This window comes from Tasmannia lanceolata, unplaced genomic scaffold (genome assembly GCF_043159265.1).
Source record: "Tasmannia lanceolata isolate RefF3 unplaced genomic scaffold, GAP_Taslan_0.1 ptg000016l, whole genome shotgun sequence".
Taxonomy (NCBI): Eukaryota; Viridiplantae; Streptophyta; class Magnoliopsida; order Canellales; family Winteraceae; genus Tasmannia; species Tasmannia lanceolata.
In genome coordinates, this window is record NW_027518693.1 from 915993 (window position 1) to 1045252 (window position 129260).

The 129260-nt window shown below is 38.3% G+C and overlaps 6 protein-coding genes, 1 long non-coding RNA gene and 3 pseudogenes across 15 annotated transcripts; 5 read left to right on the forward strand and 5 right to left on the reverse strand.

Moving 5' to 3' along the window:
- Positions 1 to 7051: 7051 nt before the first annotated feature.
- LOC143848844 (transmembrane emp24 domain-containing protein p24delta5-like) lies at positions 7052 to 10042 on the reverse strand (annotated as a pseudogene). Its single transcript, XR_013235482.1, has 4 exons — positions 9998 to 10042; positions 7665 to 7873; positions 7494 to 7570; positions 7052 to 7402 (listed from the first exon to the last, which is right to left on the reverse strand). The product of XR_013235482.1 is annotated as a transmembrane emp24 domain-containing protein p24delta5-like (transcript).
- A 392-nt stretch (positions 10043 to 10434) lies between these two features.
- Positions 10435 to 17989, reverse strand: LOC143848347 (scarecrow-like protein 1 pseudogene; annotated as a pseudogene). Of its 2 annotated transcripts, none has more exons than XR_013235371.1 (2): positions 17853 to 17989; positions 10435 to 12571 (listed from the first exon to the last, which is right to left on the reverse strand). The product of XR_013235371.1 is annotated as a scarecrow-like protein 1 pseudogene, transcript variant X1 (transcript). The 2 variants fall into 2 exon arrangements; XR_013235372.1 differs by lacking the exon at positions 17853 to 17989 and adding an exon at positions 17401 to 17600.
- Positions 17990 to 40175: 22186 nt separating this feature from the next.
- LOC143848544 (uncharacterized) lies at positions 40176 to 46944 on the forward strand. 2 transcript variants are annotated; one of them, XM_077357498.1, is made up of 3 exons: positions 40176 to 40253; positions 44665 to 44853; positions 45542 to 46944. In XM_077357498.1, exons 2-3 carry the CDS (start codon positions 44703 to 44705, stop codon positions 46390 to 46392), a joined length of 1002 nt encoding a protein of 333 aa, XP_077213613.1. In that variant the 5' UTR covers positions 40176 to 40253; positions 44665 to 44702; the 3' UTR covers positions 46393 to 46944. The 2 variants fall into 2 exon arrangements, with proteins under 2 accessions (XP_077213613.1, XP_077213612.1); XM_077357497.1 differs by lacking the exon at positions 40176 to 40253 and having other exon boundaries at positions 44527 to 44853.
- Positions 46945 to 50182: 3238 nt separating this feature from the next.
- On the forward strand, positions 50183 to 71442 carry LOC143848041 (methionine-tRNA ligase, putative / methionyl-tRNA synthetase, putative / MetRS). The gene is made up of 17 exons (XM_077356821.1): positions 50183 to 50495; positions 51637 to 51781; positions 53297 to 53450; positions 53627 to 53782; positions 53952 to 54182; positions 54382 to 54525; positions 56692 to 56782; positions 57044 to 57150; positions 57298 to 57412; positions 63404 to 63522; positions 63667 to 63732; positions 63825 to 63953; positions 64169 to 64312; positions 64452 to 64566; positions 68910 to 69142; positions 69393 to 69494; positions 71029 to 71442. The coding sequence occupies exons 1-17, from the start codon at positions 50375 to 50377 to the stop codon at positions 71257 to 71259; spliced, it is 2403 nt and encodes an 800-aa protein (XP_077212936.1). The 5' UTR covers positions 50183 to 50374; the 3' UTR covers positions 71260 to 71442.
- Positions 71443 to 73617: 2175 nt separating this feature from the next.
- PSAN (photosystem I reaction center subunit PSI-N, chloroplast, putative / PSI-N, putative (PSAN)) lies at positions 73618 to 75661 on the forward strand. Of its 2 annotated transcripts, none has more exons than XM_077357539.1 (3): positions 73618 to 74011; positions 74754 to 74879; positions 75486 to 75661. In XM_077357539.1, the coding sequence occupies exons 1-3, from the start codon at positions 73715 to 73717 to the stop codon at positions 75606 to 75608; spliced, it is 546 nt and encodes a 181-aa protein (XP_077213654.1). In that variant the 5' UTR covers positions 73618 to 73714; the 3' UTR covers positions 75609 to 75661. The 2 variants fall into 2 exon arrangements, with proteins under 2 accessions (XP_077213654.1, XP_077213653.1); XM_077357538.1 differs by having other exon boundaries at positions 73627 to 74011; positions 75482 to 75661.
- Positions 75662 to 76916: 1255 nt separating this feature from the next.
- LOC143848740 (Pectin lyase-like superfamily protein) lies at positions 76917 to 84391 on the reverse strand. The gene is made up of 5 exons (XM_077357762.1): positions 83689 to 84391; positions 81649 to 81769; positions 79805 to 79979; positions 79562 to 79632; positions 76917 to 77879 (listed from the first exon to the last, which is right to left on the reverse strand). Exons 1-5 carry the CDS (start codon positions 84118 to 84120, stop codon positions 77245 to 77247), a joined length of 1434 nt encoding a protein of 477 aa, XP_077213877.1. The 5' UTR covers positions 84121 to 84391; the 3' UTR covers positions 76917 to 77244.
- A 5175-nt stretch (positions 84392 to 89566) lies between these two features.
- On the reverse strand, positions 89567 to 90814 carry LOC143848655 (uncharacterized). The gene has a single exon (XM_077357649.1). The coding sequence runs from the start codon at positions 90731 to 90733 to the stop codon at positions 89735 to 89737; it is 999 nt and encodes a 332-aa protein (XP_077213764.1). The 5' UTR covers positions 90734 to 90814; the 3' UTR covers positions 89567 to 89734.
- Positions 90815 to 94468: 3654 nt separating this feature from the next.
- Positions 94469 to 95457, forward strand: LOC143848845 (putative F-box protein At4g38870; annotated as a pseudogene).
- A 4713-nt stretch (positions 95458 to 100170) lies between these two features.
- LOC143847858 (putative disease resistance protein At4g27220) lies at positions 100171 to 104791 on the reverse strand. Of its 4 annotated transcripts, XM_077356654.1 has the most exons (4): positions 101145 to 104791; positions 101025 to 101105; positions 100472 to 100522; positions 100171 to 100365 (listed from the first exon to the last, which is right to left on the reverse strand). In XM_077356654.1, exons 1-3 carry the CDS (start codon positions 104581 to 104583, stop codon positions 100488 to 100490), a joined length of 3555 nt encoding a protein of 1184 aa, XP_077212769.1. In that variant the 5' UTR covers positions 104584 to 104791; the 3' UTR covers positions 100171 to 100365; positions 100472 to 100487. The 4 variants fall into 4 exon arrangements, with proteins under 4 accessions (XP_077212769.1, XP_077212768.1, XP_077212766.1 ...); XM_077356653.1 differs by having other exon boundaries at positions 101018 to 104791; XM_077356651.1 differs by having other exon boundaries at positions 101025 to 104790.
- Positions 104792 to 115822: 11031 nt separating this feature from the next.
- On the forward strand, positions 115823 to 117781 carry LOC143847834 (uncharacterized). The gene is made up of 3 exons (XR_013235247.1): positions 115823 to 116152; positions 117106 to 117171; positions 117510 to 117781. It is a non-coding gene; the product is annotated as an uncharacterized LOC143847834 (long non-coding RNA).
- The last annotated feature ends 11479 nt before the right edge of the window (positions 117782 to 129260 follow it).

The following is a 129260-nucleotide window of genomic DNA, read 5'->3' on the forward strand; positions in this document are numbered from 1 at the left end:
TTTGTCTGTGCATCAATTAGCTTGAAACAGGGGTGCATGCAATCAACTTTGAAAAGAGAAAAATCAGGAGTGCTGCTTCAAAAAATTGTGCTGACATTCAAATTGGTAGGAATCCATATAATTTCATAGAGTTCCATCACCCTCACCAAGTGGTCAATCCTATGCATCAATTAGCTTGAAACAGGGGTGCATGCAATCAACTTTGAAAAGAGAAAAATCAGGAGTGCTGCTTCAAAAAATTGTGCTGACATTCAAATTGGTAGGAATCCATATAATTTCATAGAGTTCCATCACCCTCACCAAGTGGTCAATCCTAATGAAGAACCAAACCCAACACACTTGTTTGCCATCTTCGTGATTTTATAGTGGTGAATCCTAATGAAAAACCAAACCCAATACACTTGTTTGCCATCTTCATGACTTTGCGCTGTTTTCCTCTTTTCTAAGAGAAGGAAGCAACCATGGTTTAAAATTTCGACCGAAATCCGAAATTTTGGTTACCGGTGCGGACCGAAACCGGAATTTTCCGAAATTCCATTTTTCGCCCTTTACCAAATCTTGGTCCGAAATTTCGGTTTAATGACATTATTTATTAAAAAAAAAGGTGTTACAAAATTTTGGAATTTTGGTCTGGAATTTGGAGCGAAATTTCGGTTTTTGGTGGGGTCCAAAATGGTTACCGAAACCGAAATTTTAAACCTTGGAAGCAACAATAGTGAATTCTAAAGCTACAAAACATATAAATAATTTTTTTTTTTTTTGAAATTGCTGTCACAGATGCATTAAAAACACGTAGTGAATCAAGTATGTCGGTGAGGCCGCCGGCTGGACTAGCGGCGAGGCCGCCGGAAAACGGTGAAAGGCGAGAAAAAACAAAAAGAAGATCGCGAGAAGCTAGGGTTTTTAGAAAAACTTAATACCAAGATGGATTAGTGAAAGGCAAGAAAAAAACTCACGAAATTTATTTAAGATAACCCAAACAACAAAAGCATAAGTAGAACAAAATACTATCATAAGTAGTATCTCAAACAACCTCAAATTCCTGAGATCCTTCTCCATCTCCATCTCCATTCTGCAGGGCTTCATTGTCCTTGTCACCCACACGAATCAAGCACTTGCCTCCATATTTGAAAAATATGGTGAGGACAACACGGACGAGGACAATAGCTGAGCCAATAAATAAAAATTTCTCTATCTTCTCCCAAGAGACAGAAACCTCTACGTTCACATGTCCACTGTCACCCATCCTCCTCTCTTCCTTTTTTTTAAGAAGAGGTAAGTGAATTGAAAGGATGGATGGTTTAAGAAATGAAAGAATGAGGTTGGTATTTATAGAGAAATCTAAAGAAGGTTGGAGAGGTTTTGGGCTATGGCAGCAGAGAGCAAAGAGCAAACTATCGTTAATATCGCACATTTGGAGATAATGAATAAAATATTAATAAAGAAATGTTAAACAAAAGTTTGCTCAGATATAAACAAATATTGTCTACCGTTTTCGTTCTCATCCTCAAGCTGATGGAAAGTGAATTGAAGTTGGTATTCATAGCAAAAAATCATGATGTCACCGTACGAAAACGATAAAACGTTTTTATCGTTAATATTTTCGTACATAGTACTCTTTTAACATATTGAATACAAATCTTTCTGAGCATCCTCGAAATTCCCCAATAGGACGAACACGTACATAGGACTCTCTTCTCCCAAGAGACAGAAACCTCTACGTTCACATGTCCACTGTTACCCATCCTCCTCTCTTCTCTCTAACTATCTTCCTTTTTTAGCTCTCACTGCAATTCTCTGTTTTATGATGCTACATATTTTTCCACAGACCATATTTTTCCACACTTGTAACGTGATCTGACGTCAGAAAGCGTTAGAGTCTGCCCACAATTCAATTTCATAAAATGGGCTACGAGACGGGTCTGAACCGGAACGGTCCAACAAAAATATTACGGAAAGCAATTGGTTGAATAATTTTGACACTTTCATAAGGATTGTAGGATTAGAGACTTCAAAAATAGGGTCGGGCCCACTTCATAGGATGATCCATATCATTCATCTGTTGGGCCGCAATGTAACTAGCATGCACTCCGTAAATCATCTCCATAGGATGATCCTAACCCTCCGATCTGAAGAGGTACTTCTCATTATAGAAACTTCTATAGTTCAGACGGCTAGGACCATTGCATTGAGATCATCCTACGAAGTAGGCCCCAGTGTATCTTTTGAAAAATACAGGACTTCACTTATAAAACCTCTTTTCTGAATTCTAATACAATAAGGCATGCTTACTATTGTATAGTAGGCCCCACCTTGAGTTGATTTGGATCGTCCATCCAAATTGAATTTTTATAGGATCTAAAATTGCCCAAAATCAATCTTACTTAGGGTCCACTACGTAATTCTCGCTGGGGTCATTATATGATAATGAGGTCATGTCCGGTTCAAATAGGGAAATGATAATCTTACTTAGGGTCCACAACGACGATGGTTTGTTGGAGAGGTTTTAATAATGAATAAAATATTAATAAACAAATGTGCTTTCCTTCCAAACTTTTCCAAAAAAATCCTGCAATCCAAAGAGAGAATTGTCCTTTTCTTCTTTCTGATACAGCAAACAGCAAACCGAAAGGGTGATCTCGACCAGTTTTCTTTCACTGTCAGTTGTGGAAGGAAAGCACATTTGTTTATTAATATAGCCAAAAAGAGAGCTGTGGATTGCAGGATTTTTCCAACTTTTTGGTATGCAATTTTCCTTGGAAACAGGGAAAATTATCTATATTGGACAAAATTTAAATTACCAAATGGTGGGAAATTAATTTTTAGACTTCCATATAGCCCACTAGGCCCTGGATTGCAGGCATTTTCTGGAAAAATTTGGAAAGGAAAGTTATTTCCAGAATTACTTTCCTACTCAATCTTTCCTAGAGGGAGCTTCAATTTATGATAATGTCCCTCCAAATTAACCATAATCATGTACTTCTTAATCGCGGTAAGGAAAAAAAAATTTTCAAGCATCAGAAATGTTTTTCTTGCAATCCAAACATGGCCTAAGGGTTCACCAACAAGCCATTTGGCCCGCCAGAACTCATGGTTGTTCAACAATACTCACGGTTATTATCCCCTTTTCTCTGTCAAGAAAACTATAAAAAAAGGGGTGTGCCCATAAAAATGAGGCGGAGTGAACCTAAGCCAAGTGAATATGACCGTATCATTGAATGCCATTAACTTACTTGATTTCGATAAAACAATTTTAAACCAAAAAATTTTATTTGAAATTTATTGGAATCCACTGCAATAGACTCTAAATTTTAGCAAGTTATTGAGAGAATATCAAATTTACGTACACAATTCAAGTTCATATTCTATTCAAGTTCATATTCTCCAACCCTCCCATAAGTCAAAAGCCGATACAAAACAGAAAGACGGTAAACTTTTTGCCCATGAAATACTGAGCGCTATAATTTTCATATATAGCCAATAAGGAGATTTTGTGACCCCTTCAAAGATACGAGAGTTCTTCTCTTTCCATATCACCCACCAAGTTGCTAGCAGACACAAATTCCACAAAACTTTACCTTTCTTCTTCAAAGGACCAATGAAACATCAATTCCGGAATAGAAAAAGGAATAATCCAACTAATACCAAATCTCAGAAATATCAAACTCCATATCTGACTCGAAAAAGAGCAATGCATGAAGAGATGGCCCACAGATTCACCATCCTTCAAGCAAAGGGGGCGATGGTCAACAAGCATCATATCACGCTTCCGGAGGAAATTAATCGTTTGAATCCGATCGCGACATACCGCCGCACCCGAAGATACCAACTCTAGGCGGGCAATGAAATTTTCATACCTCGGCTGAAATAGAGGATACACTGCAAGGCGATAAGCTAAAATAGAAAGATTTGACAGAGAAAAAACCTGAAGATTCCGCAGTCCATACTCTTTTGTCCAAACCGCTTCTCTTATTATATCACCCATCTAAAAGCTTAAGAAATTGGATAACCAAATCTAACTCTCGATCAAAGAAGTTCCTTCTAAACCTAGGGGACCAGACTATACTACCCCCCTCTCTGGCAAAACACTCAGAAACAAAAAATCTTTCTCAATGGCAACACTAAATAACTCCGGGAATAAAATCATAAGGGGCTCATTTTCACACCACACATCCCTTCAAAATTTAATTCGCTCCCCCGAATACACCTTAAACCTAACCCTCAAATTAAAATCTTATGACATTTTCAAAATGTCACGCCAAACAGTCAATCCTTGTTTTTTGTATTGGTTATCAGATTCCCACTTATCCGGCTTGCACCCATATTTACTCTCAATAACTCTAACCTACAACTGAGATTTTTCCTCCCCAAACCTCCATAACCATTTTCCCAACAAAGCATGGTTAAACTCTTTCACTCTTCTAATCACCAAACCCCCATTCTTAACATGAAGGCACACTTTCTGCCAACCCACCCAAAAAATGCCCTTTCTCTCCTTGTTGCCTCCCCATAAAAATCTGCGCTGGATTTGTTAAATATGAAAAACTACACTAGCCGGGCATTTGAACAAAGACAAAAAATAAATGGGAATATTGGCCAAGATTGCCTTAGCCAACACAAGCCTTTCGCCTCAAGAGACAAGATTCCTCTTCCACGCCTCCAACCTCCTCTCAATTCTCTCAACAACAGGCTCCCACAAAGTTTTATTTTGGTCTCCCGACTCCCAAAGGGAGACCCAAGTATGTGGAAGGCAATTGCTCAAACAGACAACCCAAAGTCTTTGCCAATTCAAGCGTCTCATCCTGCGGGATATTTAGGGCATACAACCTGGACTTATGGAAATTAGATCTCTGCCCAGTAATCAACTTATAGCGTCGAAGGGAAGATTTTAAGTTCATCACTTAGGTCCTCTCCGGTTCGCAAAATAGGAGAGTATCATTTGCAAATTGAAGATGTGACACCTCCACCTGCTCAACTCCAATCTTAAAACCATTGAATAACACCAACCTGCTCCCTTTAGTCATCAATCTACTAAGAGTCTCAGCCACTATGACAAAAAGAAATGGGGATAAGGGATCACCCTGTCTAAGTCCTCGCGATGACTTAAATAAACCTTTAGGAGACCCATTAATCAGGATGGAGAACCAAGCTGAAGAGACACAAGCCCTCATCCAAACTCTCCATTTATTACCAAACCCCATTCTACCCAGCAAGTAATCTAAACAATCCCAATCCACTCTATCATATGCCTTCTCCATATCCAATTTGCACATAATACCTCTCATGCCGTTCTTAAGATAAAAGTCAATGGCCTCATTCACAACTAAAGAGCAATCAAGAATCTGCCTATTAGCCACAAAAGCACTTTGGCAATCAGAGATAATGGCTGGGAGCACTATCTTCAAACGATCCACTAGCACTTTTGCCAATACTTTGTGTAGACATCCCACCAAGCTAATTGGACGATACTCAGATATTTGAGAGGCACCAACAACCTTTGGGATCAAGGCAATGAAGGTAGCTCCGGTGCCTTTATCCAAAACCAACCCATTATTGAACTCATCGAAAAATTTTAGGATATCCCCCTTTACATACGACCAACGAGATTGAAAGAAAGCTAAACAAAAACCATCAGGACCGGGTGCCTTATCCTTACCAATAGAAAAAACACCTTTTTCAACCTCTTCCTCCTCAAAGGGACTCTCCAACGCACCCCTCTGGGCCATGCTCAGCTCACTAAACTCCAATTCCTCTGGAATTGGTCTTATGATCCCATCCGATGAGTACAAGCAAGAATAAAAATCCAAGACCACTCTAGTAACCTCGTCTTTCCCCGCCACCCTGATTTCATTATCAACCAAAGACTCGATCCTGTTTCTCCGTCTTCTGGTACTGGCCATAGCATGAAAATAGGCTATGTTTTTTCCCCCCTCCTTTAACCATCTCACTCTTGACGTTTGTCTCCACGTTATCTCCTCTTGAAGCAGCAAACCTTTATGCTCTTCTTTAACCCTACCCAATTCCTCCCTTGATATTATTGATCCTAATCCAGATACTTCCAATACATTTAATTCACCTATTCTATTTTCCAACCAAACTTTTCTACTCGAATCAGCTTGTCTTCTTTCAGCTACCCAATCCTTTAACATTTTCTTTACATGCCTAAGCTTTTGCCCAATAACCACATCCGCAGGACCCTCAACCTTATGTGCTTCCCACCATCCACCCAATCTGATTCTAATTCCTACAATCCAAAAGCAGCCATGTTGAATGCTCACCATGAGCATTCCACATTGATGTTCTGCAGATTTAAGTTGCCACTTCAGTCAGAACATCCTAACTTAGAACTTCATGCCGCGATCAATGGGGCCTGTGGCAATTCGGTGGTCCCCCGTATCATGTTGGATGGGGTCCATCACTCCCACTAATGGGGTGCGAAGATTAGTACTGATCCTTTTAGCAATGTAAAATATCAATGGGCAAAAGTACCAAGTGGGGGCCACTTCTTCAATAATCTGAACCATTTACCTGCTTAGGCCATGCCATGGATGGGCCATTCTAATGGAGGTAGATTCTGACATGTGCCTCACCAGTAGCAGGCCCTAGCAAATTAATTACTCTAACAGATAGGATTATTGAATAAGTAGGCCCCACTTGCACGTTTTTCTACACATCTTCTTCCTTTGAAAAATACCCACATGCATCATGTGACTCTCTAACAAATTTCATTATCACCATTGCTTACAATCCCATAATAAGATAAAACATAAACAGGGTATCCTTCAACATTGTAGCCTCTTGAAGATCTAAAAGAAATGGTTGTTCTGATCGCTCTGTAGTATCCCTTAAACAGCTATAAAATTTCAAATAATCTTGCTATATCAGTCCTGAAGTCGATCAACCCATGAATCACCATAATTCAGTCCATATTGGATCTTGAAACCCACAAGAGCGACTGGGTTTATACTTTATACCAAATATTGCAACCATGGCTTCTGCAGTTAGGATATCCGAGTTCTTATTTGGGATTATACGAGAAAATATAATTAACTGAAAGGCATATAATCTCTGAAACTATTTCCACTGCCTACTGTTTTTGAGCTGCACGTAAACAGATGCACAACAATACATGAAGACCCACATGAACATGTGCTCAAAATTTTCCCTACTCAAAAGCTCTGATACAAGAAGATAATGGGTTTTGAAGTTTTAATTTACCATTGAAGATTTCCAACATTGGACATGATAAACTGTAACTTAAATAAGCTTCTTCTTTTGAAAGAATCTCTTCAAGTGCCACAATTGCAAAGCCGAAACCCCTATGCAAACACCCAAAGACATGATGCTGAACCATGCCACTCTAGCATTTGTTAGTTCACTTACTTCACTCATCTCTGCTTCCCTGTATTCAAATATTAGTAGTTATCAAAACCAACAATAGCATAAATGGGAAGTGTGCTAAGTACTTTGAACTACAATAAAAGATATATTACCTGCTCTTGAGATATAATAAATTCTCATGGATGTCCTCTACAGCCCCTTCTAGTTTCCTTAGCTCAAGCTCAACACCCTAAATTACCAGCCAACAATCAAATATAAATTCAGATAAAATCGTGTTCAACACATAAACTTACAGTAAAATAAGCAAGGTGTTAGTGTTTTACCTCAATCTTTTCTTTTCTTGCAACAGAGTCCCAGTCCCTTGCCGCGATTCCAATTTTCAGTCAATGTTGACAGTAACTCCCTCGGTTTGATGGTGGCTATCAATCCAAAAACAAGCAAGGTAGTTGCCAGCCTCACTAGTCGTAAATGCAAACTGGCCTACTGTCTCGTTTTCTTTGTGATGAACTGTGTTTCCATAGGGGGAGGTTACCTGAAAAAGAACATATGCCTCTTGCTATTTTTAAGTACACAGAAAGGATTGCTCACCTCAAATTACCAACTTCAGAAGCTAAATAAACAACTCCTGCTATTTTTTAAGAATTAATAAGGTACTAATCATGGACTACTATAAATTGATACGCACTAACTGACAAGGATTGCCGACAGATTCAGCCTCACAGGTTGGAACTAATAATAACTTTCTCCCACATTAATTCATCACAACATCATCAACATAACTCCTCTGCGCAATCTCTTTACATCTTTACAAGAGTCTTGAGAACAGTCTGTATATCATAAGGGGTGCTTGTTCAAAATCTGGCTAAAACTCACGACATATTAAATGTCCTCTAGGGTGAGCTATCTCACAGATCCACTGTAAGTTCATAAAAGTTAGGTCCCCATGAGGCTATATGGATACTGTGAATCTTGATAGGTGAGATTGTGCTGGAACAGTTGTTGTAACCTTGAGGTTTGTAGGTTTCAATCCCAGTTCGGCTCAACAAACCACTGTTTTAAACTGTTTTCATCGTATGTTACGCCATAAATGGTTATTGGGGGCCGAGCTCGTAACTTGGTTGGAAAGTCATCTGTATGTCAACTTCGAATAAATGGTTTTCTTAGAATGGGTAGGAGATGAAATTCTCGTATCCAGTTCTTAAAGAGGAGTTCCTTTGCTGGGGACATGACCAGTTGATTTATATTAGTAGTGTTTGGACTTAGGGAAATAAATTGTGGACATTTTTTCATGGAAAATATAAAAAAATGCTATGGTATGCAATTTTCCTTGGAAACAGGGAAAATTATCTATATTGGACAAAATTTAAGATTACCAAATGCTGGAAAATTAATTTTTAGACTTCCAAATAGCCCACTAGGCCCTGGATTGCAGGCATTTTTCTGGAAAAATTTGGAAAGGAAAGATATTTCTAGAATTACTTTTGTTCAATACGAAAAAACAAAACTTGAACCTATCCTTCTCAATCTTTCCTAGAGGGAGCTTCAATTTATGATAATGTCCCTCCAAATTAACCATAATCATGTACTTCTTAATCGCGGTAAGGAAAAAAAAATTTCAAGAAAATTTTTTCCATCAGAAATGTTTTTCTTGCAATCCAAACATGGCCTAAGGGTTCACCAACAAACCATTTGGCCCTCCAGAACTCATGGTTGTTCAACAATACTCACGGTTATTATCCCCTTTTCTCTGTCAAGAAAACTATAATAAAGGGGGTGTGCCCATAAAAATGAGGCGGTGTGAAAATAAGCCAAGTGAATATGACCGTATCATTGAATGCCATTAACTTACTTGATTTCGATAAAACAATTTTAAACCAAAAAATTTTATTTGAAATTTATTGGAATCCACTGCAATAGACTCTAAATTTTAGCAAGTTATTGAGAGAATATCAAATTTACGTACGCAATTCAAGTTCATATTCTAATTTGGGGATTCATGAATGGTTTGGACCATCCTTTAGAGCGAACCCTACTGTATTTAAAAAATAAAATAAAAGCATGTACCTTAAAAAAACTCAAATATTGAAAGGGCATGCCTTCGATGTTCCAATATGGGTCAATTTTCTAGTAAATTATTTTTTACTTTTTGGTTGTCAGTGATATAGAGGGTGAGCCTTGGCGCAACAGTAAGATTGTTCCATTGTGACTTGGGTTTGAGTCACGAAAACAGCCTCTTTGAAAAGCAGGGGTAAGGCTGTGTACATCTAACCATCCCCAGACCCCGTAATGGCGGGAGCCTCGTGCATTGGGCCGCCCTTCTTTTTTTTTCGGTTGTTAGTAACCGTGAATCAAAATGATATCAAAGAAAGTCCGATTCGGGAAATCAAACGGGGAGAGAGAACATCATTCCCAAGAAATCAAAGCAAAAAACTACTTTACGAGATTGACAACCAAACGCTACTACCACTATTCTACAATGTAAGTTCCATGTAAATCCAAGGCAGTCTCCCCCCTGTCTATAGTTATACCACTACTCTATGAGGTATAATACCCACAACCAAAGTATGGAAATAAATTAGAATGCTTTGAACAATGAAAGAAGTGCAAATCAAGATTCAATGATACAACTTTATGGTGTTAGGCATCCAATGGTTACCACGGCAGTATACTCAATCATAAATGAAGTACAAAGTGGGGTCATTTCTGCCAATGTGCATTCCGACCTAAACCCATATTTGAGGCACTAAAGCGGGACATGACTTCCAACCCTGGAGTTGGTGCTGACGCAGTCATTTGATAGGCCCTCACATAGATAGGGTGTGCCCAAAAATTCAGCTCCTTAGGATCATCCTAACCCTTCGAACTGTGGAGGTAAAAATGGACAGATTTGTGAAGGTTTTAAACCTGTCCATTTTAACCTCCACAAATCGAAGGGTTGGGATAATCCTATGGAGCTGATTTTTTGGGCACGCCTTATCTATGTGAGGGCCCATCAAGTGAATGGTTTGCATCACCCAAACAATGTGGGCCCCCACTGTATTTTAAGCCGACGGAGTAGATAAGTTAACCACTTGATCGAGTAGATACACTGTAGAGCTTGCTAGGGTTATACATAGTGAAATGCCCAGCCCGACATACAAACTACATAACTCATCTAACACTCATATAAGGTTTCTCTGACATTGTTACATAGTGCTGTAAAGCAAAAAATAAATAAAAATGCACTGTACCTGCAATAAAATTCATCTCCAGGCCGAAGCAACAACCAAGATCTTGTCTTCCCACCCAAAATATAGTGCTCCACTTTCTTCTTTCACCATGTACCTGTCACAATATGTTGTTTTCAGCACTGATCGAATTGCCCCATTTACGTACGTACTCAATGGGCATGCGAAAAACCCTGCCATTGTCATCCTCGCTCTCCATTTTCCTGCCACCTCATATCGCTCGATCCTCTCCGCTCCCTCACATGCCACAATGTTGACTATGTCGCGCGCGAGGCACTGCCTCTCAACATTTACCCTGTCAGGACTCTCTCTAGGGAGGGTTGCATCAAGTGACTCAAACACAGCTGAATAGTAATTGTAGGCCTCCACAAACCTAGGAAAGAATGGGGCAGTGTTTGTGTTAATGTCCTGCTCCACAACTGTCACTAGCTTTGGCTCCAAACTTTTAACCATGCGTAGGAGACGGTCCCTCTGGTTGACTGTTGAGACACTCTCATCGGGCATGTGATGTAGCTGGAAAGCAAAGTTGACAACAAGGGCCTCATTGGCCCGGCAATCTAGCATAGATGGGGTCACGTCCACAGTCTTGGAAGCTAATGCTCGGAACTTGAATGGGACCCCAAGTGATTCTGCGAGATTCTCAAGACGCTGCCCTATGATTTTTAGACCACCGTTTGTACGCTGCACCGACTCTGGATCGTCCACCCCAGTTATCCTTACAAAGGGCGGCTTATCGGGCAGTGTTGAAAGAGCTTGTATGAGTGTAAAGTACTGGCTTCCTTGGTTTATGTCAAAATCTATGATGTGAACTCTCTCTTCTCCTTTGAATGCCTCGGCAATGGCACCGTTGGCTGCCATGAATCCGAATTTGAAACATGGGCAGACCTCGAATAGGATTTGCATAGCTGAGAGCCTGTCAGAAGTTGGTGGTTCTTTGCATTTAAGAGCCTTGTATAGACCATGGCCTGAGGCAGCCATACGAGCAGCAAGGCCTTCGACCATATAGGCAGCAATCCTTTGAGGGGGATCACCTTGGATGGAGACCATTTGTCGGAGTTCGGTTATTAGGGTTGATGCCTCCATCATGTTTCCTTCTGATACCGCGGCCGCACACTCAAAGAGCAACTGTTTAGGAGTAAGAGTTCTCCTTGATATTGGGCTAGAGAGGGGTAATATGGGCATTTCTTTATTGCTGCTGATGCTACTAAGGTTTGAATCTGTGGAGGATGACTCCTTCGGAGAATTGGGAATAAGAAGATTCATGACAGGTTTGGCCCATTCTCCATCAATACTCATACCTAGATCAGAATCAAACATCTCATCATCATTATCATCCAAAAGCACTCTCTCGAGTTCTCGAAGCTTTAACGCGATTTCATCTTCATCATAGTCGAATCCAATATCCAGGCTTCCACTATCTAAGCATTCAGATACAGAGTGAGTCTCATGAGGGGTGTCGTCAAATATTTGGGAATTCGGATGTCTGATTGTGGCGAAAAAGGAGTCATATGGGTTTTGTGCAGTGGTAGATGATCCTGAACTAGTCATCATCTGATAAGAGTGGGGACCTTGATCAAGAAATTCTTCGGAGGAGGAATTGGAATTCTGTTGGTTATAGATCTCATTGTAGTAAGACCGAGATCCATACTTAAACTTCTTTTTATCAGACATAAATATTTGACTAGATATACTGGTGCTGCCGCCATTTCCTTTAAGTGCGTAGAGGTTTGACTCACTGTATGGGGTGGCAGGTGAATCTACAGACATGATGCCCTCTTAAAGTAACTGAATAGTTGCAAAAAGACCGATTTACGTATAATACGATGCAGTACTGGTTCAAGTTCACTAGCACTAAAGGTCATCTAGTTTCCATCAATAATAACTGAATGTGACCACTACCCTGACAGAGCTCTTGCTCTATTTATTATGAAAACACTCCTTGGAAGCATGCAAATCAGCAGTGCTCAATGGAAATCTAAAATCCTTGGATGCCTCCTGAGTACCTGAATGAAGGATAAGAGATGAAAGATAAGAAAGTGTTAACCAGAGTAATTCATTAAAAGTAATATGGCAAATGGTATAATCTGTGTCATACATGTATAATGTGGGAGCATGGTGTGTGATAAATATGTTACCATATCAGCAATACACAGTTGGAAGATTTAGGACAAAAGTGGAATATAGTGGCATGGATTTTCTTACTGCGGAGATGACAATTAGTTCAGGAAATGCGTATGCTTTCAAAGGGACATGTAGAGCTATATAGTGATAATCAAAGTGCAATTAAGTTATCACAAAATTAGTGTTTCAGGCGAAATGAAACACAAAGATTGATTTCCAGTTTTTCAGAGGAGAGTGGTGAAATGACCCCTTTTTGTCTCAAGCAAAAGACCAAGTAGCAGACAACCTTACTAAAGAATTCACAAACGATCATCGTTTGCATTTTTCTGACGAGCTATACATGTTCAGATACCAAGGTCAGCTTGAGGGGAGTGACGGAAAAAACCATGTCACATTTCATTACGGTGCATGCATAATTGTTGTTATGGTGTATTCATTATTAGTAGCAATTCCGTAATTACTTTACTCTTGTCAGTAAATAAGTGAGTGATTAGGATTGTAAGCTGTAACCACTTAATGAATGCAATACAAATCCTATGACCAATTGGACTCTCTCTCTCTCTCTCTCTCTCTCTCTCTCTCTCTCTCTCTCTCTCTCTCTCGTGCTCGCACTTCGTTTTATGATAGTTTTCAGTGTGGGTAGCAACAACCTCTAATGGGAAGGATAAGGTAGTGATTGAAGGGGACTCTTTGAACGTCATCAAATGTCTTAGGGGCCCCAAAGGAATCCCTGGAGATTTGATAGATACTTTGATGAGATTTCAGATTGTATTTTTTGATCTATCCTTCAAAAATGCCTGTCGTTCGGCAAACGAGGTGGCCGCTAGCTTGGCTAAATTGGGGGTCTCGAAAGAATCTTTGGCACATTTGACTCTCTTCCGTCGCGACTTCTTCTGGTTCCTCATGTATTTTTATCTTATGGTTCTTTAATTTCTTGTATCTTGACCATCTCGGACTTCTTTTAATAAAATTGGCGACCATTCAAAAAAAAAAACCCCTCTAAATACCTCCTTGCCCTGGACGAGAGGGGTAAGTGTTGGACGTGGAAACTCTTGCTGATGATAATGTTGATCGCCATTGTCCCTACCCTAGCAGGAGCCACGCCCTTATCCTCTTGCATGGTCACGGCAATTAGATGATCAGGCAGAATAAAAGAACCTTAAAGTTGTCCAGTGACGAGGACTGTGAAGAAGATGGCTTCATAGGTATAGAAGAAGAGGCATCAAGTCCAACATCATGTAATAAAAGAATCTACAACTCTGTTAAATCCTTGAATGTTTGAAGAGAGGTTGTGAACATCTTACATTCAACCCCTAAGCCATTCATAGTATAACAAACCTAATTCCTTTCGTCTAAAGGCTGCTTGATGCCACATATTGATCAAAATATATTCTCTATCTTCAATAATTACTAATGGGTAGAGAAGCTACTTTTTTAATAGTTTTGGATTTTCGCCCGAAGTTATATAATATGGGTTTCAAAATGTTGAGAATAGGAGTATTCAAGAGCCTTCCACAGTTCTCTTATGCATGGTTTTAAATTTCCACCAAAACCGGCAAGAAAAAACCAAAATGTTTCAATTTTCATCCCCACCAAAACACGTACCGAAACCAAAACCGTCGGTTTTTTTTTAATGGCAAACCAAAACTGTCAGTTATTCTGTATAAATATTTATATTATTTTCCCACATCAACATATTTGATGTAGGATAATCAAATCAAACCACCACACGATTGCAATCACTAGAACGACAAAAGCAAAGGCGCAAAGGAGAGGAACAATAAAGTTAATTAGGGTTATTACAGTGAAATAATTAGAAACCCAAGGCTGACATTCATATGCACTCCAAAAGCTGCAGAAGATGGTTATATAAAATCAATATAAGGTCTAGCACATTCTAAACATTCCTAGAAACTTTCTAAACTATTTCTCTCTTTAAATATTCTAAAAGTAACCCCATACCTTTCTATTAACTATCCTACGAGATTGTCTTCTGAACAAAGTATTGTGGAAACCCCTTAAAATGAATGCAATATTTGAACTCCACACCTTTTTGCTATGCTACCCCAATACCTTTGTAGGATAAACTTATCATGTCTGACACGATACGATACTTGTACCAGATCCTTTGTGGATACTTTTGTTGGTCAGATAACTATCATCTTTCAGACATACATCACAATCTTCTAATTAAATATCATGTTTTTTGCATGTTATTGTCGCATAGTTACAATTATAATTTTGTCTATGTGAGCCGTAGAAATGTTACTTCAAATTTATTATTAATTTCATCTTCCAAGCTAAATCTAGTTAAGTTTTATAATATTTTAGTTATACATGTCCTATGTCTCGTCCTGTCTCTTGTCTCATGGTATGGATACGTACATTCGTATCCAGGTCCTAGATTTTGGAAGATGCCAAGTCGTATCTCTGTTCCCATATCCATGTTTGTATCAATATCCGTATCTGTATATAGATATCATAGTCGCTTTTCACAATTCGTCCATATATGTAATTAAAACTTTTTATTCATAGGTACCATTCAAAAACAAAAACTTTTTATTCACAGGTATCTAGAAGATCATATCATCTTCCCTGTGAAAGTTCATAGGATCATTGTGAAAAACACGTTCAAAAGCCCTTCTTCTTTAAGAAATCCGTTCAAAATAATTTGGTTCATGCAATCCATAATTCTCAATGTCGAACATAACCATAAAAAAGAATAATGGGGTTCCATCAGTACCTACTCTTCATCCAAAACAGTTCTTCATACCATCATCATAAATTGGCACATCAAAATTTCTTGTGCATCCTTCAATCGAACATGATATTCATCAGAATCGGTCCCTCCATAAATTTTTGAATCATTCGTCTCATCTTTAGGACACTCACTGTAGTCCATACCATCAATGCTTTCCGACAATTCCTTAAAGTTTTCTTGATTTTTAATCTTTAAATGACCATTGAATCTCTTCTCCAGCCCCCCACACTTCAGAACCTCATCGTCCCCTATGTGATTGTGAAAGGATTTTCTTCTTTTTCAACTAGAAGTCTTCAACTTCCCTCTCAGTTGAGTTGGGTAGTGGGTTGTGCATCTACTGGTAGGTTGGTAAACAGATCCTAGTTATTTCAATTCCCAACACCTTCATCAAGAGGGTACTTAGGTTGTCCAACTCCTACTCACTGAATGAACTGTTCCAGCAATATTTTGGCCTCCATTGGAACACTTCGGCCTACCCTTTGTTATTGCACCAGATCCATGACCTCAATTCCTCAAAGCCATAGTAACTAAAAGCAATTTCCAGATATCAAAACTTGGTCTAACACAAAAATAGCATATAATTGCAGTCTCCACAGAACATAAAAAAGGGTTACAGGAGAGGAACAATAGTGCTAATTTGGACTGCATCTATTGAAAAGTTAAACATCCTAAAGCTGAAATTTTCAAGCACTCCTAAAGTCCTAATTACTTCCATTACTAGACTGACACACCCTAGACATTTAAATGCTGAATCCTCACCTAAAGATCTTTGAACTCCTCAATATAAAATGGGCCCACCATTTTCAAGAGGAAAATAAAGGGGTTTTGGGGAGACATAACTTATTAATTTTGGTGATTTCAGGATATTTTAGTCATACTCCCTGCAGTTTTAGGGATGTATTAAGTGACTTTTGTGCCCCATAGTTGTGTATTGTGAATAAAGTTTTTGGGGTATGAAGTTGTAAATTTAAAATTAGAAAGTTTAAGTGGCATGTAGAGTGTCTTTTGGGTCAAATTAGGTCTCCTAGAGTGTAGTCATTTCTAACTTTAAAACACTTCACTCATAAAACAAGCTAGATTCCCCTGTGAAATAAACTATAAACTTCCTAAAGTTAAAACAGTCACACCAATAAAAAAAATGATGACCTTTTTACAACCCAAGTAAGATGTTATGGAAGTTCAAATGAAAATCCCCACACTCCATGACAATTGCAACCCTTTTCTTTTCCTGTTTCAAGGCTCTCCTTCCCCAATTTATGGTTTGAAGGAGTAATGGATATGCGTTGGATATGCAACATAGGTCTTGTTGCCAAAACCGGTTTGAAATAACTATGGAAATTGATAGGTCATACTTTGTGATGTGAATTTACCAACAATTCACACACTAACACGATTGTGATTCAAGATGAGTAAAACCACCATTAAAGTATTAAGAAAAAATAGTATTCACAACATTCATCCAAGAGCCATAGTTGCACGGGCAATTTATGGTATCAAATCAATTTCAATATCTTAGAATGGTTAGCAAGATCATTGTATTATAGGGACTTTCCTATCAGGGATTAAGTTTTCAAAACAGTGTATTACCAAGTAAAAATCAAAAGAGAAGTTCAAATTAAATGAATTATAGAAGCAGTAACTACTAATTCGCAGTGATGCATCCAATATATACATCAGACATTTAAAAAGTCTCTAAAACAACATCTTAACCAAACAAATCCGATAAAACTCAAGGTCTTCTTTATCATATGAAACTTTTCTACCTATCAACACTTTATGGAGATCTAAGAGCAAAAATTAAAAAAAAACTCATGAACTGGCAATCTCGGCAAAAATAAAAAAGAGCCCAAAATCAAACAGATCAGCAAAGACTAACACAATCACGTACCATTCAAAAAGATTAAAGAGATCCATCCCAACCAAATAAAAATAAAATGAAATGAAACATACCCATTAACGAACTGATACAGATAATCTGCTAAAGTAGGCCAACATCAAAATAAATGGATCTGGATCATATGACCAGAGTCACATCCTCAAAATGCAGAAATAACCAGATGAGAAAATCCAAAGAAAGGGCTTAAAGAAAACAAAATAGGAAAAAAGATCTGTTTTTGATAAGCAAAAATGACATTTTAGGGCAGGTCTTTCTCTAAAATAATGCAAATTATGGGCTTTGATTTGGTGCAAAGACAACAAAGGAATAGAGACAATAAAGAAGATAGAAAACAGAAAAAGGAAGAAAGTAGGAACACACAGAGATCCTGAATCCAAAAATGAAAAGGAATTGCTTTTTCTAATAGGCAACAAGTTACCCAATTCAATATTCTAGAAATAGAGACTTCAAAATCAGAAGATTAAAACTTGCCTACTTTGAGAATTTGATAGTACGAGAAATTCACCTTTTTTATCAGGTCAGAAGCTTCCAGTTTCCACATTGAGCAACTTTTCTCTCTTCTTCTCTGTTTTTTCACTTTCATTTCTGTGGGTTGACGTTTGGGATATTTGTAATAAAGTAAGGGTTCTGATATTGGCACTACCATGCTTTGATTATTACCCTAGATCACTTTGTCTTTTCCTTCTGCTGCCTTCTTAGAGTTTTTTTTTTAATAAAAATCCCCCTTATTCATATTTATATTGATCTCTATGATCATAGAGGGGCTGCCTTTATCCAAACCATTCAATTGCTGGGCCACAGCGTAAATAGGTTGTAGTGTAAAAATAACCTTCATAAGATGTTCTGAATCTTTTTATCTAGGGATTTGCTAGGGTCCATCGCAAAAGGCTTTCCGCGGCTGGTCTGTCCCGTTGTCTCCATTCACGAGGTGGCAAAATGCGTTTTGCGATGGACGCTGGCAATTCCCTATCTATGTAGGCTTCCATAATGTGCAGTCCCTCTACAAATTGGAGGGCTAGGATCATCATATGGAAATGATTTTTGGGGACAACTTATTTACGCTGTGGTCCAACAAATGAACGGTTTGGATCATCCTATGAAGTGGTCTCCATTGTACCTTTTTGAAAAATACTGAACTTTATACCCACACACCATATAAAATTTGTGTAAATAGAATAAAAGGCGTATTGAAATTAGCAAGATTATATTGGTGTTCCATTGTTTTGATAATGGCACTCCTCACTTTTACTTGAACACTTTCATGGGTTGTTGATAGCGTTTCGCGAATTGTAAGTTGTATTAACTAGGGTTGCAACTTGGGTCTGGTTTTCCATAACTCGCACCTTGCCCAAGAAATTATCTTCGGGTTAGGTTAAGTTGAGTTTTTTTTTATTATGGGAAAACCTGAGATTCATAAACCCAACCTACCTAGGGTAGTTTCTTGGGTCGGGTCAGGTTTTTAATGTTTTACTTAGGATTGTAATTTATTTCAATGATTATAAGAGTAACAAATCTTCACACCAAAAATCTCTACATTAAGGGCATAAGATGAAACGATTTTTTATTTTTTTTTACATCACGAAAAATTACATAAATAAAGTGGAAAATAGTTTGTCAAGTTATTCAAGAAATACCTAATAAATTCAAAGTATCCCTCTAAGATTTAATTCGGGTTTTAGGTTTTTTTTCCCATTTAAACATGAAAACCGACCCAACCCAAGACCCAAGATTTCTGAACCCGACTCGGGGTATTTGCGGGTCGGGTCAATGTCAGATAAAACCCGACCCAAGTTGTAACCTTAGTAATAACCTTCACCACCTAATGATATAGGTGTAAAATGAAGTCAGGTTACCGACTCACCATTAAGAAAAGGGAGTCCTCATATCAATTCTCAAGGAAGAACTTCTGAGAAGATAGAGAGACTGAGGCTTCTTTCTCTATTTGGTATGGGCTATAAATACAAGACAAACTGATGTGGGTGTTTGCCCGCAAAATTATTGGGTGGAAGACAACTTTGTCTTTGGCTTGGAAACATGCATCAACACCCTTTGTTAAAAGTCAAAGGTTTGATGAAAGAGTCCAAAACTACTAAATTCTAAGGATCTTCTGTGTTCACACGGGGTTTGCCCCTGAATTTTTTGCCAGAGTTACAAAAATAAAGTTTTAAGTTGCGAATACAACAGAATGATATTAACAGCCCGATGAATTGATTTTTATGGGTGGAGATTTTCTATATTTTACTTTTGACTTAAATGGAAATTTTCATAATAATAAATCCGATGCTTAATTTAATCTTAAGTATTGGATTATCGCTAACCGTGACAGATAAAAACCAATATTTATCGGCCACTTGTGGGATTTTATATGGTGTGTGCCCATGTAGTCCAGTATTTTTCAAAGAAAAAAAAGTACAGTATGACCCACTCGATAGGATGATCCAAACCATCCATTTGTTGGGGCACAACGTAAATAGGTTGTGCCCCAAAAATCATTTCCATAGGATGATTCTAATCTTCTGATTTATAGAGGGGCTGCACATTATGGAAACCTCTATTGATTGGAGGATTAAGATCTTTTTTTTGTTTGAATGATAGATTGGAGGATTAAGATCATCCTATGGAAATGAATTTTGGGGCACAACCTATTTATGTTGTGGCCCAACAAATGGACGGTTTCACGGTTTGGATCATCCTATGGAGTGGGTCGTACAGTACTGTTTTGAAAAATACTGGACTATATGGCCACACATCTTTGGTTTATATTGACAGATAAGTATCTTATCATCTCAATGGTAGAGCCTGATGCCCAACACTGTGTTAAAACTCACCGAGTCATTCATCGACTCGCCTGAGTCGACTCTATTCTACATTGGCTGACTTTTCATCTGAGTCCAAGATTTGCACAACTAGTTCAATCAGAACTCCTTTGACTCAGTTTGGAGATCTTTAATAAAAAAAACAGATTCAAATCAAAATGGAGACGCCGCTAGGATAAAACTCAATCAGTGGGATAAGAATCCATATTATGAAACGATCGCTCTCCTTTTTCCATACCCTATCCTTATATCACAGAATCTATTATGGTCCTTGAAAGCCAATCCCGTTCATCTCTGACCAAAGAAATGAGGTTATGTAGCTCAAGTTAATGAAAAATGGATAGTGTTAATCATTGACAGGCCGACCTGCTTTTACATTGGCCAGGTTTTTGTCTGAGTCCGAGTTTTGAAACACTGATATCTGGACAACTTGAGATTTAAGCCCTCGGATGTTGCACTAGCGCCTTTCACTTGAAAAAGAAACGAAGAAAAAGTCTCGAGTGAGGAAAAATCCTCCTCACGTCGCATTTTGCATGTGAAAAGGATCAAAATGAAAATCTGTTTAGTAAATAAAATCCCATTTGTTAGATTATTTAATCCTAAAGAGGCCCATCTCTTGTCCCAAACAAAGAAATTTGATCCCAAATGGAGAAAACAAGTAGATCAGAACAAATTGTCGGTGTTGGATCATTGATTCACGGGCAAATTGGTGTAGAAATGCATCACTATCTATCTTGATTTTTGATGGGTAATGGTTGATATGGAAGGTTCAGACTGTTCAGTGTCTTATCATTTAGTTTTTTGGTAGAGACATGGAACTTGCTTGATGGGACCTACTGCGCACCATGATAATAATCCAGAATTGATATCCACACTTAGTAATTTTGACAGTGGTACTTCTCATTTCTCACTATAGTAAACAATTTTCTAATTTGTTGTTTATAGTTTATTGGGATTTGTAATAGACTTTAACAACTAATTAGAATAGGGATTTGCCAGGGAATTTTGCGGATAGGCATTTTACGGCTGCTTTTGCATTAGAGAACAACTACCTTTGATGACTTAATTTAATAAGGCCAAATCTGCAGAAAAGTGAGCTTGTGTGGCTGTTATCTCATGCAAAAGTCAGCCATGAAACGTCTTTCTTTGAAATTCCCTAGCAAATCCCATTAGGCTAATATAAAATAAGAGTGAAAACGATGGAAATATTAGAGGATAATATTTGAAGTTTATAAAGGTGGATATGAGAATAATACAATATCTCGTGTGCCATGATTGCAATTGAATCAATTGAATAATATTATGAATGTATAAATTAATAAAAAAAGTATTATTTAAATAAATAATAAATCTCAAACTAATTATTTAATTTATTAAATGCATTAAAATAGAGCATATAAACTCAAATGTGATGTATGAATCTACATAGATAAAATGAAAAGAACATAAAATGTTGGGAATTGCTAGCGTCCATCGCAAAAGGCATTTCGCGCGCGGCTAGTCAGTCACATGTCAGCCCACCCACCCTGTGAATGGGGACAAAAGCTGTTGTTTTCATTCACGAGGTGGCTGGTCTGACATGCGACAGACCAGCTGCGAAATGTCTTTTGCAATGGATCCCAGCAGATCCCTAAAATATTATATGTAACAATTGCTATTGAGTCAAGTGGGTATTCCCAACAAACATATAAGTGAATCAAACATAATGTAGGGAATCACAACCGATTAAGTATCTATATAGTTAATTAATCATTAAATACAAAGCAACATGTAATAGAAATGCACGAGATAATCTAATGAATGTATTCTCATAAAGACTATATATAAGATTTTCTGGCAATTTAAACATTTATAATAAAATAAAATAAATAAAATATAAGGTAAATTATAAATGATTAAAGTTTGAATAAAATAAATAAAACTAAAGGAACAATAGGCAAATTAAGCATAATAATAATAATAATAATATAAATTAATCAATAAAAAGTATTTAGTGCTTTTCTAGTCCCTGCAATTCGTCTTTTTGATCATTGACGGTGAATTTGATGTTGAGCCGCGGATGCCCTATGTGAAGACCAAGATAGATGCCAGCGAACGACGTGTTGCCCGTAAGCGAGGTAATTAGCGAGTAATTAAAAAGAAGACGGGAAATGGTAGATAAGATTATGTGCTTTTGTCTCTTTGCCCCCCAACAACCACCATCACCACCACCACCACCACCACCTTTTTCTTGTAGATATATAAAAGGGAAGGAAAAGAGACATAGGGGAGTGAACCAACCAATAAAGGATACCCTTTCTTGGATTTTATGTAATTGACTTTCAAGAGAGAGAGAGATAGAAGATAGAGAGAGTAAGAAATATTGTCATAAAGTATAAGTGGAGGTATTGTTTGTGGTTTATCCTTATTTTAGAAAGTGCATATTGTGAAAAGAATTTAAAAAATAAATAAAAATCTACCTTTTAAATTAGGTGTTAACAAGAGGAGTGCAATTATTAATATAAGGGAGTGAGGATACCATCTCCCTTATTATTATCCCGTTGTATGAAGCCAAACACTAACGACACACATTTAACAAAAAATAAGGCCTCGGCTCCCTTTAAACGTTAATTAAGTCAACCATGATGGTATTCATGTCTACGTGAAATGCCAAGATATCACCATTTTCTTTAGAATCCGTTTGGTTGCATGTTGGGAATGAAGGAAATGGGAAAGGAATGACGTGGCGACAAGAGAAAAGAATAGGATGGAAATGTATTTACTAAACAATTTTCGATTCCATTCCCTGTTTAGTTTTCACAGCTAGACGAGGCCTATTTACTCCAACATTTTGGCGAGGCAACATCCACGTGGCGATTTAAGGTGATGGAGAAGGTGTAAGATACTCAGACAGAAGAGACCGTGAGAATTTTCGAAGAGCTTGATGGGGACGAAAACGATCAAGAACGTGTGGCGTGGAACAAGTTTCTTATTCTTAAATTTCTATTTTAAGAAAGGTTTTTCGATTATCTATCTAACTTGAGTAAATCTGAAGACCACCCTATGTAGGTCGATAATTCTAATACCGACCAACGCTAACCAATCTAAAATTTGGGACCACCCTTGGTTGATCTCTTTAACTTCAGGGTCGGTCAAGCATCTGGGACCCAAACGGCCCAATCTAAAATCTAGGGACCACCCCAGGTTAATCTCTTTCATGTTGACCTAAACGAATTGATCTCAAATCTAGCGGCTACCCAGGTCGGTCAAGCATTTTAATGCCGACCAAGGAGGCCCGAGGTAAAATACCTAGCGAATTCTAGTCTCAGGGGGGCAAGGACAATGTCGACGTAATCATCTGGATACCGGTAACGTTAATACTCCCCGTTCTACCAAGTTCTCGTTCGAGATGTGGCTAGTCATCTATGACCTGATCACTCCGACGTAGGTAGGATAACATGCACAAAAGCACAAGGAAAAGACCCCAAAACCGACCTTCTCGGTTCTGGGTCATAACTTTTATGGAAGTTGATCAACCATTCCTGTCCAAAATTGAGCAAAGATCTTGGGACTTGTCAAAAGTCAATGGCATCAATCTCACTTCGAAAGAAAGACAGAGAGAAGAAATGAAGAGCTAGTACTTTCAAAGCGGATGGATTTCATTTATAAGAGAGAGAAGGTGCATAAGAGGGCTTGGAGGCTAGAGCATGGTTTCGGAATGCGTTTCGGTCCACACCAAAACTGAAATTTTAGCCAAAATTTCGAAATTTCTGACAAAATCTAACGAAATCAAATAAAGAAATTTTTTATCACGTAGAAAATTTCGTCAGTGAAATTTCAGGAAATATTAAATATTCCTTAAATTTCGGAAATTTCAAAATTTCGTTTGAAATTTTGTGACTTTTCGAGTTTACCCAATTTTGCCTCAGGAAATATTAAATATTCCTTAAATTTCGGAAATTTCAAAATTTCAAAATTTCGTTTGAAATTTTGTGACTTTTCGAGTTTACCAATTTCGCCTTGGGTATCGACCGAAACCCAAAATTTCGGTCGAAATTTAAAACCTTAGGCCGGAGTACATAAAGGCAGAAGGCCGAGCTACTCCAAGACAAGGCCTAGACTTAAGACTTCTCTTGCGTGTCATTGGGCAGCTCGGTCTCTCGGTACTTCTCGCTTAGATCGATGGCTTGGTCATCGTCAATGACCATCACATCCTTGGTCCCCGACATCTGTAGCTTGAAGCCTAAAATCGTACTAGGTTAGCGTTAGCCTAGTAATTCTGAAAAGAAATCAAAGACGTTCCGAGCAAGCACTTGCGATGACAAGGCCTGAAGAGTCCCTAGATGACACTTATGGGTGGAAGGTTCTAAATAAGTGAACTCAAGTCAGAAAAGGCTGGGAAGGAAATGACAAGTAGTTGCTCGGTGACACTAATAAAGAAGATAACACTTAGGGGTGACCAAGCTAATCCCACACTCGACAAGAGCAGCCTCGGTGGAGAATTCACTTAACTTGACAGCTGCTTTAACTCTTAGCATGTCATACGTCTACCGCTCATCCTCGTCCACAACTGGGATCATGTTTGCGTGTTCAAGGTTCAGGCCGTGCTGAATCCCACTCCCGATCACTTGAAGCGAAGATGATTTTATTCTTCCACCCATGGATGGAAGAGGGCGAATGGTGCAATGCATCACCTAGCGCATCAGATTTTCATTGGATTGCATTAGTAAGGAGTAGTTCTACTGTTAGTTTAGCAGTGCCGATAAATCCCTTCCCGATTCCATCATGCTCAAAACCTCTTGGGGAGAGATTATATATCCAACCAGCCATCTATGATTGGAAGCCTAAAGCATGTTCCACCTGCAAAGATTTCGGCCATGGAACCGAAGAATGCATCCACCATCCCAGGCAATACCTACCCCAAATGAGAAAGGAATGGAGACCAGTTCAAAAAATGTCGCAATCTGTTGAAACACATCCAAATGAAGCAAAATCACTTTTGGGGAATTCTTCAAATGGTACTTCAATCGATGCTATAGAGAATCAGGTTGAGTCCTCAGCAGAAGGAAATAGATTCTCGGCTCTAAAGGATCTTGAACCTGATCCAATCCATAATGGAGAGACCACCCCACAACCAAGGTAGACATCCACTAGTAATTCATTCGGTAATGCCATAGACTCCACAGTGGAGAACCCATCCATGTCTCTGAGTGCTCCCCTTGACAATGAAGGGTGGTGCGAGGTAAGTAGAAAGAATCATAAGAACTTGCGGAAGAGCCAAAGAGCTAGGAAATTCAGTCAGGGGATGATAGACGCTCTTGGTTATTAGGTAAGCTAAGATTTTGATGTCTTATATTGCCGGAGCCTAGCGATCATCTTCTGGTTTTTGTTATTTGTTTGGCGTTGGTGATCTTTCTTTTCTTGTTTTTTATCTTGTTGCTGTGTCTCCCCCATTCGCTGTGTGATAGGGTTTTGTTTTCATTCCTCGTGTATATCTTTTTTTTACTTAAATGAATCTGGTTGGAGTCTTGCCTAACCCCAGCTTACCCATAAAAAAACAGTTCCAGTGTTAGTTTTGTCTTTTGTGAGTCCTTTTTGTTGGGATTTTTTTCCCCACATGCTGTCCTTATTAGTCATTTGTCCATTAGGAGTAGAGTATTTATTTCAACTTGTATTATGGTTGGTCTATATAAAGCATAGTCTATCATTTTTTTTCAGTTTTGGAATGAATTGAAATTGGTGGAGATTACTCTCTTAGGGAGAGCTTAGCTCTTCTCACGTGTCACATCCTCTTCCTTGAGATAATGGATTGGAAGCCTGTGATTCTATCTTTAGTCCATTTCTCTCATCCTTTTTCAATTCTTGTTGAATGCAATGATCCATATCCCAATTTTCCACACTTGATTTATATAGCTAAAATACTCTTCATAAAAGCTCTTTTATTTGCGATTTGAATGATATTTTAGTACAATAGCTGCTTCCAATGAGATCTAGGATGTTCTTCGACGAATTCTGCGGCTCTGTCTAGGTACGTTTTCAAACCTTATGATATGGATCTAAATCGGATCTGATGATCTAGCTCCCATGGCTAAGTACTGTCTGATTAAGTTTGGACTCTATGGATCCATTGGACCATCTACGTCCATTAATACCACTACTTAAAATGATCTGATCATTACAAAACAAAATTCGCAACTTAGGAAAACAAAAATTATCATATTAAATCCTATAAAATGAGAAAAAAAAATCTTCTAAATTAAGAAGAGTAAAAAAGTAAATTTTTGTGTCTTAACAAGTCGTACGAAAGGAATGTAATGTGTAAGAGGTGGTACTGACAAAACATTTCCCTAATCATGCTTATTAAGAGCCAGATACTCTCTTAAGGAGCTGTTACAGAACCCCCGATACGAGGAACATACTCCAAAAGAGTACTCTTCTTCATGCTAAGATGCTCAACAAGGGCAAGAAAGTGTCACGTGGAATAAAAGTTAGGCCAAATAAACTCTATCCCGACAGATTCCCCATCTCCTCCCTATAAATATGTGTTAGAATATGTGAGATCCAACCATTGAATTAGGTGTAGATCTCACCGTTGGATATCTGTGGTAGATTAAGCAAGTTGGTTGATGGGACAAGTAGATAGATTAGGCAAGTGGCTAGAAGAGGTAACCAAGGGAAATTAGTTAAGTAGATTGGATTAGGATTATTTCCTACCATAATTATCTTAATTTCATTCTATGTTTATCATGTAAATGCTCTATATAAGCACATCTTTAGATTGATTGCAATCAATTCAAGATTAGTGGAAATTCTAAAGTATACAAGAATAGTGGAAATCAATTCATAAATGCTCTATATAAGCACATCTTTAGATTGATTGTAATCAATTCAAGATTAGTGGAAATCCTAAATTCTACAAGAATAGTGGAAATCAATTGAGGATTGATTTCATTCTATTTTTATCATGTAAATGCTCTATATAAGAACATCTTTAGATTGATTGCAATCAATTCAAGATTAGTGGAAATCCTAAATTATACAAGAATAGTGGTGATTTCATTCTATGGTTATCATGTAAATGCTCTATATAAGCACATCCTTAGATTGATTGTAATCAATTCAAGATTAGTGGAAATCCTAAATTCTACAAGAATAGTGGAAATCCTAAATTCTACAATATGTCCAAGAAATCAATGGATAATAGGAATAGAAAAACTGAGCTCAACAACATGCTCCTTGCGCTGCGTGCTTTAGTTCCAACTATCACCAAGGCAATAACAGACACATTTCCTTGCTCATTTTAGATATAGTTAATTGATTTTAAATCCAAACCGATTATTGGACTCAAAATTGAGTTTAATTTTGAGTCCAAAAGTCAGTTTTGTCAATTCTCAGAATCCAAAACGAACAAGACCTATATTCCCAAGACTGATTATTTTTGGGCTTTTATTTTTGTGTCTTCATCTTGAATTCCTTTCGGCATTCACTCATTATCCTTAACTTATTTGTTTTAGTAGAATAAAGAGATGATACTTGACGATGCATCCGATTATATCAAGGAGTTGGAGAACCAAGTAAAAAGCCTACAGGAAGAACTATTGGAATTTTCAGATGAAGATATAGGCAAGCAAAAGACTTCTAAGAAAGAGATTGGTAAATGTACAATTAATCAGGGACCAGGGATGGAAGAGAACCTGAGAATGGGGCTGAATGATCCTGTTAAAGAAAAGACTCCACATTTTGGGTTAATTTCATAAACTCTAATTAGGTTTAGCAACTTTTTGTTGGAAAAAATTGAGGGTACTGTTGTTGATAGAAAACAGAAACTTGTTGCTTCAAGGCGTGATATCACTTTCCTTAAAGACAAGATTTGCCCCCACTAGTAGTGTGCACAGGGGATCCGCGAATTGCCTCCAAGATACAATGAAGCCTAGTAGGGAAGCCCTACTAATGTTTGATGACGCGTAGTACTAGCGGAATCAAACCCGAAATGCCCTTCCGAAATTTCAAGCCTTAGAGAAATTTCTAGATACTGTTTTTGCAGAAAAACAGTATCTAGAACAGTAAACAAAAGAAAAACAGCATGTAGAAATACTTGGGGATTTTGTAGGAGTGTAGAAGAGAGTATAAAGTCTGTCAGAATTGCCAATTCATTTTCCTGTTATGAAATGATTGAATTCTGCACATTTTGTAGACCACCTGGTGTCTTTTCAATGTGAAAAACACTTCTACATGGCACCTTTCCAGAATGTTTGAAATCTGACCATTAGATCGCACCCATTGATATTGAACGATCCTGATCGATCCTAGAGGTGACTGTTGGTTTGAGTAAAACCTCTCTCCAACACAGTCATCGTTAGATCAACCATCTATGGTGTGGATCGCACCCCCTTGGCACTTGACCGTTGGGGGAAGGGACACAACCCATTTGATCACACTCTTTGACTGTTGAAGTTATGGGCCCGTTGGGCAAACCATTAGGCCCGAACCGAAGCCCAACCCAACCGAACCATTCGGCTTGATGGGCCTACGAACCATTTGACCCACCCATCCGACCGGTCCACCTTCATCTTGATCCAACGGTGCAGATCAAATCTGAAAAAATTAAAGGCTCCAATCGCTCTCGCGACGTTGCGTATGTCTAAAAAAAGCGCCAATAAAGCGCCCTATTGCCCATTGCCCACGCCGCGCGTGTGCGAACGGTGCGTTGCACCGTCCCGCGGGTCCAACCATGGGTTCAACCCAATGTGCAATCAACAAGTATTAGAGAAGTGTAGTGCTTTAAGCAAGGTTTTTCCTTCGCCATTCTTCAAAAAGAACGCCGCGAGTGTAAGTCAAGGTTTTTCCTTCCCCAATATTTTAATTTTTTGTTTCTGTTCGTCAAAACATTACTTTTACCTTCGCCATTCTTCAAAAAGAACGCCGACGTTATTAGGTAAGCCGGCGTACCTGGGCAAGCCGGCTTACTGGAACGTCGAATAATTGGGTAAATAACGCCGCCATTATTTTACGAATAACTGCATTGTTCCTGAACATTGTTGCTGTTGGGATGAGACCTTTCGCATATGGACCGTCTTTTGAACGGCTCTTTTCCTAAAGGGCGTCTTTACTACATTAAAGGGTGTGTTGAACGGACACGTTTTGGTTTATAAAAGAGAAGGTTCTCTGTGTTTTCTTTAACAATAGAACGAAAAATCATTACAGAAGTTTATTTGTCTTCTTGTTTATAAACGGAGTTTTCTTTTTTCCTCTTTCTATTTTACATATTTTGTTGGGCAATTGGAGTGTTCGGGTGGTTCGAATCTCTTAGATCGTGCAGTTCTTGGAGATCGACGGTGCATCAGGTTGTTATATCCTGGGGGTGATTGCGGCTAGTTATCTGCTGCATCGGAATTAGCTTTTGCAGAGGCGCAAATTCACCTTAAAGAGAACGACATAGTCCGTGCCTCATCTTGCCGCATCATAAAAGGTTTCACTAAAATTGTTTGTTTGTTTTTCTGTTCCTCAAGAGAAATCTGGTAAGCCGTATTATTCCCTAAATCCTCAACACTATAGAAAGCCATATATAGTCTTTGCTACGCTCCCTGCGTCTCGTTTCAGAGATTTGGACTTTCTTCCTCACATTGAATCTATCTAATACCATCATCATTCTTCACCTTTATGCAGATGGAATCATGCTCACAGGCATGGTTTTAAATTTCGGTCAAGACTGAAACCGAAATTGGCAAAACATACCAAATTTTAGGCCTAAATTTCAGAAATTTTGTCAATTTCGGCCCAAAAAATCGACATTTCATTCGTGTTTCCATAAATTTTGGGATTTCTCTTGAGTCCCCATGCTCGTGGTAAAGATCGAGATTCAAATTTCCTGCAAAATATCAAAAGAAAAAGGAGATTAGATCAATCTGAAAATTTCTGTGCATTCAGAAGCTGATTTGAAGATCAAGAACGCTTCAGCTGGTAGCGCTCTACGTCATATTGGTCCCATATTTTTCATCAAATTTAAGATATGAAAGTTCTTAGATTATGATTTGAAGCTTTAATAGCCTCTATTACTTTCCAACCTCGAAACGTTACAGGTATGACAAGAAATGACTGGGTTTATGCTTGTTTCTTGAATTGAACTGAAATGGAACTGCCCGCATGCTTCCACTGAGCAACAACAGTCAATCGCATATAGCTGGGGAAGGGAAACTCAGATGATGGTGTCGAATTCCTTAATAGCTGAATTCTGAATTTGTTTATCACCATTAAAATTTTGTCTGTTGGATGGAATTGATCTCCTATCTTGCTAGGAATTGCATTTCCAACTGGAAAGGAATACTCGTGTTGTTCAGTGTAGATAGTGTTCTGTCTCCTTGAGGTTTGCATATGACTTCTCTGTTAAACGCCAGCTTGATAGGTTGGAGGTCACCTCTGAAGGATATTTCCAATTTTATTATATTATAAATTTCTGAATTAAACACTAGCAGATGCAGATTAGTCACAAAATACCTTAAGCTTGTTTCTTAATGTCATTAAATCAGTTTTTTTTTTCACTTCATTTCAAAGACAACTACTACTATTAGTACTTTGACCCTCTTTTCAGATTCTGAACAATCTTGGGCCCTTTGCTAAAGATCTTATAGGGAATTCTTGGAATATTGCTTAGTCCTTCACTGACTGAAGGTTGGAAAACACAAAACCCTGCAGAATCCCATCTACTTTGGTCAGAGATGTTGTGCATTGTGTGAGTTAGCTGTGGAATAGCTCTTTGGAATGCTTAGGAACCCGAATTAAGCTGCGGCTAATGAACAATAGCTACCTGTTCATTAAAATGGCCAAAGTGGTAATTTATTCAGTCCTGAAAACTGATCTTTAGAAGAGAGCCCTCCAAACTTTCGATGAATTGTAGGAGTTTATTGATCTACTGCCATTTTCTCCCAATAAGAAGGTAAATTGAGAACCAAAGAGGATCAGACAGGAGCGACCATGTTCAGTTTTTAATTGCCATATAGGTTGGCCATGGTTTGGGTTTTGGAGGGTGGTAAACCACCTCTATCTGTCTCACTATCTCAGCCTCCCTAATAACTTCACTTGTGAATTGACATTTCAGTGAAGGAGCATTATTACTGTGAAGACAACCAATTACTCCAAAAGCTTAAGCTGTTGGATATGGCGTTATTTAATCTTTTATACTTTAACACTCCCCCTCACTTGTGGCCCCTCTTTTGTTAAGGTTGGCCTACACATGGCACATGGGGCCCTCTTTTGGGTTGGCTGTGGATTTTTAACATCCAGGAGTTTTGAACCGAGGACCTTTGCTCTGATACCATGTGTAAACAACCAATTACTCCAAAAGGTTGAGCTGTTGGAGATGGCGTTATTTAATCTTTTATACTTTAACAATCACATTTAAAGATGCAACTCATATCTTGTAGTTTTAAGATTCAAGAATCTGTCAGTTGGAAATTTCTGAAGGGCATATCTTTGAGCTATTTGGGAATGCGTTATATCTTACTTTGGTTATTCTAGTCGAAGACATGGTTCTCCTTTCGCTTCAATCTGATCCACACACGGTTCTGTTTGCATGTTGATTTGTTGTTGAATGCCATGGTAGTTGTTTTGAATTTGAATTTAGAAATGGAAGCTTGAAAATTATGTAGCTGAAACTGAATTCGTGGGAATATTTAGATCAGACCTATCTCAAGCAATTGGATAACAACAGGTAAGCGAAGGTACTCTGAAGTGAACTAACTTCAGGAGACGAGAAGTCTATTGATGCAACATTGGACCTTGAATAGAAAACCTATGTTATTGGTTCAATAGTATGTGGATTTTCATTCTCAAACCGCAGCCCTTAGCAACCACAAACGTTGTGGCCAACCCATCATTTGCATACTTCTGAGGGATTAGCTTAGGAATTTACTTGTAAATTTGTAAATTCTTGTGTGTGTATTTGTGAGAGCTTATCTTGTACACCCAATTTTGAGAAGGTTTCTTTTGTTTTTCTTTCCTCTTGTAATTGGTGAGAAGGATACCATATCAACTATCAACCTTCTGTCTCAAAGCTTGTGTATAATGCTTCAATTGGTGGGAGGCATTGTATCAGCCTCAGAGCAGAGCTTGTGGAGAAGCTTGTAAATGGTTTGATATCCACACAGAAGAAGATGGGACGGTGGAGCCACGAGGATGGGATATCCTTGTGAGGGTAAATGTAGGCCAGGATCAGGCCGAACCAACATAAAATCAGTGCACATCTTTCATGTCTCTCTCTCTCTTGTCTTTGTGCATTTTTTTTTATCTTGAGTTTTTAATTTACTTGGTTCTTACTTTTAATTGTGAACTTATCTTTAAGTGACCAAAAGTCTTTAAAAGTCCAATTCACCCCCCCTCTTAGGTCCTACCTGAGCCAACAGACATGCTCCTCGGGGAATGGGATGATCCTTAGAGTAAGAATTAATGCTCGACTTAGAGGCAGAGTGGGCCACCATCTAAGAGCTAGAAGGGCCAGGCGACCCAGCATCATAGCCCGACCGAGAACTAGAAGAAATGTTTAAAGGAAAAGAGGGAAACAGTAAAGGTGAATAAGAGTTACTGACAAGCTAGATGGACCGCTCTGGAGGGACTTGGAATCTGAGGTGGTTGGACCGAACTAGTGGGCTCAAAAACAAGACTAGAAAGGCTGCGCTACTTGAAGAAGGAATCCTTACTTTCTTGGCAAAAGTTAAAAAGTGCTGGATATCTAAACCCGAGAACGCCAACGAAAGAACACCAAGGAACAAATTGGCATATCTAGCTCGAATCTCCTTAAATCCAAGAAGAAGGCAATGGCCAGCTGACCAAGATTGAAGGTATCAAGCTCATCTGACTGATCTACTGTTAAGCAGAAAAAGAGCCCATCCGAAAAAGAACAACCGAGTCAAAGATAAAATCTCGGACCGGCCTATAGGGTCAAGGTGGATGAAGACCCTTGACGGACCCGGACAGTCCGAGGTGGAAAAAATTTCCATCTAACCTAAACATACCATGATTTTAATTGCATGCTTGATCTGCATGTTATAGTGATTTGGTAACTGCTAAGCATTAGCTCACTCCTATACATCTATGTTTTTCAGATTTCCAGGAGTAGACAGGAGATCTGGGCGAGTGCGGAGTAGCTTAGTTTGGACGTCATCAGATTTGTTTTATTTAGTCATTGATATAGATTTTACACTGGTTATTTCATTTTTGGTTTGGACTTTTATGAGTTGAGAATCATTATGGAGAATTATTTGTAGAACCTATTGATAGTTAAATTAACCATGAACTTTAGTTGCTCGGCGTACTTGTGATATTAAACAGGTGATGTTTTGATTTGTTGCCGCACCCGTGTGAGCATGGGCATGCGACGCTGTCGCGGACCTGGTTCGGGGCTTGAGACATGCGGCATATGTCTTGGGAACCATTATCCGATGGTCCATCAAAGAATTACCCAGTGAGTCCAAGTCTAATAGCAAAAGATCTCATTCTTAAGATTGAGGCATCCAAAAAACAATGGCTTAAAGACATCTTTAAGTCCATGTTTGGTAACATGAAAAATTATTTCATGAAATACTCATGAGTCCACTTATGTTAGGTGCCTAAACGGTCCCAGTTAGTGTAGAATAAATTAGTTTATATTTTTATAGAACGTGGAATTTTCTCTCCAGTTGTTGGTATGGATAGGAGTCTTAATACAAGGGTGATCTATGTTGGCTTGCGTAGGAGTTCTAGAGGAAGTGGTAAGTGGGTTCTCTATTTGGTATGATTAACATGTGAGTAGCCTTTTTCAAAGTAACAAAGAAATTTATTCTGAAAATTGTATCTTTGCACACAAAGGAGGACTGACCCTTCCCTCGAAGCTAGAGGAAGTGGTAAGTGGGTTTTCTATTTGGTATGATTAACATGTGAGTAGCCTTTTTCAAAGTAACAAAGAAATATATTCCGAAAATTGTATCTTTGCACACAAAGGAGGACTGACCCTTCTCTCGAAGCTAGAGGAAGTGGTAAGTGGGTTTTCTATTTGGTATGATTGACATGTAAGTAGCCTTTTTCAAAGTAACAAAGAAATGTATTCCGAAAATTGTATTTTTGCACATAAAGGAGGACTGACCCTTCCCTCGAAGTGGATCGAGAGGCTGATATTCCCTATAAGAAGATCAATCATGTTGTGAACAGGTTCGGGTTCGTAACAATTGTTGGACAAGAGTAGAAGGAAGGAGAGGAAGGAAATTAAGTGTGGGGAAGAAAAGAGAGTGCCAAATATCCATAAACCACTGAAAAGAAAGATTAAGTGTGGGGAAGAAAAGAGTGTCAAATATCCATAAAACCACTGAAAAGAAAGGGATTTTCTATGGAATTTCACGGAAAGCCATTTCACGGCCCACTTTTGATTGAGAGAACAGCCACCTCAGATGAATTAATTAAATAAGACAAACTCTGCTCAAAAGTGAGACTGTGATCCTACATGTTTGTTCTCTCATGGTAAAGTGAACCGCAAAATGACTTCACGAAATTCCCCACAAAATCCCAAAAATAAAATACCTACTAAAAATTGTTTTTTTTTTCCTGGGTTTTAGAAGCTTTTCATGCTCCACAGCCTGTTCTTCATCCTTTCACAAGGCCCACAACCCTATGCACAATCGACACGGCCATCCACCAGGATGTCGCAGGCGATCCAATCCTCCATTTTTTATGTAGAAATCAATTTTTTGTAGAAATCAATTTCTTGTAGAAATCAATTTTTTTTCCTTTTTTTTTTTTTTTTTTCAAAAAAACTATGCATGCAAGTCTGTATGATTTGTAGAGATTTTGATTAATTGAATTTTAAGCCCAAATTGAATGTTTCATCTAATGAAATGTGGGTAGAAATATCTTGATCCATTTATTTAGTTTGACCCACACTTATGGCCCACAAACTCTCTATTGGTAACGGTGAAAAGCTAGAATGTAAAAAGCCTTTTAGGACTTTAGTACTTTACAATGCTTCATTTCTTCGTGACAATGCAAAACTTCAAAGTCTTAATGACTCTGAAATCCCTACTGAATTCCCTACTTAAGGAGTCTCGGATTTTCCCAGAATGAACCTCTGGACTTTCCAAAAGTGACCGGTCCAGAAAATCCTCAGGGGATTTAAAATCCCGCACGACTACCCCTCCTATACTTCCCAAAGTCTTCAACAAATAAAACTACTCTCATGCCACAACTTAAGCACCTAAGTAGATATTGTGAGACCTCTGGATCTCTATTTGTTGAGGTCTTGTCAAATTTTATTATTTTGGGTCCCCCTTATGGACATGTGTATTTGAGATCGTTGTTCTTGTAGACCATCCTGATGCTATCCATATGGTCTTGATTTGATACGTAAAGAACATCCAGTGCACAATAAAGATTATAAAAATCAACGCTATAGATTTTGTTGGATCATCCGATCAAGGTGGGAACAAATTTACTCAAAGATCGATGGCGTGTCCTGTCGTTGCTAGTCAGATCAACGGATCAGATCGCATCCACATTGTACAATGTGGCTCCCAAAATGCATTTGTTAGGGTAAAGCTTAACAAGTTTTTTTTAATTAGGGAATTGCTAGCGTCCATTTCAAAAGAAATTTTGCGGCTGGTCAGACCAGCCTCAAAATACCTTTTGCAATGGACGCTAGCAATTCCCTATTTATTATAATATTTTCCTAAGTTTCTATATTTATACATTTGAGACTATCAGAGAAATTGGCCTAGTGGGCCACCACCAAGACCCATTAATTATTGATCAAATACAGCCCTTGATCTCACAGGTCGGAACTCGATCAATTGGGCCACGGATCAAGACCCATTGCGCCGCATGGTGGGCCCATCAGATCAATCTTCATGCATGAGCCAATAACACACAAGTCACGTGTACTCCGTCAAAACATAGATTATTTTCCAAGAAAAACATAAAAATTTTCCCTTCTTTATCTTTGCCCAAATAATCAGATTACATCCCTAATCATGCTTAGAAGATCAAGACATGAGTAAACAATAAACAAATCGACAGCTAACCTTGAAGAGCGATTTATTACCTGTATGGATAAATAACAACATATTGGGACCATTCATGTCGCCTTGAAGATGGATCAAGAAAGTAACTAAGATTTTCTCTAGCTAACTTGTCATTTTCTTGGTAAGGCATGTTAATTTTTCCAAACAAATATGCAATTAAAAGCTATATCAATCTTTACCGTAATATAATCCACCATGTTGTTCCCAAATTCATTAAACAAAACAACCTAGAAAACCAACTAATCAAGTTCTCATCAACAACTATGTATATTTTAGCCGTTATAAAATGGGGTTGGTTTGCTTATTGGAATAAGTTATAGAACTTCATTAAAAGCAAGCAAGCAATCAATCTCTAGAAACCCCCAGCTAGGAAGTGCACTTGAAACAGATTTTGGGTATTTTATAGTATGTTTTAGATTTAAATGTGCCATGTGACATGAACAGCTTTTTCCATAAGAATGCTGAGAATTTAATGAGTAACAAACACCAGAACTACCAGGTAACAAAAGGCATTAACTGAAGAGAAGGATTAAAATATGGTGTTTTTTTAGTCAGCATGGAATTAAATTAGAAGGGATGGTGCAACCCAAATGTGGAACGAAAATTCATGAAATTATGTGGGTGGATTGTAAATGAGGATGGCTGTCGTGAGTCATGACCAAGCCCCAAGGTGATGTTATCACATGTGTTTATTTAGAGGTTTGATAGTGAGTCAATTGGTTTCATGATGTTTTCAGTGGCTGTTGATGTCAAAATTAGTGTGGTTGGGAAAAGATGGATTAGCTTGAAATAGTGAAAGGGGCAGGGAGGGAGGTGCGAGGTCGGTGCAATTGCGTTGTTGGGGTCTCTTGGTGGGGTATTGTTTTTGGGTTCTTGAGGTGACTTTGATGGGAAAAGGATGTGATGCAAGTAACTGAAATCCCTTTGAATTTGCTATTTGAAAGCTACCTCAAACCTTTTAATTCAATCAGGGCATCAAATGGGCATGTCCTAATAAGTCCAAGGTGTGCTGAAAAATCATATACAATTCAAAAATTCAAAAAGTTGTATCTACCTGTGAGTTTAAGCGAGTCGACTTGACTGAGTCACAACATTCTAGATAAGGTCGAATGCATTTGTCTTTCGTAATATGTTTAAGTGAGATTTTATATGGTTTCCAATCGGGCATGCTCGTACAAGAGGCACTGCCCTTGATATTTGATCCTACAGCAGCACCCTTTTCATCTTTTTTAGGGGCTACTGTTGGACCAAATATCAAGGGCGGCTCCCCCTTACGTGAGCATGCCCAATTGGAAACCATATAATTTCTCTGTTTAAGTTCATAACATTGTCACAAGAGTAATCGAGTCGACTCATCATGTTTTAGTAGCTTGATTAAAATCTAGACAATTTTTAATCAAACTGAAAATTTGGGCCGGGTCCACACCAATGTAGGGCCAAGCCTTGTCTGTCAGATAAATCTGGTTGGGTCCTTAACATTAGCAGTAAACCCCAATGTTGTCTAATCTAGCAAAGCCCAAGAGACCCATTGGGCGGCCCGGCCCATTTGTACGCCTAGAAAATGGTAGGGTGTGATAAAGAAAATTTTGATTTTGGCGGGTCAATAGAAAGTGAAAGGCAATGAACAGAAGGTTTCTTTCTTTAAGTTGATTTAGAGGGAGAGGGCAAAGTACAACATGGGTTATTTAAATTTATTTTGTTTGGTTTATACTGATAAAAGTTGAGAGAGAGAGAGAGAGAGAGAGAGAGAGAGAGAGAGAGAGAGAGAGAGAGAGAGAGTCTCTTTTTTGTAAGGGTCTAGAAATTTGAAAGGAGTCATTAATGGTGGGATTGGAGAGTAATGGGTGGTTGGGGAATGGCAACAGTTTCCATTCCCACTATCGTTAGAATAGAAAAGGGAACTATACAGACATACAATAGTCTCAACCATCTGATGGTTTACCCACAACTGTAAAGAAAAAGACTAATACAGGTGGTTAAAACCAACCCACACTCCATTAATCTAATACGTGTACACTAAGCCATACGAATACCTCATTTTAACTCATCTCACTCAGCCATCCATCTATGAAATCATGGTGAAATTCAGGATTTATAATGGATGATATATACACCGAAAAAAGGTGTATTTTGCAAGTTTTTACAGTTGGGTTTGTGGTCCTCAAATAATTCTATATTTACACAGTTTTAATGGTATTCCACTTTTACTATTAGAAGATGAGCTTCATTAAATACTTACCTAATCTTACAACACTTTTGAAAACAAACGAGTGCTTTTCAACTAATAAAGTATTTGATACTGGCACTCCTCACTTTATTTTCAACTTCCCTGGTTGGCCCCACTTATAGCATCCTAGGGAACGTAACAGCCAGTGAGGAAAGAATAAAATAAAGATAATTGTGCCTATATCAGAAAAAGATTGTTGATTTGTCAGTTCAGGTTATAAATCTTCCCTACTAGAAGGCTGCTAACTTATAGCCATTTCCAAAATTATGAGTTCTCTATGGAGATTTTCTGGTTATAAACATTGCATGAGCTGCAAGAAATGTTTCATTCTAAAATATGGGTGTTTGGTGCCTTTGCTAAATAGGTGATATCTGGTATAATGTTTATCAACCAATTTTGGAACTAACATAGTATTAGTCCATGGTTTAGTCCATTATATTTCACTGTTTTTAAAGATATTAGAAAAGGAATAATTTTTATTGGTACAATCAACGCACTGGATCTCGATCTATCAATCGGAAACTAACAGTATGTTAATCTTTTATTTGGTGATCATTATATTTCACATTGTGAAAGATAATAGAAAATGAATTTTTATGTTACTATACGTGAGACTTCGTGTGATCAACCATTGATCTTTGATCAATGGTGCAGATTGAAGAGGGGTTGTTCTAGATTTACCCATTGAATAACTGATCAATAAAGGATATAAGGGTAATCAGTGCATCTTATCCTAGTTAGACATGGATGTTTCGGTGTAGCCCTAAGTTAACTACATCAGGATTAGTAGTTAATTATTTTGATCTTCTTGACAAGATCAATTAGACTGATTAGAGTTATGTAATGGGTAGATCTATCACCTGCAAGGGTGCATCATAAAAAGATCCATCTCATCGGAGACCCGACCATATAGAGAGGCAGTACAAGATCTAGCCCTAATCATTTATTCTCATAGGATCAATGTAAGTTCCTAATCTCATTTTTTTGTATTCTAGATTAATTGCATACTTAGATTATATTAATTTCAATAGATCTATTTAATTTTGATTGAATCTCTATGTGATCATGGCATTCTAGATGTTTAAAATTATGAACTTGAATGTCTTTTGAATGCCATGATGCTAGATTTACACAATTAACACGATGAAGATTAGTGTATAAAATAACCACTAAATCAGCAACTGTTGGAGGAGATGATGATGATGATGATGATGATGATGATAGGCATGTGAATTTGCCTTACATGAGGTAACTAAAACCATGTCAAATAGGCAACCTGCCTTGGGTGGAAATGCATCAACTTGTGAGTGCCAATACCATACCCTTACCCTTAAAAAACATAGCAAAAAATTGCGTGTAGATGTGATTGTTGGAAGAGTTTTATTACGTGAATGGTATGAAATCTCAATCAGCAAAGAAATCATTTTCATTTTCAATCTGACTTAATATTTTGAGCATATGGAGTTAATTAATTTGATCTTTTTTAACTCCAAAAAAAATGAAGCCCTGGAGCGGACTACAAAATATTATAGATAGAGGGAAGGAACCAGGAAAAGGACTAGCCGCCTTGCCTCGGGAATCATAGAAGGGGAAAATATAAAGCCCTAAGAAGAAAAAAATATTAATTTAAGCTGCCGTAATTAATTTGATCTTGATAAGATCAATTAGACTGATTAGAGTTACGTAATGGGTATAACACTTACAATTGGTTTTCTATAAATAAGGGTGTGGTCTTAGCTGCCATCTAAGTGATCATAAGGAGATTTATCCCATTGGAGATCTTATTATCTAGAGAGGCAGTAGAAGATCCAGCCCAGATAAATCATTCTCATAGCTGATCGATCAAGGTACATTCCTAATCTTTGTATTCTAGATTAGTTATATGGTTAGATTATATTAATTTCAAGAGCAATGATAGACACAAGGGAGCCCTTGCTTAAAGAGCCAAAAAAGGGCTCTGGATTGGATCCACGTCATCAAATGTAACTGATTTTACTTTTTCAACCAATTTTAAATTGTAACTTAAAAATGACGTGGATCCAATGAAGAGCCCTTTTTTGGCTCTTTATGCAAGGGCTCCCTTGTATCTATCATTGCTCTAATTTCAATTGTTTAGTAATTTGATTAAATCTAGGGAGATGATCCATCCCCCCCCCCACCCCGATGATGTGCCCCCCTTTTAACGTGAATTGTGAGCAGACTTTAATGCCTTTTTTTGACGTAGATCAAGTTAAAAGGGGGTGGAAAAATCATCGCCCTAAATCTATTGTATGTAATCATGACATCATAGATCTTTAAAATTATGAACTTGAATTATTTTTTTAGAATTCCCTGGTACTAGATTTACACAATCAACTCAATGAAACTTAAGTGTATGATGATGATGGTTAGAGGGATTAAAACATGGGGGCTGGTAAGAGAATTTGCCCTACATGGGTAAAGTTAAGTAAAAGCATATCAATTATATATAGGCAAGCTGACTTGGTTGGAAATGGCTAAACTTGTGACTTGTGAGTGCCAATACCAACCCCTTAAAATACATAACAAAAAATATATGTAGATGTGATTGTTGGAAGAGTTTGATTACGTGCAGGGTATGGAATCTCAATCAGTAAAGAAATCATTTTCATATTTTTCTTTCTTTACCATCTCTACTTTTGACTTGCCATCTACATAGAGGACAAAGAAAGAGATTAACAGAGACGGGTTACCGATATTTTCATTTGATGCCGTACTTACACGGCATGTTTGGGTGTATTTCTTTTAGTTTCTCTCTTGCAATGAGAGTAAAATATCATGAAAAACTGTTAAACAAGACTGAGACACCCATTTCCCTAATGATAAATTTTAAAATAGCCACTTTCTTGAGAAATCCCACTTGGGTCCCATTTAGATTGACTCAAGGAAGAAAAGATAGTTAATTTTGGAGTATTAAAGTCCGCAGACACGGTTGGTAGGAATGAGGGACCCATATCGGATTCACCAAAGGGGGAGGTGCTGTGGAAGTGCACAGCACTTTTGGGTAGCATTATAAATCATTAGAACTATTGGTAAACTATAAATTGCCAATTTCATGTGAGAATTTGTATCACCAAAATTTTACTAGTTTTTTTTTTTTTTTTTTTTTTTTTTGTATTTTCCTGATATTGTCACCCCATTTTCTAACACTTCCACCCCTTCTGCTTGTCTTTTCTTAAAGGTTCTAGTGTTTTACCCCTCTTTGTTAACCTTTTCCATGTAAAACAAATGGAAAGGAGATTTTTTTTTGTTGGGAACTGCTCCATTAAAAGCATTAATGATGGAAATTGAAGAGAGAAAAGGGGTGGAATTAGTACCCTGTCATCTTACATCAACACATCTCTTACCTTCGTCGTTTGAAAAACAACCACCAACATTGATACTAACACCCTAATATTCCAATTTCTCAATCTTTTACCTTATATTTTTAGTTGCTCCCTTCATTCTTTTTTCTACAACCCAATTGCATAATCATAAGTGAAAGAGCACACCCCAAATTTGGTGAGCACACCCAAGTAAAAGAAGGGAAATGATATATCCGCTCCTTTAGATAACCAGGAACACCCCTTGTCAGTGTATCAATGACTAAAGAGGGGTTGTTGTACTTATGTCAGAAGAATTCAATGCCCCTGATTACCACAAACACTGACAGGGGGTGTTCCTAGTGATCAAAAGGGGCGGATATATCACTTACCCAAAAAAAGTTCTTACACTTTAATATTTGTGACTTTCTATCCATTATTTGTCATTCATATGCTTTCCTCTTATTTTCTTTCTTATTCTTTAATACTTATCTTTCTTTGTTTTATTTCAACTGATGTGTCTCATTTGAGGTGTGTGCCTGAAATACAAATTTTTTCAGTGCCTAGTAGAATAATTCTATATTTCATCAGGATCGATAGCTAAAATCAATTGCTGAAATTAACGCATGATGATTTGCCCATCGAGGCTCACTTTTGTCAATTAATGAACTGGTCCACGATGACTTGTTTTTTAAGATTGGTATCCAAAATCGGTCCATGAATACTAGGCCATCGAGACTAGAGTCCTATCAAGCCTATTGAGACTCTTCACGGCTCATCTTCAAAGCGACACATCATTCATCAACCAGCAATCATCTCCACTAACATTGGCAACAGACATCAGCCAACATCTTTAGCGGACATCGATCATCAATATTCAGCAAATGTACATCAAATTGATGAATTATACTCCTTAATTGGGGCATTTTACTATTGTCAAATGTATATGGATTTCCAATCCATTTGAGGGGGAATATTAGAGAATATCAAATCTATTCAGATCTGACTGTTGATTGTAAGGATGGTAGATTAGGTAGTTGGGTAACTTGGATTAGGGTAGGTAACTTGGATTAGGGTAATCTTCCCCAAATCTTATCATTATCTCTTCTTATGTTTATCTCTAACTCATTATGTATGCACCTGTTACTGTTACTATTCATGGAAATTAACCTAGATTAATCGCATCCTTAATCTCATCAAGGCCATGATTGGATCGCAAGAAAAACTTTTCTGACAATTTTTTTTTCACGGGGAATTTTTTTTTTTTTTTTTTTCATTTCACTATCTAGAGAGAAATGATATGATTATGGTTAATTTAGAGGGATATTATTATAAAGTGAAGGGTCCCTCTTAGTAAAAATTAAATTGATTCAAGTTATATTTTGCGTGTGTAAAAAAGAAAAAAAATTAGAAATATTTTCCCTTTTCCAAAGTTTTCCACAATATTCTTGCAATCCAAATGAGGCCTGATATAAAATCATTTTCAGTGAAAGAGAAACCATACCACATTGTGTCGTTTTGCAAATGATGCTTGTATAATGCAAAAGATCATCTTCTTAATTTTAAATTCCTCAATTAAAGAAATTGATTATGGAATCATCATTTCAAAGTGGCTTTTCTAGTTGTAATGTGGGTAATACTGTCAAGTTTTGAGAAATAATTAAGAGCCGCATCTGAAAGTTCCATTCTGTTTCATCACAAAGTGGAGGCTTTAAATACTTTCCTCTTATATGCCAAAATCTTTTCTTAAACCAGATGTTGAAAACCTAACCATCTGTTCTTCATTTATTAAGGTTGTCTAGTAGCTGTACAAAAACTGAAATTTTAAAAATACCATGTAAACATGTTCTATTAGAAGCAATATATGTGTGTGTACATCTATGAGGACTGCTAAACTGAAAGGCCCCCTTGGAAAAACCCACTTGCAAGGGTGCCCCATCACCCAACTGCATTTATAACAGTAATGAAAAATATGAAACTAACGAAATGATAAATGCAATTGGGGTGACATGGGTCCAATGGGGCCACCATTATAGGTACGTTTTTTTAAGAGCGACCTTCATTTTAGCATTCCTCTTCGTCACTTTTTATTTTAAGAATATACAACTCATCACTGTATTGAACAAATAATTGATTGGCTACTGATAGGATTTCCGGAATTATAGCAACTTTTAACAGCTAATCTCAGGTGTAAAATCAAGAAAAGGGTAAACATTCATATATACACATACCTTTTTGATATTGGCACTCATCACCTTTTTGAACTGACCTTTTTGAACTTACTTCTGAATTCTGATTGCCTATTGATATCTTTCTGGGAATTATAGCAACATTTAACAGCTAATTTCAAGTTTACAATCAAGAAAAGGGTGCCAATTTGCTCTACTGCTATTTTACATATAGTGACTACTGACTAACTATAACATTGCAATATGTATGTATATATGTATAAAAAAATGGATATATTTGGAAGATCCAGTATCCAAAATGATATTCACCACCCCTTAGTTTGATACTGACACTCACATGCAACTTTATTCAAAATTCTATGAAAGGCTGTTGATCAAGCTTTATTAGAAACTGTAATTAATAGATAATGGGTGTTAAAATAAAGAGAAGGTGAGAAAATAAAACATCAGTTTCGGACATGACTTGCCGTTTATCCAAACGTAAAAGTATGAGAGAAAGAGAGATGTAAGAATATTGTTAAGGAAGTTAAGAAAATTGGTTGAATTTGAAAGAGAAGTTTTAAGTGCAATGACAAAACACGCAACGGTGAGGGACTAATCTATATACATATATACCCTCTTCGTATCGTGTAAAGCCAACAAAAGTGACTTCCCATCTATAACCCTAACCCTAACCCTAATCTTAAGACTGACCTCTCTCCATTCTCCTTTTTCTTCTACTTATTCTTCTACTTATTGCTTTGTGTAAGAGAATTTGGAGTTTTCAAGCTGAAAGCTTTGAGAAAATATGGAGGAATCATCGACGGTGGCCGACGATGCGAAGAATTGCCCGCGAGGACATTGGAGGCCTGCGGAAGATGAGAAACTACAGCAGCTTGTAGAACAATATGGGCCTCAGAATTGGAACTCAATTGCTGAGAAACTACAAGGAAGATCAGGTGAGAAACAAGAGTCGCACCTCTCTCTCTCTCTCTCTCTCTCTCTCTCTCTCTCCTTGATTTCTAATAAATCGGTTTTTCTTATTATCAAAAGCTTTGTAGGAAAGCGTTGGATCTCTCTCTCTCTCTCTCTCTCTCTCTCTCTCTCTCTCTCTCTCTCTCTCCCCCATTTCCTTGAATTTAAGAAATGGGTTTTTCTTATTATCAACTTTTTGAAAGCCTTCTTCCCTTTTGGATAAATGGGGCCGGTGAATGGTTCCACTTAGGGTTATTAAGCAGCTTTTCAGTATTGTCTTTCAGAAAATTCATTACGTCTCTCTCTCTCTCTCTGATCTTTCATTGAATCCTAAGAAGTGGGTTTTTTCTTATTATCAACTTTTTTGCAGGAAAGAGTTGCAGATTGCCTCTCTTTCTCCATTCTTTCCTTCAATTATATGAAATGGGTTTTCCTTATTATCAACTTTTTGTAGGAAATAGTTGCTGATTGCTCCTCTCTCTCTCTCTCTCTCTCTCTCTCTCTCTCTCTCTCTCTCTCTCCTTGAATTTAATGAAACGGGTTTTTCATATTATCAACTTTTTGTAGGAAAGAGTTGTGGACTCTCTCTCTCTCTCTCTCTCTCTCTCTCTCTCTCTCATCTTTCCTTGAATTCTAAGAAATGGGTTTTTCTTATTATCAACTTTTTTGTAGGAAAGAGTTGCAGATTAAGGTGGTTCAACCAACTTGACCCAAGAATAAATAGAAGGCCCTTCACAGAAGAAGAGGAAGAGAGGCTCCTTGCGGCTCATCGTGTTCATGGAAACAAGTGGGCTCTAATTGCTAGGCTTTTCCCTGGTAGAACCGATAACGCTGTGAAGAATCATTGGCATGTGATCATGGCTAGAAGGCATAGAGAAAGAACTAGACTCTTCGGCAAGAGTTGCCAACATCATCTTTTTAGTAACTCAGACCCCACCATTAATGCCCTTTTCACTAGGTCTTCAACATCATTAGAAGAAAACAACTTGAAACATTATCAGTTTGATACTAGCAGGCTCTTTGATTTCCAAAACCATGGCAAAGATGGGGTCTTTTCTATATCTCCCTCCGATTCTTCGCCTTCTTGGATTTTTGGCGGATCATCTACATCAAACGGAGCTCCGTCGTGGGATACTTATGGCTTGGGAAGAAGAAATTACTTGGGTTCTTCCAACTCCAATTATTGCATTCTAGAGAGCTCGCATACCTCTGATCAATCTCTTCAACGTAGATATACCGGCTCTTCGTTGTATGGTGGGGCCTCTTCCTTGTATGGTGGCTATAGGGATCAAGGGAAGTATAACTACAAGAGAATTGTTCCTAATAATTCAATTGGGTACTCTAGTCTAGGAGATGGATGTGCAAGTGAGGCTATGATCAAGAATGGACTAGTGACATTTGGGGATAAGTCGGCTGGATTTCCGATGCTTGGAGCGAATAACCAACCTGAACATGCAGATGAAGCATTTAATCACAAAGGTGTTCCTTTCATAGATTTTCTTGGTGTGGGCATCTCCTCTTGATCCACATAATAATACACAATTTTTGGGAATTTGTTTTCAGTACCTTCTCTTTCTACATAGATCAAGGCTTCACCGGGATATCGAAATTGAGATGCAATTAGGAAATTGGTTGTCGTCTTGATTCACCATTACAGCACCTTGATGTTTGGCTTCTTGGATGGACATACAAACTACTATGTTCACAGTCCTACTAATTATAAGTCTTTTGAAAACTTTACAAAATGATGTTTATCATAGTTTGGGGATTGCATTGGTTAAGCTAGAGCTGAATTTTCATTAGTTCATGACAAGAAACTTTGGCATCCCAAATTCTATTAGGCATGTTTCTCATCCCTTATCCTTCTCTGCTGTGGCAAAATTTCAATTAGAACCTACCTTCATAGATTTATGACATGGCTTAGATCTTTAGTTCTTTAGAATAAACCAACTGAGAAATTTTTTTTCTCATCAAAAGGAATGCATGGACGTTAAGTTCTTGTATTATTTACTCTTATTAGTAAGCTCTCTTGCTTGCTTGGTAAAAAAAATGTGTGAGGAGCCACTTTCAGTCGATCCATGGGAATTCAAAGCACTATATGTCTTTTGGTCTTCCAAACTAGATATGGAAAGCTTCCTCCCAATGTCATCTTGGTTCAATCATCATTTCTTTATTGAAATACCCTCCCTTAATGTGTACATATAAGCCTTTTTTTTACTATTGAATGGTCAAATTGAGAAATGGCTTAAGGTTTTTTTTTCTTTTCTGAATTTTATGTTTCCATAGAATAATTACATGTTTGTCTCTCTGATGCCTTATGAAGGTGCCTTCCTAGCTTCTTAGTGTGTGATTAATAGTAAATTCCACATAAAAGGTTGATGTGTGCAATTAAGTTCAATAATGTGGTTGCTGTTATTGGAGCAAAAGATGAAAGGATCAAAGCAAAAGGGAACATGAAGTGTACTTCAATTTCTCCTCCATTATTTGACTACCTCTATTGGAAGTACTACCAGTTTGAAATTCAGAGAACGGGTCAAAATCTAAACTAAGACTAATGCATCCATGAAGAATTTGTTGGAGTTTGAAAATGAGACGATATTGGTTTTTTTATTATTTAGGTTAATTGAATTCTTCTCCACCTAAGTAATAAGGTTACCAATTTTTAAAATTAAACCATGTCAGAATCCTTTGAATCTAATGAATTAAGTATCACATCGTTAAGAAGCAAAATCAATTTCATAATATTCATGAAACGTACAAGTTTACATGTTAAAACTCTTCGAAACGCATGGGCGTCTGAGGTCTTTTTCATTACTCATTAAAATAGTTCACAAATTAGAAATTTCTCATCTAGTGAAGAAAAGATGTTAGCCGACCATAGACCAAGACGCAGCTCTAGCGTTAGGAAACAAGATTTCACTAATCTTCAATTATTTACACAGACCCTAATCAGTGCTCATATTAAAGCACTTAGGGTTGGCACTATCTGTCTTAAGTACAAATTAAAATCTTAAAGAGCATTCAGTTTAGTTCACAAAGCTTAAACTATTATGTGGTAGAGGGAAGGTGGTGATTATTTATTTGTAATCTGATTTTTACCATAATTTTCCACCATTAAAATTCCTCCTTAGGAGCATGACCTATATGTCAAGGTTTCACTGATGAACATCAATTTTCTTTGCTTTGTTAATAGAAACATAATATAAACAATCTCATAGACAATAATGGCATTGACACTTAACATTTGGCATTTGACTACCCAAAAATGGTAGAGATTGTGGTTGTGGAAGACTAAGAACCACTTTTTGGGGGATCAGGCCAGTTGGTCCATCTGAGAACCAAATGTCAGGCATATTTCCATCGGCCCCACCTTGATCGGATGATCCTCGCCCATTGATCCATGAAGCCATACTTGGAGTTACTCCAAGAACGATTAATCGTTGATTCTTATAGGCCTTTTTTCTTATGTAGAGGACGTCTATGCTTCTGCTCAGGATGTTGGAATTCTATGTTTCTTCTTCTTCTTCTCTCTCTCTCTCTCTCTCTCTCTCTCTCTCTCTCTCTCTCTCTCTCCATCTACTTGGTTATATTCCAACACTGCACGGGACTGGGACAATAATGTCAGTTTCCGATCACCAACTCTCATTTACGCGTGCATATCCGGCCCTATGTGGGATCCGAATATTGATCGTTATGATTGATCCAGATGGTGATTGTTCCCCTAGTCGGACTCTTGCCAGCCATTCTCATTGTCTTATTTGATTTGCCTTCACATTTTTACACATAGGACAACCTAACATGGCAACATTTCCCTTTCATAAACCATAAGAAATACTACCTAACAGAAAAACCGCAAGACTGGTACCTAAATAAAATAATCTATTAGGTTTCTTCTCCAAAATACATTAGATTAATTGTAGATGTAACTTAATGATATGATAGACAATGTATTTATCTTTCTTACCATCTACGCAATGATTTTGAATAAGTTGATTGACAATACAAGAAATATGTTTAACATCAAGAAATATGTATTTCTTAGTATTTCATATTTCTATAATAAAACATGTTTCCTTTTGATTCCAAGGATAGAACATTCCTATCGAGCTAAGGTGAATAAGTCAATGTTAACAAGATCTGCATGGGAAGCTGGTCAGATTGACAATGACTTTAAGACAAACTTTTAAACTAAATGTGGTTATTGTTCTAATAGGTAAGATAATCAAGCTTCATATCAAACTTGGAACTGTTAATAGAAGCTAAGATGGGCAGTGTGAAATCATATATTGGCTAAGACCAATCATTTTAAGTTGAAATCAAACTTCAAATGAGTCAAAAGTTTACATTAATAAAACATGGAGTTGTCTAGGCAATTTCACAAAAGCTCATTTGGGGGCGGGCTCACTTTTGCAAGAGATAACAGCTAATTCGGATGAATATTAAATGAGCTGGCTCAGTCAAAATTTGCTACTAGGTGGCTGCCCTCTCCTGAAAAAGTGAGCCGCGAAATGGGTGTTGCGAATTAACAAATCTATGCATAGGGGGCATGTATGTGAAATCAAGACCGTTAATCTTTTCACGAACTGACATCACATGTGTAAGACAAATGACTATAAAATTTAGGGCGTTGATAAATTCACCCGCTTCTTGATCATCCTATGGTGTGGGCTGTACAGTCCATTTTGAAAAATAAGGGGTGAATACTGTAATAGTTTGTAGGGCGGGACTAGTCCATAGGGATGCGCGCAGGCACCCGGAGACCACTCGCAACGGGTAAATAAGGGGGGATTCGAACGCTCGTCACTGGGGAGCAAACCCATGACTTTACGCCAAAGAGCCACACCGGAAGGGTTTAAAATTTACCCAATATATGGCTATTTCTATCATTTCCATGACGCAGGGTATTTTGGTCATTTTAAACCCATATTGACAAAACAAAAAACATCCAACTTGCGTTGAGTTGGTTTATATTTTTTAAAAAACCCAAGATTCCTAAACCCAGCCCATGATTTTTTTCGGATTGGTTTGAGCCCAAGTTGCAACCCTACATAGATACCCCACCCGACCCAAGTTGCAACTTGCAACTTGCAACCCTACATAGATACACCAAAGGTGGGTGTCTCAAGTAAAAAAAAGGGGTGGATATATCACTTCCCCTTCTTAGTTAGGGAAGTGATAAATTCACCCCATTGAAAGAAGAATACACCCCCTGCAAGAAATCCTTGAGGTGTATTATTCTTCCCGGGGGTGAAGTGAAGGGAGGCGGGGGGTGGGCGGGGGGGGGGGGGGGGGGGGGGGGTAATTTCGTCTTTAGACCTTAGCCCTAAGAATCCACGTCACTCTCAACCTGAAACGTTGCGTTTCCTACAAAAAATAAAAATAAAAATGCTCTACACCTTGATTCCACTTTCGTCTCCCTGTTGGCCCCTTTACTCTCATTTTGCTTCTCCCTCTCTCTTCTAACCGTTGGAAGAAAGAACGAACTAAACCCTAACCCTAGAAAAAATGGCAGATGGAGAAGGGGGAAAGGCTCCAAAACTTCCGATCCCAGGCCAAAGAAACATCCTCATTACCAGTGCTTTGCCTTACGTCAACAACGTCCCTCATCTCGGCAACATCATCGGCTGTATTTCTCTCTCTCTCTCTCTTTCTCTCTCTATTTGTTTTTTGCTTAATTTCATTTCCGTGATGGAGAAGAAAAGCTTTGTCAGATTCCTAATTCCTTTTTTTTTTTACGCATGGAAATATATAGATAACGTGTTCCAACCCTAATCAATTTTTTTTAGAGGGACCTTCAATTTATGATGATATCCCTCTAAACTAACCTTAATTATATCAGTTCACTCTAAATTAATGGAAAGGGAAAATTTTCCAACTGAAATGCTTTTCTTGCAATCCAAACAGGACCTCTTAAGGGCTGTTTGGATACGAAGATTTTATAATCATGGAGTTTAAAATCCTGGATTTTACAAGCTAGAACCTGGATTTTATATTTTTAGGATTGTAATCTAGGTTTTAGCTTGTACAATCCAGGATTTTACACTCCCGGATTATAAAATCCATGTATCCAAACAGCCAATTAGTCTTTTTTAACTGATTGTGATGATGGAGAAGAGAATTTTTGTACTTGCAGAAAATTTCTATATTCTGATCATGGCTAACTTTTATTCGCTTCTTTTCTCCTCATGATTAAGATTTTTTTTTCTTCTTTACTTGGTTATGATATTTTTCCATTTAGGCCCTGTTTGGATTGCAAGAAAAATATTTCTGGTGGAAAATATTTATTAGGATTTTTTTTCTTTCCACGATTTAAAAGGAAAATGATATGATTATAGTTAATTTAGAAGGATATTATCATAAATTGAAGACCCCTCTGAGTAAAAATTGGATAGGGTTGGTTCAAGTTATATTTGTAGTTGGGAATTTTTGAAATATTTTTCTTTTCTAAACTTATCCAGAAAATTCCTGCAATCCAAACAGGACCTTAATGTCTCTCTTCCCCTCTTTTTTGTGTTTATCAATAACTATGACGGATGAGAATATGAGAAGCAAGATATGAATGAAAAAATTCTGACTGTGTTTGTTATTTGTGTTTTTCTGCGAATTCCGGGCTTTTGCTGTTGTTCTTTCTTTTAATTGCTTTTGAATCTCTCTTATTCAATTTCCTTTTCCTATTGTCTGTCTATCTTTGCAAATTCTAGTTTTCCCCTGAAATTTATTTGTATTTTCTGAATGGTTATCTCAATTTATTTATATTTTTCCTTCAGGTGTGTTGAGTGCTGATGTGTTTGCTCGCTACTGCCGCCTTCGTGGATATAATGCCATATACATGTGTGGGACTGACGAGTATGGGACAGCAACAGAGACTAAAGCCTTGGAAGAGAACTGTAGCCCTAAGCAAATTTGTGATAAGTGAGTGATCTATATTTGTTCTAAGTAAATATGATTCTCATTCAATCTATTTGTAAGGCCTGATTGGACCCACAATATATACATTTTTATTATGATGCTTTTCCATATCACACGCGCAAAATTTTGTATATTGCAATAGAAGAGCTTTTTCTGTGAGATAGTTTTTCTCAGCAAAGGAGTCGGCTCTGTTTTATCTTGTGCTGAGTTCTTGTCGGAATCTAAGTTTTTGGACACTGCCAGGTCTCCATATAAGCATTTTATAGAACATAAATATTTATTCTTTTTCCCGCATAGGTTGGGAATTTCAACCATGGCTTTAAATTTTTGCCAAAACTGGTATGAAATGACCAAAATGTTTTCGATTCCATAACTAGTGAACACATACCAAAACAAAAAACGTAAGTGGATATATTACTTTATTTTGAGTTTTTGACCGAAGCTTGGAAACATCTTGATTTAGTTAGAAATTTGAGTGATAATTGTATAAAATCACGACAACATATGGAGAAATGCTAGAAAATCATTTATTTTTTAAATAGAAAAATTAATCATTTATTAAAATTATTAGGAAAAAGGAAATAATATTTAAAAAAACAGAATAGGCAAGGAAATTATATGAATAACTCAATTTATACTATTGTAGTGTTACTACATATTTCACTAGGTGTTCAATGACTCAATGTTATTAAATCATGATGCGTGGTTTTCTTGCTTAATTGTGGATTTGTGCTTATTTTAGCATTTTCGAAGGTTTCATGTTAAATGTCCATCATTTGATTTTATAGCACTTCCACCAAAATGTTCATCTGAAACGACATGATTTCCTTTTCGCCACGACCGAAACACATACCAAAATTGAAACATGAAACCTTGACTTCAACTTCGATTGACTTGGTTTCTACCCTTGGATCTCAACACTTACACTAGGTCTTGTGGCTAAACATTGTGCAAACTATGACTGTATCTTCTTTTACCATCTCGGTCATTGGCTTTTGTTTGTACAAACTATGACTGTATCTTCTTCTACCCTTGGATCTCAACCCTTACACTATGTATTGTGGCTAAACATTTGCTGTTGTACAAATTATGACTGTATCTTCTTTTACCACCTCGGTCATTGGCTTTCGTTCTTTCTAATAACATTTCTACCATTAAAAAAGAAGAAGAAGCTATTGTTCAGTTGCTGCCCTCCACCAAACAAAAGAGATTGAGAAAAAATTCGAGCCTTTAATACTGTTGATGAATTCATTCTGGCATTGGCAGTGAACAAGGTCGCTGCGTTATTTTTGGTGGCAGGTTCTGGTGTACTTGGTCTACTTCTTTTCTTCGTATTTACGATGCAAAGTATATAATCAATATACTTTTTCCTCTGATCTCACATTACAATATTACTTGTGTAGTTTTTCTATATTTCGTCAAGAGAATCTATTCTTGTTATGATATTCACTTTATTTATTTTGGGAACAAGTTTTATGTGTATGCCACTTTTTCAACTCGGTTATCCTGCTTATGCAGATACCATGCAATCCACAAGGAAGTCTATAAATGGTTTGATATAAGTTTTGATGAGTTTGGACGCACATCAACTCCCCAGCAGACTGAAATTTGCCAAACAATTTTCAAGAAACTGATGGAGAACAATTGGCTTTCTGAAAACACAATGCAGCAGGTACATAATTAACTTTGTGCTTATTTAGATATGGCTTTTTGTGTAAGTAAGGTGAAGATTTAGTTTTATAATCTCATACATTGCTTGTTAGAATGATTTCTTTCTCTATTAACTCACATTTAGATATGTGTCCTTCACCATAACTAGCTTTACTTTGTTTGCTGATTGTAATACAGCTTTATTGCGATACATGCATGCGCTTCTTAGCTGACCGGCTTGTGGAGGGCACATGCCCCACGAAAGATTGTAATTATGAGTCTGCACGAGGGGACCAGTGTGAAAAATGTGGAAAATTGTTGAATCCAACCGAACTATTGGATCCTAAGTGCAAGGTACGTTATTTCTTCTTTTATTTAGCATTTTCTCATCTGCTTGACTATAGCATTACTTGCAATTCATATGGGTAACACACTGTACAATCGATGCTGTAGAGGGGTTGAAAATTGAATACTATTTACATTCCATACTAATTGTTATATTTTCTGATTGAGCTTCTTATAGGTTTGTCGCAACACGCCGCGCATTCGTGACACGGATCACTTGTTTCTAGAGCTCCCATTGCTGAAGGATAAATTAGAAGAGTATATTAATAATATGTCCGTGGCCGGATCTTGGAGTCAAAATGCTATCCAAGCAACACATGCATGGCTAAAAGAAGGACTGAGATCCCGCTGTATTACCAGGGATCTTAAGTGGGGGGTTCCTGTTCCACATGAGAAGTTTAAGGACAAGGTTAGTAAGATTGGTGCAATTATATAGTCTTTTCTACGTCTATCCCATTTAGTTTTTAAACTAGCGATCTCCTTGTTGGGGCATGAATTGCTTTGCCCATCTTATTATGGAATATGCTAGGTTTATGCTATATTATATTACATATTTCTGATTGCACTTCTGGAATTGATTGCATGAATTCCTATGATGCTGTGTTCAGGTTTTTTATGTGTGGTTTGATGCACCGATAGGATATGTGTCAATCACTTCGTGCTATACCCCTGAATGGGAGAAGTGGTGGAAGAATCCTGAAAATGTGGAACTGTATCAGTTTATGGGCAAGGATAATGTTCCATTCCACACGGTAAGAATTCCTTGAGACCTAAAGATTATCAGGATACTTTGCAAATTATATACTTGACGTTTTTGTTGGATTGCAACTTTTGATTTTTTTCTATATGGTTTCTTGGTCTTCCTGATTTATTTGTTGCATTTTCAAATGTTTATGAAGCCTCTAATCATGTTGTTTGCGTTTAATTGTCTTACTGCTGGTGGGCCTTGGACATTTCTTTTTTTGAGCAGTGCAAATGTTAAAATAGGAAAAGAAAGCAAAGAAAAACGCAAAACAAATACAACAAGATAAATACGACTCCGGCATCTCTTCCATCTAACTCCACTGTTACATAGGATACCGTGGTTGGTAGCTTATCTGCCCTTGAGTTTCCTTTATGTTGAGTATGGGAATAGGAAGTTGATGGATGGTGTAAATAAGAGGTTGAGGTTATTTAGAGTAAAGAACAATTATTCCTAAATCCTTCATTACTACCATCGCCGTCAACTTGGGCACGAGTAGCAACAATCCATCATGGATGACCTGCATGGGGAAGCCACAGCATGCAACGAAATCCCAAAGCCCATTCCATATGCCAAATAAAACCCTAGACATGCAGTCAATGGGAAACCCTAACCCGGTTTCAAATGACCAGAACTGGGATATGCATTGAGAGAAGAACCAACCCACGGCTCCCATCACTCCATGCTATCCACAAAACAGTGCGAGAACTCTTGGCTTAGTTGATACGGGTTCATCTATGGAAGTTCGAGGTTACTGACACCCTCCACTCTCGTCATATTATGATGTGCCCAAGAAAAGAAAGAGGATTTGTTGGGCTTGGACTGATGAAGTAGAAGAAAGCGAGATGATTGAAATGCATTCGGGCATTGCTCCATCATCCCCAAGAGTCCATACGAATTTTATTGAGGTAGATCCGGATGAACTTAGATGGATTATCCAAGCATGAAAGTGCTCACTGATTGGCAAGGGTCTGGACTAGAGAGTTTCTCTCCACTATCTCCCGACTAAAGTAATGTGATTATTTATGGCGACTGAGAGGTAGTCTAAAGATGGTCGAAATGGGCTTCAACTTTTTCATCTTTACCTTTCCAACAAGGAGGATTTCAAAGAGCTCACTGGGAGGGATTTCTTGAAATGGACAGTTGCATTCATCTGGGATAGTGATGTTCTGCGTCTGAAGAGCTGCTACAATAAATAACTATTAGTTACCTTCCAATGTACCCCTCCCTGCAGACTGTTTGAAAATGGCTGAATTATTCTTTTGAATTGAAGCCCATCAGAGACCAGTTTCATGTGAAACTGAAAACTGGATAGGTGCAATTCCTGCGTGCAGACGAAGACTCACCGAGTCCAAATGGAAGAGATAGAATATAAAGGAAAGACCAGAGCAGCAAAACTGGATGGAAGGAGAGATTTATGGAAGTTAGAAACCTTCTGTTTCATTGGGTTGCGAAATACAACCGGGTAAATAGGTCATCCCAGTTGCTAGAGATAACTTGGCACCAATGGGGTGTTGTTGATGGCGAGGATTGCAAGGGCGCCCTCTTATAAAATATAATAAAAAATGAAATAAAAGACTGGGTCGGGTTTTTACCCTTTAAACCCGACCCGACCCGAGAATGGATAGGTTTTTTCAAACCCATACCCAACCCAACCAAAAACCCGAACCATGGTTTTTTCCGGCTGGGCTGATGTACCCTACCCAAGTTGCCACCCTACTAAATTATGTTAGGAAAATGCTTCAGAGATGCTCTTGCTTCTTTATTTTTGAGAATTTGGCTCTTCACTTTGACACCCAGCTCCGCTAGAACTTCTTATGCCTGATGATTGAACAATGTGTCTTAGTAGTGAGTTTTAGTTGGAAGGTGCTTCGTGTCAACCATGAGGTTGTGGGTTCAAGCCAGCTTGCCTAGTTAAAAATGTGACATTTGCAGATAATTATACCTGACGGTTGAATAATATGTCACACTAGTGAATTTTATTGTGTTTCATTCCTTGAACCTTTTATTGTCAAGAAGTTTGTCCATGTGTACCTTTACAAATGGATTTGCATCAAATCAACTCTTTATGCCAGTTATAAAATCATGGTGAAATTATGGTAACCGTGTTTAATTTTTTTGTTTTTTTATCATCAGAAGACTATGATTTTTTTTTTCATTAATATTCTAATTGCAGGTAATGTTTCCATCAACACTTCTTGGAACTGGTGAAAACTGGACATTGATGAAGACCATCAGTGTTACAGAATATTTGAACTATGAAGCAGGTCTGCCTTTGCTATCTAATAACTGTTCCTTCACCTGCAGTGCCAGTTTCTTTTTTTAATTTCTTTTTCAATTTTGAAAGATGGCGAATTCATATGTTATTGTTGAACTGTCTGATATTATTTTTCCTTTTTACTGAAGGGTTATATTTTTATTTATTTATTTGCTTTAATATTTCAATAACAAGAGAGAAATATTGAGATTTTGACATTGTACTTCTGAGTTTTGTTTTGCTTGATATCCTGCTTCGGCCATATCTTCAGGAAAGTTCTCCAAAAGTAAGGGTATCGGTGTTTTCGGTAATGACGCAAAAGATACAAACATTCCTTCTGAAGTATGGCGATACTACTTACTTACTAATAGGCCAGAGGTGAGTTTTCATAACACAATATATACATTTGAGCTTTGCCTGAATGATAATATATTTTTTCTTGATTGGATTTTGTATTCAAGCAATTACAATTTCTTAGATTATCAAAAAATAAAATAAAAAATCTTATGGTTTTGGATGAAACAGGTATCCGACACATTGTTTACATGGGCAGATTTGCAGGCCAAACTAAACAGCGAGTTGCTGAATAACCTGGGGAATTTTATTAACCGAGTATTGAGCTTCATTGCCAAACCACCAGGTTAGTTGTGTACTTTTTGAAAGACCTGCCTAACTTGCCTAACTTTGAATTATATACGGTCCTCAAGTTTTGAGATTTTATTCTAAATCCTTTTTTAGAAAAATGAAATGCTTCGGTATCATAATGGTCTCACTAGAAACACTATCTAATACTTGAAGGAGCAAGTGGCAGCGAATTTGCTTTTGCAGTGGCATTGTGGCTATATTTGTATCTTGTAATCATGGTTCCGATCTTTGTCACAAGTATCTCTCTCAGGAATTTCTCGGCAAGAGAAAATCTTAGGATATATTAATTTCTTTTTGGGGGTTTATATTGGGAAAAAACAATAAAGTAAAATTATTTAAAAATATATAAATTAAGAAAAAAATAAATAAAATTTTTTTCGTGAAAATATCATAAAAAATTCGTAATATTATCGCAATAAGTGAAAATATCGCCATATTTTTTAAATTCTTGAGATTTTTTCAGGATTTTGTCGTTTTATCTAAGTATTGTGATAAAATCGCTGTATTTTGAAAATATCTGTGACATAAGTTCTGATCTTATTGATCATTCAGGCATATCGAGGTTTTTGATGCTTTAAATTTACTCTCAATTTCTATTGTATATCCATAGTTCTAGGGAAATTCTACCCAATTTGGGCTCCTGTTTTGATATCCTGCTCACTATTGCTTCCTCCTTCCACTTCTTAACCTCTGCAAAGATTTCTTTAGCACTGCCACTTTCCTACTTCTCTACCAAATATGAACCCACTGTGGCTCCCGCTTCGTACAACTAAGGATATATCCTACTTGGGAGCTTCACGGGCATGCTCACTCATCACAGTATATTTACAACCTTGTGCGGTGAGTAGGCACTAGAATAGAAATGTAGCTGCACGAATAAACTTGTAACTTATTTCTTTTTTCTCTCAAAAAGGTCCAAATCTATTTTTGGAGAGTGTTCGATATTTATAAAGATAAAACACTTGGTACTGATGCTTTTACCATGGTTTTTTTCCCGAATTCCGGGATCTTATAGAACATTCCTTTATGCAGGTTATGCATGAACCATTCAAAAAAAAAAAAATGCAGGTTATGCATGATTTTTTTCCCCATTCACTACCAACCTGTTATAGCTTTCAATGCTTCTTTTACCGATTTAATACCAAATATTAGGAATGCTGCAGATACCATTCAAAAAAAAAAGGAATGCTGCAGATGTTAAGGAGTTCAGCCCATCAGTCTGGCGGGGTGGAGTCTATAAGGTTTTCTCAAAGGTTCTGATTGGCATCTAATTTATGTGATTTTTTGGCGGGTTGAAAATTTTTTGACGGAGTGTCGAAGAAATTGACTCTGTCAGAAGGTGTCTAGTGGGATGATCCACAAGGTAGATTTGAAGAAAGCATAGTAAGTTTTTTGAAGGCTTGAGTGCAATGTCCTCCTCTAGACTCTAGAGAAAATGAGAACTGGTTTGAAATGGGGCAAGTGGATTAAGTGGTGTACCTCCTCTGTGTATTTCACTATTCCAATTAATGGAGGGAAATTTTTCCTTTCCTCTCTAGAGGTCTACATCAAGGAGATCCTTTGTCTCTTTTCCTATTCACATTGGCGCATGAGCCCATTGGCTACATTTTCTACAAAGCCTAAGAGATTGGAATGCTTAGAGGAATCAAGGTAGCCCTCGGTAGTTCAATTGCATCATGTCTTCAATATGTTAATGATATATGGCAAGGAGTAAAGCTTCTATTGATCATGCTTGCCCTTAAAACTAAATCCACTATTTTTTTGAATGATCGACAATTTTATTACTAAAAGGACCTAGATGGTCAAAGTACAAGAGCGGCTAAACAAGAAAAAGCAAAGAAGAAACTAAAACAACAAGGGATCATGGAGGAAGAGAATCAAATTGTTAAAGTATAAAAGATAAATAACGCCTTCTTCAACAGCTTAAGCTTTTGGAGAAGTTGGTAAGTTAACATGGTATCAGAGCCAAAGGTCTCGAGTTCAAACCTCCCAGATAGCAAAAATCCGCAAGCGATGGTCAGCCCAAAGTGGGACCACATGTACCACGTGTTTGCCAAGTGGGCCACACGTGCGGGGGAGTGTTACAGTATAAAGATAAATAACGCCTTTCTCCAACAGTTTAAGCTTTTGGAGAAGTTGGTAAGTTAACACAAATAAAGCCAGGGATTCTTTAGACAAAGAATTGGCCACCTTATTGGCCGAGAATCGGCCACCTTCATAAACTCTATAGCCAGAGAATCGGCCACCTTATTGGCCGAGCGTCGAACGTGCTTGAACTCAAATGATGAGTATCCCATCCAAGATGGGCAAAGCAAGGTTGCCAGAGTGGGAATCGAAGGCTCCCAGGGAAGAATCCTGCTTCCTTGGTTTCTCCTGCCTCAATGCATGAGGCACAATGGTCAATTATCATAATACTTCTCTTTCTAAGGAAGTCCACTGTTCGAGTCCTTTCGCGACAAGCCGCCCATCCAATTGTACACACCCTAGAAGGAGCTTCGGTTGTCCACACTCTAACTACTTTGGAGGACGCAGCCAGGGCATGCTACTGGTTGATGATAGGAGGACCTAACAGAGAACTCTCCCGATGAATTCCAGATCCAAACCCTTTTATCTTCCCCATCCTGTTTTACATATCTCTTTTCAAGAATCTCCATGAGTCTAGCTATTGAAGCGAGCTCCCTATCAAAGAAATTTCTTCTAAACGGAGGCCTCCAAATTACCTTATGTGTTCCTTCACAAAACCATCCTTGAGTACTGCAATCACAAGTAACTCTGGAACCAAATCTTTTAGTGTTTGATCTTCGGACCACTTATCTGCAAAACCGAATTCTATCCCCCTCATAAACTCTGAATCTGATACCATCAGCAAACCAATGACTAAATACCGTATTTGTGGAGTAAACATTAGTGATCATGTTTTGATTGATTTAATTAAAATATCCTCGGCATGGAAACTATTTCTCTCCCTGTTCATTACGTGGGATTGCCTTTGGAAGAAGATGGTAAGCTTAACGCTCATGACTAGAATCCAATTGTGCAGCCTAGAGTGGACAGTTGGAAAGGTAGATCTTTGCCCTTTCCAGGGAGAATATCTCTACTTCTTTTTTGAACATTACATCTTACTTTTTGCCCTTTTATTGTATTCTTGTGAGTGTGGTGGATATGAATGAGAGAATTCAAAAGAACTTCCTTTGAAACGATGACCCCCCCCCCCCCCCCCCACCCTCTCTCTCTCTCTCTCTTGTAAAGTTTTTTTGATCAATTAGAATGAGGTTCACACGTAGAGGAGGTGGGTCCCTAGGTGCTAGGCATATTAGACTCCAAAATCAGTCTCTTCAAGCAAAATGGTGCTATAGGCCATTTTTTAACCGAAATGAGTTGTGGGAAAAACTAATATTTACCGAATATTAGAAGCTTGATCTGAATATCTGCTTGGGGAATGGATCCCATTGATGCATGACGATCTATGGGGGGAAGGGATCTCAAAGAAGGGGTCATGTTGCGGCCAAAATCGGTGATCTGCTGATGTGGGCTCGGAAGGGTTTAGGTCCTCCTACGCACGTGAGCAAACGGTCAGAAGGCCAACCCGGAGTTTGTTCTCCGGGAAGGCCCTTCGATGCTTGAGTCAGTGACTGGCAACAAATAGGAGAAATCTGCACAAGAATAATAAATCTTGGGAATTTGAATCTTTATCTTGGAACCTTAGAAGGCTATTTATAGTAGGGTGCTAAGGGAAGATTAATGATGAGATTACCCTAATGCCCTTAGACAGGTGTCGTCTTGTGATTTAGAAAGGGTTCACTCAGGAACCTTCCACAATGGGCAAGATTACTTAGTTTCCCTCTGCCACGTGTCAGCCTGTTATGAAGTCGTTATTTTCACCTCCATTACTCTTTACCCACCGTTAGCGTGCATCGACAATTAGGCCGTTATTCTCACCTCCGTTACTCTTTACCCACCGTTACCGTGCATCGACGATGCTTGAAATATATTATGACTAATTGCATCAAGTCTTACTTTCTTCCATGGCAGTGTGGCAAAAAAGCCATCATCGGCTTTTAAAAGGTCTGCTATGGTTTCAGTTCTTGTTTTTCCGGTGAGTAGGAAAAATTGGTTTTCGACGAGCAAAATAGTTTTTCCGGTGAGTTGGAACAGTTGGTTTTCGAAGAATAAAATGGTTTTTCCTGTTTGTCGGAAAAGTTTTTCCGAAAAATCCACTTTTCGACGAGTAAAATGGTTTTTGCGGTGAGTCGAAAAGTGGGTTTTTCTACCAGTAAAATGGTTTTTGGTTTTTCCGATGCTTGCGTGAAGGCTTAGAGTCCTTTTCGCTAGGTCCAAAAGCTTCCGTTAAAGCGAAAGATTTGATCCAACAGTAATCTTGCATATTGAGCTTTCTGATATGCAGCTATGGCTAGGCGATCATATCATGCCATACCGGGAATTCGATCGAGTCGTGGAGGGAAGGTGAAGTTAGCATGCCTGGCCGGTATGTCGGAAACAGGAATAGATGCTTCAAGATGGGGATGTGAGATTGCCCTCCACTCATTGCGGGTTTCTAAGGTGGAATGGACTTCAATTGCCGATGACATTCCACTCATGAAGGGAACTCTACCTAGCATCCTAGATCCGTCCCTCGGTTCCCTTTCCCTCTTTTTTCTTAAGTTGCTTGCTCTTTGCCCATGTGAGGAAAGCCAAAAGCCTTTACAACAGAGGGTTGTGCCTGCGAGCCTAGCTATCTCTATGGGAAAACTACTTTTCCGACTCACAGGAAAAACCATTTCTCAACCCACTTTTCCGACTCAACGGAAAAACCATTTTACTCGTAGGAAAATCCACTTTTCCGACTCATCACAAAAACCATTTTATTCGTCGAAAACTCACTTTTCCTACTCACCGGAAAAACAAGAACTGAAACCATGGCAGGCCATTCAACAGCCGATGGTGGATTTTTTGCCGCGTTGCCGTGGAAGAAAGTAGGAACTGGCGTTCTCATTTTCCTTACAATAGTCATAATATACTTCAGGCAACGATGACACCCTCCTGAGCCTACCGTTCCTTCGGGTAAGGAATTCTCGAATCAACTTTAAATATATATATTTCAAGTATCGTCAATGCATGGTAACAGTGGGTAAGGAGTGATTGGGGTGAATATAACGGCCTAATCACAGGTTGACACGTGGCAGAGGGAAATTAAGTAATCTTGCCCAATATGGAAGGTTCCAGAGTGAACCTTTGTCTAATCACGAGGCGACACCTGTCCAGGGGCATTAGGGTAATCTAATCTCTAATCCGCCCTTAGCACCCTACTATAAATAGCCTTCTAATGCTCCAAGGTAAATGTTTCAATTCCCAAGATTTACTATTCTTGTGCAAGTTTCTACTATCTGTTGCTGGTCAGAAGACAAACTCCGGGTTGGTCTTCTGACCGTTTGTTCACGTGCAGAGGTGGACCTCAACTCTTCCGAGCCCACATCAGCAGATCACCGATTTTGGCTGCAATAGGAAAGTATGATGCAGGATGATCAACAGAAAAGCTAATATTTTTGCTCTGATACCAAATATGATGCACGACGATTGAAGGAAGGTCTAATACTTGACTCTGATACCAAATTGATATAGGGCCAATGCATATGAGAAAGATTATGGACATCAATGAGGGTTCGAGTAGGTTTTGAGGTGTGCAAATACAAGCCAGGAAGTTGCAGATTCATGATATCATGGTGTAGACTGTTGTGGTAGAGAATATGAGTGGAATGAAAGAATGAAAATTAAAGGTTTGTGTCGTAAAATAGGGGATGATTGGGAAAATATATCTACGAGGTTTAGGATAGGTTTGGAGTGGCGTAGAAATATGTTGAGAAGCTATCAAAAGATGCTGGGAAGGTGTAAAATGAGTTTTGAGTCAAAACAAGAGAGACACGGGATGGATTTGTCTATGTTGTATAAGTTCGTGCTATTCTTACTGGTGCCTTATCATTTTCTGCAGGATTAGGGTACGGTTCAATCATTCCTGAGGCTTCAAATGCAGAATCACATTCCTTAACTGTGACATTAGCAGAGAAAGTTGGTAAATATGTTGACCAGTATATAGAAGCCATGGAGAAGGTGATTGAGCGTATCCTTCACTAATACATCTTTTTCAAACTGAACATTCAGTGTAAATATACAATAGCTTGGTTTGGTAATTTTGCTTCCAATGGAGTTACTCAAAAAGGGAAAATATGTTTTTTTTTTGTGTCTTTGATTTAGGTTAAACTCAAACAAGGTCTCAAAACTGCAATGAGCATTTCTAGTGAAGGAAATGCGTATCTACAAGTATGTTTATAACGTTTTCTCTCCCCCTTGTATTTTAGTCTTATTTATTTATCTCACTGCAACCATAACTGAATTTCTAATATGTAATATAGGACAGCCAATTCTGGAAGCTTTACAAGGAAGATCCAAGCTCCTGTTCCGTCGTGATAAAGACTTCCGTTGGCCTTGTGTCTCTTCTTGCATCTCTGTTAGAACCTTTTATGCCGTCTTTCTCTATTGAGGTAATATATTTGGGCCACATATATGCTTTGTATGTCCTGCCCTCAATGGGGTGGGGATACCCAATGTCATCCATATATATATATATATATATATATTTATATATGCTTTGTACATCAGCGCTAACTTGCTACATTTTGGATTGTACATGCTTGTCTTACTTTCAGCGCTTTATTTTTCCATTCTGAGGATCTCCTGTTTTGTGGTGGCTTTTAAGGTTTTGAAGCAGCTTAATTTGCCTTCTGAAGCACAACTCTCAATTTGTGATGAGAAAGGAGATGTTGACAGGGCAAGAAGACCTTGGGAAATTTTACCTGCTGGCCACAAAATTGGGACACCAGAACCCCTTTTCAAGGAATTGGTATTATATAATTTTCTTATAATTTTGAATGACTTTTTGTTCTAATCACCATCCACAGATGAGCATGAAAGTGTTTCATTTGCTTACTAGGAATTAATAATGCTAAGGTTTGTTCATCTATTGAGACTCATTTTTGTAGAAAGATGAAGCCATTGAATACTTTAGAGAGAAGTTTGCTGGAAGCCAAGCTGATAGGATAGTGAAAGCTGAAGCAGAAAAGACCGCTGAGCTACTGAAGAAAACAAAAATTTCTGGTAAGATCTCATTTTTTGTGTTAATAGCGTCTGATTCATTGCTCATCTTTTCATTGAGATTGACTCTAAGGATGTCCCGAGCAAAAAAAAATGCTTTTTTGGTAACTTTATGTTGTTTGGTTTCCAATTTAGCATCACAATCCCTAGAGACTACTAGATAAGATTCAAAGGCAATAATTGATTGTCTAGTGATTTTTTTTTGAAAGGTAACGATAATTTTATTCCATAATAGAAAGGGGACAAGATGTTCCACAGGGTGTACAAGAGAAAACAGAGGGCACAATGGCCCAGTTACAATGTAATCCCGCCTTTCGGTAAGAGCATTCGAGTCGGAGTGATATCTACCCCTTCCTTAGCTAGGGATCAGCATGTGAGTTCGCTGATCTTCGCCTATGCCCTATCTGAGGATTGATGACTCGAATGAGGTCGCCAATGGCTTCCAATGTGGGATATAGTTTCCACGGGCCAGGAGATCGATTTAAAGAGCCCCCTTCAACCATTAAGGGGCCAAGATTGTTAGCTTCATACCATTGTAGGCCAAAAAGGAGTGCCTTTGCCTCGGCTTCGTTAGCACCGCACACACCAATGGCGCCCAAGAAAGACATGATGGTCCGACTGTCCGAGTCTCTAATAAGGCCCCCAATCCCGGCTCTTCCGGGGTTCCCAAGTGAGCTTCCGTCGAAATTTAACTTATACCATCCATCCGGAGGAGGGACCCATCTCGGGGTTGGGTACAAGCTTGCTGTTTTATTGAGACAACGGTGTTCCAGTTGCGGAGAGTACGGGATGCCATTTCGGCAGTGGGTGCAAGAAATGAGGGATATGCGGATGTCCAAAACAGTGTGCTGCCACGACCTTGATTTGCTCTTAAAGATGCGTCTATTACGCTCACACCATATATGCCAAATAACCGCCAAAGGGAGAGCTTTCCGCATTGCTTGCCCGATGCATCCAGAGAAAGCATCTGCCCAATTAAGAATAATGCTAGAAATGCAATTTGGTAGCACCCATGAGATTCCAAATGATTTGATAATGACCATCCATACCCTATGTGCAGAGTATAAAAGGGGAATATATGGACTCAAGCATGGTTTGATAGACTCCATTATGAGCTTAGAAAAAGAGAGTATAAAAGATGCGAGGAAGACAACTCTCTCTCTGTCACGCACCCAACCAAGTGTTACGTTGGTGATATTATCGTGAATGGGATAATAACAATTAAAATAAGAAGATAATGAGTTTAAAGTGTGATTTGACATGAAGGATCTTGGGCAGTTGTGATATTTCCTTGGTATTGAAATTTATAAAACTATGGAAGGAATGATTCCAAGCATAAGAAATATACTATAGATTTCCTCAACAGGTTCACATTGATGACGATCAGAGTGCAATTGAAATGTGATAGAACCCAGTGTTTCATGTTAGAACGAAACGTATTGAGATTGGTTACCTCTTTGTCGGAGAAGTGGTAGTGGGGAAGTATATCCTCTTTATGTTTTAGCAGTTGCCTTCACAAAGGAGCTCATCACTGATCATTACATCCATTGGATTGACAATCTGAGAATGTTCCAAGGAACCTTTCAGCTTGAGGGGAGTGTAAGAAATTGTTGTTTACCCTTCATTAAGGATATTTTTGTCATTTGTCCATATATGTATGTAATTCATTGTAATAACTCTCTTTTGTGAAAGGATTGCGACTCTGATACTATTCTTCCCCACGATTTCCTTCACTCTTTATCTTCTCTTCTCGCAACATATCATTCTACACGGTTTGACACTTGCACCAAAGCTCAGCTTGATGGAGTTGTTCATTGAAAATTCCCCATCTAGTCAACTAACTTTTGCGTTCTTGTTCTTTCTGCTATTCAAAGGGACATAGATCTTTTACTGCTTTTGGGGAAGAAAAATCAACGTTGTGAATTTAAAAATGATATAGGCCTGAACTGAAACAACTTACTGACAATCATACAATGCAGTCTAGGATCAAGTAAATTTTCTTTATGGTTCCACTAAGGTGTTGTTGTCTTGGTGAAACTCTTGAATTTCATATTTGCTACTAAACACAATCATAGTATACGGCCTCTATAAAGAAAACGTTCTCCAAATAGCTTTCTGGACTCATGTCTGTTTTAGCTGATGATGTTAACCAAATAATTTGTGTCTGGATGGAGTCTTCACACTTTCTCCAAATAGCTTTCTGGACTCATGTTTGTTTAAGCTGATATTGTCAACCGAAGAATGTGTGAATGCCTGAATGGATGGAGACTTTGAAGTACCGTCACCTGTTCAATTTTTTTGCTGTCTCTTCTTTACTGATTCCATCCTCTCTGGAATTTGGCTTATTCCCTTGGAGTTTCTACCTCGTTGATCTTGAGCAGCATGTCCATTCTGTTTTCCTGAAGATTTTCTTTAGCTGGTTGAGCTAAGTTGCTGTGGAGTGCCGTTGTCTCGAATTAGTAATATTTCCTTACAAAAGGATAAGGTTTATTGATCATTCAAAAAAAAAAAAAAACGATAAGGTTTATTTGTGTCGGTTCAGCATGAATTTAATCATACAGAACTCTAGGTAGTTGTATCCAAGGCTTTAAATTTCAGTTTTGATTTCGATTTCGATCACCATGGAAATGGGAATGTTTCAGTTTCTGTTGGAAATTTCGGCAGAATCCTGTAAAATCACAGAAACGTAGGCAAGCATATGCAAATGATAGAATTTTGAGATGAAACTTCAGTAATGCTAGAATAAGGACAAATATAGACTTAGAAACCATCACAAAAGCAAGACAGCCATGTGATGGTTTTTTATCATTAAAAAGAAGAAGCAAGACAGTCATTCATAATGGTTTAATACCATTAAACACCTAGTGAACAGCACATGTCTGATAATTCAGTACATACCACATTTCATGTGTAATTCTTACAAATATGGATACACCACATACACCACATTTCACAAGCAATTCATATAAATAAAATTATGAAACACATATTTATGTAATATACTACTAATGCACTTACGATTTGATTTTGAAATGCATTTCGATTTCGGTATCATTTTGGAAGGGATGGAAATGGAAACATTTCAGTCATTTCTTGTCGGTTTTGGTGGAAATTTAAAACCATGGTTGTATCATGCCAAGCTTTTATCCCACCAAGCTTTGTGTTTCAGCAAGATCAGAATTGCAACAGTCAGTCGGTGAGCCTGCTTCCTTCCTCTCCCTCACCTCATCTGCCTTTTTCTTTCGTGTTGTTTACATCTTTGTGATATTGAAAAGATCTTCACCACAATTTTCTGCTGATTGTATACTTAGTACTGTGTGGCGATGATGGAGAATTGAGCAGCTTCATGCAATGGATGAGATTCATTGATTCTCTCATGCTTTTGTATGATCTCTGTTTGTGCTCTGGTTTTGCCTTTAGTGTCCGGATTTGCGTCTGACCAATTTGTTATTTTCTCGGAAATAGCTTGAAACGGTAGTTCTACTGGACTCTGCTGTTTGAAATCTTAGGTTGTGCAGATTGTTCTGTAGGTTGCATCTTCACGGGACCTTGACCGAGACCAGGAATCTGGTGTGCTTCGACAATCTCTGGTTGTTGTAGCATTTGCTATGAGAACAAGTTAATATCCATATTGTAGCAGCCATTACTTGTTTCTCTACCCTCACAGTCATTAGAGGCACGGTTTAAAATTTCAGCCAAAATCCGAAATTTCGGCCGAATCCGACACCAAAAGTACCATGAATCGGTGTTAGTCCTAGTGTGGGCCCGTCCCTGGACCAAATTGGGTCTCTACAACTAGATTTTGGCTGAAATTCCGAAATTTCGGGAATTTCGGGCAAATTTTCATCCAATTTTAATTTTTAATTTGTTTCCGGATTTTAGGATTTTACCCAGAGGGCGAGCCTTGGTGCAACGGTAAGGTTGCTCTATTGTGACGTGGTGGTCACGAGTTGGAGTCACAGAAACAGCCTCTCTGCAAAAGCAGGGGTAAGGCTACGCACATCTAGCCCTCCCCAGACCCCACAATGGCGGGAGGCTCGTGCACTGGGCCGCCCTTTAGGATTTTACCCAAAATTTTGGCCAGCTAAAAATTCGAATTTTCCGTTTTTAACGAATCTCGGCCGGATTTCGGTTTCGGCCTCAGCCAAACTGATACCGAAACCGAAATTTCAAACCTTGATTAGAGGGAATGCTTGCTTTTGTTGAAGCTGATTTCAATGCCGACATTGTCTTCTCTTTGTCATGATATGGATGGAAATGTCTTGGTTGTTGCTGATTAAACTATCCCCATCCTGTTCTTTTTTTGTCTTATATGATACTTATTTAGGAACCCTGTTCTTGAGCAGATGGTAATGAGAAGAAACAGAGGCCAGCTAAGCTTGCATCAGAAGTGAAACCAAAGGCAGCTGAAGTGGAAATTTCTGTTTCTAGACTAGACATTCGTGTAGGTCTCATCACAAAAGTCCGGAAGCATCCGGATGCGGATTCCCTTTATGTGGAAGAGATTGATGTGGGTGAACCATCCCCACGCACTGTTGTTAGTGGCCTCGTCAAATATGTTCCTCTCGAAGAAATGCAGGTATGTGCTCTTTGCAACATTCTTTGTATTAGAAAGGGCCCGCCAGACTTTTGCAGTTCTATTATTTGATTTAACCATTGTTTTAAATTTCGGCCGAAATCCGAAATTTTGGATTTCTGTCGGGTCAGAAATCTGAAAATTTCGGCCGAAATTTGAAAAAAAAAAAATCGGTTTCGGTAGGGACCGATACCGAAACCGTAATTTAAATCCATGGATTTAACGTCCCTGCTGTTTGGTAACACATTGGCAGGATCGGAAAGTTTGTGTTCTTTGCAATCTGAAGCCAGCGACCATGCGAGGTATCAAATCACAAGCAATGGTTCTAGCTGCTTCCAACGACGACCATACCATAGTAAGCAATCAAAGGCCTTTAAACTTTGTTTTATTCCTGACACTTTATATAATTTGGGGAATGATGCTGTAAGAAATTTCTACGAGAAGCACATGTGAAGCATGAGTTTGTCCGACCCACAATTTGTTTGAAAGATCCAAACCAGTTTTTCCAGAGATTATTCAGATTGAACATTCCTAACCATTTGATCAGAAGAGTTCAAAATGGTTGCTTAAGAAATAATGAACTGTCCAGATTCAAGTTCATCGATTGAATGGCTATGAATCTTTGATCAGAGTTCTTTCAGATTATGTGTTCTCCAAGCTGGGGTACACCGAAAATGTGGAGTTTGGATCTTTTTGAAATAAATGTGGGACCAACTCACTCTTCTCATATGCTTCTCTCTGTATCATTCCCAATTTAATTCAATTACTTTGGTGAACAACGGCTTCAGAGGCTGGTTTTCACTGTAAAACATTTTCCTTTCTATAGTTTCTATGCAAATGCTTAATTGATAGAATGAGAAGCACATGAGATGATTAAAATGCCCCTAAAGTTCTTAAATGTGATGACCAAATTACCCTTTCCCAATCTGCACATGAAATAGACCGCAAATGCAAAAGAAAAAAAGTCTCTGTCCATTAGTGTAATGGTAAAACTTGCTTTAAAATTTTTGCAAGTGCCCTTGACAATTTTATGTTTTTACTGCATTTGATACAGATCTCTTTATATGATAATATTTTATCCCAATCTCCGTTAAATATTTTATTTTGTTACTTAATTTGCTGGTGAAATTATTAAAAACCTCTGTTTTATTTGGTTCTCTCTCTCTCTCTCTCTCTCTCTCTCTCTCTCACACACACACACACACACACACACACACACACACACTCAAAACAGATTTTATGGATGCCAAATGCTTAACTTCTTACACATTGTTGTGGGTAAAATGTGGAAACGAGCTCTATTTTGGAAATGCAGAGATGGAAACTCTTTCATAGGGAAAAATTGGACTTGGGTGTTATGAAATTTTATTGCCATAGTAATTCCTGTGACTGTAAAATGGTAGCCGATTCAAAGACTTGAGAATAATCTGGATGAATTAGAATCCACCAATGTTGCATCAGTACGGATATGAGTGTCGGAATCCGGCACAGGTATCAAGTGTCGGATTCGGCAAACCTCGAAAGGAAGGATTCGTGGATTTGCCAATATATTTTAATCAATCCTGAAATTTTATTCTTTTTTACATAATAATATGACTGTAACAAGTAATATATTGAAAATTTTAACCGGAGAAGTAGATAGAATGTTTTATTTCCGTTTAGGAAACTTACTCTTGGTAAAACTCAAAGCATCTGATGATTGTAACAATGTAAAGTTGCGGTAGTATTCAGAAAAAACAAACAAAGGAGATCTAGAAGTGTCTCAAAGAATCCTAAAGTATTGGAATTTGATACGTGTCCGACACGGATTCGTCGCCCGTTTAGAAGAATCCGTGTAACATGGGAATCTACAGATCAGGTGCTAATGAATTCAGTCTGTGGATTTTCAGGTCGAATTGGTGGATCCACCAGAGTCTGCTCTTGTAGGAGAAAGGGTTACTTTTCCTGGATTTTCCGGCGATCCTGTTGAAATACTCAACCCCAAGAAGAAGGTTTGGGAAACAGTCCAAACCGATCTACACACTAACACAGAGTTGGTGGCTTGTTACAAAGATGTGCCATTTACTACCTCAGCAGGTATTTGCAAGGTCTCATCCATTTCAAATGGGGCAATAAGGTAGAGCTTTGGTGCATTATTCAATTTTCATTGGAAGCAATTTTTGAAATGCTGATTCTAAGATAGATTGTTTTAATGCTGACATGCATTTTAGGGCCCAAGGCCAATGCATGTGTATTTGGCTGCCTACCCAATATGATAAAATAAGATTATCTATCTATAATCTATACTAAACATTTTTCTTTCCTTTGTCATTCGTTTTCTTTCCATGGAAAATTCATATTGGAAAACTTTTTTCTCTAGGAAAATCTTTTTTACTGGAATTTTTCAATGGTGGAGTTTTTACACATCATGCATGGGTGGGGCCAATCATTTTACAACACATGTTTTGATAAGGTGAATCCTGTCATTTTTCACCAATGCATCGTATAGGTGGGGAATACCATTTTACACCCATGAGTAGCCCCATCATCTTAACTCAAATCCATGCATTAGGTTCGGACCCACGATTTTACTCACATGCATACAATGGGCCAAGAATGCTAGTATAGGGTTATTGAGAAATTGTGATTGAATCTGATAGGTTGATTTTAGATGGTGCATCTGGTGGGCCTAAACATCATGACATATGGACTATTTTTACTGCCCAGTGAAATGTATTTTGCGCCATTAGATGTGGACCTTGTCTCTGTAACATTTGATTTTTCATTATTCATGTGGGCCCTACATATGCATGTTTAGCTTGCTTTGAGGCTATTTACAACCTTATAAATGTAAACCTTTCCTTTAGGGATTTTAAAAGTGTTCAATTTAGAGGCGTCAATTGATCCAATTCAGATCACATCCACCGATGTTTGTGGTTGTTTGGGTCACTATCTGTTCCTAAATTGGATTCTATTTTGGCTGATCTTCATATTCTTCTATCAACGTATGGGTCAATCCATTTCAAATTGGACCGTCCAGTGGGGGTGTCTTAGAATTTGGAGAATGTCATACAAGCATCTAGCCTCTAGAGTTAGATTAATGCCTAATTGGTTAGAGAGAGAGGTGCAACTCTTTCTTAGAAAAAAGTGATAATAAGGGCACATTTGGTTGCCTGGAATTTGTTTTCATGATAAATCGGGCATCCTCAAGTGTGAAGACCCTGAAAATCAGGAAACAGGATCCTGGAAACCCATTTGCAATGGGAGGATATGAAACCAGATTTTGGATTGGTAGTGGACTAAGTCGTCTCCGTGATGAGAAGTTGATAAAAATCGGAAACTCTGCTCAAAACCGGATCAACATTGTCCAGATTTTCAGCAACTTCTCATCATGGAGACAGCTGTTTTCGGGATTTGGTTTCCTGATTTTCAGGGACTCCACAATTGAAGATGCCTGATTTATTAAAAAAAAGAAGGGTGGCCCAGTGCACGATGCTCCTGCCATTGTGGGGTCTAGGGAGGGCTATATGTATGCAGTCTCACTCCTGCTTTGCAGAGAGGTTGCTAGTCTCACTCCTGCTTTGCAGAGAGGTTGCTTCCGTGACTCGAACACGTGACAACTATATCATGAAAACAAATTCGTCACAGCCAAACGTGCCCTAAGAAAAAGAGCATTTCTTGGAATTCAGAAAGAGCGTGGTTGCAAATATAATTTATTTAAGCTATATCAAATAGCTTTATACATAAATATATATATGTTACACTCACTAGATGATCCTGACCATTCAATCTAGACTCATCAAATCAAAACAGGCATTCATTGAGGGGAACAGAACTTGGCTCCATAACGTTATGAGGGAACGTCGGAAGATTCGATTAAGAGCAAAATGGCTAAAGAACTTCATTCATCCTGCAAGATTCCATTAATGAGATATTTAAAATGACTGAATGCGTGTTATTTTTTTACATAGAGCAATCCAATAATGATAGGACCCAGCAGATGGACAGTCAGGATCATCCAATTGCACCGACAGATACATGCAGGGCTACAATCTCAGATCATGATGTATGATGAACGGCCGAGATGGAAGTCTAATCTGGACCGATCCAACATTAGCATTATCTAGATCATTGTTTTGGTAGGCCCTTACAGCTTTGCTCAATGGTGTAATTCAGAGTTTTATGATCGTACGGTTAGAAATGCTTGAGCTGGAATTGAACGAAGGATCGAGATCGATGTCATGTAGGTGGGCCCATGTCAAAGCTTATCTATTTCTCTAACTCATTATCTATAAAATGAAAAGCAAGATCAATGCTAAAATACGTGCAAATTGCCTCATCTTATCTGATCCAATGAGAAGAAGAACATTCGAAGTATTTTGGCCCATCACACCCCCCCCCCCCCCCCACATGCTCAAAGGTAAAGCACAACCACACATTTAGTTGCAATAGAGTTCGTGTGTGCCAATAAGAGTGAGGAAATCTCACCTTATCCACACTCCTACCACACTCCTTAAATATCCCTTTTATCTCTTTCTCACCATATCATCAAACAAACACCCCCAAACTTCATCAACTTTTCTTGAAGAGGAGGCAATGGCAACCATGAATTCTAGTGTTTTGTCATGCAACTATGCACTTTCCGGCACTCCGGCAGCCTCCGACGCCGGCCGGAAACTCACCTCCATTTCTCCTGTTACTTCTTATCCTAAAGTTCCGGTGATCAAAGCGCAAAAGGCGAGAACGGCCAACGTAAAGGAAGAGGGTGGAAGTGAAGGAAGAAGAGCTGCACTTCTCGGCCTAGCGGCCATTCTTTTCACTACTACTGCGGCCACTTCATCAGCCAACGCCGGCGTCATTGAAGAATACCTTGAGAAGAGCAAACTCAACAAGGTTTGTGTCTTCCATTGATAGTATTGGTATTATTGTTCTTCATCATCATGGTACTTTAACTCGACGAGTCAACTTGAAAAATCGACCGAGTTAACTCGGTTCGATAGAAAAGATGGAGTTGAGTCATTGAACAATTGGATGCGTAATTTTTTTTAAAATTAAAATATATAAGAAACATAGGTTAATTTATGTATTTTTTGAATAAATCCCTTCTAGTTTTTAGTGAGTTTCAAGTGACTCGACGCGGCCAGACTCACTGTGGCCGAAATTTTTTTCTCTTTCTTCCCACAATAACATAGTTATCTTAGAGGGATATCATCATAAATTGAAGGAAAGACTAGGAACCTTTAAAAAATATTTTTACTTTCCAAACTTTTCCCCAAAAACATTTCCCTCGGATGATCCTAACCCTTCGAGTGAGAAACTTCTATAGATCGGAGGGTTAGGATCATCGTATGGAAATGATTTTGGGGGCATAACCTATTTACGTTGTGGCCCAACAAATGGACGGTTTGGATCATTCTATTGAGTGGGCCGTACGGTACTTTTTGAAAAATACTGGGCTATACGGCCACACGGCCCACACACCATATAAAAACTCGTGGAAATATCATTTTTCCATCGATTAAGGGGCCACTTTTAGATTTAATATGGGTCGTTTATCATGTGGGTCCCATGTTGAAGAACTGGAATTCCCTATAGAATTTTCACTTGGTTGCTAATACTAACATGAATGTTGCAGGAATTGAACGACAAGAAGAGGTTGGCAACGAGTGGAGCCAACTTCGCACGTGCATACACCGTAGAGTTTGGTACATGCAAGTTCCCTGAGAACTTCACTGGATGCCAAGATCTCGCAAAGCAAAAGGTTTGAATCAGACCACCCATCTTTCCTTTCTCTCTTCTTTTTTAATATCTGCAAACTAATCAAAGCCTCTTTTGATGTCATAAGAAATTGTTCCTTACTTGCAAAAAAACATTAATTTGATTTGATTTATTTGCAAATGGGCTGACGGACCCTCTAAGCCCGTAATAAAATCCTAAATTATTTCTTATGCGTGCCATTTAGTAATCTAGGTGAAACTGTGAGTACGCCTATAAGTGACCATGTTTATTGGGTTAGTCACATTTCTACCAACCGCGGCCCTCCCTTCACCACCTCCATGAGGATGGTCTGCAGGGTTCATAATCATAGCTAGTCCACTTACTACATGATGCTTACCTAGCTAACACTTAGATCCGACTCTATCCAAATTTTCTGGTTCACCCTAACATTACTCACCTGTCCAATTGTTGCTGACCAGTTTTTGGATTTCAAATAGACCTCACCAGATGATGATCTTGTTATTTCTTGTTATATTATTAACTAATCAGAGTATTAGGCCACCCTTCTTTTTTTTTTTGTTATATTTTTGTTGAATATGAGTCTTAATATGAGGCTGATTGGACATTTTTCTTATTTGGGTGTAGAAAGTGCCATTCCTTAGTGAAGACTTGGAGCTGGAGTGTAAAGGGAAGGATAAATTCAAGTGTGGTTCCAATGTTTTCTGGAAATGGTGAAAGTTATCCTCAATCTGTAATTAGTTTATCTCATTAAATTCCTCTACTTAAGAACTTTACCATTCAATTTTTCTTTTCTTCTCTCTTCAATTTGACTTCATGAATTTTTATTAGGGCAATATTATTTGGGAACTGATATTCGCCCGACCATATTTTGATAATGGGACGAACTCGCCTTGTTTTACATTTTCAAAACAAAATGAGTCATCTCACTGTTAAAACATAGTCGTTCCGATGTGCGGATACAGTAGCCTAATTTTTATCACTAAATTAGAATAAACAAAAACTCCATAAAAAGGTATGCAGAGTGTAAATTGAAAAATATCCCATGGAGTGGAAATGAAGGGTGCCAATGTACAAAAATATGGGAAATGATATTTACGCCCCTTTTATCACCAGGGACACCCATTTGCCAGTGTACTTTGCAATCAAAGCCATTGGATTTTTCTGACATAAAGTACATTAGCCCCCTTTTTGCCATTGATACACTGATGCTTGGTGCCCCTGGTGATCAAAAGGGGCGTAAATATCACTTCCCATTAATCATTTATGTCTATTCATAAGCCTTGATCAAGGAAGCACTCCAAAAAGGATCCAACCGAAAAAGGGTTCTGAATGGATCGTGACCGAGACATAGGTGAATCCTTTGACAACCCTATATTTTGATAATCTAAACCATTCATCTCGTGGTCTCCTCCGTGGATTGGCCATGGCCAAGACATCTTCTCCATAGGATGATTCTAATTCTTTTATTTGTGGAGGTTTCTATGTCGTGCTCGTATGAAATCTCCTCAAATACATGAACATTGTGATTTTTAGAATGGTATGCAAAATATATATTATGCTTTAGAACCTCAATTAGCTTACAAAATTTCATTAAGGCCCCCTTGGACTGCAGTAATAGTTTGAAAAGAAAAAAATTTCATGAATTTCATGTTTTCTAAAAAAGTTACAACCATATCATTTCCCTCAAAATCATGGAAATTATATACAAAAAAACCCTAGGAAAATTTTTTTCTGCAGAAATGTTCATGCAATCCAAAGAGAGCATAAGGAAATTAGTATTGACATCCATGAATTTAGCCATTTCCCACCATGGTAGTGTCCTATCTATTTTTTTTCATTCTTTCATCTAAAGACAAATGGCATGGATATTAAGAACAACTAATCTAAACTTTTATTTTCATTTATTGGTGTTATTCTTTTGCAAAAATCATCAAGGTTAAAAGGAAATAGTAATTTTTAATTTAATATTAAAATAATTTAATTATATATATATAATTGAGAAACATATATTCTTTCAAAAAAGTTTATCATGGGTTACATCAAAAAGATTTACAAGATATTTGAAAACGCTATTATCTTGTCTCAAACTAATGAATGAAAATCTCTGTACATGTTTGGAATTCTCAAATAAAACCTATGGATGAAGGGGTGTTATTACCCCAATTTACAAATCAAAGAAAGAACAAAAAAAATGAAGTAAATCCCACAGTTTCTGACCATTGGTTTTAAACCCAACATCTCACAAACATTCACAATCTCTCCGTTCCATGGATGTTTCTTACCCATGGAGAATTCAAATCCATCAGCAAACAACTTGAAAATCCAAGATAAATCCATGGCTTATACCGTCTCAAGTCTCTGATGATCCGCCCATAGCCGTCAAAAATCTAAGATCGGATGCACTGGGACATAGAACTATTGCTCTGGAGTTGTAAACACGGAATCGGAAATACTTCAACCGCATTACCGGTGACGAATTCACAATGCCATTCCGCTGGAATAGGTATCCCATCCAACTTAACATTACTCAAACATATTCCATCAAAGGGTGCCCCCTCGAGTCCCTCTAAGACAGGTGCCCTTTTTATTCCGACCCCGACCACATTACTTATGTACACACCCTTCACTATGGGGAGGGCCCTAGGGTTCCACCCTTCATCAGGGTGATCATTAGCTCCCCTACTAAACCTTATGGGTATTTTCACATTCTCCAAAGTTATATTACTAATGGTAATGTTGGTTATGTATCCCCCTCTTCCTCTATCTGTCTTGATTCGCACCCCTGCTGCCGAATTCCGCACGTGTAATTCCTCCACCACCACGTTTGATATCCCGCCGGACATCTCACTCCCGATTCCGATTCCAGAGCATGTTGGGGTTGTACCCGAGACCCTCCTCACGACTATGTTCGAGCTCGGCCGAGCCATGGAAATCCCATATTGGTCCCACCCGCTCTTTACCGCCACCAGATCGTCGCCACTTTCTATGTAACAATCTTCGATGCACACGTTTGAGCATGAATCTACGAGGTTTTATAAATAGATGATTAGCCCCCCCCTTGGGATTATAAGTTAAGTGTGGAAAATGAAAGGAGACAGAAAAATAAACACAAAGAAGAAATTAACATCATCAAATCAAGAAATAGAGAAATGGTAAACGAAAGGGCACCGTGTAAAAACACAGCCACAAGGGTGCTCCATTGGATCCACCTCACCCTACAACATTTACAAGGGAACTGAAAAATGCAAAATTAAAGAAATGATAATTTGGTTGGGTAACATGGATCAAATGGGGCACGTTTGTAGTTGGGTTTTTTGCAAAGGGCAAGTACAGCCTCGATGTTTTGAATGTAATGCTAAACTGAAGGACGCCTTTGCAAAAACTAGCTGTAAGGGTGCTCCTATTGCATTTTTATTTACTTTTACATTTTTTACAGTGCTATTATAAATGTACTCTCATGATGTAGATCCAATGGGGCATTGTTGTAGGTGATTTTTGCAAGGATGCCCTGGAATTTACCATTAGCTTAGTACTTAACAAGACTAGGATGAAATATATTGTCACATGACACCCTTAGAAAGTGTTTCAATGAGAGCTTGAGATTGTTTCACTTTCAGTATCGCTTATAGTACTTAACATTTGGAATGAGAGACTAGCCACCACGTCCCATGTTTGAGTCACAGAAGACGCTACTTGTGGAGAGGACTATCTTGAAAGGTCTAATTGAGAAAAGCCAGAGTGAAAGTCATAAGAGTGAAGTTACCATAGAGTTGGCCACCATGAAAGGGGCACCTTGTGTAAAAGGCTACTTGAAAAAATGGCCAGAGTAAAAGCTGCCACAAAGTGAGCCACCAAGGACAGTGAATGTGAAAGTGTGGTGGAATGTTACAATCCTAAGCGAGGGTCTACCTAGGTATGAGACTAGGCGGGGCCCGTCCTAGTATGGGACACGTTTAAAGACCATCGGTTAGGAACCTAACCCCACTCTACCCACAAACACACAGACTCTATTTCATCTAGTTTGAGAGAGAGAGAGAGAGAGAGAGAGAGAGAGAGAGAGAGAGAGTTCTGCAAATTGGCTAAACAATCCCTTTTGAAAGCCGGGTTCAACGGAGATAAAAAAAAAGGGTAGAACCTACTGAAAATAATGCGAGATTGGAGGAAACTAAGAATGAGCCGAGATTGGTGGATTTGACTCTCAACTCAACCGTGGAAAGTGGGGTGAGGTGAGTGATAGCAAAGGGATATGCGGAATGGAATGGAATAACCTGGGAACAAGAAAAGGAAAAGGAATCGGAAAGATGTCCAGTCACAAATTTTCCAATTCCATGTGTTTGTTTTTCAAGTTGGAAAGGAGTCGGAAAGAAAATAAGAGTGACTGCATGGACCATCACCATTAGGATCAATCCTAACAGTCAACATTGGATCCCAAGACATGTGTAATCAGGACCATTGATTTAGTGGACCACACACTATCCTTATCGGGCCCTGTAAGACGCCCAAGAGATCGAGGGGCTTAGATCATCCAATCAAGGATGGCTAACGACAATGCCAGGACTTGTGCTTGTTGTTTCAATCAACGGATAAGATCGCATCCAAGTGGCACATGTGAGCCCAAAAAGTGATCATTAGGGGAAAAACCTAACAATGATCATAATATTTTTGCATTTTTCAACAAAAATGTAATACATGATAAGGTCATACCTGGGTCTATACCATCTGTATTTGGAGAGTGAAGGGGCGCCAAAATTGTCACTCCTCTGATTACTACATTACTGAAAGCAAAGATGCAAAATCTAATTACTTCTTTGTTAGAAAATATAATGAAAGTAAAGATGCAAAATCTAGTTACTTCTTTGTAAGAAAATATAATAACTTTTATTAGGATCATCCTTTCATATATAGAAATAAAAAGAAGGTAAAAATGCAGAGAAGTTATGAAAGGACCTGCAATAAACAGGATGGACTGTCCAAAAGGGAGAATTGAGGAAGGTGATATTGGAGATGAAGATGTTTTGGGAATTCATAAATTCAAGGAGGTGACCCCTTGTATGTTCCAAGGTTCTATTCCACCATAACTCCCACCACATTCTTCCTTGCCCATCTATGCTCCCATTTTTTCCTGTAAGCACCCAAAAAGCAATTAGTTTTCCTTAGAAGATCTTTAGAAATTATTTTTTTCTAAAATTATGGATTTTCTCAATCTTTAGGGGTTGCTTGGATACGTGGATTTTAGACTCTAGGTTTTAGCTTGAAAGCGGTGCAAAATTCTAGATTTTACAATGGAAGTAGGTTGCAGATGGGGGGAGTAGGTTGCAGATGAAGGGTTTAAGTAAGAAATTCAAGTTTTAGAAATCTCTCCCCCATCAGATTTATAAAACCCGGAAATGGGATAATCTCCTACTCTCTCGCTCGACGGAAAGAAGGGTGAGAAATTAGAAAATGACGGACAGTCTCCTTATCTAATTTGCCATCCTGATTTTGAGGAAATCCAAGATTCTAAAATCCACGTATCCAAATGGCCATTTAAGGTTTAGAAGATGATGTTACCAGGAACTAATTGTGATAAACAATTAGAAACTAGCTAATTGTTAGAAGCATGCTATTATTGAATTTTAATAAAGGGATTTCCTTACTCTTATACATAGTATATATAGGAGTTATTATCTTCATAGAACATATGTTTTTGTTGATTATATAATGATAATGCAAGTGACTGAATGAGTGTATCGTTAGACTCCAATCAACATATGTAATATATATCAAAATTGATATGAGATTAATGTTGTAAACCGAGAGATCTCTAATCTACCAAAGAAATAAGATAAACCTCGATGTGCATCCAACAAGAGATGCTTCAAAGTGCATTACAAACATCCTTTCCTTAAGATGATATTCGCCCCCACAAACTGTGGAAGGGAACCACGAATTCACCTCCAAAATACAATGAAGCCCGGTGAATCTTCACCAATTGTTTGTTGGCATATTGAACAAATGACAACAAATCCCGAATCACCATTAAATTTAACAAATATTTGAGATATTAGTGTCTGTTTCTGCAGAAGAACATAACGCTAGAAAAAACTTCTCAAAGAGAGTAAGGAAACGATTTTAGAAAGGCTTTAAGAGAGTGAAATTGGCTTTGGAATTTCTCAAATTCGAATTATCTGGTAGGAGTTTTGTATGGCTGATTTCTACTATTTTTATAAAGTTTCTTATGTCTTTTCTTTTTGAAATACACCTTTACAGCCTCTAGCGCCCTACAGCTCACGCCGCACGCACGGGTTCACCATTTGCTAAATCCAGATGTGCTAAGCAAGAGAAAGAAGTAGGAGGGGGTATATTAACCCCTCTCAAGCTTTCACTTTCCAATATGGGACTAAAGTTTAGCCTTCCTATGAGCACTTTTTACCTCTTTCAAAAAGCCCACACTTTCCAAAAAAAAAACTCTTTCATTTATAAAACATTTTTCAAAATAATTTTTATTTTGAAAATACTCTGACAAAGAAGGCCTATCAAGTGGACGTTTCAGATCAATCGAGCTGGCGTGCCTTATACGTAGTGTTGAAGACTCATGCATTCGGATTTTATAGTAATAATTATGTTAATAAAATGACTAAATAAAGTCAAACTAATATTGAATTGGATTATTATAATAGAGAGTGGTATTCTTATCATATCGTTAGCCCCTAAACCATAATTACTGAATATTAAAAGCTCTTAGACAATGGGGTCTCTTTCAAATAAGCAAGAGAGTATAAAAAATAGATAAAAGGAGGAGATTGTGTTACCAGTAATGACAACATCTTTGAGACCATCGCCATGGATGAGGCTTATGTGACGCCCTCCCAATCTCTCCCTTCCTCGCCCATAAGAAGGCAAGGGCTGTATAACAGGCCATTCCTTTGGATCCTATCCACCCAAATTTTGAAGAAAATAAAATTAAAAAACAGCAACATGCCAAATATATAAATTAACAAATACAAAACTATAAATATAAATAAATGAAAGAAGAAAGGGAATCACCCACTTTTTGGTACTTTCCACCCATCTTCTGTTAGAACTTTGACATTAGCTCATCGATAGTTTATCTCAAATATATTTGGCAACATTTTAGGTCACTATAAATTGATTTATTAGCTATATATTTAGGGGGGTTTGCTAGGGACGATAACAGAAAGGCATTTCGCGGCTGGCTGTTGAATGTGATTGCTTGAAATTTTCAGGTGTGTTACTTGATCCACTTTGGATCGGATCCACCGTATCTCTGTCAAGATCCATTTGAATTCATATAGGTCCGACCATTTTTCGGTGTACTTTTCTGGTCCTATTTTTTTAGATTGGGTCACGGAACCTTGAAGTGTACTAGGTGCTACATACATTCTTAGAGAGTTAGAGCTTAAGATTAGGGTAAGAAGATGGAAGAAACTAGAGAGAGGAAAATCATCATTGAAATGAAAAGTAGAAAAATAAAATATCTTTGTCATTTTGAATAGGTTTTTAAATGTTGCAAAAAAAAAAAAAACCTTCATGAATTGAGATAAATGTATGAATAGTGGACGGGTATTTTTGTATATTTGTGTCCTTCATTTGGATATAAGACGGCCCATCGGATCTAATGGTTACGCACGGTCACGGTACAAAATAATTGTGGACCGTAATGTATGAATCCAATGGACACAGCTCGGATCGAATTTTTATACCCAAATCCTAACCATTAACCTTTGGATCCATCGGTCCGACTGTCTAGATTCATTAACACACCTAAATTTATTTGGCAACATGTTATGTGACTATAAATTGATTTATTAGCTCTATATTGATAATTTACAGGTACTATATCAGTGTTTAATATTAAAAATAAATGCATTAACATCTTAATATTGGAAAATAGATAAAAATATTACAAAATTAAGATATTACTGGAAATTAGCAGCCTGTGATAAATCTAGTTTAGACTCATATAGGTAGACATATTTGATACTTTGGCAACATGTGATTGGTTCTTACAATGTCAACTAATACAAATTTTTTATTTAGTAGATATGGGTGGAAGTACCAAAAATTGGGGTGGGAATAATATCAGCTAGACATTACAAAAGAATCTTGTAAAAGTTTTCTATCTTTTTCTATTTGTTTTAGGGAAATGCTAATTCCACTCCCCCTGACGGATAAAATCCCCCCCTTTAACGTTATCTGTTACGTTTAAAGGCAAAAGAAAACCGTTAAAGGGGGGTGAATTTATCCTCAAGCAGTGAACCATTCTCACAGAAACCGTTAAAGGTGGGGATTTTATCCGTTTCAGGGGGAAAATATCACTGCCCTTTTTTTTAAACGTTCAACAAAGGGTGTTCTTAGATATTGAAAGTGGAGGTTATATTTGAATCAAGGGATGTGTTTTCTTAGAAAGGAAGAAATTTTCATTAACTTTATATAAAATAATCACCAAACACCCATTGATTCTCAAGATTTCTTTCTTTCTTTCCAGTTTCGAAATAAAGAAAAGTTTCAGCCATGAAGTCACCCTAAATTGTTTCATCCACCCCCTTCTTCTTAGATAGACTAAAAGTCTAAAACCCTAAAATTTCAACTATAGGAAGATCATGACCACTAGATTAATTTTTCTCATAATTGAATTGCAGAGGATGACTAACCCATTGATTTTTCCATGTTACAACAAGATTTATCTTAACACCCATTAAGGTAACTAGCCCAAAAAAGGAATATAAACAAATAAAGAAACCCATTAAAGGATTAATCATAAATAAAATAAAATAATTAAAAAGAATAAAAAAGAAAATTAATTAAAAACAGATAGTATCTCATCTTACCTTGGAACCCAAAATAACAGCACCCTCTTCCAAAAAAAGGGTAAAATTGCTTGTGAGATTGAAACTACCAGTCACCCATCTTCCTCTAGGGATGTTAAGTTGAGTTCCTCCTTTACCACCAAAACTCTTTAGATGTTTTATAGCTCTATGAAAAGCATTGGTATTCAATGTCTTTCCATCTCCAATACCACCAAAATCTGTTATAGACATGACTATCTTTCTTGGAGGTCCGGGCCGGAAAAAGCCTGAACAGCTATTCGGGTCGACCGGAAAACCGCTATCGGGTTCCACAACCCACATAGGAATATCAACCTTTTTGATTGTTTGAAGCCATAAAACGGTTATGAAGGTTGAAACTAGCAAGAAAATTGCCCATGAAGGCTTTTTGAAACCACCCGATATGGTAGAGAGGAATGGTTTTTCAACATCCATGTATGTAAAGAGAAAGAACAAGAGATAGGAGAAGGAATATATGGTTCGAAAGATAATGATTTTAGAGAGAGATGAAGAAAGAGGAGTCTAGAGAGAGAGATCCTTATTTGACATTTGAAGGTTTGAAAAAGAAAGTAGAAAGAAAGAATAGGGTTTTGTTCGTTGACAGGGAAATTCGTGATCCGTTTTTTACGGTGAGGGGTAAAGCGTGTGAATATATATGGAGACTATCGCCCGATTATCACGGGTCCTTTGTCTTTTTTTCTCCCTTCTTTTTATGCAATTTTATTTTGTGCTTGGTTTTCTTGTGAACTAGTATGGCTCACCATGACCGTGGCACTTTATGTTGATCTCAGCCATTGATCTTGTGGGACCATTTCTGATCATGTTCATTGCCTCTTGTTTGATTATGATTGGATGATGATACTAAGCCCTTGATCAATATCTAGTTAAAAACACAAAATGTGTAATCTTGAAATTCTATAAAAAAAAATAAAAATTCTAAGGTTTTGTTCAATGTCTTAGTTTCGATGGCCCACACACTGTCAGTCATGATGAAGTGTCATGCCTATGTCTACAAGAAATCACAGGTGGCTATTTATGTCACTATTCTCATTTTTTAGCAAGATTTTCAAATATCAGTAGAATTTTTTTTAAGGATTTGCTAGGCAATATCACAAAAAGCCGTTTCGCGGATCAGTTTTTTTTCACCAGAGAAGAGCCACTAGTAGTATTTGGTTGCCAAGTAATGGGAGAGGTGTCATTAATTACCAAAATATAGAAAGAGGAGAGAGACAGATAAGGGTGCAACTTGGGTCGGGTTGAACCCGATTTTTGGGCGGGTTGGGTTGACCAATTTCGGGTTGGGTTCGGGTCCGGGTTGGGATTTGGCAACCCGACTTAAATTCGGGTTGGGTTGGGTTGGGTACCAGGCAACCTGACCCGACCCGTGAACCCTCCAAAGATATACACAGTATGTCAGTATACACGTTTTTTTTGTAGTTTTTGACATTTAGTTGACTTTTCTATTTTTCTTTCATCCTTACAAATATAATACTTATTTAATATTTCCTATTAAATTATATTAGAAAAGTAAAGGCAAACAACAAACTAAAGTAAAAAGTAAAAGGTAAAAATCCTAACCCTTGAAATCCATCCTTATTCCAGTCACACAGCCTCATCTTCTATTCTTCTTCCACCTCCATCTTTGATTCTTCCCAAACTTTGGAGTGTGCCTCTCAGCCGTGCCTCCTCCATCTTCCGTGGTTCTGCCACCTCCTGGCCCTTACTCCGGCTCAAGCACTCTTGGTCTCGTAAACCCTTTTTCTTCTATTCTTTCCATTCTCCTTTCCTACAAAATCTCTTCTAATGAAAGTTTTATCTTTTCCCCTTTTTAGGTTGCTCGTACTTCGGCTTTCACATTCGGCCTCGTTTACGGGACCCTCAAGCTCAAATATCTCAAGGTATTCCATCCCTGATATATCTCTTTGTATTTGTTTTAAATATGAAGGCATAATTTTTAAAATTTACCTCGATCAGATAGATGAGATTGATTCAATTTGAGGTCTCGATTAAAATTTACCCAACTTAGGAAATCGGGTCGGGTTGGATTCAGTTTAGGGAAAAATCAATTTGGGTTCGGTTAGCCAAGCCAGGTTGAAACTCGGGTTGGGTTGGGTTAGGGTTGGGGGTTGAAGTTTTCGGGTTGGGTTGGGTTGGGTTGGCCTCAACTTGACCTAACCCGACCCGAGTTGCACCCCTAGAGACAGAGGAGAGAGAAAGAGAGAAAAAGAAAAACTCTACTTGAGAAATTCTTCATTTTTTTTTTTTTTTTTTTTTTTTTTTTTTTTTTTTTTTGAGGAAGATGGCATGGAAGGTATAAGTAGGGAACATATGTCCCACGTCACCAGATAAGCAATAATTAGCTTTGAATCTTGTCTAGTAGTCTCTAGGGATTGTGATGCTAAATTAGCTACCAAAAACCATAAAGTTTTTTTTTTTTTTTTACTTTCTCCCCTAAACTAAGGATCCCTGTAAGTGGCGTGGCCTTGGCCTTCAAATCTCTTCCAATTTTTTATCCAAATAGATCCCTTATCGGTCATATCCTTTTTTGAAGTGCTTTTTGAATCTCACTTTTAAAGTTTGGTTCATGATCCATTTTGAATTTGATACCCGGATTGGAGTGTCCTAGGTCCTATTTAAGTTGTACACAATTAGAGCTTAGAGTAGGAGAGCTAAAAGGGAATAAAGTTGAGATACTTCGTTTGTATCAGCTAAGACACTTAACAGTTAACAGGACTATGTGGAATATTAAGGATTGATTTTTGGGTCCGACACAAGGACGTATATCTGTAATCAAGACCATTGATCGCATAGTCCATCATGAGGCAACCTGATTGGGGCCGTGCAGAACGGACATCTCATCTATAAAAATCAATGCTTTTTGGGTCCTACACAAGTCCTACAAAAATCAATAAGGTGGGGTGAATTACAATAAGCCACATTTGTGACACTATCTATGGGTTCAACGGATACGATCACATCCACATGGTACATGTGGGGCCTAAGAGGGACTGTCAGGCCTTTTTCATAAAATGAGAATTGCATCCCTACTTGGGTTCATACAGCAATGTTAACAGGCCTTCATATTGTTTACCAAAAAAGAAGGTATTTTAACAAAAATGGCTTTAGCTTTTCCCTACTTCGGTTCATACAGCAATGTTAACAGGCCTTCCTATTGTTTACCAAAAAAACGAAGGAAAGAAGCCTAGGAATTCGACCTTTATCCTAGTGGAATCTCCAGTTGTAAGTTGTCTAAAACTTCCAAAGGGATCCTTAGTTTAGGGGAAAAAGAATAAAAAAGCTAAGGAAATATTTGGCAACCATTAAAAATTATTCCATGGAATATCCATGGGCCCAATTGTGAGAGAGGAGCTGAGGGAGGGGGAAAGATTTAAGAGAGCGCGAGTGGAGAAAGAATCAGAAATCGCTAAAAATAGTGAAAAAAAAAAAAAGCTACTTCAAGTTGATTTTTTCCCTATTTTTAAGGGGGCGTTTCATTGTTGAGAAAATCAGCCGTGCAAATATGTTCCGATCAAGCACAAATAAACAAAATAGTAAAAAAAATAAACGGAAGCAGCAGCATGAATACGGATACTTACGAGGTCTAGCCAAGTGCCTATGTCCACGGGTGAAAACACGATCATTCACTAGGGAAAACAATATATAAGGATTAAAATGGATTCAAACTGAAACTTACAAAATCGCAACCCTTTCCTTGCTTCAATCAACCTTTCCTTGCTTCAATCAACCAATACTGTACCCAACAGAAAGTTGAGAAAAACCCACAAGTGACCCAAGAAAAATCCCGAGAGGAAACTCTCTCTTTCTCTGCCTCTCTAACTCTAGCCGCAAGCCTAAGAAATCACGTTTTCTTTTCTTTTATGCCTTAATGCTTGGTTTGGTTGCACAAAAGCTCAGAAGCTGTCGAAATTTGGTTTGGATTTTGCATGCCATTTCACGTTTGGTTGCCAAAATACATTAGACTCCCATTGATTCCCTTGGATTTCTCTCATGTAATTGTTGCTTGTCTCTTTCCTGTCTCCTTACTCCAAATGCAAAGAATTATGGTTGAATTTTCTAGGGAATGATGCTCTCTATCTCTCTCTTCCCTCTCTCTCCTCTCTCCATGTATTGGTAAGGACACCCCATACTTTTTCTCCTACTCTCCCATTATTTGCCGCGCAACCAAACACTACTACACAGTTTTCCGATGTAATTCTAGGCAAATCAAAATTCTTGTGTCTTCCTTTTGACTTCCTATTGCACTACTCTCCGAGCCGGTCCAAGCTACCAAAGATATCCATATTTTAAAATCTTGAATTTCCTCAAAATCCTTGATGGGAGACGAGGGAAAAAGGAGGTCGTCCCGTGTTTCCAAGTTTTAAAAATCTCAGGATTGGGGAGAGATTTCTAAAACCTAGATTTCTTACTTCAAATCCGGGATAATGGATTGTAAAATCCAGAATTTCAATCTAAAACTTGGATTCTAAAATCCACGTATCCAAACAGCCCCTTAGATTTTAGATTTTACCAAAACCTAAAAAATAAACCTTTCTTGTGTTTGCATTCCCACCACAACCCACAAGCCTAACCAAAATTGGGAAGAGAAAGTGTTCTCAAGCACAAAGGGAACCAGCCAAAAATGCCCAAATTTGATATTATTTGAGGAAAGTAGACCGCTGTATCACATTCTTTGCCTAATTAAAAGACTTAGCATAGTGGGCTGTGGACCTTGTGGTGCCTACTTCCAAGTAAACCCACATTGTTAAATAAGAAAATTAAGCGTGTGGGATTGAAATAAAGCAATCTCAAGAACAAAGAAACAGAACCTCCACTGGAAAAAGGAGTCACTTTTAAGGGAAGGTGGAGATTGGGCAGATAAAGGTTTATGTCCTTCCATGAGAGGACTTGATTGCGATCAAATTGAAACACCCACATGCCATGTTTATTTTATGCTGTTTTCTATTATTTTCATCCACTTCAAGGTAGATGAAGTTTCTTTGGACAAGGGACTAAACTAGGAAAAAGAGAAATTTGTAGTATATTGCAAATCATGTGTAGACCAGAGGGCATATAAAAAACTTTTACCCCATATCCCGCCTCAAGGAGTGTTAAAAATAAACTTCGATGGTGCTTGCTTTGGGAATCCTGGTCCAGCCGGGGTGGGAGGTTTATGTCGTGATGATGCCGGCAAGGTTCTTTGGACTTTTTGGAGCCCTTTAGGTGTGACTGACGCTACGGAGGCGGAAGTCCAAGCGGCTTTCAATGGCATAAAAAAGGTGAGTAGGGACCGTCTGAAGAGTGTAATTGTTGAAGGGGATTCGTTTAATGTTATCCGGTGGCTAAGGGGTGGCGTGGCTCCACCTTGGAGGTTTTTGAATCTTTTTGACGAAATGGAAGATATATTGGCGGAATCAGATATTGAGTTGATTCATGTTAGAAGCTCTGCCAACGAGAAGGCAGACACTTTGGCTAGAAGAGGGGTGGTATGCAACTTGTTGAATTGGTCTGATCAATTTCCTATTTGATGGCCTAGTCATTGTGTAATTAGTTTTTATTTTTTATTTTTTGTTTTGTATCTTTAGGTATTCCCTTTCGGGTACCCTTATGTTTCTTTTATAAAATCTGCCATTTCAAAAAAAAATAAAATTCAGGGGATTCAACTCTGCCTCATAAACTGTATGGAATTTGGTGAGGAGAAATGAATCAATTTACCCAACCAGTTGTATCAAAAACAGCAAATAAGCTATTCTCCAATTGCAAATGTTACCTCATATCCTAATTCCCTAGTCAAAATTGAAGGGATTCAAGTCTATAAATCACAAAACTCAGCCTGAACTGTACATAATTTGGTGAGAAGAAATGAACAAATTCACCCAAATAGTTGTATCAAAATTCCAAAATTTTCATTTCAAATAGCTCAAATCAAACAAAGGTAATATGGATAAAATTTGCCCAAAGAGAAGTAAATCTCATTATAACACAAAACTATAAAATATCAAACAAACATTTCAATCTAGCGTGCTATATATAATTCCCAAGAACAATACAATCAAGCATAGAACTCCTCCAACTGAACTCCCCTCCCCTTCAATGGAACATACTCCCCCAAATAAACTTCCAAGTGATCCGCCAAGCACGATTTGTCGATATTCTCATGGTGATAAGACTTACACATGAAATACACAATGGTCTGAACAACAAGCCCAAGAAGAATCAACATAGAGAGCAAAACAAAGAAGAGAATAGCAAATCCAGCCCTAGCTCCCATTCCAAGCTTCCACCCATGTACAACAAACTTCCCAAAACAGACATTAATCCCTACAAAAACAATATTAAGGGAAACAAAAATTGCACTAGCAACCCATGTCTTACCCTTAATCAAAGCCCTACTTTTCTTCATAGCTGAAATCCCATAAACCTCTTCTAAAACTGATACCACACTCGCCAAGTGCCATACAACACTAATATAAACCAGCCCAATCATGTATAAGATAAAGAGAATTATTAAGACTATAACTCCAACTGGGCTGGGGCCAATTAAGAGTATGGAAAGTACCATTAAAAGTAGAGTCAACGTGTTGTAGCCTAAAAGAATGATGAAATTCCATAAGAAAGTCACCATTAATCTCTTCCAAACTTTGGGAACAACACTCATAACCCTTTTGAAATTCATCTCTTTGGCTGTGTAAATACATGCAATTGTGTAGACTATGGCTGAGGTGGAGAGGAGGGAGAAGATTAAAGCAAAGACTAGATAGGCAGCTTTGAAGAGAAGAAAATCTAACCATTCTGAAGAAAGTTTGTTGAGGATTTTGTCCTGTGTGGGGCTACCAGGCTGGGTGTATTCTAAGGCATCTTCATTGTTGTTGATTTTGGTGAAGATTAGGTCTGAGATTTGGATTTGGGCTAAGAAGATGAAGGATAGGGGGAGAATTAGAGCAAGGGTGATTTGGGAAAAGAGTTTGAAACATGAGTTGATGATTTTGTAGGCTTCTTTGTAGATGCCTAGGAAGCCAAGGAATTGGAGCTCTTCTGGTTCTCTGTCCATAGATACTTTGTTTCTGATAACTAAGAGAGGGTGTTGGGTTTTGAGGATGGAGAGAGGGAGGTTGGTTTTGGGGATCTAACTGTGATATGATAAGATATAGAAGAGTTTAAGTTAGGTAGACTTTTGTGTTGTGAAGTTGCCCCTTGTCTTTGATTAAATTACTAAAAGAGAGGACCAGGCTTTGTAAATATCAATGTCATTGCCCACGCAGGACCCACTCAATAATAATTTAGTAGCATAAGAAAAGGAAAGTGATATATTTACACCATTTTCTTTTCGTCTTCGGGTCACGCCCATATAGTGTATTTATGACTACTCATTTTACACTAAATGGGGATGGCCCGGGGAAGAAAAGAGGTTAATATATATTTCCCTAATAATAATTTAGAAAAGGGGCTAATATATAGTGTATTTGCTAAAATAATGGTTGCTCTTAGGCTCTTTCCTAACAGCCACTATTTGGGACCCTTTTACGTGATGTGGATATCATCGGATCCATTGATCTGATTGGTGACCGCAAGTCTGGCCCATTTTCATCTATCCTACCTTGAACGGATAATCTTAGCTCCTTCATCTGTCAAACCTCATTAGGGTTCTACTAAGAAAAGGTAAACCATTGATTTTGGTAGTCCTTTATCTTAAGCATGGAATGTCTATTCAGCACAGGACTACTAAGATCATATCGGTCGCCTCATGACCTTTCACCAAATCAACGGTCTCGATTACATAATAATGCCCTAGTGGGACCCAAAAGTTGATAGCTAGCATTGATCCCGACCATTATTGTATGTTCTTTAAATTGGTATTTAAAATATTATTAAAAACTAAATAAAGAAATTCAATATAGGGTTAAATTTTAAAAAAAAATTAGTTCAATGGTATTCGTGTAGTTTTTTAGAACATTGAGGGTTTTAAAGCAGCATGATCTTTCTTTGTTTTTTCGTGAAGACGGGTTTGGGAGACTTGAATTTTACATAAAAGTCCAACGCGGAGGCGTAAAAAATGAGGTGGCCAGTTTTAAATTTTTAATCCCCACCCTTCGTCCAAGGTGACTATGATCGAGTCTAGTCAACGCGTTTCGGTACCTGCTTTCTAGAATATCTCCTGACCAAATTACAAAAATCTTCCTAGTCTTATTCTAAATTACATAGCAACCTTTCATCTCCTGAATTTTTTCAAAAGCCTAATGCTTTGTTTGGTTCCCTTTTTTTGAGAAAAAATCTACAAATTCGCTGAAGGGTGTTTGATAGGGAATTTAGTGAAATTGGGGAGTTTGACCGCCGGAGATGTCGGGCGCTTTCCCTGGATGAATTTCTTTGAATCGAAGAAAATATGGGAGAAATTCTCAGGCAAATTCTTTTTTCCTGTAATTGTCATAAGTTTTTTTTGGTAATTGTCATATGTTAATACATCTGTTCGTATTTTTTTCGTAATTTTCCTACTTTGCATCTATTTTTCAGTAATTTTTCACTTAAAACTTAGTATTTCTGCCACAAATCGTAATGATTACCAGTTTTTGCTATTTTATGTTTTTGCTAGCCACCTTTGTACCCATGTTACTTCTGCCAATCTTTGCACAAAGGATGGGCCACAAGCCGACAAGTGGCCTTGGCGAAGGTGGCTAGCAAATTCCTATACAAAAAAAGAAGGAAAATGTTATCAGCACTATGTTTTTTTTTATGAGGGCACTCCTCACTTTATTAAAAGTACGGTATGGCCCACACCATAGGATGATCCAAATCGTCCATTAGATGGGCCATAGCCTAAATAGGTTATGCCCCAAAAATCATTTTCATAGGCTGATCCTAACCCTCCAATCTGAATGTTAGAGGGTTGATCCTAGCCCTCTATAGATCGGAGGGTTTGAATCAACCAATGGAAATAATTTTGGGGCATAACCTATTTAGGCTATGGCCCCATCTAATGGACGGTTTGGGTCATCCTATGGTGCGGGCCATACCGTACTTTTAATAAAGTGAGGAGTGCCCTCATAAAAAAAATAGTAGTGCTGATAACATTTTCCAAAAGAAATTTTAAAAAATACGGCAAAAAACCTCCTTCCAATCTCCTAACGCAACCAAACAATGTCTGGGAAATTTGCTCTCAATCTCCCCGTTGACTGATTTCCTTTTGATTTGCTTTTAATCTCCCTTTGACGTCTTCTTCTCCAAATCCTCCCAACATCCACCAGCATCCAAACAGAGCATAACTGGACTCATGAATTGGAATCAGCATCCTATTCCAATTCCTATTCAAATCCCCCATTGAATGGAAAAATTTGGAATTCCTTACTAGCTGGAAGCCTAAATCCTTAACAATTTATTCCACCCTGTAGCTAAAATTCCCTCTATATCCTTAATTAAAATTCATCAAATTTCACTTAATGTCTTCGATTAGGTAAATTATCTCCACTCTCGTCCGTTGTGCGATGCTTTATTTTACCTATGTGAACCAAAAAAAATCGAGACTTATATGTATTTTTCCCTCTTCCGTTTGGAGAAGATAGTTTCTTCTGAGATTACTTGCCCCTTATACCAAGTCCAGAGTTGCAATCTGTGTTTCATAGTCTTTCATTACTCTGCCTTAATTTGCATGATAATATCCATATCATAGTTGCTTGAGTTGCTATGATGGCTTCAATCTCATCAAATTCATCTACTTCGTCATAGCTTACCTTGTATCGTAGAGAAAGTCGGCATTTTCATATCATTAAAAAAAAAAAACATGTTTGAACCCGTGTTTCGAAGGGATTTGCCAGCATCCATCGCAGAAGGCATTTCACGGATGGTCTGTTGCATCTAACAGCAGCCACACAGGCACACTTTTCAGAATATCATAAGAGGGATGCCATTGTTGTGGTCAAATCAATAAATGAAATCAATGGTCATGTCACTCCCATTTTTATTTCCCACACGGAATCCCATTTTCAAAGTGTTTTCTTTGTTGAAAAGAAATTATTTTAGGATACTGATATTTGCACTACCATATTCTAATAATTGCAAAAAGTCAGCTTGTCCTTTCCTTTTTAATTGGGGATTTCCTAGCGTCCATCTCATAAGGCATTTCGCGGATGGTCTGTTGCATGTGAGAGTAGCCACCAGGCTCATTGTTCAGCAGATTTTGTCTTCATTCACTTTGTAGCTGCTCTCACATGCAACAGACCATCTGCGAAATGCCATTCTGCAATAGACGCTAGCAATTATATAATCATATTAATGCAAACATCAGGTGCGTTATTTTGTGGAGAATAATATATTAGCCATTATGAGATTTTAGGGAGAATATGAGCCCTTAATATTTGATCCAACATCAGAGCGCAGTTTTTAAGTTGCTGCTGCGGGATGAAATAACAAGGGCTGTACGTTTTTTCGTACCGCCAACACAATCTACATGCCATTCACCATATAATTTCTCGATTGATTAGTAATTTCACATTGTTTAATCTATGGTTGAGAATACCTTAATTGATTGGATGATTCTAGGCCGTTGATAATGTGGGTCGCCTCAAGATCCAAGATTAACAGTCAATTTTTCACTCGTGCCATAGTGTGCGGCCCAAAGTTTGAATCATTGATTCAACGTAACTTTGCATGTACAGAGATGGAAGTTGAAACGAACAAGAGAGAGAGAGTGATTTGAAGCGACACAGATAGAGGTGGCTATAAACTCACAGTATATTCAAGCTTCAAATCTCTCATTCCAGAGAGAGAGAGAGAGCGAGAGAGAGAGAGAGAGATGGGTAAGAAGCAGGGGAAAGAGAACTATTTCCTTTATCTTCCCACGGAAATCCTCTTCAACATCTTCCTCAGACTTTCTATTGAATCCCTCCACCAAATCACTTTCGTATGCAAGCGATGGGCCAATCTCATCTCTGACCCTCTCTTTATCAAAACTCACCTATCTCAATCTCTCACCCAAACAAAAACCTCCCTCATCTTCCAAAGCAAACGCTTCAAAATCTACGACACCAACACCACCACCAAAAGGTCCAGACCCGCTTCCATTCATATCTTCGAAATGGAAGAATCAGGAGGAATCCAACTCAGATTTCAACTCCACCACCTCAAAGGTCGCGTAATCTCTACCTGCAATGGCTTAATTTTGCTCCGACACCTCCCAAACCTTCACGTTCTCAACCCCATAACCCACCGAAGATTAACACTTCCAAACTCCGATCTCTCTTTACGAATCCCTCTCTACCGCAAATCCATCAGTTTTGCCTTTGACCCATCTTCTAAAAAGTATAAAATTTTAAGTTTTTTCAAAGACAAGAAGGGTGTTTGCTTGCATTGCCAAGTGATCACCCTTCGCTCGAATTCTCATTGGAGGGTGGTTGATGGTCCCTTCTCCCACCTTGGGATTGTTTCCCCACAATATCTGTGAATGGAGTCTTCTATTGGGTGAATGGGAAAGGAATCATCTCTATGGACATGGGTTCTGAAACGTTTTGTAAACTCAGTTCCCCGATTTTGGTGAGGTCGGATTGGGGTGTTCTCTTTGTCTGGTGCATTTCTTCTCACTATATTTAATCGATTTGTGGATTTTGAAGGACTTCCGAAGAGGGGAATGGGTCAGGGAGCACCGAATTTCCATTTCTACTATGAGAGATTGGCCACCCAACTCATTCGATCACATGATCGCACTTGCTAGTTTTAGAAACGGTGAAGTGCTGATCTTTGAACATGACGAATTGTGTTGTCTGTGTGCATACAATTTGAAGCTCCAGAAAATTAGTAAGATGAATGTGAAGGAGCGTCGCTTTCGATTGCATTTCTTGGAAATGCCTACCTTACTGCCTTATATTAACAGCCTTGTCTCTTGGGAAGTTCATGATGAACCTAGATGGAAAGAAGCACGATCAATCTTCATTGATGTGATGGTGCATGTTTTTTGCTCTCCTTTCTTATAATGTTTCTTATTCTCCTTATTATAATTGTCATTATTACTAGGGCTGCAACTCGAGCCGGGTTTTACCCGACCCGCATCGACCCGACCCGAAAATAGCCTCGGTTGGGTTCAGGTTTCATGGGTTTCAGGTCGAGCTGGGTTGAGCATTCAAAAGCCCGCATGAATCTCGGGTCGAGCCGGGTTTGAAGGGGGCCGACCCGACCCGAGTTACATAAGTTATAGTATGTACATTTTTTTCTATTGTTAGTTAAAAGTTAAAAGTGAAAACCCACGCACCCACTGTTATTGTATGTGAGTGTAATTTTTGCTTCTATGAGTTGAGTAGATTCAAGTGTTTGATTCAGCATTGTTTGATTGTAATTACAACATTGTTTGATTGTAATTACAACATTGTTTGATTACAGCATTGTTTGATTCAAGTGTAATGTGAGTGTAATTACATCATTGTTTGATTCAAGTGTACTGTGAGTGTAATTTCTACTTCTATGAGTTGAGTTGCCTTGTCAAACAAGAATTTTCCTTAAAAAATTGCGTCAACGTGAAAAAACTCGACCCGACCCGACCCGACCCGAGATTTATCATGGGTAGGGCCGGGTTTGGGAATCGTGGGTTTTCCGAAAAAAATCCCGACCCGGCCCAGCCCGACCCAAGATATTTCTCGGGTAGGGTCGGGTTCTCCAAAACCCGACCCGCCCGACCCGAGTTGCAGCCCTAATTATTACTGTTATGTTACTTGCTTTTTTACTTTATCATATTAGTTGATCCATTCAATTTAGTTATTCATATTTGTTTATTTCATGGACTTTTGCTGAGTACCTATTTCTTTTCTAGGTGAATAATCTGGGTTACGATTAACTGTGATTTTAGAGGTCGATCTCATTTGATTGATTTATCTTTAATTATAATTGAAACAGTTTTATTAATGATTTTTCCAATATTTATCTGCGTTTCTTTGATTATATTTTTCTGGGTTGAATAGTCTCTTTCGTAATTCTTTTTGGTTCTAGCTGACTCATGTTATTGGTTTGTATATTTTCTTATGTCCGCGCGTGTCCTTTCTTGCGTTCTGTTTTCCAGTTCTTATGTGAGCCATTTGGATCTTAGACCTTCGTCTCTAGAAAATATCTTCCTGTAACACTATCGTTTGTGTTCCTCTTTAAGAGCACCCATCTCCACCACCATCTCTGAACTGGCTGAGCCTTCTTCCTCCACCCTTGATGATTATTAGTCGTTCCGTCCGTAAACAACTTGGATGGATGAAATGGGAGCAAAAATCGTGTAGTTAATTGACGTTACTTTATAATGGGGACGGGGAATCCACGTAAAATACATATCAGGTCAATTAGGACTCCACTACAGAAACCTGATTACAAACCATTATCCCAAAATAAAGTGCCTTTAGACCATAATTTCATATCTTTCCCATGCTGTCATGGACATGCCTAGTAAATTTCTTTTTACTTTGGCTGCGCTCTTGTTGGAGTCCACGTTGTACCGTACAGAGTCAATCAAAACTCCTTGAGTTAGCCAATTACGTACTTAGCCGTGTCAACCGAGTACTCGATCACGTCACTCATGCCAACTTGACTATGATTTGTTTCGGCCTACGTTCACGTTTTGAAACACTACTTTAGACCTTAATGGGACACATTATCCTGTAACCAACCTGTACCTGTAAGTTCATTGTTTGCCGATATGTCCTCCAATACATTTGCTGATCTACGCCTATACTCTATCTGTGGCTGAAGCCCATCACACAGATCCTGCATTTTTAGGACAATCCCTGCTAACTTCCAAGGTTCAGCTGATAGTCTTTTTGCTCGTGCAATTGCGTTTGAAGAGCCACCTATTGTCAGATTTCTACCCAAAGAGCTGGTGAAGGTTTTCTACGCAAATAGCAGCGATCTTGCTTCCGCTTCATTTGAATTACAGACCCCGTTGGTCCCGAGTTTGCTTTGATAATACTCTCACTTCACCCAAAACTCCCCTTATGCCAACCAAGCCCAGTTTGCCCATGGAACTTCCGTCAAAATTCATCTTTAACCATCCGGTCAGTGGTGGCATCCATTTCGGGTGGCCTTTGTCTTGTACCTTTTCCCAAATATTTTCTCGAAAATTAACACAATTCCTAACTTCCATGGGAAAAAAAAAAGAAAAAAAATGTCATTATGAATCATTTCCCGATCAAAACTATTCGTCAATCTTTTTTCCAGTGTCATAATCTTATTGATTTTAAGGGTTATAACGTTGTTATGAAGTTGTTTCCATCTTCCCAAACTCAAAAGATTTTTTTTTTTTTCACATTGGATTTAATATCCAAGTTGCTTCGCATTAAGTATGTCTTCACAACACTGTTGGATGTCTGAAACCAGGGAACATCGAAGGTACCTTCCCTTTCCCTCAAATCGCGAATGAAAAATTTTGGAGGTCTGATTGACAAATTTGGAAATATTTTCCAACTAACGTATAACTTTTGGGCTCTAATGTTGATCAACATTACCATTAAAAAGGCTACTGATATTTGCACTACAATGTTTTAATAATTTTACAAACTCAAGCTTGTCTTTCATTGGCCCAATGACTTGAGAAATCCCTATGTGACATGGAGTCTCCTTGGAAATTTTCAACCAAAATTCCATAAAGTTATTAATTGGGTCCCCGAATAACCAATCCCCCCGCGGGTAAATTCCTGGCTCGGCCCCTGAGTAGCCAAAAAAATTAAAGCTACAGGAAATGGTATATACCTGTAGTTGGTTTTCTAGTTTTGTTGATATTATCTGTTCTAAACTTCTTATTTAAAACTACATCTGGTTATTTAGGTTTCCCATGGAAAATTTTACTGGAATTTTTCTATGGTGGATTTTTTTTATACCTCATGAACGACATGGATGGGGCCCAATAATTTTACAACACATGTTTTGACAAGGCGGGGCCCATCATTTTACACCCATGCATAACATAGGCGGGATCACCATTTTACACCTCATGTTTTGATATGGTAGGACCCACATTCTCTACCCAAACCCATGCATACCGTGGGGCCCATTATTTTACAACCATGAATGGGCCAGCCATCTCCACCCAAATCTATGCATAGGTAGACCTGGCAAACGGGTGATTACTTTAAAGAAATGGTTTTTTTTGTAATTTTACAACTTTAAAACCATTTCTAGGTAATTTTTCATTAACTTTAGCTATTTTACTTTTTTTATGTAATGATTACTTTTTTGTTTGTTTGCTAGCAACATTTGCCATGTGCGAATTCCGCATGCCGAGAAGTTGCCATAGGAGAAGTTTGCTAGCAAATTCTTATAAAAAAAAAACAGAAGGAAATGTTATCAACACTACTGTTTTCTTATGAGCGCACTCTCACTTTATTTAAAGTATGGTATGGCCCACACCATAGGATGATCCAAACCTTCCATTAGATGGGCCATAGCCTAAATATGTTATGCTCCAAAAAATTATTTCCATAGGATGATCCTAACCCTCCAATCTGAATGTTAGAGGGTTGATCCTAACCATCTATAGATCGGAGGGTTAGAATCAACCAATGGAAATAATTTTGGGTCATAACCTATTTAGGCTATGGCCCATCTAATGGACGGTTTGGATAATCCTATGGTGCGGGCCATACTGTACTTTTTATAAAGTGAGGAGTTCCCTCATAAAAAACAATAGTGCTGATAACATTCTCAAAAAAAAATTAAAAAATACGGTAAAAATGCGGGTGCCCGCGGGTTGACCCGACCCGACCCGTGTTTTTGCGGATTGGGTCACCCGCGGGTTAATTTGTAGGCCGATCATTTTACACCATAATTCGATAGGGTAGGTCCCACCACCTCTACTCAAACCCATGCATCGATTGGGGCCATGGGTGGGTCTGACGATCTCCACCCAAAGGGTGAGGAGGACCACCATCATGTACCTGATGAGATGGGACCATTATTTTATACTGACGCTGAAAATCGCCTGGTCACAAAGATGCCTTATAAGGGTGATGTCTTTGTCTTCCCTCAAAGTCTCATCCACTTCGAATACAATATGGGGCCAACCAATGCCATTGCTATGGCGGCTTTGAATAGCGAGAACCCTGGTGTCATTGTCATGGCTAGTGCTCTCTTCGGATCGAACCTGCTCATCCCTGGTGATGTTCTGGCTAGGTCTTCCAAGTGGACATGAAAGTAGTCCAGGATCTTCGCATGGACCAAAAATAACTCGCCAATTTGTTTCTCTAATAGAGATTTCAATGATAGGGGTGTCAACGGATCACTTTTGATCAGATCCACCTATGTCTTATTTAGGATCCATTCAAATCCCTTGTTGGTTGGATTGGATTAGTATTGTTCTTTGTATGATCCTAACCCTACTATCCGTCGAGGTTTAAAATGGACGGCACAGTATGTAAAACTCTACGGATCGATGGGTTAGGATCATCATGTGGAGAACATTTTCTGGGCACACCCTATCTACATCAGCACCATATAATTATGGAATCTGATCTGTAAATATTAAAGGAACCATAATAGTTACAAGCACAAATAAGATGAATACATGGCATGAGAAGTCACTTTAGACACATGATCTATGGAGTCTTAATCCAGTAAAATAGCAAATAACAGAACAGCTCTATTCAAAAGAATCCTAAAATTCACCAAAGATTAAATGGTAGGATAAGATGGTAATCCACCCATAGTATCACGCCAAAGCTGTAGACATTGCATCTGGAAGAAAGTAGTGTCCTCTTCAATATCAATTAGAGACAAAATAAAAGCATTGAAAGGTAGCTCCTTATCAATGGTTCCTAAAGGAAACATAGCTAGTACTTACATGAGATTGGAATGGTTCATTTCTTAACACTTCTGGTGCCCTCCATTCTGGCTGCAATTAAATGGAAAACACTTAATTTTGACATTGCAAGGGAAAAAGAACAAAAGAAAGATATCTTCATTTAAGCAAAATGCAGATGTCTTAGACTAATTTAAAGAAAGATGAGTTTTCAAATCTATGTATCTTTCAAGCTCTTTCTTGCAATTCTCTGTCGATTCTTGAACTGAAATCTTACTGTTTCATTTTAATTGCTAGCTTCAAGTTCTGTTTCGAGAATTAATCAGATTAACACACAACAGTCCTCAAGAGTTTTAACAGATCAGAAGTGAACTTTTAAAATACTGAAACTGTTACTGGTTTTCTTGATAGAATGTAGTTTGAACCATATGTCTGTGTGAATTTTTTAACCAGATCTACCTCCTTGATGACCACCATTTTGATCTAGATTGTGTGCAGTCCTATAATTTTGAACTAATTCCAAAGGACCTTGAAAACAAAGCCAATCCTTAAAAAATAATGATTTGTAAGCAATAACAAAAGCATTACATGTCACCTTTGTCATCCGAATCTCCAATTTCGTCATCCATCTCTCCACCTTCGTCATCCGACTCTTGAAATGCATCCGACTCTCCACCTTCGTCATCCGACTCTTGAAATGCATCAGACTCTCCACCTTCGTCATCCGACTCTCCACCTTCGTCATCCGACTCTTGAAATGGATGAAAAAGAGGTTGGAGGCGTGACATGTAGCCTTCATCCTCCCACTCCAACCCTTGGAACCATGCTTCTTCTCCTTGAATCATTTCAAGTTTATGTGCGTTGTGGGGTCTCACCGGAAACCTCTTTAAATTCGGGCAAGCATATACCCAAATAGATATGAAGGAAGGGAAATGGAGAAATACATGGGACCCTCCTCCTCTATTGAGATGGCAGCAGAGACTTGTAAGCTTTGGGAGATGGAATAACTCTATAGTCTCTAATCGAGGGAGCAGAGTCTCTTTATCCACCACACCCAATTCCTCTCCACTTATTATCACCTCTATTTCTTCACACTTACGTACACAGAGGGATTCCAATTGTTGGAGGCCTCGTGCTATATTCCACGAGAAGACATCCTTTAACCTGGGGCAGGTTTGGATAGATATTGTTCCTAGATTTTGGAAGGTTAGCGGTGGCGGCAATGAGGAGAAATCCTGTCTTGTCTTATTCGCCAACATCACTTCCTCATCCTCCGAGATTATTTTCTCCAATCTTAAGCATTTGCTAACATAAAGTTCCTCCAATTGTTGAAGGCACTGTGCAAGAACAGGGGAGAATAGACATCGCAAGGTATCGCACTGAATCACATTCAACCGGGTTAGGTTGTGGAATGTCCCAGTTGGTGGTATGGCCCCCTTCCATATACACGACAGTTTGGGCAGATCGAATAATTCCATTTTTTTCAATGTAGAGAGAGGTGATGTAGTAATAGCAGCATGATCCTCTTCTCTCATCCCCTCTTCGTAGTCAAATACCTCCTCTAACTCTTTACAACCGACTACTCTGAGTTTCTCCAAGCTTTTCAATCCTTCAAGCAGATCATATGATAGGATATTTTTTAATTTCCTACAACGGCAGATGTTCAGATCTGTAAGGTTCCCAAAGAATCCAATAGGAAGCGGGCCGTGACAGATTTTCTCTAATTTCTTCATGCATTCGAGGTCCAATCGTTGCAATATCCTAAAGGCATTTGGTGGAACCCAATGAGATTCTTCCACCGTGTTGATGAAATGTTCCATTTCGTCACAATGGTAGAGATTGAGGCGCTTCACGCTGTTGAAAGAGACGCCTTCATCATCTAGGAGGTGTACAATATTGGATTTGGAGACGCTCTTCAAGTCAATTTCTTCGCTTCTTTCTAATAAGAGTTTAACCCACTTTGATATAGGGTATGAAATTATGTTGATGGATGTACACTTCTCGTAGTCGCTAAACGAGTAGTCTCCTTCCCACACGCAGATCCGGAATTTCTTTAGTTTCTCCCAATGGCCGGGAACTTCTAGGGACAAACATTTCACGTCTTTAACATGGATGTATAGAACGGTCAAGCGAGCCAAGGATGCCGCCTCATCAAAGCTTGCTTTACTTCCATCACCGCTGCTGCCTCTTACCTCCCACTCATCGAAGCTATTTCCCATGTACAATTCTTCTAATTTAGTCAACCTTGAAATGACATTTGGTGCTACCATTGTAAGAGCAAAACTCCCGGTCAAGTCCAAAACCTTCAGATTGGATAATTGCGCTATTTCTATTGGCAATTCTCTGATCGCAGTTCCCATTACGCTAAGTACTTCAAGTTTCTCCAAACCTCCAAGTAGGGATATGTCATCTAAACAGCTGCACTCATCTAAGCATAGTGTCTTGAGGTTTTTTAAGTACGGTAGTGATGGGGGCAATGATGAAATCAAGCTATTGCTTAGATCCAAGACGACAAGGACTTTCATTCCTTCAATGAAATTATTTGGAATTTCTTCCCAACCATTCATTTGTTGTAGTAATAAGGTTGAGAGACGTGAGCAATTCGGCGGCTCAGGGAGCATACCAATTGAAGTTCCCATAAGTGAAAGCCTCTTGCATTCATCCAAATTCTCTGGCCACTCTGTCAGTTCCAGCCCCACTTTAACTAGAAACCCGTGCTCTTTTCTTGATGCGATCAATATGGCCACATCTCTAACAACATCGTGCATTTTTACACAACCTTTGGTGTCACTGTCTAACAGCAAACAAGAATCCTTAAGTTTTTCAACCAAGGTATGTATTCTATCCCATGCTTCCTCAAAATTGTTGACATCACTGAAAACCCTCTCGCCCATCATGTATCTCATCAATACACCCACTTCAATGTTATGATCTTCGGGAAAGACACAGCAAAACAAGAAGCACAACTTTGCTTCCTCACTTTCGATGTAGTTGTAACTCAGCTCGAGACGAGAGTACACCTCTTTATCAACACCCTCGATGTTTCTTGGAGAAGACCGCTTTAATTCTTGCAGTGCATTAGCCCAAATTGATGAGCCTCTGCCTTTTAGTGCCCTTGCAACCGTGACAATGGCTAAAGGCAAGCCCTTGCATTCTTTAGCAACTTCCCTAGCCAAACTCTGCAATTCATCAGTTTCAACAATTTCTGCTTTCTCTTTGAACATATTCCATGAATCTTGTTCAGGTAAGAGTTGGACTTCAATCTTTTTCTCGCAATTCATCATGGAACATAGATCTAATCTCCGCGTTGTTATTATAATTTGGCAGCCCTTTTGTGTACCTCCGCAGGGGATTCCAACCTTTGTTAAGTCCAATCTATCCCACAAATCGTCCAAGATTATGAGTATCTTCTTTTCTTGCTTTAATCTCTTCAACAGTAGGCCCGCCCGCATTTCTTCATTATTTTCTTCAAATTTCAAGCCTAATTTCTCAGCAAGTTCACCTTGGATCTTCTTCAAGTCTTGGTTTTGGGAAACAGTGACCTTTACAACCTCATCACACAGCTTTTTATCCTTAGCTTGCTTTCCCACCTGTTCCACTAGGGTCGTCTTGCCAACACCTCCCATCCCATATACCCCGATGATGTTGATTCCTTCCTCTTTCAATGCCTTGATGACCAGCTCCTTAGCTGATTCTGCGGATTCAAAAGCCTCAAATTCTCCTGCAGGGTTAAAGCTTGGACAAGGGCGGGGAGTTGATACATGAGTGAAATTCCCTTTTGCTAGCAGGACATCAACATCAACCATCTTCTTCGTTGCTTCTCTACCTAGAGAATAGCGCGAGCTGAAATTGGGACACCATCCCTTGAAACATCTCTTGTTCTCCTTCGTCCCCTCTTCCAATCTCTCCGTGATTGCCCCAATGTCATCTACTTGTTGTAGCCATAACTGCACTACACGAGTGATTTCTTCTCCATTCCTAGTAGCAGCGTCCACTGATTGTCGCACATCATCTCTCGTCAACCTTAGATTCTCAGCTTTGAGTTGAAGTTTTTCAACACTCTTTTCACAGTGAACAAGATAATCAACACGGCGCTTAACAAGACCAAATGAAATCTTCGCCACTTGTAAGATGAGTGAAGCTACAGCAGCCATGATGTTGGAGAAAACAAGGGATCTGAAAGAGGAAACTAAGAGTGGAAGGAATAGCAAGAAGATGAGAAGCTAAAGGAACTGAAGAAATGCCTGTCGACCTTATTTCTCTTTCTTCTTCCTGCAATAATTTAACCTTTGACAGCTGTAAATAAAAAATAAAAAATCCCAAAAACTGAATATGATCATAGTTGCAGACTCTCTTTTTTTACTCTTTTGTTTTATTCTTTTCGGTTTTTTAAAGAAGGTCACAACTGATGGAGGTGTGTCTACTTAGGCCTTAATTTGGATAGTTTCTTGGTTTTTGCCTTAATTCTTTCTCGATTTTTAAGAGTGGAGTTTTTATACATTGTTAGCCCCTATGGTCTAGTATTATTCATAAAGTAGTGTACGGCTAACACTTTAGGTTGATCCAATCCGTCCATTTGTGGGCTTTTGTGTGAAAAAAATCATTTACATAGGATGATCCAAGCCCTATGATCTTTAGAGGAACTTCACATTATGGCAATCTCTCTACATCGGAGGGTTAGGATCATCCTATGGAAATGATTTTTGACGCACAATGTATTTACGTTGCAGCCCATCAAATGGACGGTTTGGATCTTCAACAAGGCTTACAACAAGGCATTTCTATTATTTTGGAGCTTTCATATGGTATAAGCCCTATAGTCCAGTGTTTTTCAAAAAAGCTTTTTTCTTTAATATAATTTTTTCGTTTCTTTCTTCTTTCTATTTCTTCGTCCCAATGCAAATAGGGTGTGCCCAAAAAAAATCATTTTCATAGGATGATCTTAGCCCTATGATCATTAGAGGAACTTCATATTGTGGGAACCTCTATAGATCGGAGGGTTGGGATCATCCTATGGAAATAAAAAATTTCGCACAATGTATTTATGTTGTGGCCCATCAAATGGACGGTTTGCATCATCCAATGGTGTAAGCCTTACAGTAGTTTTTGAAAAATAATGGACTACACAAGCTTACATCATACAATTTCTATTCTTTTGGAGCTTTTAGCCTTTTATATGGTGTAGAGCTCGTAGTCTAGTTTTTTTTTAAAAGCATTTTCCTTTTAATATATTTTTTCATCTTTTTCTTCTTTCGTTTTCTTGGCCCCAGTGTTTAATAGTTTTTTCTGACTCGGCGTGGTACCTAACCTTGGAAGAAATGCAGACTAGATAAAAAATGGTGATGCTACTGTCCTGGTTGGAGCCTGCCTAGAAGCAGGTCTGGAACTCAGTTGGACCCAGCTTGATGTGGGATGAAACAGGGCGGTTGTCGCCTTATGTGGTCTCTCTCTCTCTCTCTCTCTCTCTCTCTCTCTCTCTCTCTCGCCCTTTTCCTCTCTCTCTTTACTATCACTCGCCTTATGCTGGATTTGTAGAAGTTTCTTAGTTTTTGCCTTAGTTCTTTCTCGATTTTTAAGAGTGGAGTTTTTATATGTTGTAAGTCCCTATGGTCTAGTATTTTTCATAAAGTAGTGTACGGCTAACACTTTAGGTTGATCCAAACCGTCCATTTGTGGGCTTTTGTGCGAAAAAAATCATTTACATAGGATGATCCAAGCCCTATGATCTTTAGAGGAACTTCACATTATGGCAATCTCTCTACATTGACACACAATGTATTTACGTTGCAGCCCATCAAATGGACGGTTTGGATCTTCCAATGGTGTAAGCCGTATAGTACTTTTTGAAAAATACTCTACTACACAGGCTTACAACATGGCATTTCTATTATTTTGGAGCTTATATATGGTATAAGCCGTATAGTCCAGTTTTTTTCAAAAATCATTTTCCTTTTAATATTATTCTTTTGTTTCTTTCTTCTTTCTATTTCTTTGTCCCAAGTGTTTAATAGTTTTTCTGACTCCGGGTGGTCCCTAACCTTAGAAGAAATGGAGTCTATATAAAAATCGTGATGCTACCGTCCTGGGTTGGAGCCTGCCTAGAAGCAGGTATGGAACTCGGTGGGACCCAGCTTGGTGTGGAATGAGACAGGGCGGTTGTCGCCTTATGCGGTACTCTCTCTCTCTCTACTATTAGTAAATGGATCCCTCCATTGGGCATCCTCTTTTCCCATCTTTCTTTATTTCTTTTCTTTTCTATTCTTTTTGGGAGATGGACCCGAAACATGCATTGCTGAATAAATATTTTGTATCCGAACTGCACATGCGTTGCTTGCATTAATTCGGGGTTGGCCGTGTATTTTATTTGGATGTGTGTTGCCCTATCGTTTTTCTTACTTCTGAATGTTTTTTTACCATCTGTGTGAGGCAATTTGCAAACATGATCATTGTTGCATACTATCTATTTTGACCCTAACATTTTATTCATCCATTAAAGAAGGTCACAAGTGGGGAGGTGTGTCTACTATAGCAAAGAGGTCCCATCTTTGATTCATCCGAACCCTCCATCTCATAGGCCTTAATTTGGATTTCCTGTGGCCAATAAATCACGATTTCATAAAAGGCTTATATAGGCTTTCAATTTATCACAATGTGGTCGCTCAATTTGTACAAGTTTCTTAGGTTTTCCCTTTTTCTGAATCAGTAAAAATGCACGTGCGGACACGTGCTCCGCACGTGCGATTGAAGTATTTTATATTTTAGAACATTCAACTGTAAAAGCCATATTTCATTAAATGATAAATATGTCAGTTTCAGTCATTAAAGTTGTTTAAAAATGCATGTTGATACTTATTGATTGGATAGCAAATATATACATTTTCAATGGCATGATCAAACCGCATTGAGAATTACATATAGATAAAATTTTGGAATTTTATATACAGTATAGAACATTCATTTATTAAATCAAAAATTAGGATAAAAATAAACAAGTCGTTTTGAAATACTTGATTGTTAAGATTTATTCCTCTATCAAAAAAGAAACAAGATAGAAGAAAAAGGCATGTAGTACTTGGATTTGTATGTTTTTTGACCAACTGCACAAGCAAATATTTCTGGTAGAAGGGATAGAGAAGGCCCAGACATGGCACTCCTAATGATCTCAATAGTACTTGGGTTTGTATGCTTTTTTGACAAACTGTGCAAGCAAATATTTATGCGATGAGGGATACAAAAGGCCCAGGCATGACGCTCCTAATGACCTCAAACATGCCCCCATGACCAATCATCAATCAAACCATGGCTAATCTAAGCCGTTCTTCGGAATGCCTCACTTCAGATAGTTCAATGCAAAGAAAAAAAAGCGTAATAATTGGGTGATCCTAACTATCCAAGTAAGATTGTATAAGAGCACTAAGACCGGCGATCACTTTAGATGGTTCAATGCCACGTGGACGTGTTCTGATCCGTTGATTTGACCCGCAGTCGCAGTCATTTGATCGCGTATTGTGACTCCTTCATTTATACCACTTGCTTTGGGGTAATTCCACCAAGAAAAGTTAAATGGTAAGTATTTACCTCAAAATGGGATGTCCGTTTTAGATTTCATGACGCGAATATGGACCACTTAATGATGATCTGCAAGATCGACGGTCTCTATTAAATACCCATGTCCTGTTGTGGGAGCCATCAATTGATAGTAATGCCTGAACAAGTCGCCACACGCGCTTCTTCCTAGCATCTCGAGTATAAAATTGCCAAACCATTGTGAGAGAGTCAAGTGGGCCCCACAGAAAGAAAGACCAATTCAAACACGATCCGGACAAGTTGCACCAAATGATACGGAACATCGCCACGTGACACTCGTTTACTGGATAGATTTATTCCCAACCACTCTAATCGCCTGCGCTCTGGGAAAGTTTCAATCTGATAAAAGCATCTTGTCTCGACACGTCACACCCCTCACAGGAATTCTGCTTGTCCCACTCGTTATCGCCCTTCATCCGAAGCAATACCTTTTCCCGAAATGAAGAAACTTATCCAACGAAACTTGACAAAAGCTACTGAAAAAGTGAGCTTATGTGGTTGGTCTCACATGCGACATACATAGGGCGAAATTCCTTTCTCGGTTGTAGCTAGCAAATCCTTGCAAAAAAGAGCAATGAATGCTTTTTGACTTTTCCAAGGAGCAGGAAATGCCAAAATTACCCCAAGGGAAATACATAATTTCATATACTCTTGTAAAAAGGATAGGTAGAAAATGAATGGGATTCAATTGGAATTAATCGAAAAGGGTGGAAGAACTTAGCCCATCAATGAATGCTTTTTGACTTTTCAAAGGAGCAGGAAATGCCAAAATTACCCTAATGGAAATACATAATTTCATATACTCTTGTAAAAAGGATAGGTAGAAAATAAATGGGATTCAATTGGAATTAACGGAAAAGGGTGGAAGAACTTAGCCCGTCAATGAATGTTTTTTAACTTTTCAAATGAGCAGGAAATGCCAAAATTACCCTAATGGAAATACATAATTTCATATACTCTGGTAAAGAGGATAGGTAGAAAATGAATGGGATTAATTGGAATTAACACAAAATGGTGGAAGAACTTATCCTATCATTTTGCCTTTATATATAGTTGTTAGATTTTTAAGATTGTAGCTTTTATATGTTGTAAGCCCCTATAGTCTAGTATTTTTCAAAAAGTTCTGCATGGCTTACCCTCTATGATGATACAAACCGGTCATTTGATCGGCTACAATGCAAATAGGGTGTGCCCAAAAAAATCATTTTCATAGGATGATCCTAGCCCTATGATCATTAGAGGAACTTCATATTGTGGGAACCTCTATAGATCGAAGGGTTGGGATCATCCTATGGAAATGAATTTTTTCGCACAATGTATTTATGTTGTGGCCCATCAAATGGATGATTTGCATCATCCAATCGTGTAAGCCTTACAGTAATTTTTGAAAAATAATGGACTACACAAGCTTACATCATAGCATTTCTATTATTTTGGAGCTTTTAGCCTTTTATTATAGAGAAAGACAGCTTTCACAACACCGGAATATCTACTTCTCAAATAGTGCAATCGAAGTTTACACTAGCCCAAGATCAACAACCAAAGTAAAAGAAGAACAGTACCCAAAATCGGTGTACTTCATTATATGATAAAAGAAGACAATACAAGACAAGAACAAAAGAGAAGAAAGCTTCAAAATATAGAAAATATGGAAAAGCTTCAAACACTAGCTTGCACACAAGAGCTTCAATGGAGTTTCAATGGAGGTCTCTTGCTTAGTGGAGAATCTCTACCAAAAGAGAATAGGCTTAGTCAAGGAAAGTAATGAGAAGTAATAGCTTTGATAAGTAGTAGTGGGTATGGGAAAGTGGTGTCTTAAATGCTTAGGAAAGTGGTGGGTTTGGCGTTCCAAGTAAGGTTTGAATTTGAAATATGAAGTAGTGGGAAAAGTTGTAGTAAACATGTGTGGCTCACACATGTGCAAGCTAGGCCAACAAAAGACCAAAATGCCCATGAACACAAAATACATATTTCTCCTCACTACATCTCTCAAAATAAAACAAAATAAACCTAACCAAAAAATACACTTCAAAATTAACACTCCCCCTTAAAGTGATTTTTTGGAAACTACTCCATGCTTACAACGAAGTAGCTCAAATGGTCCTTTGGAAAGTGACTTGGTAAAGATGTCGGCAATGTTTTCTTTGCTCCCCACTTCCGCTACAACAATTGTACCATCTAACACCTTTTGACAATTGAAATGATGCTCGATCTCAATATGCTTTGTTCTTGCATGACAAATCGAATTTGTGGCAAGTTTGAGTGCACTTTGGTTGTCACCAAGAATAGTCGTCGCCTTGTGAATAGATAAATGAACATCTTCAATCAACCGCCGCAACCAAACACATTCTTGAGACGCAAGAGTGGCGGCCTTATATTCCGCTTTCGTTGTTGAAAGAGACACCGAATCTTGTTTCTTACTACACCAAGAAACACCAGCCGATCCACACAAAAAAATATAATCGGAAGTAGATTTTTGATCATCCAAGTGCCCTCTATAGTCGGCATCGGTAAATCCATTCAACACAAAATCAACCCCTCTCTTGTAAAGCAACCCAAAGTCAAGGGTAGAATTCACATACTTCAAAATTCTCTTTGCCGCTTTCAAGTGTGGTTTTCGTGGCGCTTGCATATAGCAACTAACAAGCCCAACGGAAAAAAAAATATCGGGTCTTGTGATAGTCAAGTAGATGAGACTACTCACAAGAGCACGATATGACCACAGATCCAGAAGAAGCTTGCCTTCTCCCCTTCTTATCTTTATGTTGGGATCAAGAGGAGTAGAAGATCTTTTACTTTGACTCATCCCAAATCTTCCAACTAATTTCTCTGCATAACCTTTTTGAGAAACTAGCACACCATCCTTCAAGGTCTCCACCTCCAAGCCAAGAAAGTGACTTAGCTCTCACAAGTCCTTCATCTCAAAACGAATAGATAACTCCTCCCTTAGCTTTGCAACATCAACATCATTGTTGCCGGTAACTATCATGTCGTCGACGTAAAGAAGCACAATGACAAGCAAGCCTTTGTCTTTCTTCACAAATAAACTAGAATCGGAGTTAGAAGCAAAATAACCACAAATTTGCAAGCTGCAATCTTACCATACCATGCCCTTTGAGCTTGCTTCAACTCATAAAGAGCTTTCTTGAGCTTGCAAACATGAGTCGGATGATCACTTGAATTGTAACTCGGCAGTTGCTCCATGTAGATGTCTTTGTCAAGCGGCCAATGAAATTACAACTCGAACAGAAGTCATATTGGCAACGGGACTAAAGGTCTCCTCATAATCCTCTCCATACTTTTGAGAGAATCCTCTAGGCACCAACCTTGCTTTGAATCTATCCACACTCACATCCGCTTTTCGCTTCATTTGTACACCCTTTTACATGTAATCAGATTCACATCCTTCGGCTTAGGAACAAGATCCCAAGTCTCATTTTTTACAAGTGCAATCATGTCCTCATTCATAGCATCCTTCCATTCTCTCACCCCTTTTGCTTCATCAAAGCAAGAAGGCTCATTATTATCAAATGGACCGGAAAGGAAACAAGAATAAGTGCTCACCGTGTTTTCATCTCGATACCGGCCGGCTTGACAATCTTTCTTTTCGACCTTCTAAGATGTGTTGCACTACACTCCTCTTCATTAGTCTCTTCATTTTGTTCATCTTCTTGAACATGACATACAACATCACTCCCCCTATCACCTTGCTCCCCCATCGGCAAAGAAGAAGAAGACCCAAATTTCATTGGAGCATTTGGTGTCAAACGCAAGTTCATTGTTGCTTGAGGCTCAACCTCAACAAAGATGTGCTCACCTACACCCATACCATTAGTGGAACCACTATCCAAATCATGATAAGAAGAGACTTCATCAAACACAACATCGCTTGAAACAATGGACTTGTGAGTTGTAGGATCCATGCACTTCCAACCTTTCTTCCTTTCATCATACCCGATGAAAATACACTTCTTCGCCTTAGCATCCAACTTGGTTCTCCTTTCATCCAGCACATGCACATAGCAAATTGAATCAAATACCTTGAAATGCTTGACACTAGGCTTCACCCCAAACATCAACTCATAAGGAGAGTTCATATTAATAGGATTAAGAGGCACCCGATTAATCACATAAGTTGCACATGCCATACCTTCCGCCCATAAGGCCTTGGGTAAATTCTTTGCATGCAACCAACTTTTGCAAGTCTCCACAAGATGCCTAATCTTCCTCTCCGCAACTCCGTTTTGTTGAGGCATATAGGCACAAGTGAGATCCCTTTGTATACCATGATCACTACAAAATGCAAAAAATTCATTAGAAGTAAACTCCCCACCATTATCGGTTCTCAACCGCTTGATCTTCTTGTGAAGCACACCTTCAACGGTCTTCTTGAACTCAACAAACTTAGACAATGCATCGGATTTCTCCCTTATAAAATACACCCAAGTGAATCTAATAAAATCATCAACAAATAATAACATATAGCAGAAGCCGGAAAATGAAGGTGTCCTACAAGGTCCCATTACATCACTATGGATAAGCTCCAATGGAGCTTTGCACCTTGAAAAATACTTGTCAAATGGAAGACGGTATGCCTTACCATATTGACAACCCTCACACACCTTTCCACCACCAAAATAATTTAAATTTGGTAGCCTAGTTACTAGATTCTTAATCACCATGACCTTCAATTTATCCATGCTAATATGACCCAATCTAGCATGCCAAATTGAAGCGCCATCATTTGTACTCATTTTATCAACATATAAAGTCGAAACCGATAAAACAAACAAATCTTTAACTCTCTTACCGGTATAGACAACATCTGCCTTCAAGCTTGAAATATTCCGAAGAAATTTCACCTCCTTAGACCCGAACAAAACATAATTTCCAGCATCCACCGCATTTGCCACCGAGAAAAGATTCTTCTTCATACCGGAAACATGAAACACACTCTTAAGTGTAATGGGATCCTCATTCGCTCCACCAATGGTGATGACCCCTTCTTTCTCTACCGGATGTATGGTATTGTCTGTCGTGATGATAGCATCATTGCCTTCATATTTTCAGAATTTTGAGAATTTAGATTCGTCGCCGGTAAGATGATACCCACAACCGGAATCAACAATCCAATCATCCTCAAAATTGATAGATGCCAAAGCACCCACTGTAGTAGTTTCCGCCACAAAACATCTACCCCAATCTTCTTCATTTTTTGGCTCATCAACTTTTTCAGCTGCATTGCCATCATTCAATTTCACACGACAATTATTTTGTATATGCCCAAGTTTACCACATCGATAACACTTGATACCCTTTCGGTTTCCTTTACCCATAACGGATGATCCTCCTTCATCTCCACCTTTAGTTGGAACATTTTTCTTCTCTTTGTATTTGTTGAAGGGTTTCTTTTTACTAGAAAATAATGCTTCTTCTTCACTACCGGATATTGAACAACTCGCCATTTGTCTACCTAAAGACTCTTGTGAAGCAAAAAAATTTTCAAATTCCACAAAAGAAGGTCGCCAATCTCACCCTTGAATCGACGTAACATAAGGAATGTACTCTCTTTTCAACCCACGAATAATATGCCGCTTCATTCGTGCCTTCGAAATAGGCTCTTCCGGATCCAATAAAGAAATCTCCGAACAAAGATTCTTAATCTTCAAAAAAAATTGAGAAATAGAGAGATCACCTTATGTAGTATTCGCCAACTCATTCTCCAACATTTGTAGACGTGCCATATTCTTCTTGTTAAGCAATCCATCAAGGGTAGTCCAAATCTCACTCACCGATTTACACCCAATGATGTGCTCAAACAAGTCATGTGAAATAGACCTCTTCAAAACAAATTCGGCCTTGGCATTCTTCATCCTCCACGCCTTCAATACATCGGCATTTTCTTGTGTATCTTCCGGAGCTACAACGGCATTGCCACAAACAACCTCCCATAAATCTTCTCCCACTAGATATGACTCCATACATGTTCTCCATATCTTGTAGTTCGATTGATTTAGTACCCCAATGCCGAGTCCACTAACCCTTCCGCTCATATACATCTCCAAAGCACCGATTGAACTTCCTCACAAAGGAAATCTTGACAAGCACCAACTACCACCCTTGTGGCTCTGATACCATATAGAGAAAGACGGCTTTCACAACACCGAAATATCTACTTCTCAAATAGTGCAACCGAAGTTTACACTAGCCCAAGATCAACAACCAAAGTAGAAGAAGAACAATACCCAAAATCGATGTGCTTCAATATATGATAAAAGAAGACAATACAAGACAAGAACAAAAAAGAAGAAAGCTTCAAAATATAGAAAATATGGGAAAGCTTCAAACACTAGCTTGCACACAAGAGCTTCAATGGAGGTCTCATGCTTAGTGGAGAATCTCTACCAAAATAGTTAAAAGAGAATAGGCTTAGTCAAGGAAAGTAAAGAGAAGTAATAGCTTTGGTAAGTATTAGTGGGTATGGGAAAGTGGTGTCTTAAATGCTTTGGGAAGTGGTGGGTTTGGAGTTCCAAGTAATGTTTGAATTTGAAATAGGAAGTAATGGGAAAAGTTGTAGTAAACATGTTTGGCTCACACATGTGCAAGCTAAGCCAACAAAAGACCAAAATACCCATGGACACAAAATACACATTTCTCCTCACTACATCTCTCAAAATAAAACAAAATAAAGCTAACCAAAAAATACACTCTAAAATTAACATTTAAATGGTGTAAACCTCGTAGTCTAGTTTTTTTCAAAAGGCATTTTCCTTTTAATATGTTTTTTTCGTCTTTTTCTTCTTTCGTTTTCTTGGTCCCAGTGTTAAATAGTTTTTTCCGACTCGGGGTGGTCCCTAACCTTGAAAGAAATAGAGTCTAAATAAAAAATGGTGATGCTACCGTCCTGGTTGGAGCCTGCCTAGAGGTAGGTATGGAACTCGGTTGGACCCGTTTGGTGTGGGATGAAACAGGGCGGTTGTCGCCTTATGCGGTACTCTCTCTCTCTCTCTACTATCACTCGCCTTATGCTGGATTTGTAGAAGTTTCTTAGTTTTTGCCTTAACTCTTTCTCGATTTTTAAGAGTGGAGTTTTTATATGTTGTAAGCCCCTATGGTCTAGTATTTTTCATAAAGTAGTGTACGACTAACACTCTAGGTTGATCCAAACCGTCCATTTGATGGGCTTTTGTGCGAAAAAAAATCATTTACATAGGATGATCCTAGCCCTATGATCTTTAGAAGAACTTCACATTATGGGAACCTCTATAGATCGGAGGATTAGGATCATCCTATGGAAATTATTTTTGACGCATAATGTATTTACGTTGCGGCCCATCAAATGGACGGTTTGGATCTTCCAATAGTGTAAGCTGTATAGTACTTTTTGAAAAATATTCGACTACACAGGCTTACAACAAGGCATTTCTATTATTTTGGAGCTTTTATATGGTATAAGCCCTATAGTCCAGTTTTTTTCAAAAATCATTTTTCTTTTAATATAATTTTTTTGTTTCTTTCTTCTTTCTATTTCTTTGTCCCAAGTGTTTAATAGTTTTTTCTGACTCTGGGTGGTCCCTAACCTTAGGCTCTGTTCACTTGTTTTCCCGGGAAAGGAAAAGAAAATGTTTCCCGGGAATCTGATGTGGCATTAGGAAAAGAAATCCAGGGAATCTGTGCAGGAAAAGGTTTCCCTGGACTATTTTTGGATTGTTCACTTGCTCAGGAAAAGGTTTCCAAGGAAACTGCTTGCCCTTCTTTTTGCACTAGTTTTCTCTAAGGCTTTGTTCATTTGCGTTCCCTGGAAAGCAAATCCCTGGAAAACTGCCTCTTTTTTCCTTGACAAGACAGAATTCTGGTGTTCACTTGCTTTCCAGGGAAAAGATAATATCAGATGTGGAATTGATTAAATAAATCAAAATATTAGGTGGAAATGGGGTTTTTCCCTCTCCATCGGGATTCTTTTTCCGACATAATATATCGGATTTGTTTTCCAGGGAAAGCAGAAAAAGGAGAGACGAGAGCTTCTACGTTTTTGTCTGCCAAAAAGCTCGTCTTCTTCGCCGTTTCTCTCCTTCGCCGTCTCCGTCGTGCTCCCGGCGAAAAACCCCCTCCGACGAACACCCCATCCCATAAAAGGTACTCCCTCCTCTCGGCTTTTTCTCCTTCTCCTCTGTTTTTCTTTTTCCTTTTGCAAACCCCCTCTCTCAACCTCTCCTCTCTCTCCTTCTCCCTCTCCTTCTCCTCTGTTTTTTTTAATTTTTACAAACCCCCCTCTCAACCTCTTCTCCTTCTCCTTCTCCTTTGTTTTTTTTTCTTTTTGCAAACCCCCTTTCTGAACCTCTCCTCTCTCTTGTTCTCCTTCTCCTTCTCCTCTGTTTTTTTCTTTTTTTGTGTTTGCAAACCCCCCTCTCTAAACCTCTCCTCTCTCTCCTTCTCCTCTGTCGTGCTACCAGCGAAACCCCCCTCCGGCGAAAATTTTATTTGCCGTGGTCCGAGGGATGGTCTTTTGGGTTGAGGTGGGTTTGAGGGATTTGAGGTGCAAACGAAAGAACCTTTTTTTTTTTGTTAGTTTTCATGGCTAATGCAAGTTTCAGACATAGCTTTCTCTTATTTTTTCCCATTTTTTGGTCGAAAGGGGTGAAGGATTTGTGTGATTTTTTCCTTGGGCAAGGACTGCTTTCTTCATCTTTCTCATTACTGTTTTTGTACAGATTTTGAGTATTCTGTTCTAAATGTGGGTTCATGTTCTCATTATTCTGTTGTTAATGTGGGTTCATTTTTCACAATAAACAAAACCCCTCTTTCTGATTTTGTTCATCTATCTCATTATTTTGTATTGGGACAAAAACCCCTGTTTTTGTTTTTTTATGTTCATATATGATGTGTTTTTCTACAGATTTTGAGCATTTTGTTCAAAATGTGGGTTCGAATGATGAACTGGGTTTCATCACAACTGGAATCTGATGAAACCCAATACATTTAAACTGTTGGATTTTCACTTGTTATGGAGTTCAAAGGAGATGTAAATGTGAAAATGTATTTGGGTTATGACCGATCTCTGATACTTTTGGCTTTGTTTTTTTGGTCAGAAGCAGAGGTTTTTCGTCGATCTCACCCGTGCACGCTTCAGTCACATTTGCTACAGAGTAAAAGATGTAAGCTCCCTTGCTTCACATGCTATATGTTTTTGTTAGGCTTCGACGTAATGGGAGATTAATTTCTCCCTTGCTTCTCCGTTATTGAATATAACATCTCTCACATATTTCATCTTTTTTTTTTGGCAGACTGTCTTTTTTTTAATATAACATCTCTCACATATTTCATCTGTTTGGGGCTTCTTATGTTTCTTGGTTGGGATTGCTTTCGATGTGGTCCATGTTTGAATGGGTGATTATGGGTGGTTGAGAGATTGGGTGTTTTGTGGTTGGGAGCTTGGGTGTTTTGTCTGAAAGGAGATTGTGGGAGTTAATGAAATGAAAATTTTCTGTTGTAGGGCTACCATCATGCCGCAAGAAGCAACAAATAGGAGGATGGTTATTATTCGAGCTGCAGCGGTAGTTATGGCTGCGGCGACTGCAATATTACTTAGGATTAGACAAAACCAAGTGCAGAATAGGACAAGAGCCCCTTACGAATCAGGGTACCTAACCCACAGGGATTATGTTACACGTATCACACAGGCAGAGAACCACTGTGTCGCTCTGCTTCGTATGGATGTTCGCTGCTTCCGCAGTTTTGTGGCCATTTTCAGAAACATGGCCCTGCTCGAAGACACAATCCACTGTTGTGTCGAGGAACAAGTGGCGATTTTCCTACACATACTTGCACACAACGATAGGAATCGCAGTATCAGAGCATCCATTAGACGGTCAGGGGCGACGGTTTCAAAGTATTTTAACAAGGTTCTGGATGCCGTGCTAAGCATTAGGAAAGTGTTCATCTTACCTCCTTCAAGGGAGACACCAAGGCAAATTGCTGAAAATCCGTACTGGATGCCGTACTTTAAGGTACCAAGCATAATCCGAACTGTATTCTTAGTAATTGATTAGGGCCTTAGTTTCAGATGTTGACGGTTAATGTTTACAATTTAGGATTGCATTGGTGCAATCGACGGGATTCATATACATGCAAGAGTAAATGAAGATATCCAAGGCAGATTTTGGTGTCGTAAGGGATACCCATCCCAGAATGTGCTCGCTGCATGTGACTTCGACATGAAGTTTACTTACGTGTTAGCTAGGTGGGAGGGGTCGGCATCAGACTCACGGGTCTTGGCATCCGCTTTATCAAAGGAGAATCCCATTCCGTGTCTAACAGGTGGTTAATAAGACTTTATTTTCTACACCTTACCTTTACTTTATGGTCTGAATATTTTTACTTAACGTAATCCTTCTTGCGAGTGTAGGAAAATACTATCTTGCCGATGCCGGGTACCCATGCCTAACGCATTTTATAACTCCATTCCGCGGCCCTAGTTACCACCTGAACGAGATCAGAGGGCGCATACCTCGATCTCCTGAGGAGTTATACAATCAAAGGCATTCAGCGGTTAGAAATGTAATCGAGCGAACTTTTGGGGTCCTGAAGAAGCGATTCACCATAATAAATGCGCCACCCATGTATCATTTCAAACGCCAGGTGGACATTGTGTTAGCTTGTTGCTGCATCCACAACCACATCAGGAGGGAGATGCCTAACGACATGTACATTGATGTGGTTGACGGTGAGTTGGCGGTAGCCCGTCCAGAGGAGATTCCGCCACCTGTTCCTTTGGCAGCTATTTCTAGGGCTGAGGATCTCAGAGTGGGAGGATTAATCCGAACCGGCATTATGGATCATTTGTGGCGTGATTTTCAGCAACGTCGTGGTCATAATTAGGATGATTTTTTTTTTCAGACTATGTTATATTATCCACTTTTGGGTTATATTAAACAATGTGTTGTTTGTTATTATGTTTTTGGATTGTTTAGTACGGAGTTTTAGTATTTGTCTTCTTTTATTTGACTTTTGCTTGTATTAGACTTTTGCAAAATAAGTGTTTGATGGTATGATGTTTCATAATTAAACAGCGTGACAGGTAAGATGGCATCTATTTCAGGGGTTGACAAGGGAAAGAAAAAAAATAACCATTGGGGAGACGATGATGATAGATATCTTGTAGCGGCCCTATCTAACCAAGTTGCCCAGGGCAACAAAATCGCTAACGGGTTTAAAGAAGTTGGCATCCACGCAGTGGCACATGAGCTTACCCTTAAGTTTGGAAGGGAAATCACAAAAGACCATGTTCGGAATAGAATAAAGACCTTGAAAACCACCTACAGGGCTGTTCACACTATCCTCTCTCTTAGCGGGATAGGTTGGGATACACAACTATGCAAGATAAGTGTTGAGGAGGAAGTAAAGAATGAATACCTAAAGGTAATCTCCAATTTAATTTTTGTCTAATTATTGTCCGGTGATTACTTACAATTGTCTAATCAGATTCCTGTTATTACTTACAATGTTTGAATTTTTTTAATAGACTAATCCCGGACATCTTCGGTATTTTAACAACCGCTATCCGCTGTACGAGGAATGGAAGTATGTCTTTGGGGAGTCACATGCTACAGGGGAGTTCACTAACGACAGCCATGGCCCTGAACAGGATGATCTGGGTACTTTTCCATGCAGGGGGCCATTAGGGCTCGACGATATGGTTGACAGTTTCCCCCCTGTATCTACTCCTTCAGGTCCTTCACGTACCAGATCACGCCATTCTTCTCCTGTTGGAGACAATACCAGCATGGGGTACAGTGACTCATCCCCTTTGAAAGAGCCTACTCCAGGTAGCAGCGGAAAGAGAAGGAGGCGGGTTGGTGATGCGAAGCTTTCAACGGATATGGATAAGCTGTCCGACAGTATCAGGATGATGGCTGAGGCCATCACATCGACTTCTGAGGTGCACGACCTGGGATTGCTTAAAGACTCGGTGATGGGCATGCAGAGTTTTTCCTACAGGGAACGGGTTAGGGCCTATAACTACCTCCATATCCATCATAAGGAAGCTGAGGTCTTCCTTTCCCTGGAGGAGGAGGGACGTCATGAGATATTAATCGGCATTTTGGAGAAGTAGTTTGATCGTCACTGGTTTGCCTTCTTAAACTCTTTTTGGCTTTCTTTATGATGGGTTGACTATTATCAGACTTATTTGTGGTTGGGATCATTTGGTTCTGGTTGTGGTGGGTCTCTTTTTGGCTTTGTTTATGGTTGGTTGGCTATAAGACTTTTGATGTTATGGTTATGTTTATGGTGGGTTGGTTGACTTAGACTTTTGATGCTATGGTTATGTTTATGGTGGGTTGACTATCAGACTTTTAATGTTATGGTTATGTTTATGGTGGGTTGACTATTACACTTATGTTGGTGGGTATGTGGGGTTTTATTTTCGCTATGTTGGTACCTACTATTTGTGGTTATAATGAGAAATTTATTTTATGTTTGGTTTGTTATTGGTTATCTAACAAGTTTTATTAGTTCTTGGATGTTATTTTCTTTGCTTGCAGGGTAATGGCAAAAATAAAATTTTATGTGGTATTCAAGGGAAAACAGGTAGGCGTATATGACAATTGGCCAGACTGTCATGATCAAGTCAACAAGATTACTTTAAGCTGCTAATGCCTCCTTTAACTGTCGGTTGCTAATGCCTCCTTTAGGTGATTACTTTAAGCTGCTCAATTTTAAAAATTCATCAAGATAGGAATGGTGTAGTATTTAGGGAGATTACTTAGGATTGCCTTGATAAGAGTACGTAACTCTTCTTCTTCGAGGGTGAGTAGCTTTCTCCCCACTCTTTCGATAATTGAATACATAAATGTTGTGTAACAAACAGTTACTCCACATTTAGATAAAAAAAATAACGAACAATTGCTCCAAAAGCTTAAGCTATTAGCCTTGGGTTCATTTAATCATTTATACTACATTTTTTTTGGTAGGTAAGCTGGGATCGAATCTCTAACCACTAGGTAGGATTAAAATGGGTTTTTATGTTTATGTTTCCCACCACCGTGTAATTGGCAAGTGAACGAGCGAAGGAAACCTTTTCCTGCACCTTTCCGAGGATTTCCTGGCCACGTGAACACGCGCAGGAAACCTTTTCCTTCACAGTTTCCCTGGATTCCTTTTCCTTTTTGCCACGTCAGATTCCCTGGAAACATTTTCCTTTCCTTTCCGGGGAAAACAAGTGAACAGAGCCTAAGTGTTTTTGGTCGGAAATGAAATCCCTAAAGGGGGGGAAATGGACTTTTCCATGTCATTTTTTGACTTATTGTAGAAATTCCTCATGTGTAATTCTATTTTCCAGGGAGTGAACACCAGAATTCTGTCTTGTCAAGGAAAAAAGAGGCTATTTTCCAGGGATTTGCTTTCCCGGGAACGCAAGTGAATAGAGCCTGGAGTCTATATAAATATGGTGATGCTACGGATTGGAGCCTGCCTAGAGAGGTAGGTATGGAACTCGGTGGGACCTAGCTCGGTGTGGGATGAGACAGGGCGGTTGTCGCCTTATCCGGTACTCTCTCTTCTATTAGTCAATGGATCCCTCCTTTGGGCATCCTCTTTTCCCATCTTTCTTTATTTCTTTTCTTTTCTATTCTTTTTGGGAGACGGACCCGAAACATGCATTGCTGAATAAATATTGGGAAATGATATCTGAGTGTTTTGATAAACATGCCCTCCACTTGGGTGTCGTATAGTACTTAAAGAGCTTTAAGAGCTTTCTGAGAACCTCCACGACAGACAAGTGGAGCACAAGTTTATCAAAAGATTCTGGCCCTGATATAATTTCCCTAAGTATTTTCTATCAGAATTGCGCATGCGTTGCTTGCATTAATTCCGGGTTGTCCGTGTATTTTATTTGGATGTGTGTTGCTCTATCGTTTTTTACTTTTAATTTTTTTTTTTTTTACCATCTGTGCGAGGCAATTTGCAAACATGATCATTGTTGCAGGCTGTCTATTTTGACGAGGTGTGTCTACTATGGCAAAGAGGTCCCATCTTTGATTGATCCGAACGCTCCATCTAATAGGCCTTTATTCGGATCTCATATGACCGATAAATCAGGATTTCTTAATTGCCTATCCAGGCTTTCCATTTATCAAAATGGGGTCGCTCCGTTTGTACAAGTTCCTTTTCTGCCTTATTCTCAATTTTATATAGTGTAAGCCCCTATAGTCTAGTATTTCTCTAAAAGTACTGCACGGCTTACACTCTATGCCAAAAAAATCATTTTCACAGGATTAGAGGAACTTCATCTCTATAGATCGGAGGGCTGCGATCATCCTATGGAAATGAATCATCCTATGGTGCAAGCCCTACAGTTCTTTTATAAAATACTAGACTATAAGGGCTTCCACCGTAGCATTTTTATTATTTTGGAGTTTTTATATGGTGGAAGCCCCCATTTTAGAATGAACCACTGGTTTGGACAAATCTTTAAAATGCTGCTCTTTTCTCCTCATCCTTGATCAAGAAGCACAGATCAAGCACCCATTAGCCATACACATAGAGATGGATTCATAAATACACTAGAGTGGCTGTCCCAAGTATAAAAAGGGGGTAATATAATGATAACGGGACACAATTTTGGGTCTCGTTCACTTTGAGAATTTTGTGTTTTCTAACACCCTAATTTCAAGCATCACACACAATTAGGGCATCCAAAGTGGGGCCACCTCTTGTGATTATAAAAATAAAATAAAATCAAACCGTACAATTACAAGTGCAGCCTACTCTTTGAAGGCCCCTCCAAGAAAAGATAAACAATTTGGTTCATCGAACAAGTGGGCCCGTCCAAGAAAAGATCTACCGTTGCTTTTTTTGGGTATTGATCGAGTGGATGGGATCTCGATCCCCATTTAACGTGGGGCCAAAGAACAAAGACCTCCACTTGGATGATGGATGAGTCAATTAAAAGAAAGTTAAAAACATCTGTCCTTTCCATTAAAAACCTCTGTTCTTTCCCGATTTCTCACTCTTCGCTTAACCATAGTTAGCAAAATGTGATACGACAAAAAAGCGGGATAGGAAAATTCGAGTTTAATACGGTATTGGTTCAAAAGAAGCTGAGGTAAAAAAATTGGAACAGTAAAAAATGCATTTAAAATTTTGTCATTTACAAAATATAGTGAGGGTAAAATTGGAAAGTTGGCCAAAACACGTAATTAATATGTTCAAAACGCATTTTAAACGTGTTTAAAATGTTTTCCTAAAAAAATGGAGTTTTTTTCGTAGTGAAAGTTTTAAACAGAGATTTAAACAGCAAACCAATAAAACGCATTTTTTTGGGGAAAATTACTAGAAACCCCGAATAAAAACATATCTACTAGAATCCCCCAAAAATTCATAATTACCAATCACCCCATAAATAGCTTTTAATTTTGCCTATTACCCATTCTACCCTATCTTATGTCACCTTACAAATCTCTCTCTCTCTCTCTCTCTCTCTCTCTCTCTCTCTCTCTCTCTCTCTCTCTCCATCAATAAGTATCGTTTGAACTCTCTCTGGCTCTCTTAATTGAGAAATCTTAGCCGTGCATGTACGTACAGCCCAAAAATACATTGGGCCCACATTATTTTGGTGATCCAAGCCATTCATTTGTTGGTACCTGACGTGGATAGGGACATCTCTATGGGGTGGTATGGTGGAGTGTGAGATAGACCAATGAGTTAAGAGGGAGATGGATTCATGGATTGAGAGGTTTTAAAAAGAGAGTGTGAGAGAGAGAGAGAGAGAGAGAGAGAGAGAGAGAGATTGATGGATGGAGAGATTTTAGGGATTTGTAAGCGTGATATAAAGGTAAATTGGGTAAAAGGCAAAATTAAAAGCTATTTATAGCCCTATTGGTAATTAAGAAATTTTGGGGGTGGTTTGTGTAAATAAGTTTTTATTTAGGGGGTTTTAGTAGTTTTTCCCTTTTTTTTTATTTCCCTTCCAATATTTTTGGAAAAAAACTAGGAAATAAGCAACAATATTATCTCTTCCAATATTGACTTTCCCTTTGACATTCTCCCTTCTTCTTCTGCTAAGATTATAAGCCAAACCCTAGTTTTTATTCCCAAAACAAAAGTTCGGAAAGGAAAAAAAATCTAAAATTTCTTATTTCTTACATATAAAAGATAAGGTAAACCAACCCTATTCAAATTTTCAGTTAGGAACCTTCAGTTTATGATGTTATCCCTCTAAATTAATCAGACATAATTCGTCAATGAAAAAAAAAATTCATAGAAATAATTTTCCATCAGAGATATTTCTTGCAATCCAACCAAGATAGGAATTTCTTAGAAAAGTTAGAAATAAAAAATATTCCTAAAATTTCTTGCTTTATTTATCTATGAAGAAAAGATAGCTCAAACCAAGCTGTTTAATTTATTTTAGAGGGATTTTCAATTTACTTAATTCCTAAAATAATTTTTTGTTGAAGATTTTCTGACGAGGATATTGGAAGAGATAATATTGTTGCTTATTTCCTAATTTTTTCCTAAAATATTGGAAGGGAAATCAAAAAACGCTAAAACTGATTAAATGGTTTGGGGGATAAATTTGCTATTTTAAAATTTTAAACGGAGAAAATTGATGTTCATGAGTTTTAGGGACCTTTTAGCAAATATTTTCTAAAAATAAGACTGTTCAACTAATACGCTTTTCATAGGGACTAATCAGCAAATATTTTGCCATGGGACTAATTAGCAAAAATCACAGAATTGCACATGTGTTGCTTGCATTAATTCCAGATTGGCCGTGTATTTTATTTGGATGTGTGCTACTCTATCGTTTTTCTTACTTTCGATTTTTTTTTTTTTTTTACCATTTATGCGAGTCAATTTGCAAACATGATAACTGTTGCATACTCTTTTTTTTTACTCTTTCATTTTATTCATCCTTTAAAGCAGATCACAAGTGATCGAGGTGTGTCTACTACAGCAAAGAGGTCCCATCTTTGATTGATCCGAACCCTCCGACTTAATTTGGATCTCATAGGGCCAATAAATCACGATTTCTTAAAGGCGCATCTAGGCTTTCAAGTTATCACAGTGGGGTCACTCAATTTGTACAGGTTTCTTAGGTTTTGCTTTTAAGTGTGGAGTTTTATATGGTGTAAGCCTCTCTAGTATTTTTCAAAAAGTACTGCACGCCTTGCACCATAGGATGATCAAAACTGTCCATTTGATGGCTACAATGTGAATAGGGTGTGCAAAAAAAAAAGTCATTTTCATAGGATGATCCTAGCCCTATGATCATTAGAGGAACTTCATATTATGGGAATCTCCATAGATCGAGGGTTGGGATCATCCAATGGAAATGATTTTTGGGGCACAACGTATTTAGTTGTGGCCCATCAAATGGTGAGGTTACAAAACTTCCACAAAATGATCCTTTACTTTCAATTGGTTCAATTGGAATATCAAAGAAAGGCCTTCATAAAATCATTATGCAGTCATTGGTGTCTTCCTTAAGTTACTGATTGCTGGATTTATTGGAACATATTATTTTTCATTTTACTTTGTGGATACAATTATGGTTTTCGTAGAAAAAAAAAAATTCCACGTATACTATACTAAACCATATTCTAAGATAGAGAATTTTTATGATGGGTGGCCGTGAAAACACGTGAAGTCTAACAAAGTAGGTCCAGCCCACTTTTTTGATGATCCAAACCGTTCATCTATTTGGACACAACGTAAATAGGTTGTGCCCCAAAAATCATTTCCATAGGATGATCCTAACCCTCTCATCTGAACTAAGAAAAAGGGCTTTCTTCTGACTATGTCGTGGCGTGGGGGTGTTCTAAATTACTAATTTGAAGTGATGATGCTAGGTTTGGGTGGGTTTCGAACGAAAATGCCCTCATTTTAAAAACTCAAACGTTTTCTCTTTTTTTTAAGGCGCTGATATTCCCCCCACCCCTCTCTCACCCCCGACGTCTAAAGGTTAGACTTACCGTATATGGCGCATTTCCCATCCTTTCTCTCTCTCTCTCTCTCTCTCTCTCTCTCTCTCTCTCTCTCTCTCTCTCTCTCTCTCTCCCTCTCACACACACACACACACGCACACACAGGAACAGTTGGTGGGCCCAACAGGAAACGTGCCCTGCCTATACTTTTCAAAATGAACGTCACACCATAGGACGATCCAAGCCGTCCATTTAATGGGCTGCAACGTAAATAGGTTGAGTCCCAAGATATAATTTCCATATGCTAATCCTAGCCCTCTGATCTAAATAGAAACTACATATTATGAAACATCTATAGATCGGAGGGTTGCGATCATCCTATGGAAATGATTTTTGGGGCACAACCTATTTACATTGTGGCCCATCAAATGGATGGTTTGGATCATCCTATGGAGTTGGTCGTACAGTAACATTACAGCCCAATCATAGGCCCCACCCATATTTTTCAAAATGAAGTGTACGGTCCACACCATAGGATGATCCAACCCGTCCATAGTTTGGATCATCCTATAATGTGGTTCGTACAATAACATTATGGCCCAATTGTAGGCCCCACCTATATTTTTGAAAATGAAGTGTATGGTCCAGACCATAGGATGATCCAAACCATCCATCTGATGGGCCACAATGTAAATAACTAGCGTCCCAAAATATCATTTGCATAGGATGATCGCAACCCTCCAATCTATACAGGTTTCCATAATAAGCAGTTTCTCTTTATATCAGAGGGTTAGGATCATCATATGGAGATGGTTTTTTGGGACACAACCTATTTAAGATGTGGCCTATCAAATGGAAGGCTTGGATCATCCTATGGTGTGGGCCATAATTCATTTTGAAAAAACTGGATGGAGAGAGAGAGAGAGAGAGTGTGTGTAGGGGGGTTGCATAATATGTAGTTTCTATTTAATTGAAGGGCTAGGATCAACCTATGGAAATGATATTTCGGGATGCAACCTTTGTGGCCCATCAAATGGACGGTTTGGATCATCCTATGGTGTTGCGTTCATTTTAAAAACTATATTAAACACTTATAAACACTCTAAACCACTGGTTACCTTATATTAAATACTTATAAACATTCTAAACCACTGCTTACCCTATATAAATCACTTATAAGCACTCTAAACCACTGCTTATCTTATATTAAACACTCTAAATCACTACTTACCTTATATTAAACACTTACAAACACTCTAAACTATTGCTTACCCTATATAAACCACTTATAAACACTTTAAACCACTGCTAAGCTTATATAAACTACTTATAAACACTCTAAGCCACTGTTTACCCTATATAAACCACTTGTAAATACTCTATATCACTGCTTACCCTATATAAACCACTTATAAGCACTATAAATCACTGCTTACCCAGTATAAACCATTTATAAACACTATAAACTACTGTTAATCCTATATAAACCACTTTTATACACTTTAAACCACTGTTAAGCCTAAATAAACCACTACTGGGGATTATAAACCACTACAGACTATTATAAACCACTACCAACGATTATAAATCACTACCGACGATTATAAACCACTACTGACGAAAAAAGGGAGTTTTGGGATTTGTAGTGTAATGGTAATGATTGCAAGAAAGGTGATTTGATAGGGGGGAGAGAGAGAATCAAGGGCATTTTCGTCATATGCACTCTTGATTGGTAATTTAGAAAACACCCCTCCTGCAACGTCATAGTCAGTACAAAGCCCTTTTTTTAGTCATTTTCCCTTTATTTTATTCTTTTCTTTTTTGTCCACCCTTTAAAGAAGGTCACAAGTAATCGATCATTAGAGGAACTTCATATTATGGGTATCTCTATAGATTGGAGGGTTGCGATCATCCTATGGAAATGATTTACATTGTGACCCATCAAATGGACAGTCTAGATCATCCTATAGTGCATTTAGAGGGCTCATCAAATGGACAGTCTAACCTCTGATCTATAGAGGGACCGAACATTTGAGGGTTGATCATTGATCGAATGGTTAGGGTCAACCTACAGAAATGATTATTGGGGCACACCTATTTAGGCTGTGTCCCATCTTATGGACGGTTTGGATCATCCTATGGTGTGGGTCGTACGGTACTTTTTAAAAAATAATGGAGTACTGTAAGGCCTTTCAATATAAAAACTTAAGGGTTATCAAGTTGTTATCAAGTTGTTTCCATATTCCCAAACTCTATAGATTTTTTATTTTTTTCACATTGGATTTAATATTCAAGTTGCTTCGCATTAAGTATGTCTTCACAACACTGTTGGATGTCTGAAACCAGGGAACATCGAAGGTACCTTCCCTTTCCCTCAAATCGCTAATGAAAATTTTGGAGGTATGATTGACAAATTTGGAAATATTGTCCAACTAACATATAACTTTGGGCTGTAATGAGACAAAATTCCTTCACCATCCGTAAGCAAAGTGGCCTTCTTTCAAAAGCACCGACCTCGAGGGCAAAATTCTTAAATTCTAAGGGCAAATGAGTCGTAATTTAATTTCTAAATATTATTGGGACAAAATGATCTCACCATAAGTGTTTTGAACATCCCTAGCTCTTTATTCAATCATTCATGGGTTCAAAACCCCCAAAAAGGTAGTTCACTTCACTTAGTTAATTCAGACCCTTCCCATGATGATGTCACTTGGGTATTGAAGTAATGCTAAGGGTTGCTTATGAAAACTCATATCTATCTTGAAAACATAAAATCCTTGGTAAAACCAATAATTTTACAGCAAACCATTTCTTAGTAGCGAATTAATGCTTTTGTGAAAAGATGAAATGGCTTAGGGAAATTAAATTCTCATATATATATTAAAACGATAAACCTAGAATATAGAGTGTCTTTCCCTGCTCCCCACGCATTAGCACGACCAAAGCTTACTTATATTCTTATTTACATCTCCATTCTTAAATATAAACCCATCTAGAGTATTTCCCTTTGATGCCCGGGTGAGAATCCCTTGGAAGATTGAAGAAAAGTCGTGGTAAATCCTAAGAGAAACTAAAGCTTTTGGAAGAATCAAAGGAAAAGCTTCATCGGAAAGGTAGGTTACTTACGTATGTAGGATATTTGTAATTCTTTTGGGTTGGTGTGAAGGTCTTATCTCACTCAGAATAGATTTTACTAGAAGATTCTAGGATGTTCTTCTTATGAAACCTGTTAGGAGAGAGTACCATTTCTTAACAATTTATAAAGGGAAATGATATCAACACTCACGTGTTATAATAAGAGGCGCTCAAGTCTCTTG

Bases quoted from the DNA above. Each gene is read 5' to 3' on its own strand.
- LOC143848544 (XM_077357498.1), top strand. From the start codon at position 44,703: ATGGAGGAATCATCGACGGTGGCCGACGATGCGAAGAATTGCCCGCGA. The intron at 44,854-45,541 runs GTGAGAAACAAG...ACTTTTTTGTAG, and splicing joins GAAACTACAAGGAAGATCAG to GAAAGAGTTGCAGATTAAGG.
- LOC143848041 (XM_077356821.1), top strand. From the start codon at position 50,375: ATGGCAGATGGAGAAGGGGGAAAGGCTCCAAAACTTCCGATCCCAGGC. The intron at 53,451-53,626 runs GTACATAATTAA...ATTGTAATACAG, and splicing joins CTGAAAACACAATGCAGCAG to CTTTATTGCGATACATGCAT. The intron at 63,733-63,824 runs GTATGTTTATAA...TATGTAATATAG, and splicing joins AAGGAAATGCGTATCTACAA to GACAGCCAATTCTGGAAGCT.
- PSAN (XM_077357539.1), top strand. From the start codon at position 73,715: ATGGCAACCATGAATTCTAGTGTTTTGTCATGCAACTATGCACTTTCC. The intron at 74,012-74,753 runs GTTTGTGTCTTC...TGAATGTTGCAG, and splicing joins AGAAGAGCAAACTCAACAAG to GAATTGAACGACAAGAAGAG. The intron at 74,880-75,485 runs GTTTGAATCAGA...GGGTGTAGAAAG, and splicing joins AAGATCTCGCAAAGCAAAAG to TGCCATTCCTTAGTGAAGAC.
- LOC143848740 (XM_077357762.1), bottom strand. From the start codon at position 84,120: ATGGATGTTGAAAAACCATTCCTCTCTACCATATCGGGTGGTTTCAAA. The intron at 79,980-81,648 runs GTAACACAATCT...GGGTGCTTACAG, and splicing joins CAAAGATGTTGTCATTACTG to GAAAAAATGGGAGCATAGAT. The intron at 79,633-79,804 runs GTCCTTTCATAA...CTTTGCTTTCAG, and splicing joins GTCCATCCTGTTTATTGCAG to TAATGTAGTAATCAGAGGAG.
- LOC143848655 (XM_077357649.1), bottom strand. From the start codon at position 90,733: ATGGACAGAGAACCAGAAGAGCTCCAATTCCTTGGCTTCCTAGGCATC.
- LOC143847858 (XM_077356653.1), bottom strand. From the start codon at position 104,583: ATGGCTGCTGTAGCTTCACTCATCTTACAAGTGGCGAAGATTTCATTT. The intron at 100,523-101,017 runs GTAATGCTTTTG...ATTTAATTGCAG, and splicing joins TCGGATGACAAAGGTGACAT to CCAGAATGGAGGGCACCAGA.